This window comes from Cydia splendana, chromosome 2, assembly GCF_910591565.1.
Source record: "Cydia splendana chromosome 2, ilCydSple1.2, whole genome shotgun sequence".
NCBI lineage: Eukaryota > Metazoa > Arthropoda > Insecta > Lepidoptera > Tortricidae > Cydia > Cydia splendana.
This window is the reverse complement of record NC_085961.1, coordinates 23,709,691-23,853,869: the sequence shown is the minus strand read 5'-3', so window position 1 is coordinate 23,853,869 and position 144,179 is coordinate 23,709,691. Positions and strand designations below refer to the sequence as shown.

The 144,179-nt window shown below is 36.3% G+C and overlaps 1 protein-coding gene and 1 pseudogene across 4 annotated transcripts; one reads left to right on the top strand and one right to left on the bottom strand.

Annotated features, from left to right (window-relative positions):
* Positions 1-80,722: 80,722 nt before the first annotated feature.
* LOC134805845 (homeobox protein abdominal-A homolog) lies at positions 80,723-129,748 on the bottom strand. Of its 4 annotated transcripts, none has more exons than XM_063779057.1 (3): positions 128,554-129,748; positions 117,415-117,462; positions 80,723-85,328 (listed from the first exon to the last, which is right to left on the bottom strand). In XM_063779057.1, the coding sequence occupies exons 1-3, from the start codon at positions 129,143-129,145 to the stop codon at positions 84,937-84,939; spliced, it is 1,032 nt and encodes a 343-aa protein (XP_063635127.1). In that variant the 5' UTR covers positions 129,146-129,748; the 3' UTR covers positions 80,723-84,936. The 4 variants fall into 4 exon arrangements, with proteins under 4 accessions (XP_063635127.1, XP_063635135.1, XP_063635131.1 ...); XM_063779065.1 differs by having other exon boundaries at positions 117,415-117,447; XM_063779061.1 differs by having other exon boundaries at positions 117,403-117,447; positions 128,554-129,747.
* A 2,196-nt stretch (positions 129,749-131,944) lies between these two features.
* LOC134800512 (uncharacterized) lies at positions 131,945-133,364 on the top strand (annotated as a pseudogene).
* Positions 133,365-144,179: the final 10,815 nt, after the last annotated feature.

Below are 144,179 nucleotides of genomic sequence, written 5' to 3'. Positions count from 1 at the left end.
CATACTGACCCATGTTCTTTCACTGATATGTGTTAAAATTGTTAAATATCAAACGGTGTCAACGCCATCTAGCCGAGAATAGGCCAAAGGTATGGCGCCATCTATTCGAGAATGACTTTTTCTTGATTTCCGAGGCACGTTTTTTTCTTAGACTTTATTTACCTTATACGGAGTTATATATATCTCTGGCTAGACATAGGCGCGTCTGCGAGTACCTTACTTATCCCGGTCCTAAACTAATCTCATCCGGAAATGACCCGCAATTTTCCGGCTGTCATCCACTATAGCCTGCAGTTCGGTACATGTATTGCTAGGTAACCGTGGATCAGAAAAAAGAAAGGGGAGGTATTTTAACTGTAACCTGATCTAGAATTCACCTGTTACTTTTTCCTTTTATAAAAATAAGCTTCATATAATAAACAAACTGACCGCCAACAACTCAATTGCGCTTAAAATACGCCCCGTGCCTAAGTGACTGCCGTCCCTGATAAGAGCGAGGTCAGTCCACAGTCGCGATAAGTCTCGATTTAATACAACTCGTTTACTTTCACAACCACCTATCCTACGCAGCTATACTATTCAAAAACCACCTTTGACATAATTACAATAAAGATTAGATTCTTTCAGAATATAATAGCAACGCAAGGGGTGGATTAAATAAGTGGTCGATACGTTAAAAGGTGGTCTAATGCGGTCGTTTCCATTCGTTACGACGTTAGGCCGGTACCTTATTGTGAGCTTATAATACGGCTTTCGGTGATGAACTAGGAATTCGAGCTGGTTTTATGCGACAATTTAATCATGTGGTTAGGTTTATTGCGGGCCTGAAATCTGTTTAGATTTTAGGGCTTAAAATAACGTTAAGGATTGCCCTCAAATAGGCATATAATCTAAACTACTTAAGAGCCAACGGGAGTGGTCATTTCTCCATACAAACGTACTCCTCGTTTTCCTCCGTGGTTTTTGAAGCTAGAGCAATGATTTTTTCAACACAGATTAATATTGTCAATATCTGTGTCGGACCGTTTTTCTTTTTTTGATATTTTTGTTTTTTAAGGCGCTAGAGCCCTTCAAAAATGGCCAAAATGGCCTAATTGACTATGCCGCAATGAGAGGCGTGGCATTCAAAACTGACTACACTGACTGATGACTGAATAAATGTGAAGGATAAGGACAAAAAATAAAATAAATTAGTTTTTGCTAAACTTAAATTGGAAGTGGTGAAAGTCTAGGAAAATTTACATCATTATGCGTATCTAATATGAGTTAAATGTTAACCGGATTCTAATATAAATCATACGTAAGATTTATGGCATAAAATTGGCAGAAAAATTGCCATTAATGTCCGGTTTATATCTTGATAACATTGAAATAGATGCAATAAATTAAATTAAGTGTGAGCACTGAGCAGTTATGCAAATGAGTCAATTAAAGTAATTAAAACATAGATAGGTATAGCCAACATAGCCATGTTAATGATGCATTTATTTAGAAAATGGCTCTGGTTACATTATTTATACATTAGTGATTCTTATTTTATTTAAAGGTGGTCCCGCAACTCAAGTCATGTGGTATCTACTGAATCATATTGTTTGTGATATAGCATAAAAAACGAATTGGTAATAATCTAAGTATTCATCTTTTTTATGATCCTCTAAAGACATTATAATTATTGGGAGAAAAGCTTTGGCTTTAAAAATCAAATTAATTTAGGTACCTACTTTTCATTATTGAAACACTATAGGGCCATTTTTTCATTTTACAATAAATATAAGCGCTATTTCACCTTACGTCCTAAAAAATGTTCCTCTGATTTACGAAAACGTATGGTATTTGTGTTTTCGTAATTCTACGGAAAATTACATAATATAGGTATATATTTGCTGACGCAGGGACAACACAAAATAGATTGTTGTGGCGAAAACGTACGAGGAGGGCTGACCCCAAGTGATATGGGAACATAGCCAGGAGAAAGAAGAAGATATATATTTGCTGTCCCAAAGTGGGAATTCGTGTTTATTCCGCCCAGAATGAGAAGCTTTTCAAAATCTAACGAAAAAATATCGAGAGAAATCAATAAAAAAAATGGCTTACAATATTTCTACAGCTAATTAAAAACACGCACATATCCGAAACATCCATAAGTAGGTACTAATTAATTTTCAACGAGAGACTTTTGCCCCGCGCTTGTTTCTACTCTACAGAGTCAGCGTACAATCGTTTACCAACAATTCATTTTTACTGCAACTTGCAACCTCGGGCTATAAAGTGAGCCATTAACTCACGTCCCGGGCACTAATCTTTATGGATCGACTTGTGTCAATTTAACGGGCAAACGGTTGGCTAATGGATAATAAAACGGAGCCGGTGATGTTGGGCGCTGCTTTTTAAATGGTCGCTTAATAGCGATGTAAGTGTTTTGCTGAAGAGGCAACTCAACTGCTTAGACGGCATGCAATCTTGTGATTTTCACACGGTACCAAGCATAATTTACAATTATGGCCAAGCAAATTCATGATATCATGTGGCAAATAACAGAGGAAGGAATTAGATGGTACCGGTCCCGAACTTTTGCGTGGTCTCATTATTTAGGTAGGTTCATTTATTATTCATTAATTTGCAAGACATACCTTGTTGAAAAAGCGTAACCCTTCTGTTTTATGCAATAACAGACCTTAAGTACATTTCAAAAAAGCAAAAACACCTACGGCAGAAGTAAAAACAACACTCAATTAAATTTTCATAAGGACACTAATTCGGCAGTGTATAAGCAGGACCACGACAGCGCATTTTAATTAGAGATACATGAAAATGCTTTGGAGAGCACCCAGCGTTCGTGAGCGCACATTTAACACCAAATTATATCACGATATCCATACATACTCACCCCGTTAGTTTGCATTAGCGCTGTTTACAACTGACTCGTTTTGCCGCGTTATCCCAAATTTAAACATGAAATCGCTACCTCATTTTATACACAGTAGCAGTCACCTTTGTGGTTGTTTTATAAATATTTTGTAATGCTCCTTAAAATAATTATAATGATTTACATAAGGTGTGGTAACTGCAGCCAACCTTTTATTTGACCGATGAGAAGAGTCACCTTATAAGAGTAGAAGAATAAACCTGAATCTGCGCAAATGACATTATAATATTAGTAATGACTAAGGAAATCGAAATTCCGCCGTTTAATTACAGCGACTCAAGTAGGCATTTAAGGTTTCATTCCGGTGAATTTAACAATCCTAATTAGAAGCTCAGAAATCTAATAAAAGATAAGTCGAAACTCCGAACGAAGCCGCATTCATAAGGCGAAGTTTCCCGATTAAAATTCCTCTAACGAGCGCGAACCATCTCCTTTAATAAATACAGGCCCTTCTAATTTTCCTCGGAGAGATTTAAGCGGTATAAATTCTGCAGACTGAAAAGAAACTCTCGGAAAGAAGAGCTTGTACATTTTTACGACGCGAATCCCATTCGCCCCTCCAGCGGCGAGTTGTCTCTCTTTTAAATTAAATTTTCACTCCTAATTTGAAAGTATAATGTTATTTCACTAGAATTTCGTTATTAAAACTTTTAAATCATTCGGAAGTTTCGTCTTTATATACGTTTGGGGTGCGTTCCTGTGATTTTTTAATCAAAATGGGATCACTTCTAGTGATTTTTTACGAGCGAGCACTTCGGCAACATCAAATTGTCATTAGCCACTTGCATCCGATATTACTTTTCTTTCACGAGCGCCGTCTACTTTATGGAATATTTAATTTCCGACCCTCCATTTAGGGACATTTTTTATGTTGCTAAATGTGCCTACATCTTGAAGAAATGTCTCTGAATTTCCAATCACGCGACAAACATAAAATATTGTTGTATATATGGGTAGCGGGTAGTTACCTAATGGGTAGTTCGTAGGTATGTATGTATTATATAGGTTCAAACTTACCAGGAGAGGTAGCATAAATCCAATACAACCGTGGATTTTAACCAATTTGCCATGTTTTTGATGTTGTATTAAGCTACGACTAGATGAGTGGAGAAGATTGTTGACTTACCTGTCTCTCTTCTTTGCCTGTCCCTCTTCCCAGTTTATCTGGGGTCGGGTCTCCTTGTATGTCTGCGCCAGAGTGCTCTGTTCTGGCTTGTCTGCGTACTCAGGTTCTCTTTCCGGATCTCTTTCTGCATGTCTGACCACCAGGTGTTGGGTGGTCTTCCCCTTCCTCGGGATTGGTTGGGTATATTTAGGGCCTTTTTAACAGAATGGTCATCATCACGTCTAAGAATATGGCCATACCAGCGCAATCGACTTTCCTTTACTTTTTCAACTATGGGTGCTACCTTAAACGATCCCCTAATAAATTCATTTCTGACCCTGTCCAGTCGAGTCACTCCTCCCGCCCATCTGAGCATTTTCATCTCGCTTGTGTGGAGTTTCTGTTCATGTACTTTCTTATAGGTCCAGCACTCTGCTCCGTATGTCATGGCTGGTCGAACAACCGTTTTGTACACTTTCCCTTTTACTCTGATGGGCATTTTGTGATCGCAGAGGACACTCGATAATGATCTCCATTTAAGCCATCCGGTGTTGATACGGTGATCTACGTCTTTATCAACTTTTGCATCAGAAGTAAGTACCGACCCTAGATATTTGAAACTGTTCACTTTGGGTAGTGCTTGATTGTCTATATAAATATTGCACCCAGTTTCTTCTGTGCCTCCAAAGTTACATTCCAAATATTCGGTTTTACTCCGGCTTATACGTAGCCCGTGGCTTTCTATGCGTGTTACCCACTGACAGAGTATTTCCTGAAGGTCTGTTGCATTTTTCGATAGCAAGACGATATCATCCGCGTAAAGCATACATTCCGGTGTTGACTTTTGTATGTCTCTGGTGATGTAGTCCATGCACACGTTAAACAGTAGAGGACTCAAAGCTGATCCTTGATGGACCCCTACTTCTACGCAGAACGGATCACTGAGACCGGCAGGGCTTTTGACTTGCGTTTTGGTGTTTTTATACATATCTTGAACTATAGTTATGTAGTACTCTGGGATGTTTTGGGCTCTCATCGCCTGCCATACTAGCCTTCGGGGAACTCTATCGAAAGCCTTCTCCAAGTCAATGAAAAGGAGATACAAATTTTCTTTATTCAGACGGTGTTTTTCCATCACAATTCTGAGTGTTTGGATAGCATCGATCGTTGATTTGCCAGGAGTGAAGCCGTATTGGTTTTCGGTTATGGAGATATGATTATTTAAACGAGAGGCAATTACTCTTTCGAAGAGTTTTAATGTGTGTGATGTGAGCTTTACTCCTCTATAGTTTCCACACTGTGCAATATCGCCTTTTTGTTTATAAATGGGACATAGTGTACTATTTCGCCAGTCTTCAGGGATCTTGCCATCTTTAACAATACAGTTGAAAAGTTTAGTCAGCCAGGGTAGTGCTGTTTGGTCCAGCTTCGTTGTTGACTTACCTGTAATTAAAGAAAAATATTTTAAGGAATACCTAATTGTGTAAAATGCATATCACACCACAAAAGTGCTCCCAGTTTATCGGAAAAGATTTCTATTTAATTACATAATAAGGTTTAGGGCTATGAATTTTAAACAAATGTAATAGATTTTTAAGGTAAATAGGTAGATAGTTAACCCAGCAGTATGATCAAAATATCTTCCTAAATAATACTTAACCCAGTAATATTTAACTCAATAAGCCAGTCAAACATCTAATTATTAGTTAAAATAAATTGAGCGAAGTTCCAATAAAAAATCCCAACGACATTCTGTGCACGAGTGAATCATGGCTCGTCACCGGATGGTCAATAAAATCCGTCTGGAGTCCTTGACACACAGACACAGTAGACGACTTTATAGTCCATAAACATTTTACTAGCACGACCTTGTAGGGTCTGCAGGTCGCTGCACTCCGGTTTATGGTAACGTGTTATGGGGGTTGATGATCACGGCCTGTTTTTATTAAGGAGGGCGAAGGGTTGATAGTTAATGAATTGGTACTGGGATAAAAATCACACGGCGCGATTCGGGAAATGATTTAGAGATTCACTAGATAATATGAAATAGTAAAGATATGTGACGTTCCACGGAAAAAGGTACCTTATGGCGGTTGGCGCTTACGCTATTATTAACGCCGCTCCAATATTCAGCCGGGGCAAGGGTAGCTTTTGCCGTGGAACGTTACATATCTTTACTACATATTTCATATCTATTGAATCTCTAAATCATTTCCCGAATCGCGCCGACAGTGTCATTTTAAATCTGCTAGTGCTGTTCTTGTAGGTTCTTAATAGCCTAGATAGGTTAACGTATTAAATTACGCTTAAGTATAATTAAACATTTAGGTACTTAAAATAAAGATAAAACTGATAAATTTTAACAGTTTGTGGCCCCGAAAAACGTTTAAAGAATAATTTGTACATTTCCGTGTGTAAAAAGTCGTGCCAACGCTAATAGCCTGGACTATAAAGAAAGTGCTGTTATCTACGGTTTTGTGAATCCAATCGCACCTTCTTTTAGACAATGAGGAAGTACCTGCCTAAATTGCGCAAGCCGTTGCGTAGGTGGATCATTGTATTACTTCCCGGGAATTGGCAAAGCGTTTTGTGTCAAAATAACGGTCCTTCCAAAGACAAAGTCCATTGTCTCAATGAATGGAAGGGTTGTTTTTCTTGCAAAAGCAATAAAAGGGTTCGAGCGTTTGTCACCCTTTCTTTGCTTTGTTCTGAAAGAATGAATAGATTGTACAAAGCGCCCGTTTTGTGTTTTATGCAATATTGTTTGAGATGTTTTGAAGTAAAAAGTTGGTGGTCAAGCTAGCGAGACGGACACCCTTTTATTTAGTTATTCTTTTAGCATTGCAATCGACGCCTCATAGTTATAGTGGTGTTACAAACAAAACTAGTGACAAAATCTCGTGAATAAAGTGTTTTACCCAAACTAGGCTCCTGTAAAGAACATATTACATGCGTAAAATGTTAAAATTAGTTACCTAAATGAGTGCGCAAAATTATATGAGTGTATTTCAGTGAGTGTTGACAATCTTTCTCGCAAACAGTAGGTATTCATTTAATTAAGTACCATAACGACAAGTTTTATAATTTATACACAATGAAATTCATATTTTCTTGGCAGCCCAACAGAGTTCGCGGCTAATAATACCGCTATATACCTACATTTTAACAAGCCCACATTTTCAAGTTTAAATGAAAACAAGAAAAGCACGTCCGTATCACATCTAAATTTAAAAACCCAATCTCAGGTCGGATCCCGACATTCTTTTACCCTTATCCAGAGGTTATAAATCCGCCTCCGGCACACCGATAACTCTGGTCGGCCATTAAAAAGATAAACAACTTAATATAAGTATAATAATAAATATCGTGGAGTTAGTTAGATCCCGCGGCCATAATTTTATTTATTCACGAGGCGGTAAATATCTGTCTGTGTAATTCCTAAGGCTTTTTGCGGGGATTAGGCGAGGGGGCGATGGGTTGCGGAGCTGCGAAAATTATATTCGGCTATAACAGTAATCATGCATCACCTGGAGGCAGGAGTACGCAATCTCGAGGGCGCGCCGCCGGCGCGAATTACTTTTTCAGAGTATTTACATGTAAATAGAGCGTGCTTAGCGAGCGTGAGGAACTGATTCTACTCTGTACAAGAGAATGTGTGGTTTCATGTAAAAATTACAGTTCCCTATTATTTTTAAACAACATTTACAATGTAGGCATGATAATCTGCAAAATGGAATACTTGGCAACCACGAAACCATGTCAAATTGAAAGATAGTAAGTAAACTATTCATTTCAATAATCACTTGGACTTTGACTTGGACTTCACTTGGACTTAATCACTTGGACTTTAATTTGAGGGTTTATGGGTATTCGTACATAGGTACACATATCAGTTTCGTTTCAACGAGAATAATTTGAATATTTTGAACAGTTCGAGGAACTTTCAGCGGAAAATAAGGCACAGATTTGAATTCCATCTTAAGAGCCATGTCGTTGCCAAATGTAAATGAACAAGATAAAGCTCAACTTAAAATTCGTCTCTGCATTCAAATTTCGCGAAATCACCAAGCAGGTGATATCGTTCAGAAAGCACGCCCTATACATAAACCGTGTAATAATTATCATCCATTCTACTTATAAACTTTCATAACGGCCTATACGTCGACTTAACCTCTACTTTCGGGAGGGGGTTGCGGGTGGTGCCTCCAGGGGGCGCCCTCGCCTTATAATGGCGCCCAAGAAAAACGGGTGCACAGCTCGGAATAGAAAACGCTACGGGAATCGCTTCGAAGGAAAGCTGCCGATTTATTGGAGCTACGGGGTGTTCGGAAAATATCCGAGAGCGGATTTTTAATGGGCCCATTGTTTCTATTTTAAATGCAGCGTGCGAATGGAATACTTAAGCTTGAGTAGGTACCTACGGAGCGTAAGGGGTTGGGTTGGTAAGAACTGAGGTTGCCATTTTTTTTTAAATACGGGATCTCATGTAAAATTTTTAGGTCAAATATGACCCAGGCGACAGTAACCGTAGGTCCCTACGTATAACAACAAAAAGTTGATTAATTTTTCTTTGTTATTTTATATGTTTGCTATTATTATTTTCTGTCTATTTATCGAATTCATTGTTTGCTGTAAATTGTTACATTACATGAGCAGGTACCTAAATTATATCCAGCAAGTAGATACGTAGGTGCGATGTGGGTGTTATGGCCGGCGTCTAGTGCCATTCGATATTGCTATGAATAAATGTTCCATACGTTTCTAACGCTTCTTTAAGGTATTGAAGACCACAAATTCCATTAACGCCTTTTGAAATGTCAATTCAATCGTGGTATAAATTAATAGATAGGTATATAACCGTGTGTGTATATCGACTGTAGATATTCACACAAAAACCAATTTAAAAAATCCTTATCTTCATGTAGACCTCGTCGGAGATGGCGGGACGAGCTTGACGCTTTTGACAGAGACTGGTGGGAGACTTCTGCGGATAGGGATACGTGGAAGAATAAGAGGGAGGCCTTTGCCCAACAGTGGGACAATATGGGCTCATAATAATAATAATTATCTTCATTTTGTTTTTTATTTGAGCAGCATTGAAAAAACACGCCAATGCTGTAAAACTGCATAGACTTATTAAACTGTAATATGTAATACGTAATTCTATATGAGTAGTTTAATTTAACATACCTAATAGCTTTATATAACCAGTAGCTAAGTCTTATGATCAGTATAAGCTATCTTATTGCGGCGTATTTTGCAAAATTTACTTCTAATTCAGCTTCAAGAATCATGGTATACTTACTTATTAAACTTAATAATACGTAGTTTTATATAACACAACTTAATACCTTTATATAATCAAGTAAGTCCCATGCTCAGTATAAGCTATCTGCCGTCGCCACGCGCTCTAATTGCGACGTATATTAGCAGTATAATTCAGTTCTAATTCAGCTTACGGCCAAGTTGCATCGCCAGTTATTGTAATATTGCCAAATAGTCACGTGGTGGTGTTATTGTTATGTAACAATGTTAATATCCGTATGGGTTTTATGAGATACATATTTCGTTTATTTTCGTCAAACCTCGCTAATAATTAGGTATCTTACATATTGCTAATTATACTTCCTTAAAAATTAAGCCTATAGGTGGCTTGAAGGGATTTTGGTTGTGATTTAATTGCGATTGTGGGATTTTAGTTCACAAGAAAACAATAATTTTCGTAATAAAAAAAAAGAGATTATAATTCTTAGGGACATGTGGTACAGTCGACGTCAAAGATATGTTTACACTTTTCACCTTATTACAAAGGAGTAAGATGCAAAAGTGTTAATATATCTTTGACGTCGACTGTCCATAACCCATATCTTTACCTACTCTTTCTAAAGATTACGTAAATTATAGTACCTATATATATGTATTATTTAATGAAACTATGTATATTCGGATCCAAATCAACGTACCTACAGCATTAACGTTCACATACTAATTTCAAGCAAGCAAGCTTTTTGGAGTAAGTGAAAGAAAAAGTAGGGGTCGTGTCGTATCAAAAAGTCAAAGAGCTGGCGCAAGATAGGGAAAGCTGGAAGATACTCCACCGACAAGAGAATAACTCTTAAGTTAATGATGATCACTAATTTCAAAAGGTAATCTGTAGCATTTATCACCCAATATCTATTACCTTTCAAATGAATAAGAAACTGTAACGGCCCATTACAATATTAATAGAGCCATAAAGACAATAACCTGTCCCACAAACATCTCCAAAAATTATCCGACGGCGAAACAACTTATGGCTTCCAAAACAACCACTGTCTCATCTAGAAACTAACCTTAATCGGTAATGTGTCATTTTTTATCTCCGGAAGAGATAAAAATGCTTAAAATAATGAACTAATAATAAACCCGCGCCGGGTATTCGAAACCAAAATATATTAGTAGTCGACTAGTCCGCTAACACATTCTCTCGTTCTATAATGAACATGGCTTCCCTCTAGAGGGAACATTAATCACCCCTCTCCCCTCGACCCCCTAAGACTCCCTTCAAAAAAACCCCCCTCACCCCAACCCGCTCACAATGTTTCCAATTCATCACTAGACCCCGCCCTTGACAACTCTATATGACACAGCCGTGGGCCAAAGTCCCTTACCGTCGTCGCTTAGAAATCTCCCTTGCAAACGCTCAGGGACTTTTAACCAGCCTGGAATTAAATTCCCTGACCGACCGTAGAGGGAATTGTTTGGCGTAGCGATCAGGGACTTCTGGCCGGGACAGTGTATTTTCTTGTAATGCTGACTGGTACGGCGGCCATTATAGATACATTTTACCTTACCTTTATTTTATTTTTTAACACTGATTCAATGTTCTTATGTTGCATTTCGTTATAAAGGTGTGTTGGTTTTAATGTTTTGAATAGGTTTTTGAATTTTGTTACGATTCTGAAAAAAAATCTTGATTATTTTGAAATGTCTATTTTAGTAAACTATGTAGATTTTCAAGATATGTAATTTAAGTTTTTACATCACTTTCTAACATTTTTATTTTAAACACAAACATGTTTAATTTAAGGCGCCTCATAAAGAGCCATAAGGCGCATTTTATATTTTTCATCTCCTTGTGTTTTTCGAGTAAATTAACACGTTCTCGACCGGTACAGGTATTTTTTACTAGTGACTAGAGTTAGACCAAGAAAAGTCTGCAGCGATTTTGATAGCCCACGCTGTGCAAGTGTTATTTTAAACGTCAAACTTCTAGGAAATTATGACGTATAAATAACACTTGCACTGCGTGGGCTATCAAAATCGCTGCAGACTTTTCTTGTCTAACTCTATTAGGTTTCCTTTAAGTTTCAATTAACGACACAAATAAATTAGCTATTTAGATAGGTACCTACTGAAATACCATTTAGCAGCTCGTTATCACCCAAGCACAAAATTCACACCTAATGAATCTATGATAATCTATACAACCCTTTATCTACCTATAACTAGGTAGGGTCAGCATAGCGAACCACAGCCGCTGTTTAATTGCTTGGCACATTTAACGCTTATACATATTCATTGCTCCCCATTCGGCGCCGTTACATATGGCTATATGTTAGGTTTATACGAAGGATGTGTTGAGGGCTGATCGGGTATATGTGGGGTTATGTAGGCTTTACATAAGCTTGTTTAATTAGAATTAGTATTTAAGCGGCGGGCAAGTTAGGAGTAGGTACTAGAATTATTCCGTTTTATGGAATAATAGTGGTTAGGTATATAAAATATACAACGGAAAATATGGTACATTTGTGTATAAAAAAATAGGTAATTTTAGAGCAGTAAAAAGGCGTTAGGTATGGTTAATTGGCCTTTATTGCATATTATTTTCCTTGATGTCCAAAAATTATAAATGATACAGCGATACAGCGAGGAAATGCCGCCAGCATCCTTGGTATTGTAATGCCTCAGGGGCCTATTTTAGATTTAAGCTAGTTATTAATTTCGTTTAGTAGTACCACTGTATATATATTGTATGTAAATAAATGATTATTCCATTTGAAAAAAATATATAAATATAATTTTTTCCATTATTTTAATATACTCAAAAAGGGTCATGTAATGAAATATCTTGACACTAAAAATAACTTATCCATAAAATACATTTGTAACCGTGATTCGATATCTCAATAAACCAACTTGTTTGTCCTCAAAAATGACTGCTTTATTTTCTTTTTCAGGTCTTGCGCATGGACTTAATTAAACCGCCGAGACTTATGGACGCAGGTGACAAAACAAAGGAACGTATAACCATAAACCAGCGCAAGAACAAAGAAATCAAAACAAAATATAAACAACGCTAAAAGGAAGAGTGACACGGGAATATTTTTACTCCGAGTTAAAATGCCGGCGGCATTGACGCGCCAAGTACTTGGTATTTGTGTAATAAATATTTCTTGGCAGATTTAAGATATGTAGCAATTGGAACCTGTTGTCATTTAATTTAGTGGTGGATATGCAATTGAATTTACCTAGTAGATTGGGTATATCCAATTTACTAACATTGATAGGTAAACCACAACTGAAACTAGCATACTGAAGTTAAAATTAAAGTTAGATAGGTACTTACAAATCTAATATTCGAATAAATTGCAGCAAAATATTTAAAATTTGGTAATAACTTTAATTTTTATATTTAATTAAGTAATTTGTGTTTCGTATCTTAGGTTATTTTTAGTATTTCATATAGGTATTTGATAATAAACAGTTTACTGCAGTCATATTGCAATATTGAGTGGCATATGTTGTATGTAATTATGAACATATTTATTAGGTAAAATAAATGAAATGTACTTAGAAGCATACTTGTGACTTTTATGCATACCTAAATCAATAAATAAAAATGAAGTATTTGACTTATTTTTATACATTTTTGTAACAAAAGTGTTGTATTAGTTTTAAGCAATACTGTAAGCGCCCTGAATAATTTTAATTTCTTCTTCTTCTTAACATCATTTGCTGAAAATATAACATTAAGTGCACAATTGTGTATTTTAATACGAACATTACCCGCAGTAATATCTTTAACAACAAAATATCTAATACATACAACTATATTTGTGGAGCTATAAGAGCTTATTCTTTTGCCTGCTTTGTTAACGTTATGCAAGATATTATTGCCGGTGACTGTACATAAGCAGTTTTCCTCCAGGGTTTATGTAAAAATGTACTTACTTAACTCGGGCACTCGTCCAAGTGACTTAGACAATTTCAACTGTAACATATTTTAGAAGATTGTAAAAAGCTATTTAATTTGAATAACCAACTCTCCGTATAATTACTTACCTATAGTCAGCATTACATTAATAGATAGTGATGGCCAAAGTAGTGTTGGTCTTTTGAGTCTATATTTGAAGATCTCGACTCAGCGCTTAAAAGACTTCCGAGTATGTTTAAGTCCCGAGTCAAGACTTTTATTGAGTCCTTTTTAAGCACAACTCAACAATATTGCAGGTAGAGCGTAAAGTGTAGTAAATAACAGTTAAGAAAATAGGCGTTATTGTGTGATTAGATGTACCTATAAGACGATTGTATTTGTTTTTTTTTTGTAAATAAATTGAGAGTTATCTGAAAAGGAGCCAAGTCTACAAAAAACTCGGGTCTCTAACAAGGTAAAAAGGACTGGAGCTTTGACTTTATTATAATAAGAGTCTTCACCAACATACTTTATAATTTAGGTATTTAAACTTTATTGCACATAAAATAATAAGTACAAATGGCGGACTTAGTGCCTATTCTATTCTATTCTATTTAATTCTAACTGTACAAGTACGGATGTAATGTACCTACGAATCCCGGATATGAACGTTTGCGTCGCTAGAACACTTCCTGTAATGAGAATGATCGTAAGTTCAATCGGTAACGTAGTGTTATTCCGCAGCGAGGGTCCGGCGCAGATCACGAGATCTAGCGAGCTACGACGATCAGGGGGCCTAGTCAAGCAAGCAAGATGAGAAGATGACAATCTAAGTACTTCTACAAACGCTAAACAGAAAAAATGTATCGGGATGACAGATATTACGAAAAGTGACGTTCCATAGCTACATTATTTAAGTTTGACTTATGTTTTCTATCAACGATGGTCATTTTTGGCTAGGCCCCCAGTAATCACGCTGTAAGCATTCAGAAACCCAAGTGTAATTTTCTTTCGATAGCGTAACTGACGTACGCGTTGAGTCTCATTTTATATGGGATTTTGAACAGCGCCTCAAGCGGGACCTTTTGGAAAATCAAAATCCCCTACAAAATGAGACTTACCTAACGCAAATTCTAAGGGTACAGTAGCAGTCAGTGTAAGAGTAGTTTTCTAAAATGCCAACTATTCACAATTGGATTTTTCATTGGGTAGGCTGACTAAAAGATGATGAATTTTAATACTCATATGAGACGACTCTTCTCTTCTTTGGCCAACCCTCCAGCTCATCTGGGGTCAAAACGATAAAAAAAATACTCGCTGCCACCTTAATACGCGCCAAGTTTCAAAAACGGCACCAGTGCGGTAGTTTATTCGCAATAAAGAAAGTGGGATGCTGGCGCTCCAATTATACCGGGATATACGTGGCCGTCCCGGTGACGGGCGCCCGGGACCGGCAATTATACATATTGCGAACTGCCCTACGATAAACAACAGACTAACTATAAGTAACAATATAAAATACTATAAGGCCGGAGCCCCACTGCTGCATGCGCACGCTATGTACTAGGGATGTTGCGGATGCAGATTTTTTGACATCCGCGGATATTTAAAGTCTCACATCCGCGGATGCGGATGCGGATGCGGATGCGGATGCGGATGCGGATGCGGATGCGGATGTCAAGATTTGGTACTTAAAAAACGTCAAATATTACATTTTTAGCAATTTTTATTTAAAAAAAACGAATCGTTTAGTATTTGAGCAAGAATATAGGTGCGTTTTATTTAATAAACAGTAACTTTATTAAATAAAACGGAAGATTTTCCGGATCTAGACGATTTCGTTATATATAATGACGAAATTACCTAGCACTTACGCCGCCGGCGCCGCCGCTAATACGTTCCTGTTACCGACTTGGTCGACATCCGCATTATGCGGATGCTCCGCATCGATTTCATGCGGATGCGGATGCAGATCCGGATGTTGAAAATCATGCGGATGTTCCGCGGATGCGGATGCGGATGCGAATATCCGCAACATCCCTACTATGTACACGACCCACGTTCCTAAATATACAAAATTTCGTGGGCTTGCCCACGGTTTGTATTAAAACGTGGGCCGTGGATGTAGCGTGCGCAGCAGTGGGGCTCCGGCCTTAATTGGGATACCTACCTAGGGTAAACATGCGATGCGAAAAAATGCCCTTCTAGTAGTTTCAATTTTTATATTTTTCTTGAGATATAGGTTTGGGTATTATCTTAAAGAATTATAACAATCATCATAATCGTTTATTGAATACTAATAACTTTAATTTAAGTGAGTTGGTACACAAATGTATTAGGTTGTACCAACTTTAAAAAAAAATGAAGCACTTATAAAAACTATCCATCGAAAACAGTTATAAAATGCCATGCGACAAGAGTAGCTTGCCACTGAAAACTCCATCAATTGTATGCAAAGTCGATAATAAACACACTGTTTCAGTAACTTAGTAAGTTACATACGTCGCTAGAACTAATATGATATATCAAAAGAGTTTCAATAGATAATTAATTAATTATGCAAATTATGCATCACTTCACCAAAAAATAAAACTAAAGCAACTTGTAAATCGATAGCCCCCGAAATCTTCACAGATACCATCGATTGCTCGTAATTGAATCAAACGGCGGCCTTATTACAATATCCCAGTAGGTACAATATGTCGGTACACGGGCTGGCGGTGAAGCGATGATTTCGGTACATTTGCCCGACCGTAACGGCGCTCCGAATAGTCTTGATGGACGCATAGAATGAGCTCTCACAACATAAAGAAATCCCCTTAAAAAGGGTAGCGCTGGGGTGGAATGAACGCGGGTGTTCAAAGTTTTTACATTCTTAAACACGTACCTTTTTGAATATAATGGTACCTTATCAATAATTTTTAGCCCAAAATAATAATTACGTTTAGCGGTGGTTGAAGAATTACCTACATTAGATAAACACTCTTCTACTAGTTTTTATGTTAACTAGTTAGAAAAAAAACGCAGATGAAAATGTTCGCCAGCCTGTTACTGGTCGATTGTACCTATGTTCTGGAAAATAATCTTTATTTTCTGAAGTACGGAGTATATTATGATATTAATCTTAATGTAACTTTGTTGCTGTACCTTTTAAAAACACACAGTTTTACACCTTGGGTTGTAAACACCTAAAATTAGCTTCCATGGATTTAACGACGTTTTATTTTGAACTACACAACTACAATTTGAAGGATTACGGCCACAGTTTGAGTGCCGGTTGTGGCGAGATAGCGTTGTAAGGCGGAGCGGCTTAGCTGAGGGTGCCGTTCCGCTGCTCCACCTAGATATGCTAGGTTTTACTCCGCTCTGGATACGAAGATATCTAGACTAGGAAGCTCAGTTCAGGGTTGAAGTGTCACCACACCACAATGAGGGGCTGTGTTTTTTTACTTTCAGATAGTATACACAGAAAAAGTCGTCATGGATGTATATTTCTTACTGACTACGTTTGCGGTAATAATAATGAGTATATCGGCTTCTTGTACCTAATTTTTTTTAATATTTTGTGAAGTGAGCTCTCTATAAACTTGATTTCTTTGTTTAACAGAAAGGAAAACCTTTGTTTGCATACGTTGTTTTTAGGGTTCCGTACCCAAAGGGTAACAACGGGGCCCTATTACTAAGACTCCGCTGTCCGTCCGTCCGTCCGTCCATCCGTTCGTCTGGCACCAGGCTGTATCTCATGAACCGTGATAGCTAGGCAGTTGAAATTTTCACAGATGATGTATTTCTGTTGCCGCTATAACAACAAATACTAAAAAGTACGGAACCCTCGGTGGGCGAGTCCGACTCGCACTTGTTCGGGTTTTTTCTTTTCTTTTACGTGGGTGTTTCACAATATTTTTGGTTAGATAATAATTTCAGCGGCGCGCGTTAATGAAAAATCTGTGTTGTCCAAAAAAATCTTAGAAATTTATTACATAAGTAGGTTGTCTCTATACCAATCGTACTTACTTACCTAATATTATCCTTATATCTATGCTAACAATATTTCTTTGATATAATTTCATTGTTTTTACCTTTAATTCCGACGTTTCAGCTGAGTTGCACCAGCTGTGGTCACGGAAAGACTGACGTCCCAACAAATGTCAACGGAGATATTAATAAAACAACACTAAACTACCCGAAATTAGTTTATAAAAATGTTCGGGGTAGACAAAGAAATTGCAGCTACCCGTTAAAGTTTAATGTTTATTGTCCACGGCACGACACGCAACACTCACAGTATCCGTACACTGGTCCGAAGATATATCCGCTGGTTTCAACATTTGAATCACTGGTCCCCAAGTAGACGATAATTTGTACCCGTCCTCACGATTGAAATTTTTAGGGTGTTTTTTAATTTCAATCGCCTCTCTCACGATCCGCGGATAATAGTGTCGCTCGTTGGAGAGGACTTTGGGTTTATGTAGCTCAAGTCAATGTCAGTCTTTCCGTGACCACAGCTGGTGCAACTCAGCTGAAACGTCGGAATTAAAGGTAAAAACAATGAAATTATATCGCGGTAGACCCGTTTGTGTAATTAAATATGTGTACAAAACGCGAGAGTTTAAAGTGTTATAATATTTCTTTCAGCGAAAATAAGCAAAAATATAAGTAAATAAACGGAGTAAGTTCGCGACCTGACCCCTCTATCTGCGAGTAAACAAAACAACATTTTTTCCTAGTCAGATGAATAAATAAGACGGAGGGCAGAGGGATCGAGCCAACCCTATATTATATCGCTTGTTTGATTTGCATGTTTTAATCCTTCCCCGGATTCTGGAGTGAGGGATAAATCTCCTCGGTGAGTTTAAGTTCGCAAATGCATTTAAATTAGGGGTGTGTCAAAGGAATGTTATATTTTCTGGGATTAGAAGTAATTATTTTATATTAACCAGTGCTTTAACCACTCGAATATAATTAGTGAAATTTTCAGAAATATTTTTCTTTTTAAAGTACCCGTTTTGCTATGGGTTAAATATACCTAGGTATTTTTTCTTTTATTCAAACAACGCGTTTTTGTAGCAACGCAACCCAAAATATAATTCTGCAGGAGACACGTGGAGAATAAAACAACAATTTAGGGACGGTAGGAAAAGCCTTGAATTTATTTTAGCCCAGAAGACTAGATATTTGGAGACAAACAAAACTCGCAAGTGTGTCAACTAAACAACAAATCCCACTAAAACTTAGAACAGCTCCTCCAAGACATATTCCCCTAAATTCGCGAGATAGCGACCCTGCCCCGGGCGATGAAACTAACGGCTCGGGATCACAGAGGGGCAATAAGATATGCTTGGAAAAACTAGTGGATGTTGCCCCGGGGGCAGCCTGTTCCGGGTGTGCGTCAGTAGCATCAACTATTTAACCAACCTTTTTGATAAGTTGCGACATGATCGAGTGAGTTGTTTTGACCATGTAGTTATTTGTTTTACAAGGGGGCAGAGATGTTGTTTAACCTTTCGTGCTAATATGCATATCCGAGCAATTGGAATTTTGAGCGTGGCGAGGGTTTCAAGGCACGAGGGTTAATTTTGCCACCGAGTGAAACACAAAAATTTTCACTACACCAACACAAGAAAAATACTACGTGTAAAATATCAAACAAAATCAAAGCAAATTGGTTCAAAATGAATGATATTGAATATTTATCATTCAACATCATGATTTAAAAATCAATTTTATCAGCAAACATAAAAAAACAATTCAATATTTGTATTTGATTACTTTGCCTCACATGTGTATAAAATGCAACACTCTTAGCAGTTTTTGAACAATCAAAAGAGCCTTTACTAGCTGGTGTGGTGAAAAAGAATAAACGTTCAGCAAATTATTCACAGAAAACTTAAAAAGCAGATTAAAAAGAGAAATACATGATAACACTGCAAGCTATGATGCCGATTTTTAGCAAAAGCTGTAAGTGAAAAGCTACCCAAAAATGAAATGGATAGTTCAATAATTAATACTCGTACAGACATGATTATTTTAAGTTTTATTCCTTTTGATTTAATACACACAAGCTATCTATTCGCCACCATTTTATCCTATTACAATACGTACATGTTCAATTGTATTAGAAATCTAGCAATCGAAGCATGTGATAAAAGTGGGCGGCTACATTTAGAACGGTCTAGAATCTTCGTTCTAGTTTATGGAATCTAGTGCAGCAAAATTTTACACTGACACCTATTTTTCTTCAGGCAGAGTATTCGGTTAAAATGGTTATCTTTCTCAACATTAAGTTTTCAGCCATTTATACAATTAAAGTAGAAACGTTCAATTAAATGTTCTGGAATATAATCTTAAACTATGAATGTCCACTTATTCAGAGGTATTAAACATTTCGAACAAGCATTTCTACACCGAAATGAAACCTTCGGCTTCGGCACAATCTGCGGCTTGTAATTTTGTTTTAATAAAGGCGCCGCAGCCGTCGCCCCGTTTGCCAATCCGGCGGTCACCACTAATGCCTTTTCATATATTTTTGAAGGGTTGACTACTGCTGCTGTGGTTATAGTGAATGTTTCTTGTAAGTATGAATCGGCTTAGTAAAATATAGCTTAAGAAATTGAGAGATTCAGCTTTAAAGTAAGTAAAGAACTGAATTTTATGCAGTCTAATTTTTTCCAATAAACTAGTCTGGCAAACCAATTTGTCAGTACTGTCAGTAGAGGTAGAATAAAATACTCATATCTTTTTAGGGCTATAATATTAGAATAAGAAAAAACCAATAATACGAAACGGACACAGGTATCCTCTACCTATGCTCCTCTAACAAGTAACTCTTGCCAAACCATAAATACCTAATACCTACTTGAATTTTCATTACATCGATTTGAGCAGAAAATTCTTGAAGTTGAATATTATAAAATATGACACATTGCAGTCACTTCAAATGTGAAAGGTTATGGCATTTAGCTTGATAAAGTTAGCTCAAGTCATAATCATAAATATTTTTCTTGAGTTCTTCAAATCATAAAATTAAATATGCCTCTGCCGCGGCCGTTTATTGTATTCTGGTCAAGACTAATCTATTCCAGGATCGGTCAATATGAATATGCAACATGTATTTTTATTTTCAGATAAATCCAGCCAAAGTCAACCCCCCTAATGAGCAGTGCAGAAACAATGCTGCACGGTCCACCCGCGCGGAACGCGACAATTAAGATCGGCCACTCCCTTCGCAGTTAATCCCAAACTACGTGAGCTGGGTGTTTATTCTGTTTATCGACTCCCGAACTGGCAACGTTTGGTTTGCGAGACAAATAGCCTTTATTAGACAGTGGGCTGGTTTGGATATTACGTGCCCGTGGAGTTAATGGGGCATTAATGAAAGTCTTGCGAGACGTTTGTGGTAGGTGAAGAAATGCGATGTTACTTGATATTAGCTTTTTTTCTTTATCAAGTTTTATACAAACATAGTTGTATTATAATAACATATTCAGTGGCTTATCATTCTTGTGTCGTCATGTATCATCTGAACAGCTATTAATCTAAAAGAAATAGATAATCTGAAGCCCATTTATAAACATTATGTTGATTCAACCAATACCCCGAAAAAGTTTCAAAAACTTTCAACAAGCATACTTAAAAAGTTACCAAGTAAAATTCTGTTGAAATGTCAAATAATAAGCATGGAGTGGGACCCGGTCCGGCACATCGGCCTTATGGGCCGTTAGTGCTACTGAAATCAATAAAAGTACCGGAATGTACTGCACATGCGCAATGCCCACGCTCACTGACTCAGCTACATTCATTTTATAGCCACTTGTATTTGTGTGTATGGCCACTTTATACTCTTTACTGTTGACGGGGTAAAAAAGGGCCGAAATTAATTGGGTTCGAAAATACTCGCGCAGCGGCGGGGTTAGCGTTTAGTGTGATTGTTGCTATAAATTTTACTTGCAAAACAAAGGTCCGTTATCACTTTTAAAAGCTATGTCAGTTAACATGGGACACGCTTTGGTCATGCTCGCACTCTTCCTGGATATAAATATTTTTAAGCAAAAAGAACTTTTTAAAATTGTACACATCATAAGTATTTTGACCTCATAATTCCTTTGTTTTAGGATTTTACTTTATGAATAATTTATTTTACTTTAAGTATAATGAAATTATGAACTCGAGACGTATTTTATGTAGGTATTTCACAAATTTTCAATCAATTTGTCTACGTGGAGGTGTCTCTTAATTACTTTATAGTAAAGGTGGCTCATTTTAACATAAAATACCAATTGTATAAATCTACAAACAATACGGGAACATGCTGCGATACTATTAACTACGGTCAATGAAGTTCTACAACTGTTCTACCGGAACATTTCCAATTTGCGCTCATTGCAAAGCATTCTGTGCTTTATACATGTAACTATAGATTTCTCTTTTGTGTGTGAATGTTGCCATAAACTTTAAGTCCGTATTGAGAAATAATTTTGTGAAGGTATTATTTATAATACGATAGCTTTAATAAGTTATTTCTAATAGCAGGTATCGTGCTGTGACTAATGCACTGTCGTGCCACAGCTCACGTCGGGCCCTTAGCTAACATTATATCTAATTTATAATAGGATGAAGACATCGAACCCCGCCTACTGCAGTCGGTTAATTGGGTGTTTCAACTCGAAAAGCCGACGTGATTAAGATATTACCACCTGTTTTGGTGCCATGCTTATATAGTAAAATTGTTACGAAATAACAAGCTTAGAATAACACAAAATATTACGAGTAATCCCGTTTTAAACCAGTTAGAATAAATTTGCAAATTCATAAAGGAAACATTAAATTGATAATCAATACGCATAAATCTGTCCTTAGATAAAACTTACACGATTTACAACATTTTTATGCCATTTACGTTTACTGCCCATTTTTTGTTAAATCACTACTCGGTTAACAATTTTCCGGCCATCGGTGTCAGCTACAAAGCTGATATGGCATTTAACGACACGACAATTAATTAAAAAGGCATAAACGCCACTTTTATATACAGAGAGACTATAAAGACTAACTTTTATGCGCCGTAAACGCGATTGTCTGGACCCTGACGACGTCGATACTGGCCGTTGTTCCAAACGCCCATCGAACAGTGAGAGCGAATGCTCGTTCAGACCTGTGTAAGTGCTCCATACGATTACGTAACTACGATAGGGCAAGAAATATAGGTTTCCTCCGGACCACGGCTCGCCCAAGCTTATGCAACCAATAGGAATACTCAAATTGGGGTGTCGATTTCAACGCTTGCCGAGCTTGTGAAATCAGTGTTGAGAGGAACTAGAATAAATCTAACCTCCCACTATGCGTAGTTGTCACAGATCTGCAGTCCACAATAATACTGGTCCTTATCATCCACGGTTAATATGCAATCGGAATACGTGACTAGCAGTATTTGCGCTCCCAACTCTTACATTGTGCCATGAAAAAGATTTTGGGGACGTAAAATCACGAATGTGGCGATAAGTGGAAATATAGTCGTGATTTTGAAGTGGAGATGACAAAGATAAAGCTTTTGAGACCTGTAGAATGTCTATTCTATTGGCTCAAAACAGGAAAGCTGGTAATAATCGAGTTCTATGAGTATCTTGTACGCTGCACCGCTTCGACGCATATCCATATAAACAAGCGAGTATATCTATGGATATATGTATGAAATGTAAGTTTTTGAATTTACAAAATGGACGTCTGAACAATACAGCGTTCAAAACACGCCTTTAAATCACCTGTAACAAGTTAAAAGTGCAAACATCGCATAAAGGAGACCGGGAACGTCTCAGACATTATAAAAAGCGATTTATTCGAAGACTCGGAATGAAAACTGTGAGATTTTTAAATAAACCATTAGAGAAAAGTTCCGGGCCATTTACGGCGGTTTATTGCGGCACTATCGGTGCTATTGTTGCCTGCAGGGCTGTTATTACACAAGACTAAACAGTATTATTTGATCTCCCAACATTTAGAAATTATACGGATTCCGAGATCTTGTAATGAAAGTTTGGTTGAGTCGGGCAAAGCCCTTGTTCAGAAAGCGACAGGAATGTAGGGCTAGCGTAGCTTAGACTGCTGATTTAGGAAATGTGGAAGTGGCTAAGAGTTTGATATGAATATGAATATGCAAGTAGACCCACATTTGGTCAAAGCTAGGGATATTAGGGATATACGTATAAATGTGTCCAAGGGATTAGTCTGGCTGTCGTATAACTCTACCTTATGAATCGTGTAACGAATTCAGCATTTTATTCACAAATATTTTTTTTTCCAAGTTAATGTTTCCTAAAAAAACGGTTACTTAACTTAACTTATTCAGACTTAATGTTAACACACAATACTCGTAATTTAGATACCTACAATTTAAATATTTTACCTGTGCACTACTAGATTTTGTAAGAAATTTTTCATCAACCTATAGGTACTCAACGAGTAAATCCGAATGCCATCTAGTGGCACACATAGACAACTCAGTCTAGTGTCCATTGACTTCACTTATTTTCGCATAAAGATGTAAAACTAAAAAATGGTATTATGGCGTTTGTACCAAAGATTAAACGTTATACCTAAAATACCTATGTATAGCAATAAAAAATGACTGAACTGTGTAATTTGCGTAAATGCATAATATGACCTCAATAGTCGTGTAGCACTGATTTCCGGTCACATCCAGTATATTAGACTTTAGATCCTTAATTCGAGATTTGCCCCCGAGTTATGTCTAGTCATAATGGAGTGTTTGTTACCATTAATTTTTATTTCTCGCATCCTCTGATATCCCGAGCGCTATCTCCCGCTTGCTTCAAAGTAACGTAGACAATTTTACGTAATTTGACTCGTTTTCACACGTGTAGTTTTAATTGGAGTTCTTTGAATTAATAAATGTATACTTTACATAATATGAGAAAATGTGGGCAGTGCTGATTATTTATAAAGTGTTAATTTTGATGTTGCTTAATGTGTGAATTTATACATGTATTTCAGAAGTTAGTATATTCTTGTAGTTACTTGTGTTTAATTTTTGTTGTTTGTGCAAAGAAAATCAACAGGAACCTAATCTATGGCTGTAGATTTGTGTAATGAGTGTCAAATAATGAGTAATAATTTGTAAAAGCTGTAATTTAAAAAAAATAGTAGCTGTATTGTTGATGTTTATGTTACGTTAAAAGATTTAAATACCTGCATGTTGTTTTGTTGAACAATGAATTATTTATAACAGAACAGATATTCCTGTCGCGCGGGCCTGTAGGGATTTTTTACGTAAAATATCCCTAATTTCAACTTTTACGAACCTTTGTTTAAAAACGAACTATTTGTTTTAAAGTCATAATAATATATACTCATGACTCCTTTTCACAAGCTCCACATAACGCCGCGATAGTGACTTGTTTTACAGCCTTTACCTACCCGCGTCCCATAAAAACAAATAAACGTTCTTTTTCGAATCAACCAGATTTATTCCCGGGGGACAATGTATTTATTTGTGGAAGATAGGGGAGGAAGGGGGAGGGGACGGCAAACACAGGAAACGGATCTGGAAAACTTTTCCGTCGAGCCTGCAAAAGGAAGATCGAGTATCCGTTGGGGTGACTGTAAAATTGGACGTGGGCAGGATAGGTTTTTTTCGGCCTTCCAAATGGGAATAAGGAAAAACTGGTTCCTTTAGGCTTTTTAATTTATAACTATATATTAGAGTCACTATATGCTCTTTTGGCACGTTCGTTTGTCGTTAAATCTCGAATATATACTTGCGAATTGCTCTGTAACTGTTAAGTATTTAAATATACATAGGTATATCTAAAGTATAAATGTAAAACTATCATTCTTCTTTTTCTCAATTATAAAAATATAAAAGCAGTGTATTATATTTTATTTTAATCTCAAATTAAGTTTTTTTTCCTATTTGGCCAAATCAGGCCCTTCATCTAACTTTTCTAACTACAAAAAAATAAATCAACAAATAACAAACGACTTAAGGGCCAATCTGTATTTAAAAAATCCTACAAATCCACGACGGATAGCCCCACTATTGTCTCTTGATATGTTTATATGCATTAATACCACTTTATGGGTCCAAGATAAGCATAAAGCTAGCGGTAGGCGGCGGGACCATGATGTATGTACATCCCACTTTATTGTTATACCGTTGAATTTATTTATGAGAGGCCAAATTGTCTGTATAAGAGATAGTTTACTTTCGGGTCTTTACTGGGTTTATGGTGATGTTTCTTTTTCATGAATAATGTGTGTACCTAAGTTGCGAATGTAGATGAAAATAGAAAATAAAAACAAAATTGTACCTATTTTATTTATTCAAATAAAAATATACCAGGCCCAAACTAAACCTTACAATTCATTCTTGAATTAAGCTATCAATTAAATTATATATATGTACATAGGCATATAACGAATACATGCTATTTATGTATTTTTACAAAATATTACTACACCAATGCAACTTTATGCATTGTTATTAGATGTTAGCTGCAATAATACATATACACGAATTGCATAGAATTTCAATAAAAATGGCATTCATCATATTTTTCACTAAATATGCCAAAATGAAAATTGAATATTGATAAACTTACGCTAAACGAAAAAATAAATGTATCAGGATGACAGATCTATGCTACAATAAAACACCTGACATACTTGTTTACATTACTTAAATTTCGATTGGCATTTGCTATATCAACAATTGTCATCATGGTCAGGCCCCAAGGTCTAATAATAATCGTCCCACTATGGATTGTGCAACACTCAACGACTCTCAAGCTGTATTATGTACCGCCCCATGTTTACCGTGTAAAGCGTTAGAAAACTCATAAAATCAATAAAACAAGCCCTCACCCATAAAACACATGCTTGCTTGTTTTAAACATTCCTTCAGTTATAAGAAAAGCAATTTGGGTGATGAAACGCAGCATCAGTTGTACCATTATTGCGGTACGTGAGGAGAGTTACTCGTTGGTACGTGGCGAGATATTAAAGGGCTACATTACACTGGCTTTGCAGAAATTGGTTTGTGTAGAAAATATTGCGTATGACAGAAAATGAACGTAGGTACCTGTAACTAAGTTACTGCATGCAGTAGATTTTGCTGTAAAGGAATGGAATGCTGCCGACGTGTTAGGTAGATACTGTTTACCGTAACAATTTAGTTATTTTATTTAGGAAAAAACATTTAATTATAGGTACGTTAAATATTAAACTTTTGAAGTGAAAACTTCTTTAGCGGCGCTGTGCACTTTCTGTGATGGGGAAAAAATGTTAAACTCGCGAGAGCTTAAGACGTGACGTTAATACGTCGTCGCGTGTCTTTGAGTTTTTCTTTATTGATTTAAATGCCATCTAGTGAGTTTCCCTCTAACTGGTATAATATAACTCGAGTACTAACAGTGATGTGCTTAGGGGTTTCAAGTAATGCGACGAAATAAGGCTAGATGGCCTTAAACTCAATTATACATAGTGAAAACTTCTTTAGCGCCGCTGTGCAATGTCATTAAGTTTTCACTTCTGTCGGCACTCCCGTTGTTTTTTTTTCTTATTGGTTCATGTGTCAAACCGTAAGAATTTACTTACAGAAAAAAATCGTTATTTTAATTAAGTTCCTTGGAAATTAGATTGGCCATAAAGAAAAACGGAACACGATACATTTTTTTGCTGTTTTCTTTCTTACTTATATAATATGTTTATGATTATTATACAATCTGTATTTTAGCTTTTGAATTAAGTTAAGTCACTATGTTTTACAACTTATAAGTATTAATAATCAAATGAAGCCGTGGTATTTTCAAATCAACACGGTAAAATCAAGCTACCTCCCATTCGCCTTACAATCTACAATTCTACACATAGGTACCTAGCAAAGCAGGAAAGTAAAATACAAATTCTTGGTCTCGGTACTTCCGCGCACACGTTACTTGTTTATCCTTCTAAGGGCAACTCTCATTTCAGACAACTGCGATGATTGCTGCTTAACGGCCATCACATCAGGCATCCCAGCCTCCTTTGCCTTAAGAGGGGGCGTTTAAAGCCTGAAATTTTGAAAGAAATAAAAGATATGGCGCGCTGCGCGAAACTTGGGACGGTAGATTGGCGATCGCGCGGGTTTTGGCGTCTTACCTCAAATACCTTTGAAAGTATAGGGTTTCTATAATATTCAAAACTTTCGCGTTTTGAACACATATTAACTCACATTTATAGACTCGTCTATCACGAATTTATTTTATTACCTTTATTTACCGACGTTTCGACACAGGTTTCACTGGTCGTGGTCGCGGCTAACTGCCGGCCTAGCCAAGGTGACAATCGCTATCGCTTCGATAACGAAACGCTTTGTGTCTCTCTATCACTCTTTCATATTAGTGCGACAGTGACAGTTGCGTTTCGATCGCTACGAAGCGTAAGCGATTGGCATGTTGGCTACGCGGCATGATGTCCCAGCAAAATGTCAAAACAGAGATTTGTGCAACTACCCGACGAAAACTGTATGAAAAAGTTTGGGGTAGACATCACATTTTGAAACCACCCACTACACATAATGTTAATATTGTCAATAGTCAGACATTCGCGATAGACCCGTCTATAAATGTGAGTTAATACAGGGCTGCTGTTTAAAATTTTGCTTTTCAAATCCTTCGGCTACATCACTTGCTATTTTATATATTGTTTCGTGATTTTTTTGATCAAGCCATTTTTATTCTTTTAAGGTTTTGGCTTGATTCTGCCCTAGAAAATTTAGTCTAGCTTTCGTGTAATTTTTTTCATTTATTGTAATCATGGGCATTTTCCCTTGAAATGAATAAAAATTAAAAATTCAAATTACAATTTGAGTTAGCCCCCTCTTAAGAAAAATATTTAAGAAAAGACTGAAGTGACTTAGGTGCGCTTACAAGAACAAGGCTTTTCTTTATTTTAAATGAAGAAGAATGAGAAGAGAAATGAAAGAATGACGCAGCACTTCATGCTAGGCGGTTTGTTAAGCGTTTTTATAAAATGGCGTTTCATGAATGAACAAACTTATTAATATTAGGTCCGCGCATTAAGATGTTTTATTTCAGCTTATAAATACATATTGTGCATGGTTTTACAAAATCAAGCGATTCTTCTTAGGTCAATGAATGGCTGTTTGTGGCTTATGTTCTAACCGCATGCAGCATGCACGATTCTTTTACTTTTGAGGTATAAATCTTTTAATTTAGTGGTCGCAATCTTTATTTTCCAGACATACCTACTTAATTATATAGTAAAACATGTTTTAGTGTAGGCACTAGGCACTATTTAATTGACACGTACTGATGTGTCACTGATGCAGGTATAATTAATGATATAGGTGCCATGCACCTACAGACGTAAATGTTCGCCGAAATACGTAGTTTGATTAAAATGTCGTGCTGCTGGTGAAAATGAATATTTTTATGTGTATGAGTAACGGTCCCTGATATTATAACAACTAAGTATTTTTCAAGCAAAACAAATATTTCTTACCTATCGAATACATCATAGAAACGTTGTCTCCAAACCCATTCCACGCGCGGCCATTACAAAAAAATATATATTCCCAATAAGCGAAAAACAAAAAGAAATAACGCCAACAAAATTGAAAACAGGCCGTTGTTATGTTATACTGTAGGTTGGAAAAGGCAATCTTCCTGGAGGGTTCGCCGGACGCGATGAGGAAATAAGAATTCATCCTTCCTCGCCCGGGGAAGGGGGGGTAAGACGGACGACGCCGTTCCAAAAACCCATTATACGAGCTCCGGAGCTGTTTTCTATCTCACGAACCCGCGCCTCCCCTCGGGGGAGGAGGGGGGGAGGGAGGGCGGCATCCTCAGGGATTCTCGACTTTGTTTATGAAAATTACCCATTAAAGTGGCTATGAAAGTAACGGTTTTGCCACTCGTGGAATTAATAAGGAAATTGATATAGATTATTATATTTGAAATTTTCGGGCTGCGTGATAATGCGGCTGGTTGAAATGGGAATTTTTGAATTTTTAAGTTTCAGCTCGGCGTTGTCATAATATTATTTATAGGTTTTTGCAATTTATTAATATCAGGTGCGTATCAGCTCAGTGAATCACCAATATTCTACGCTATCTACGCTAAAAACTTAAGTTAAAAAAGTAGGAACGGAATAGCAACGTAATTTTTTAGGGCTTCTGTTAAAGTAGTATAACCTACCACTTTGTGCATAAAACTTCAAAACTAACGCTTTCAATAACTTTTATTGCAGAGTAGCCAATCTCAAGTTCGTGCATAAATTCCCATGCTACATTACCCGAGAGCTATCACCCCAAGATTTACAGTCCCATTAGAAATTAAATTAAAAAAGCGAAATTATTACACTCGAGGCCAAATTTAAATACACATTACCGCTTAATGCACCCTCCTTATTGAGAAAGCGTGCTTTCTTCAAGCCTAGGCCCATCTCTTTCTGTTCTTATTGTTAGAAATTGGTGGGAAAGGGATAAAAGAGCGACGTAGACCGCTCGTAGCTCGATATAAAGAAAGATTATCCGAAGCCCCTAAGGAAGTTTGAAATTGCTATTGTAGCGAAAAGGATTATATGTTAGTGCTACGGCGTAGAGGGTCTACGGTGCCGCGGGGGGTCGGATTCAGGGAGACTGTATTTATCCGTGTTTTCTGTCGTATCGGTTTTATTCCATATTTTGCAACTTTAAGTGGATTTTTAGATTTGAATGCTCTTGGGCTTAAGGAACATGTATAATTTAGATAAAAAGTTAATTAGCTAAGGTTCGATATCGACTTTTACTGGAAGAGGCGTCACTTAGTATGTAATTTAATAGTTCATATTTTTTATGTAAATGACAATAGATAATAACAAATGAGGAAAATGTAAATGACAAGCATATACAAATAGAAACAAAGATCTCAAAATTCAGTACAAGTGTTGTGCATTAGGCAACGATTTCGATTAATTTAGGAATCAAGTAGATATATTTTACTGACGATTTTTTTCACAAAGCATAAAACACTGGCTGTCGAAAACAAACTCAATCTAAATATTCCCCGAACCGAACAGTTAAAACACACCCAATTAACAATTTGAAACGTTAAATAAACAAACCGATATCGCGACAATGCGCAGGCAGACCGGCGGGCGAATTTAATCCGGTTAAATCCGGTTTAGTGATGGCGAGGACTCGTTTTCGAGTCTATGGAACCATTATATTTAAGTCTGACCCTACTTGGCTACTTTGATTTTAGTCGGAGTTAATTCTTTCCTTTTTATTTATAAAATCGAGTCGCAGTTTTTATAGACACTTGAGTCTAGAGAATACTCAAATTTTTACAAAAATATCGATGTGCTGTTTCACAAAAACTGTAAAGATTACAGTAATAGGTAGAAGTAGTTCAATAGCAAGTTCCTTTTTTGTCATTTTCAATAGACTCTACAGAATTTATGACCAGTCTTTATTACATGAATCGAGTACTTTGAGTCTCATTTAAAAAACCGGGCAAGTGCGAGTCGGACTCGCGCACGAAGGGTTTCGTACTGCAAAAAACGGCAAAATAAAAACGGTCACCCAACCAAGTACTGACCCCGCCCGACGTTGCTTAACTTCGGCCAAAAATCACGTTTGTTGTATGGGAGCCCCACTTAAATCTTTATTTTATTCTGTTTTTAGTATTTGTTGTTATAGCGACAACAGAAATACATCATCTGTGAAAATTTCAACTGTCTACTTAGCTATCACGGTTCGTGAGATACAGCCTGGTGACAGACGGACGGACGGACGGACGGACAGCGGAGTCTTAGTAATAGGGTCCCGTTTTACCCTTTGGGTACGGAACCCTAAAAAGTAACATTCGTTAAAAGATTCGACGCATTAAAAAAAATATTTTTAAGAGCAGAGCCAAGAGGCCAAATGATTCGAGTTTTTAGACTCATAAGACTCGAGTTTTTTTTTTTTTTTTTTTTTTTTTTGTCAGAGGTGGAGGTAATCCTCATTGGATACTGCCAGCCCGGTTTTGGCAGCATGTCCGACTCAGCTGGGATTGCTCCAGCTGCCTACGGACTAAAACCCTCCACCCTGTCCAGTGTTATGTTTCCGAAAACGCGGCGCTATCGGTATACACGTTGTTTTCGGGTGTGTTACTGTGTGATCCGGGATATAGTGTTTGTATAGTTTGAATGTAAAGTGTGAAGTGTGTGTACAGTGTACCTACATGAAAAGTTACAGGTGAGTTATAATGTCATTTGAGTTTATGTACCGTTAAAAGATTTTAAATTGTAAATTATGTGTTCTATTAAGTTATGAAAGCATTCAGTGGTCGATTCCTTGGTTAGTATTTCCTGTAAGTTAAATGGGTCTATATTGAGGTTTTGACAAGTGATTAATAAGTGGTGCCGTCTTGGAGCAAATCTTGGACAGTTATATATTAAATGGTTCAGTGTTTGCGGGATGTCTGAATTCGGATCGCATGGGCATTTATTATCAGGTGTTATTTTAAATCGATATAAATAGGTTTTGTGGAATCCGTGGTTGCTCAAAAACTGGGTTATGGCAAAGGTCAAAGTGGTTTTTTCCAAATATTGCATAAGGTCATCATAAGTAGGGAAAAGGGTTTTTGTGTATTGGCAATTATTAGGGTCGTTGTAATAGTTCTTCCTGTCATTTTGTAGTTCAGATTTTAATTGATATTTTATGTGGCTGATCGGTATTCTATCATAGTCTGGGGCGCGGTGTAGTTTTGTGGCAGCTTTCGCTGCAGTGTCTGCAAGCTCGTTACCACGAATACCACAATGAGCTTTGGTCCAAAATAGTTCAACTTTCGTGTTTTGTTCATGTCCATGCAGCAAGATTTGTATTCCGTTAACTATATGATTGTAGCTATTTGGATTAGATATTTCAGTAAGGCCCGATTTGCTATCTGAAAACACAAAAATGTTGTGTGGACGAGCTTTGTCATGTAGCGCATATCGGAGTCCTTCTCGTATGGCGAGTAGTTCGGCCTGAAATACCGAGCAGCAATCGTGTAATTTCAGCTTTTTAATAATTGGCTGGTTGTTTGGTTTTTCAATGATAAAAGCTGAACCTACTTTACCATCAGTTTTGCTTCCATCCGTGTAAATATGCCATGTGTGTGTATCCATTTGGTTTTCAGTTACGACGTCCAGTTCCTGTTGGTTGTTAATGGATGAGAATTCAATAGTACGTCTGAAGGCCGGGTGTAGCAGAGAAGACGGTGGTGCTGGGGATTCGATTTCTAAATCGTTAGGCAGGAAGGAAGCGCGTCTGCTGACTCGTGCTAACTCAATCTCTGCAGCGCAACGCACAATCGCAGGTAGGGGCGTTAACCTGGCGAGCGTAATTGACAATGGTGTGTTGAGTGTTTTGAAGCCATGGACGCATTTTATGGCAAATAGTCTCTGTAACGACAATAATTTGTTTATGACTTTCTTGTACTTCAGGGCGTTAATCCACACTGAGGATGCGTACGTTAGGATTGGTTCTACTACATGTTCAAAGATGGTTCGGATATTTCCCGGGTGGACACCCCACGTCGGTCTAATATATTGTTGAAGTTTGTAGTAAAGCTTTTTTGTTTTCTCTATTTTAGTTAATACGTGTGTTATAAATGTTCGCCTGCTATCTATTGTTACCCCGAGGTACTTAAATGAGTTGCTAAATTCTATAAGGTTTCCGTCCATGTGTATTCGTGCCTGCTTAGCTCTAGGTACAAATGCAAGTAATTTCGTCTTTTCATGTCCGAATGATAATTTAACTCCCTTTCCCCAGTCAACAACTTGTTTCAAAGCAGAATTAGTTCTATGCTCTAGTTCTATATAACTTTTCGAGCTACACACCAGGAGAATATCATCAGCGTATGCCTGTATGTGGCAGCCTTCTGGCATGGGCATGTCAAGGACCTCATCAAGAATAAGGTTCCAGAGGACAGGACCGACGACAGATCCTTGAATGCAGCCTCTGGACGTGGCTTTTTCTGCAATACAGTCTGCAAACGCTAGAACAACAGATCTGTCGGTAAGGTAACTGAGGAGGATTTCGTAAATATTTTTAGGACAATTGATGTGCTTTAGGCGTTTGAAGATCGCTGGCCACCAGGCGTTGTCAAAGGCGGCCTTGATGTCTAAAGACACTGCAACTACAAGCTCGTTTTTATCTTTGGCCCTGTTGATGATATCTAATGCGTAGTGAATTGCATTTGTCGTAGAGGTTTGCAGCCTGAAACCAAATTGCCTGTTGATTATATGATCTTGTAAGTGCATATGATATACCAACCGATTTATAATCAGTTTTTCCAAAAGTTTGCCAAAGACTTTGACCAGGCCAATTGGTCTATATGCAGATGTTTTTGTGTAGTCCTTTTTGTCAGGCTTGGGTATGATCTTTGTCGTGGTAACCTTCCAGCACTCTGGGAAGTATCTTAATTCGAGGCAGCGGTTCATAATTGCTTTGATAGTGTCGGGATAGTGTTTGGTTACATGAAGGCAAATGTCTGCGGTTAGATGATCGTGCCCGGGAGCCTTTTTATGACTTATGGTGTTGAGAGTTTCGATAATTTCAAAATATGTGAAGGGGGGTTCATTGGGAGTGTCAGGGGGGTTATTCATTTGGATTCTAAGGTTGCGCTGTTCTACGGTATCGGATGTGCTGCTATCATCAGGGTAGAAAGAGTTGAGTAGAGCGTTGGCAGTGTCAGTACTATTAGTTGTGTGTGTTCCGTCAGGGAGAGCTAAAGTGGCTGGTGGTTGTGATAATGGGCGAGTTCCGATGAGGCGATTGGTGACCGCCCAGACGTCTTCTTTACCCTGCCTCTGACAGAATTCTCTGAATTGGCTGGTTGATTCTTGTTTGCATGCATCTGAGTAACTTTTTCTGAGCTCATTTTTTTCTCTGAGAATTTCATCAAGAGGCAGGTTTTGCCGCACTGCTTTCCTCAGTTTGTGGTGATTCTGAATGACTAATTTCTTTTTAATTTCAAGATCGTCAGACCACCATGGTGGTTGGGTAGGAGGGCCTTTCGAACGGGGGAGTAATTCGTCACAGATTTTAATTATTCCAGCTGTCATGTAAATGATTTCGGCGTCAAGTTGGTCTTGTGTACATGCCATTATGTGATCTGCAGAAGGAATTTCGGGATTCAATTCAGTTTTAAATTCCTCTGCCAATTCTTCCCACTTAACCGTGGAGGTGTTATATCGAAAGGTCGAGAGTTTGGCCTTATTTTTAAATAGGGCAGATTTGTGAGGGGCCGTGGACATTGCGAACGTTATGGCATGATGGTCAGAGGATGGACAGATGTTGGTGTCTACTTTCCAGTCGAGAATATTCAGGGCTCGATATCCATAAGGTGGTTGGCTTTTTAGCAGCGTCAGGTCTACGATAGAGACGCGTGGTCTTCCTGCTGTTACTACTTCGTACGTGGGTTCAGAGCCGGTGTTACAAACAGTCAGGTCGTTAGTGATAATCATATCAGCCACCGCGTTCCCTCTATTGTTATTTTTGGGACAGTTCCATAAACTATGCCACCCGTTGAAGTCACCCGCAATAATATGTGTTGAGCTTGCCGTCTCACACAGAAATGCTTCTAGTCTTTTCAATGTGTCTTCTGCATCATTCTTCGGCTCTATATATATGGATGTTAGAAATACTTTCTTCCCCGACCGATCCGTCAGCTGCACTATGCATAGGTCGGGGTTTGAGAATTTTGTGACTCCGAGGGTGGAGATGAAACTGTTTCCAATGCATAGGGCAGCCCGGACAGGACGACCGGGGAGTGGAAATTGGTAGGTGGTAAATCCAGGAGGCGATTTCATTTGCTTGGTGGTTGACTGGACATATGGCTCTGTAATAAAAGCAAAATCAATCTTGGCAATTTTGTCACCTAGCGCAACTACTGTTTCTTGATAGGCATTCCTGCCCCGGCCTTGGTTGATCTGTAGGCAGTTGTGTCGGTGAGTATTGTGAGTACTGTTTTTGTTTCCCGTTGGCAGGCCCTTAGCAGTAACGTATAGCCGTGCGAGCTATACGATCCCACTTCTGCCATTCGGGGCAGGACTGACTGTATGCTGGGTGCCTGTGTGACTGACCTGACCGGAGGCAGTTGTTGCAGCATGTGGGTATTTCCTTGGTGCAGCCCTTGGTGCTGTGGTTACCAGCACAGAAGCCGCACGTAGGTCCATTCATGCACGCCGATGCTCTGTGCCCAAACCCCATACAATTGTAGCACTGGAGTACAGGGGATTGATCAACAGCCACAAGACATTGGTATCCAATTTTTAACTTCTGGCCTACGACCTTCTTCCAGACTTCCGGACTGACCTGGATAATTGCGTTTTTTATTGCGTTATTGCGTCCATTAACGGCTCTAATAAATTTGAGGTGTTTATCAGAGTCTTTTATGCCAGCTAGCATCCGTGCATTCTGTTTTATTATAGCCTCCTCGATTTTTTCTGAGGCGTACTCGGGTATAACTCCATTTATCCTAATCGATGGGTTACGTAGGCGGGGAACCTCTACTGTTATTCTCCCAGTTTTAGCCTTAACCGCTGCGCTGAACTTTTCCCTATCCTCGTTTGAGTCGCAGCGGACCACAACTTTATTATTTTTAGTCTCTCGTATATTTGTGATCCCTACTCCGAGCCCAACTACGTTCACTCGGTCCTTAACCATACGCAGGACATCCTTTGCCTCGTCCCTTGGATCAACTGACTCTAGAATTACAGTATAGCTATTGGCAGGCTGTGATGCCAGTCGGTGGGGAGGCAGGGTTTTTTCTGAGCTAAATTGTGAAGCGGTTGCAAAAGTGTCAAGCGTTTCGGAGGCGGCGGCCTCGGCTCGCGCTTTCCTCCTTGCTTTTCTGCTCAGGACGGGTATGAATTCCTCGTCGTCATCGTTTTCACGCAGCGCTGTCTCCAGGAGTATTTTCATTTCTCTTTGCTCTACACTGATTTTGGCCAGCTGCATGTGCAATTCCTCGACGACATTTTCATTTATTAGCGCAGGACTTTCACACAAGACTATCGGTGATGAGATACTCTTTCCAACGCAGGTTTCCAGTTCTGCGAGGAAACGCTCCGTCTCCCCCCTGATATTGTCTGCGCAGGCCACGGCGGCTTCCTTGTTCCCGCGCTTGCAGCTTTTATCTAAGGGGAGTAGGCGCTTGATCTCATCGACATGTCTGGTGATTATTTTCCGAAACCGGTCTGTTCGACTTGCGGTTTCAGGGGTGCGGGGGACGTCATCGGTGTCATCGCTCATAAAAAGCCTATCCATATCCCCGGGACTATATATCTCCTCAGGCCCCGTGCAATCCTGCTTGCTCTTCTGATCATCCGCGTCAGTTTTAGGCGGAGCCGACTCTGCAGCCCCTTCGGTTTCGAGGTTTATGAGGTCTTCCCGTTTTTCTACCTTAAGTGTGACTTTGCTTTTGGACTCAAATTGCTCTTCCATATTTTTGGGAAGCTTGCATCGTAATTTCATTGGAGTCGCAGGTGGACTGCGGAAGATTCCACTCATTTTATTACAAGATTTTAATAAATTTCAAAAATTGAATTTTTTGCAGAAACGGAGCGGATTAGAGAAAAACTATCGGTTGATAAAATATGCAGAAAAGTTATAACTATAAGAAAAAGCCAACAATAAGAATATCCGACGGTAATATTTTGAAAAATCTAAAAAAAGTGTGAAAAAATTTAAGAAATTTGGAGAGAATTTAATATTTTGTTAGAGAAAAGTTTGAGAATTTTTTATTTTACGGTACACAAATTTAAAGCTCGTAAAATTTAATTTTATGGTGAAAGCACGATGAAGAAATATAGAAAATTAACGAAGTTATGAATTTTGAAAAAAGAAATTTTTCTTAAGTATGGAAAAAATATAATTTCTCCGTAACCAGAAGGGCTACGGAGACGGGGATAGTACCAAAAAATTGGTCTCAGCAAGACCTAAAATTGTGCTAAAAATCACTGGATTCGGTAGTGTAAAACGATGGTCTGGGGGTCTAAGACTCGAGTTGTTATTGTCATTAGCAACACTACCGGTTAGATCCGGTTATATCTGGTTATGCGGGGCCGGGGCCGGCGGCGCGCGATACGGGCGCCCCTGGCGGCGTGTTAATCCGGCTTAAACCGTGATGAAAGCCTCACCTGTATTACGAACTGGACCTTGGTAACACTCGTATGAATTACGCTAAGTGTCGTCGCTTTAGGTGATATTTTAGGGGTTTAGAATGATTATTCTATGATTTGGGATGTGGTTGGGAATAATTTGCTTAATTTTCCCCCTTATATTTTAAAATTTAAATAGTTTAGGCATGTACCTAATACCTATCTACAGATATAATATTTAAATGTGAGGTAATATGTAATCTACAGAGTTAAAAGAGACATTAAAAGTAATTCATTTGCTCGTAAGTATAAGGTGTATCCAGCTTAAGAAAATAAATGAATAATGTGAAATTTTGTGGTAGAAATGGAGGGTAAAAGTTTAGCGCCACTCTAACCTCCTCTAATGTTTATATTTTTTATTTATTATTGACGGTGACAGTTAAATCATTCAAGCAAATATTGCCAGTTACCAACAATTAATTATATAACGTACCTACTTACAAACGTAAGGTAAGTAAACAAACGTAAACGTCACGTATACCTAACCAATTCCAACTACGCCAAAACAATACAGACAAATAAATACACAAGTTACAACCAACCGAATACGCTCGCAGTAACAGCAACATTCTAACAATTTAATACGACATAAACAATACAATATCGCGCGGTACGCGAATCGGCATACGTACGTACACAACATATTTATCGGGCATGGTATTGTGGCGCGACCATAACTGTATATCAGGGGGAAAGGGGGGCACCATGGATCTGGTGCGGGCCGGTGTAATGTAAACTGAGCTGATAAAAAGGGGCATTTTGGCATTTGTTGTAGGTTGGACAATGGTACCTATAACTCATACATGTGGTTTTTTTCCATTATTGCAAATTTCAATAGTTACCTAATATTGATTTTAATAAAATGAGGTACTGATCTGCAGTTGTGTACACCTGGTAAGGCCTGCTTGCGGATTATAAACAAATTATGGACTATATTTACAAAAAAATAGTACATATTCCATTATTTGAGAAAATTACATGGCTACCTATATTAAAAGATAAGTAATTAATAATTAGAGAAAAAGTGCAAAAATATCAAAATATAATTTTGAATTCGCAGGTCATAGGATATAATTAAATAACGTGGAAACGAGTAACAGTTTTTTTATGTGCTGGACAAACTACATATTATGAAAATCTGGAGACAGAGGGGTAGACGTCGAGATATTCCAATAAATATTCCGAGTTTACCAATATCGACAAGGAATGTTAAAAACTATATACGCAATTGCAGATTGCAGACGTGTAACATAATGCAGAATTGGGTTATGTAACAGAAAATTGAAAATAAGCTTTAAAGGAGACAGGAGAATTGAATAACTGTTTTTTTTTATTTCAGCTTTCTTACTGTTTTCTGCTTCCTGGTTTTTAACCTGCAAAGAACATGAGAACGTCACGTTTATGTTTTAATCTTCGACTAACTCCCCAAGGGGAGGTCTAGGTATGGTGGGGCGTAAAGGGTTGTTCATTGGACGGCAGAGGGCCGAAGTGACCCGCCGTTAATGTACTTAATCGTCCGACTCGCGATTTATGTTTCATTTCGGACATTATGCACGCCGGATCATGTGTGGGCCCTTGATGCTGCTTTGTTTACTGATCTGTATCTGTGAACTACGCACATATCTATTTAATACGCAAATTGAGATACGCTTAACTATTAAAATGGGATTTCGGCTGATGAAGTACGTAGTTTGCATTTGAGGATTAGAATGATATTACTGGTTTTATTTTGAAGACTTAAGTACCTCTCTCTCTTTAATGCGCTATATTTTATAGACATATAAGCTAATGTACTCCATGGACATGTAGGTAACTACATATTTAAGAACTAAATAAATATTTGTCAAATAAATACACATCATAATTCATAATTATTTATGCCTACATTAGTAAAAAATATGTTTGCACGAACAACCAATAAAATTGTTTGAGAAAAACTTTCCATTACATTAAAATCTATTCAGCCGTAAAATCAAATAAGAACACTAGGAATAAAAGAGTAAAAACCTAATTGAGCCCGTACAAGCGTATGCTTTTAGCCGACTGAAAAAAAAAAAGCTTGTGAATAAAGTAAAAGCTCTCATTAGCAGATTAAGCTCGCGTGACTACCGGCAATGTGGGCGAGCTTCTGACATGCGACCCTCCCGAAAGCTACGTTTTAATTTAAATTGAAATATGCTTTATCATTGTAATGTCTTTGTGAACGTTTATAAGTGGGGAATCGGACATAATAATTAACTTATACTCACGTCAGAATACTGAAGTAAATGTTTGCATAACAGTGACAAGATATTTTGTTACTGCTTGCGAACTATGTTATACCGGCCAACAGGTCGTTTTTTAACAACAAAATCGGTCTTCGGACTACTTTTGATCGTAATTTATATCTTTATTTAATTTCTTCAGCAATTTTTTGAATGAATGAGTTGGGCTAATTATTTGTATCAGTGAAATGCTTCTGGAATAACTTGGTATGTGGTTTACTTTTTATACAGACATCGATTAACGGCGCAACGCATAACGCCATCTATGAGGTGAGTCTCAAATCATGCACGACAAAAAACTGCACTCCTATTCGTTCCATGCTAGATACTTTCCTACGAAATAAATTTAAAAATTGTTCAAAACCTACTACCTACCTAGTACTTATTAAGTAGTGGGTATAAATGAATAATAATAAAATTATTCGTAGTTCCAGATTCACTTTCTTATTTTCTACATTAGTTTTGCGCTAAGTTGTCAACGTTGTCATATTTTATAGTTAGGTACCTAATCTAGTTTTAGGTCACCCCTTTTTCGCACGTAAACTCAACGATATGCAAAATGTCCCACTCGCCGCAAATTTGTGAATAAATCATGTGATTTTATGAGTTGTCTCGATTGTTCTTCGTGAATAACTAACCTGAGCCTACTTAGAAAAAATAATTTCAATGAATGAATGATGCTATCAAGGAGTTACCTAGGTATTGCGTAAAGTACAAATACCAAAACTAAAGGGTAGGGTAGGGTTAAAGTTCAACTTGACTGGTATTCGAAAAACGATAGAAATAATGCTCCATGTTTACTCTTTTCAATTTTAATACTTAATTTCAGGTTACGTTCTTACTGTTATGTTGTACTTTAGTTTGGGAACTAAAATATTATATAAACTGATTATCAACGAAATAATAGAAGGGACTATTATAATGGTTTAATAAAATAATTAGGCATGTGATTTATGGCCATTGAACACAGCTTAATCAATAAGACTAATTAATTGTAAAGCATTAGGTAGGTATTAAAAAGCGAAACTCGAATAATTTGAATTAATATTGATACAGTCGTACATAATGGGTGTTATTTCGTTTGCAGTTTCCGTAACAAACGCTAAGTGGCTTAAAAGCCATTCCGGAGCACACGACAGATTCAATTAACTCTGTATACTTAATTTAATTAAGCTGTGCCATTAAGTGGGTTTACTTTAAATCGAGTTAATATTTATTTAATTGAATATATACACCACTGTATGCAAATTCTAATTAGATTGAACGTGTTAAAAATATAATAAAGTGTAACTATAAAACTGTATAAATAAATCGCGAGTAATTACGTTGGATAATAAGTAGGTACAACGAATATTGTCTTTTCAAATTAGATATCGAATCACGTATAGTATTTTTATTTGTCTTAATAAAATATTATAATATACATCTACAGTCGAGGAAAAAAATACCGTATAAATATCACTTGAAAGCAAGATAAAATTCTCTACCTACCTGTTTGTTTTAAAATTACAAAAATGAATACTCTACAACTTCGTAAGTATGTACGAAAACACATTGCAAAATCCAATAACTTTAATGTTTGATCGCCATGATTGAAAACTTGATCTAATCTATGTTATAATTTTATTACAATATAATTTAACCTAACAAATATTACTAACGGCTACATAGAAATCCATTGTCCAGTCACTTGGGAAATTTTCCAGTCGCGATGACCCTATAATATCTCTGGGATCATATTTGCATCTAATTGAGAACCATTGTTGCTCCCTGGGAGTGGGCAGGGTAGCCGTGTTAATGGGTTTATGTATCATATTTATGATGCCGTTGGTAATTCAATTATTGTTGTTTTTCGGTGTACATTGGCTATTTGAATGCTGGAGAGATATCCTTCCATCGTTGTGTGAGTTTAGTTAGTCGCGTATGTTTATTTACGCGATATATATAAGTAATGTACACCAAATTTAAGTATGAGATGCCAAATTTAACGCTTTTAAATTACATCATATGCTACTACTATTATACGTCGGGCTTTTAAAATTTATGGAATACATGTATGCCGATTTATTGTTTTATCTGTTGTGGTATATAAATATACTAAGGTTTTCAAGAAGGTATTTTATTTTATACCATACGTATACGATACGTCCCTTACATACGAAATCTGTTAACAATATTTGTAATTACATAGTTAATGCTAGTGTGGAAACCTTTGAAACATTAAAATAAGGTAAAAACACAATATTGATTGTATATAGGTACCTACCAAATTAAAGGTGTCTTATTTTATAAGAAATAGTTAACCCTTAAACAGGTTGTGTATCTATAAGTACCACATAGCAAATGATTTTTTTTGGCGAGCTGAGTAAATACAACGACCGCAAAATGTCATTGCCGTAAAGTCTATTAAGTGGGTGATATCGGAACGTAAAAAAATGACAGGTGTCAAAACAAATTTCTTTGAAAATTTAGTTGTCAAGTTCAAATCGACAACAAATGGCAGTTTTAGAACGTTTCTCCCGCTGTATAAGTTCGCTACGCCCAAAAAAAGTACTGTAAGTATTCTGTTTTGTATTTTTATGGTAGATTATTAGATAATGTATGTGTAGTAAGTCATAACTTACCTTAGTTATTGTTTACCTACCTTACCTTAGTTGTTATTCGATCTAAAAGTTTGTGGTTCGTATGAAACCTCTGCCCGTCTGGGGCACGTTCGAGTGGTTTATAAGTGGCCTCTACCCTGCAGGGAGTTTACATGACATTTAAGGGTAAGATTCATTACTATGAATGAACCCTCATAGTACACAAGTAATATATTTTCCTTTGATTTTTAAATTAAATATTTATTCAACGGTCAATCTTACGAGCCACGACATCCATGCGAGCCAAAAAAGTGCTGGCAGTTAGTGCAATTTGTGACGCAAGTGTAAATGTGATGTGCACATGACTTGCCCTTAAATCTACTCTGTATGGCTAACAAGGCAGTGGCCATATAAGGACCACGTAGCACCATTGGTCACGAGCAGTGGGCATATAAAAACCACCGGGTTTTTTTTATTGAATTAGGGGTAATAAAAAAAAATCAAGAATTTACTTTTCTTTTTAAGGTTATAACCTACCCGAATCAGTAATCAAAAGTAAAAAATGCGTCAGGCCTGCTTAAGGGTTAATCACTGTTAAGTTATTATTAATATTCATCAACACCTATATACGTGTAGCTAGCAAATAAATGCCACATCGAAATGTAAAACAAACGACGATCCAATCTACTTATACCGAAGGGCGAGTGACCGATCCGAGGCGAGAGGGCAAAATGCGTAACTTCCGTTTTCCACGACATTGGGCACAATTTGAAATATTTTAGTACAGTTGTAACGACTTGATGGTGCTAGAGGGCCACTTGTATATCTCTTTTATCTCTCGGCCCCTTGCCCTTGCCCGGATGAAACTTTCAGGGATGGTTTTTTAGCGTCGAGTTGTTTCTGGGCAGTTTTCGTTTTTCTTTATGGTTTTTATTACTGGTAAGAGATAGCGATTGTCTGAAAATAGTTGCATGATACTGGTTACATGAACGTTGCAAAGTCACCACAAATTGTCTGTACAGTCATCCATAGAAAATGTCCTGATTTCATTACTTTGGAATTTATCAAGCAAAATTATTTAATAAGTCTTTTTTTTTCGTTTTATATGTCTAAAATTAGGTAAAACAGGAGTTTTCTTTACGTGAATAGGTACCTCGAATATCGTAACTCGAATGCCAATCTAGACCATTAAGATCTGTAGCTGTGACATTCACAAGTATACATAAAATTCCAGAATATCAGCGTGGTTGTGCGATGAATTCAGCTGCGCCGCGCATAAAGCTAGCGGGCCATAAGATAAATCCTGCGCGGGAGATGACTAAATCAACGCACTATCGGCCGATCGAGCGCAGGTACTCCGCCCTACGAGAATTATGGGGACCAGAAAATGTTCAACAGACGTGTTTTTATGGCTTTTGATAGGTAAGTATTATAATACATAAGCAATGTATTTTCAACTAAAAATACTTGGAGACAATAATTGTAGAGGGGTTATCCGCAGATGGTCTAGAACGCAAAATGACTAGTGTGTTGTTTTGCCTAAATCGCAATTAGTCTACATCGCAAACGATCTAGAACGCAAAATGACCACTTTTTATATCACCACATTTTACATAGGTAGGTTAGGTTCGTTAGGTATCTTCAAATGGCCGAAGGCCAAACAGCACAGAATAGGAGCCCCGCGGAAGCGGAGCTCCGTCGACATCGCTATAAAGTTGAGATAAAACGGAAAAAATAATGTGGGCATTTTGCGTTCTAGACCTAGACCATCTGCGGACAACCCTTGTAGAGTACCTACCTAGGTAAATTGAAATTTGCTGTAAATCCATCGATTATGTTTCTATGCATGATTTTCAACTCGATTACAAACTTTACATGACATTTAATTAGTACTTTGTTGGCCCAAATACTGTATATTTTATCACATCCTGAACCTAGTAGGTAACTATCTATCCGATATATATTTATTGGTCGTTATCCTGGATTGTATTTTATGAAATAAAACGATTTATGTTGTATTTTGTAATTAAGTTCTCAGATATATTACGACAAAAATTTATTGTTAAATACTCATAAATCTGTTCGAATATGCAAGTAATAAGCCCATAAAATTAGTATTTGTCCAGATCATTAACAAGTCATAAGGCAATTTTATTGTCCAACTGGTTTCCACTGTGACTCAGTTATTCATTGCTAATGTATTCATTACGTCTTTCCCAAGCATTAAAAATGTTAAAATACCTTATATAAATAACTAAACAAAGCCGACTAGTCCCGAACTCGCGTAACTTATGGCGGACAAAAGTTTCAAGGTAAAAAATAATATATCTACATGTTTTTTTAGTTTTCGTAACATCTTGATTAAGTAGGGACCACCTGCCCGCGCCGCTTCTTACGGATTCCATAAATAAGTGTTGAAAAAAATTAATGGTGGCATAAAGAATATTCTTAGGTGGTTGTCTATGGCTTTTGTATTGGAAAGGGTTGTAAGGGACGCTTTGGCCGAAGCCGAATTTATTTTTTAATTATTTTGTTACCGAGGATTACCTACCTAACATTTCCATAAATAGATGAGTATCTAAAATTGCCAAAATAACGTTAATCAATTTTTTTTTACAATCTTTTCCTTATTCCCAAAAAGAGCGTTATTTATTTTATTTTATTTATCAGGAAAACTTACAGCTTGAGTAACAAGTTAGGTAATAACATAGAAACAGTAAGCCAATTACAAGTTTCCACAGGTAGAGGTTATGTATGAATATTAGATATTTATCATTTTAGCTTTATTTAAATATTATAGCAATACCTATACTTCTACTTTGCAACTTTTTAACCTAAATGGCAATTATTCTTTAACATTACATGACTACATTGTCGGCGTCAACAAAAGAAATAACGCATCCATAATGTCCTTGCAAAATCGCATTTCGCACGCAACAAAAACCTTTTTTTGCCGCATTGCGGGCGACTTTAAATTATTTCGAAACCTTTTATCATCCATAACCCATAACACTCAGGTAAATAGAATGCAGTTCAAGATGGCGACCATATAAATCTAGGGACATGCGCTTGCGTTGCATCTAATCGCGAATTTATTGTTCCGGGGCCAACTGTAGTACGAATTAACAATGAACAAAATATTATTAGTGCATTTCTCGAAATAGGGTCTCTAAATCACAGGGGTATTGTCGTCTCAGCTTTTACGAGTATACAGTGGTAATGAAGCCATTTCGAGCACCGCATAATGGCTGGAATGATGCTGTAAATTGATTTTTATACTTTGTTTGACATCAATGATTGACATGAGAGCGTTTGGCGCTATAATCGCTGCGCCCGCGACACTTTTATCACCTGCGCGACAAGGCGCTATAAATTTATCGTTTGTGGGACTTTGGGCCAATTTTATGACTCATTTGGTGGTACTAAACGTCCATATAGATTGTTAGTGTATCAAGTTGCGCCTTTTGATTGCGATGAGTGCTACTGGATATAAATGCTCGACTTGATGGTGTTTTAAGTTAATCCTTATGTTTATGGGCCAATAATATGCGGTTGTTTTGGGCTTTATGGCCAGTTAAGTGCTCGTAAATATACAAAGATAATGTTTACAAGAGTGTTATGAAGCAACTAAGTAGGCGTCGTTGGACAGATTTTAGCAAAGTCTTAGGAATTATTCAGGGGGAGTTTTAATAGTTTTATTATATAAGTATTACAGAGATCAACAGCCACGGTTCAATCAACTAATATACATACATCGTTATCGCGGGATCAACAACGATTTGACAGTAGTGAAAGATTATGACAAATAAATAATAACAGAAGTGACATTCCTATTGAGTTACGTTCTTATGTACCTATCGGCTCAAAATGTAGCAGAATCGAATTTAAATAAAAGTGTGGTCATCTATTACTAAAATCACATAAAATACTTTAAGAAGTAAATACTGATATAAAAAATTAAATACATTGGTAACTTGGTTTTCAAGTTGACATGTTGACTTATAGGTAGGCATTTACATAGTGAAATACGAGTTTAATTGACCTTTTCCTGCGAAAACTTCATGCTAGATATGAAGAACATCTTAGAGGTTTAAAATGTGTAGGCAGAATATACCACTTTTACAAAACGGACGTTCTGTTACATGTGTTCTGTGACAGGCTTGTTTTTGCTCCCGCGATAACGATGTATGCAATATATGTAGGTAACGAGTAAAGTATTTGTCTACCTTGAGCTTGCGGGTACCTTTATCTTTATACACAACGTAGATAAATCGTAAATAGGATTAGTATAGTAATTATCTGACACGTCATCATCTGTTACATCATTATCTGACGATCGAGCCAGGTGGTAGATAGTAGACATTTTTGGTAGTTATTAGTAAACCGACTCGGGGTGATGTGATATGATACTGATTATATATATTGACGTGCCGAATACTTTGGTGGCTTAGAGCTCAGGTTATCATATAGGTAAGAAAGTAATAAAAATAGTATCAAAACTATCATTTTGTCTAATAGGTATGTCATATGATTTGTTAGTGTCAAAAATGATATTTCTTCAACCAGATCATATCCATAATAAATCCATATCAAATTCATAACCTGTTATTACAATCAGATTATGCGTCATGGCCTCGGCCAAACATAATCTCAATATAGGTTTTTAAAAATTAAACCGGTTTAAAATACCATACCATACTAATACAAACGTCTACACAGCCGAGCAAGACCAAGCGGAAAAATCTTAATAGACTTTTTTATCTTTCAGAAAACCAGTTCCGCTGCTTCCCGCGCGAAGGCTTCGCGGCTACAACATTACTTTCCCATACGGCGCCGCCCCGCCGCCGGCGAAGCCTCCGATTGGACCAGCAGGCCCCGCCTACAAACACCTACAATTATATTTATAATGCACACGCTGAAATAATTTACATTTGAGCTGAATTTGCGAGCGGCGTGGGTAATTGAAAATTTGTTATATTGGCCCAAACGGCCCATGGCGCGGATTGCCGCGTCTAAGTGATTAGTTTGCTGCTCGCCTTTGATTGTATTTGATGAGTCTTTGGGTAACGTTTAATGTGCTTTGTTGTTAACGATGGATAATAATGAACATTATGTCATGGAGATTGTTTTGCTATGAATCTAAGGCGTTGTTCTTACGCGAGACACGCAACCACGATTGTAGTTAACCATAGTTATTAAAAAACAGAAGTAAGGTACCGTTAACTTTAATTATAAATAAGTATCAAGTATAGTACAAATTGGCTCGACTAAAATTAAAGTAAAAAATTTGAACATAGTTGTACCTACTTAAAGTCTGTAGGACTTGAGTTACCTGAGTTTAAGGTATGGTCACATTGTATTTAATGGTTTTCAAAGTGTATGTATGAGTAGTCGTCGCATATTGAGTTGCGGTGTCATGTAGATAGACTACTAGACGTTTAAGTTAGGACAATTTTCTTATTAGTTAAAATTAGTTTCTAAATGGTCCATCCCCAACTCAATGTTCGTATTAGAATTTTAACAAACCTATGGCGTTATTCATAAACTTGCTACAATTAGCAATTAATCATTTATCTTTAGCTGTCATTTTGACTTACTTATTTGTAAGAAAAGGATAAAACATGAATTAACTAATTGAAACTATAGTAAAGTTTTATGAATAAGGCGGTTATTTTCTTTGTAAAAACAACAAATAAAAAATAAAATCACTTTCAACTGGACTTCATTTAAAATATGTACTGACAATTTAGATGCTACTGAAAAGCAATTCCTTTACACGTACAGTCAGCGTGAAAAATATAATGCCCGCTATATATATACTCGAGTCTAACACTTATTTGTTATCATAGAAGTAAGGATGCGTTTCGTTACATGTATTTGCCCATTTTAACCGTCTCTATCTGTTTGATACTGACTTTATGATAGGTATATTAAGTTTCTACCGACACAAACTATGAATATAACCTATGCAATAAAAAATACCTTGAACTCGCTCGTGGTTTTTGTTTAGAGTCCGTACTAACCCAAGGAAGTCTGTAAGTCGTAATAAACCTTAAAAAAACTCCTTATAAAAAAAAATACCGTTGTCAATTTTAAAAATGATCTCATGCAAAAGGTTTTCGCTTGCTCATACATATATGTAGGTAAAACGTAACATGACGATAACTGAACACAAGTTGATGATCCGTAGGTATTTTAATGTTAACGTAAACATTATGGAGGTATCAAGTTCTTTCACAACTAGGTACATAGGTAAAGCCTATTGATGGCTATTTCCACAAAGCAACAAAGTAAGCAGGTAATAAGTAAGGTGTACAAAATGAGAAGTCCAAAATGTCATCATTAAATAATTGTGCCAGAGTAAAATACGCAAGTAGGCCATTTAAATTATCTTCCGTAAATTCCATACAGTACAAGCTAACTCTACAAGATCATATTGAGTACATTTTAATGCCAGCTCATGACATAGGTAGCTGACTTAAGTTAGGTATACCTCGTTTTTTTAACATTACAATAATGGTAAACAATCTTGATATGTCTTTTTATAGAAAAACGCTGTATAAAAAAATATTAACTATTATTTGTGAAAGTAAAATAATATAATTGATCAGTATGATCATATATATGCTATTACAATTGTTACATATTGGCTGTGGCTTATTTTTAAAAAGCGTTTTTCAATAAAAAGACACGTCAAGATTGTTTACCATTCTTCTAATGCTAAAAAAACGAAAAATTTATTTTATTCTTTTTAGCGCATATAAAAGCTTGTTTTTAAAAAACGGTTTTACTATTATTTTATTTTATATATTTTTAGGGGTTATTTATTTTTTACTGTATTTTTTTTTATTGTTTTTGGTATTTTAAAATTATGTAATGGGTCTATTGCCTGAATAAATAAACATTCATTCATTCATTCAATATCGCGCCGCATTAGTGCAGCAGTAATGCTGGCGTCAGCACCTTTAGCGATGCATTCTTACTACCACATCAACTTATCATATTTCAAAACTATGATGACCTAATGATATGCTAGAAATAATAGTTACCAAATACAAGCCTGGGCTATTCGAGTGGACATAGAGGGGGACTTCTAGACCGTTGTAGAAAATCTGGGGTAATAGGTACTTTAGTTTCATGAGGTTGATATTTTTGTCAGCATTCGTAATAACACAGCATAGGTAATCACAGAATTGTGCTCAGTTCAATAGATAAATTTAGAAAATTAACTTGATGCTTACAATTAGTTACATAAGTTATTTGTATAGGTATCTAAAGTGGGGATGGACACGGACAGGCCACATGCTACGCTGCTCAATAGAAAAATGGAGCAAACGGGTTACTCTATGGTATTACCTACCCTAGAGGCTATACTAGAAAGCAAGCACATCCAATTACAAGATGGAAAGATGAACTTCGTCTGATTCTGTATTTTTAATCTTTTACGCGGTTGCCTAATATTTCAGAAGTTTAGGTAAGTAAGCTGCAAAGGTAACTGGCCCCCCACACACAATTATCTATGCAGGGGGTCCGTTATCTCTGCAGCCACTGTGCCTACAACAATAATAAAAGAAACATGAGATATTAAAGAATCCAACGTTGTTTTCATACTTTTGCCCTAGGGTGAGCCATGTCACAAGCTGTTACTAAAACATCCTGAAAACGTACACGGCCTGTGTTCGTAGATACAGCTAGACCGATAAACAGCAGCCGATAATCGCCCGCCGACTAAACCGAGCCGCTTAATTGACTCCCTGTATGTTTTAATTGGCTATAAATCGGGCGAGCTTAATGACCGGCTGCTGTCGACGCACAAATCTTTAAGGATTCAGTTTACATTATCAGCCTGGGTTTATTTAAGGAAATGCGCGAAAGCATTTAAAGGTTAATCTAGAAATACCGGGTTTTATTTATTTTTAAAGCTATCGCAGATTTAAAGAAGCTTTTTAACGTAAATATATAGGACGTAGGTAAACCTGCATGGGACATCTGTAGAAATTGTTGGAATTGAAAAGAGCTAAGAAGAAAATAAAAGAGAATTTCAGTTGTAACCCTTTGCTAACACTGCTGAATAACCTACCGCACAGACCGCACAGTACAGTGTACTGTGCCTACCGGCTTATGTACTTGATAAGTAGAAGCAGACAGGCACTCGTAATTTTTTGTATCGTGTGTGTAGTGTTCCGTACCTACTTGAAACTAACGCTAGGTTAAGGGCCAGTTGCACCAACCACATTTAACGGACTGATTAACGTCAATCAGCAGTGTAGTATGAAACTTTCCACACGATAAAATTTAGTGAACGCTTTAACAGATACAGATGGTTTGGTGCAACCGACCCTAAGACAATCAAACAGACATTCAGAACGATCCAAGTGAATGTCAATCCCCTCCAATCTACGACGCCAAAGCAATTTAAATAAATCCCGAATACAAGTTCATAAAAATTCAACACACATAAAAATACTAGTTAAGTAAATAAAACAATATAAGAAACACCTATATCCCTTATCGGGCTGTTTGATCCGAAAACAAATACCAGGAACTATTCACGCGCAACCCATAAAGGGGTAGCTAGGAGCGATTTAATCAAGCGATAAAAATTGTTGAGATCCCGACAGATGGCGCGGGCGATAGCGATAGGCGGCTATTGCGCGGAGACTGTAAGTATTTTACTGTTTAAATTAAATGGATTATTGGAGATGTGGTTTTAAATGAACGCAAGCTTGCTTAGTTTATAGATGATTGAAAAAAAAACAATTAAAAAATTGTCGAGATCACGACATTTAGCGCGGGCGATTTGCTATTAGCGCGGAGAGGATAAACCGCAAGCAGATTAGTTTAAATTATGTTTTTTTAAAGTGGAATTATTTAATTTATGATACGCATTAAGGGCTATTTCGATTATTATTAGCTAAATTAATTCGATTAATTAATTTAGTTACGTCGGTAATTGAGAAACGTGAATGGATTACCAACTAAGTGACAAATTAAAAGACGATAATTTAGATTTAAGTTACCTTAATATAAATTTCCCCGTCCATTTTGCACGCCATACAGCACGTAGGTACCTGAAACAATTAAAAACTGATTGTGACTCATTTCAATAACAATTAGTCATTGTGATTGTGACATCAAATGATGTTAAGGGACCTACTGATTAACGCCGGACGGTACCTATCGGCCTGTCAGTTGTTTGGAACTGTCAACATTTTGTTCTAACTGACAGGCCGATACCGTCCGGCGGACTGTTAATCAGTAGGCCCCTATAGTTGCTCGTGCGTCTCGTTAGCGTCAATACATTTACGGACAACTAAGTACGAGCTATATGCACGCGTGACTCACATCATTTTGATGTAGGTAACTTGAATTGGCCTGGCGTCAGGAGTCAAAAAAAACTCGTGGCGTTTTTAGGGTTCCGTATCCGTACCCAAAGGGTAATAACAGGACACTATTACTAAGACTCCACTGTCCGTCTGTCTGTCTGTCTGTCACCAGGCTGTATGTCATGAACCGTGATAGTTGAAATTTGAAATTTTCTTAGTCAGTTGAAATTTTCACAGATGATGTATTTCTGTTGCCGCTATAACAAAAAATACTAAAAACAGAATAAAATACATATTTAAGTGTGGCAACAAATACAACAAAACTGAAAAAAGAAATTTGATTATTTGATAATGGTTATAGAACCCTTCGTGCGCGAGTCTGACCTGCACTTGACCGGTTTTTCTTTAAAAAAAAAATCACCTCCGACATTGTCACTCAGGCCAATTCAAACGTAATATTTTAATACATGTACGGACAAGTACGAGCGGAATGCACGATATCTGAATAAAATCATTTAGATGCTTAATAAGCATTGCTTATTGTACATCTTTACATGAATATTGTAGTATCTTTTACCTGATACTTCTAATAAACTCATCAACTCATCACATCACTTTAAAAAATCGGCTAATAAGTAGGTACATATCTTGCAGTTTAGGTACCACTAACTAATTAATTAAAATTAAATATTTTAAACATCACTCAAGGTAGGTAGAGTCAGACAAATAATAGTCTGCAGCGGATTTGATAGCCCACGCAGTTACAGAATAAATAATATAGTACTACCGTATAGAAAGGAAACTTCCTATACAAAACCGAAGTTTGACAGCGGTTCAGGGTCGAATCATACTATCCCTTTCTAATATATGGCACTATCCCTTTCGGCTATTTAGGGTTGTTAAAATTCAAGTAATTATCTTATCTGTGGTCGTGCACGCCAATGGAAGTCAAGTGGTGCCAACCCTAATAATTGCTCGGAGCAATGCTGAGCCGAGCGGAGCCGAGTTTGGCCGAAGTCAGGAGTTTCGCACCCCTGACGTGGCCAGTGTTATTTTGAACGTCAAACTTCTATGAAATTATGACGTAGAAATGACACTTGCACTGCGTGGGCTATCAAATCCGCTGCAGACTTTTTGTGGTCCGACTGTAGTTGACAGAAAAGTTATATTACCGTTATGTAAAGGTTTTATGGAACTCCTACTTTTGGCGGCATACTATAAAGGTAATAAAATTTAATTTGTGCAATAAAGATTCAAAACAAACCCTTCGACGTAATTGTTAACATTTTTACCAGTTAACTAACGGAACAGATTATCAATAGGGTACTTAGACGCAAAACTGAGGTTAGTTTAGTTTAGGTTTTGAGAGTGAACACAGTGATAGTTTTGTTAATAAAAATAAAAAGTATAAAAACTTACCCACCAATGAGTGTTTATATAACTTGAAAATGTGACTAAATATTATAAAGTGCTACAGGACAGCTTGCATTTAAATATGTAAGCATAAGACAGTTACATTTTGCGTGAAACCATTTTTATTTAGGTACTTACAATGTCATGACATGAGAAAAGTAGAACAGAAACAAGTGAAAACTTCACAATTGGTAAGTTATATATAAAAATAATATTTTTTACGTGGCAATGATTAAATTAAGGGTTTGAAATGCCTAAATATATTAATTTTGTAAAATTATAAACAAAATTGAAATCAGCACCATCTATCGGTGTCATGCTAATTCACGATGACCACTACTTAGCATGCGGGAGATGATAAGCGCAGCGCTTGTCGCGGTCCCCAGAGACTGCACTGCCATCTGTGTACGCAGAGCTGCAATACTAAGCCCTACGGTACACAATGCATTTGGATGCGTGTAGGCTAGCTTGTTAGTATGCAAACAAAACGCGAGATGTAGTTTTTAACACTTTTGTACAGGAACATTGTAGCATTGTATTTCGTTAAAATATTATTTGAAGAAAATGTTTAAAAAATAAACACTTGAAAAAAAAAGTATTTTCATTTTTCACATAGCTTGGGTCGGTACCTATTGCCGCTGTTATCTTATCTACATAAAAGTTTGTAGTAGGTATGTATGAAGCATAGGCTAGGAATCCTCTAGACCGAGTTTAGAGCAATTATTTCATGCAACCGATGATGCCAAAAATGCGGGGGTGCGCGGGACGAGGTGAGCGAGATCCCGTGCCGTGATTGGTCCGTTCAAACGACGAACGAGTTCACGGACGTCACACAAAGACACTTTCGACTCGAACATGGAGTAAAATTACCGTATGCGTGGCAGAGGGGGTAGCGCGACTATGCTCAGTCTAGAGAATGTTTTGTCTGTGGTATGAAGTGAAGTACCTAGTATAAGTAATAGGGATTGAGACAACACGAGAAATGTAGGGATGTCGTGCCGTCGTTAGCTTTATTCCATTTTTTTTCATATACATATAATATGTGTTGGTGGTAGGTGGTGGTAGCACGTTACACTATCTTGAACTTTCGTTCACGCGAGTCAAAAAAATAACATATATTTTATAGACACTTCTCAGGTAATCAAACTGCCTGATAAATGTCTCCAGGGAAATACAAGGGCCAAATAGACCGAAATTGATGCTTTGTTTACATTGAACCAATAAAATAGTTACGAGGTGTTGAATAATCGTTTCCAGTTTGAGTGACCATAAATTTGTATATCGCGCTTTTGGAGACGAAAGGGCGTATCTCGAGCCAAGTTGATGTCAGTTAAGACGTTTGGATAGTAAGATTGCGATATTTTTAAAGTCACGCAGTTTGAGTCAATAAAAGTTTAACGAGCGGGGGTGCCCAAATAAAAATGTTAAGGATTTTACGGGACTGTTCTAGTGTTCTTTGTTTCTCAAGTTGAGATTTGTTTGTGGATTACGAGGTTAGTGGTAAGATGAGACGGATTCACTGTACGTAGGTAGGTAAGGTCCTTAATATTTTTGCCCTTAAGGTGGTTCACCTCGAATGTCCCCGATTGTATAATAGGCCAAAGGTATGGTGCAATCTTTTCGAGCGATGGCGCCATACCTTTGGCCTACTCTCGAGTAGATGGCGATACTTTTTGACATTTAACAAATTTAACATATATCAGTGAGAAAATAAGGATCAAAGTCAAATGGCGTTCTAAAACTGTTAATCGTTTGTGTCGAAAGATGGCAGAAAATGTATTGACTACATAATTTACTTTGACAATATTCCTCTTTTTCTAATTCTGTTTGATATAATATCTATACCAAACAGACAAAACGCGAACGCAAAAAGTAATATCTTCAGGCCTCGCAATATCGGTTTCTGAACGATTAACAGAGGGCGCGCGTGCCCCTCGCTTTTACTACCATCTTTTACGACATCGTAAACTTGCCCATATAGGCCATAATCTTTTTCTGCGCTTCCCCGCCCCGCAGCTAGATGGCGCTTATAACAAAACTTGAAATCACTGTCAACCACTAAATGTTAAAGTTTTATTGTGTGTTTCGCTAATGCGGTGTGAAATTAATAGGCAATAATGCTTTTATGGGTGCTTGTGACGGTTTATAGGGGTGTAAAGGTAGTCAGGTGACTAGCGTAGTGTTTGTTTTAGATGACCACAGGTGTTCCGGTATCTTTTAACGACTTTTGAAGGTGTAATTTGGTTTCTTGGCTACTTAAGTGTTTTAAAGACACTTAATTATTGTTGCAGGTGCAATTAACGCATAGGGTTGATTGTAGCCGCAAAGGTCGATGACCGGGGAGGGAATATCGAGCGGCAGTAGGGGTAATTTTGGCGGTGCCCCAACGCTTTCATAGTGCTTGCTGTTCGTGTTCAGTTTGTAAATTAATTATCTTTTGCTGAGGTAATTAAATACCAACAAAATGGAAGCCCGTATGAAGAACCCGTAATTGCAATAGATAAATCCATTTCCTACCATGCTATAAATTGTATCTTCCTTTGAGACGATTCCAAACGATAAATTTGAAAAAACTGACGCCCATTTAAGGGTTGACATAACCCGCATAAATTACAGAACTAAATTACTCAACAATTTAATCTGAAATAAATCACTATAAAAATTTGAATAAGTCGTCACAAGGAATTGGTAGTAATTCTCAGTACTTAACTTACCTACAGTTATTAAAGCACTAAAAGCGGGATTCCACCAGTGTGCTGCACTGTGCGGCACAAGCATATTCAGTACAAAATGCTTGTGCCGCACAGTGCCGCACACTGGTGGAATCCCGCCTTAACAGAGAAGGGCGTATCAGACCGCGACCTTGGTACGGTCCGAGGCCTGTTCGATCGAGTGGAAAGCGAGAAAGAGATAAGCTGCCCGGACCAAGGTCGCGGTCCGGTACGCCCGTCTTTTAGCACTATTAAACAACGAAAACCTAACTGCAAATAAATCTATCATATGGTGAAGAAGAAAATATAAATGATAATGTAATTGGCACTGAACACAAAAGACGAAAAAAATACCAAAGCCCATGCCAGTGAAAATCCATATATTCACATAAACCATTCACATAAACCGCCAGCAATCTACTTAATGTTCATGATGAAACACAATAACTTCCAAAACAAATGGACTTGATAAGCACAATCGCGAACTTTTCAAATGGAGACAATTTTCCCCATACTACCCACTTTTAACCATAAATTTAGCTAAGCGCGAGCTGAAGTGCCGTTACAATATATTTTAACCGGAGCTATAATTTGAAACTTACAACTTACTTTTACAAACTTAACATTACAGTTAAACGAAGCTTGGCTTTGCATAAAAAGCACAGAAACAATGCTAGTTTTACATTTCTCCGCCCGCAAATTTACCGTGGCAGCGGTATACCCGTCTAGACTGAAACTATTCTATAGTACCCTCAATTACCTTTATCGGAAGTCCCATTCTAGCCTACGCCGGAGGCATTGGTGCGAAAGGGAGGGAAGCAGAAAGGGTGGGCCGGTGAAATCCCTCCGATTTTCCATGCAATTGAATAAAAGACGTTACGGTGTGTTGACGTCATAGTTAGGATTTTTATCGCGGCTTCACTCGCATACGGTGAGGATAGTTTCATTATAATAATACAAAAGGAAACAATGAAATAGCTACAGATTTTAGCCTAGAAATAGATGGATAAAACTTTTAACGGTAGGTTTGTAAAACTTTTTATGTACAAGTATCTATTTTTTAATCTAATCTGATCATCTGTATCTTAGGAACATTTGTAAAACATGACAACCGACGAGATGTTAAATTATGGCCAAAACTATGTTCACGGCTGGTCAAAACTAGGTACACATTTTTTCTAATTTAAAATATACGAGTATTAGTTAAGTGAATTTTAACCTTCTTGTGTTTTTGATTGACTGAACAAACAGAAAGCCAATTTATTTAAAGTAATAATAGGTCATAACTGCGACCTACATTCCTTTTAATTCTGTTTTCAGACTTGTGATACTTCTGGTTCACTGAAACTGAAAACAGAGTATTGGAAGCCAAACATATGTATATTAAACAATCTAAATGTTATCACATGAGCTACAATGATTTGATTGTATTGTTAGTTTGCTATGATATTTCTCATTATTACATTAGGTAACATATTTACCTTAGAGAATATAACCAAACGGAGTGGTCATTAACAGGCGTTCCCCTCTGTCGAAAATAGGCAGCCAATGGTCAACCACATGTATGGACTGACGCTTATCTGACATGGCTATTTTGACATTATGTATATGACACCGTAAGATTGTGAACCCGTTAGTTTATAATCTAACGTCAGTTACCTAGCGACCGCCGTTCGGTTCACGCGTCTTATCGCAATTCGATAAATGCGCCGACTCGCCGCGAGTAATTATTTAATATCACATTAGTGCGCCTTCTTCTAGTATTGGAGGGTGCTCCTGGCAACAGGAGCCCCTCATTTTAACATGGAAAACCTAACCCCGAACCCCAATGTAAGTTATGCCAATGTTACTTCTAAAAGTACCCACCCCAAAAAAGATCAAGCCATTATAATAGATTCTATTGAGGGAATCATGATACGAGACTACCTGTTATCGTTGTCAAAGGTCACCAAATCATCGTCGATCCGTTTCATATCACGTATATCCAATTCCAGAGTATGTGTGTACTTGGATTCAAAACAAACAGCTGACGAACTTATTGATCAAGTCAAAAAAGTGAAAGTCAAAGACCATACATTGGAGATTCGACCACTAATAACAAGAAATAAGCGAATCGTTCTATCCAATGTTTGCCCCGTCATTCCACACGAAATATTAGAGGAAAAATTCAATGAAATGAATATCAAAATCATGTCTCCTATTACTTACATGAAAGTTGGGATACCCGATGCTGGTTTTTCACATATTATGAGTTTCCGTCGACAAGTGTATGTTTCTCCGGAGGATGAAAAAAGGTTACCAGAATCGATGCTCATTAATTACGACGATACCAATTACTGGATTTACATCACAAATGACTCAATGAAGTGCTTTATATGTAATGGTATGGGACATTTAGCAAAACACTGTCCACAGAGTAATCAACAACAACTACCTCCATCAACACAACCTAACACCAGTCAGAGTCAACAAGAATGTGAAGACACTTCCAGCTACCGTCCTATGAATATTAACACATCTCAAATACAACCCGCCAACTTCAATACACCATCCAGTAAGCCAGAATACAACAAAGGCAATAAGCGCATTCATTCAACAACCACATCAGAGATTTCAAACCCGGATCCGAGACAAGATGATATTCATTTGGAGGAGAGTTTACCACCACTGAGCGACAACACGGATGATACCGACAGTAACATTTCCATTGAAGAAGAACCGCCAAACAACAAGTCTCTTAAAAAAAAGAAGAAAACTTTAGACAACAGAACAGAAGAACAAGTTTGGAACGATATTCAAATTGAGTTGAATGGAGCTGAAAACACATCTCGCTTCTCTATAACATTGGACCAATTCGTAAGCCTTTTAGACAAATCACGCAATAAACAAAATATTCAAGAAATTATAGAAGACTACACCAATAACATTCCCGAATTAATTGATATGTGCTTATTCCTCCGTCCTAAATTGAGTAAGAACTTAAAAAACAGATGCTCAAGACTCTCCAGGAAACTGCAAGATATTAACTTAGGAAAGAAGACTCAATAACAATCCTTATATAAATAGAAGGTTAGTCTTATTTATGAAAATTTTGCAGTGGAACGTAAATGGCTTCCACGTAAGATTTGAAAATATAAGACTCATCTTAAATGAGGTTGACCCATTATGCTTTTGTATTCAAGAAACAAACTTTAAAAACAATTATTGCGCTAAGTTAAAAAATTACGAAACCTTTTATAAAAATCGTACACACAGCAGTATAGCCAGCGGTGGAGTAGCGACATATATAAAGCCTCACTCACTCCCTGAACGTATAGATATTAAAAGCAATCTTGAAGCAATAGCAATAAGAATTAAATTTCCACTGGCTATAACTATATGTAACTTATATTTGCCCAATAGCTGTTCCTTTGGTGAAGACGATTTAAAAGATTTAGTTAAACAGCTCCCAATACCTTTCGTGTTATTGGGAGACTTTAATGGTCATCATTTCAATTGGGGTTCAAATCATTGTGATCAGAGGGGTAAAGTGATAGCTGATTGGTTAGATGTAAATGAGGATATTATTCTTCTCAACTCTCACCAGCCTACACACTTCAATTGCAGAAATGGCAATACTAGTAGTATAGATTTAACTCTTGCTTCACGAAGTATATCAACTTATTTCGATTGGAATGCATTTGAAGATCTTTACGACAGTGACCACTTCCCTATTATCATTTCATCTAGCGTAGACATGAGCCCAACTGTTCAAAAGATCCCACAGCATTGGAAATATCAGTGTGCAGATTGGTCGAACTTTCGCAGCGAAGTAGAATGTAAAATTAAACAATTAGATAAATTAAATCTCTCTTCCAATTTATGTATCAATGATGTAGTGCATGAATTTAATCAAATAATATTTAGTTCAGCTGAAAAATACATACCAAAGACCTCTGGAAAATTAAAAAAGAAACAAGTTCCTTGGTGGAACGAAAACTGCTCCAAATCACTAAAGGAAACTAAAAAAGCTTATAGAATTTATGTAAAGGAATCGAGGAAGTCTCAAAATAATCCGAATATCGAACATAATAATGAAGAGCAGCAACGAACACAAGAATTACTGAAAATAGAATATCGTAAAAAGAGATCGCAAACTAGAAGATTATTTAAAGATTGTAGAAAAACTAATTGGGAAAAATTTATATCCTCGATTAACAACCATACGCCCATAGGAATCATATGGCAAAAAATTAATTCTATTAACGGCCAGAAAAGGAAAAAACAAACTATAATTTTAAAAAACAATGAAGGAGAATTATGCTGTGACCCAAAAATAAATTCAGAATTATTAGTAACAGCTTTTGCCAAAAATTCGAGCTCAAACAACTACAGTAATGATTTTTTACAGTATAAAAACCAAATAGAAGGGGCCAATAGCATATTTGATTTACAAGATAATAGTAACCCAATTAATGAGGCCATTACACTACATGAACTTTGCTTAATTTTACATAAACTTGGAGATTCAAGTCCGGGGCCTGATCAAATATCCAATACCTTAATTAAGAAACTTCCCTTAGTAGCATTTGAAAGACTCTTGGACATCTATAACTACATATGGTCTAATCATGTTTTTCCTGATCAGTGGAGAGAAGCTACTGTTATACCTATCCAGAAACCTGGTAAACCTCCCACTACTACTGCAAGCTATAGACCCATATCTCTTACTTGTAATATATGTAAATTGTTTGAGAAAATTGTAAGTAATAGATTGAGATGGTACCTAGAGCATAATCAGTTTTTATCACCATATCAGTTTGGGTTCAGACAATTTAGGTCAACCTCTGATCATTTAGCCTTTTTAGAAAATGAAATTCTAACATCTTTTGCAAACAAAAATAATGTGGTAGCTGTTGCTCTAGATTTAGAAAAGGCATATGAGATGGTGTGGAAACATAGAGTTATATCACTGCTAGAACAATTTAATATAAAAGGTAACATCCTTTCCTTTGTTGTAAATTTTTTAACTAATAGGACTATAAGGGTAAAAATTGATGATACAATATCAGATCCACTCAATACTGAAAATGGACTTCCACAAGGATCCGTTTTAAGTGTTATTCTGTTTTTGATATCGATAAATGATGTACTAGACGTAATAGAGCGACCCATTAAGGGGTGTTTATTCGCAGATGATCTGACAATATTATGTAGTGGTAATAATCTTAAACCTACCGAAAAACTTTTACAAAACACCTTAGATAAACTTAGTGAATGGTGTAAAAATACTGGGTTTAAATTTTCAGCTACAAAAACCGAACTCATGATCCTTTCAAAAAGAACAATCAAAGATACGATTAACTTAACTATTAACAAGCATAAAATTAAAGAAGTTAAAAATTTATAAATTTTAGGCTTAACCTTTGATCCTAAAATGAATTGGGTAAGTCATATAAAAAAGTTAAAGTCAGAATGCCATAATAGAATGAACATTGTTAAAATTTTATCATCCAATAAATGGGGCTCGGATAGTAGATGCATTAAAAATACCTACAAAGCATTAATTAGACAAAAAATCGATTATGGATCAATTATTTATGATTCGGCTTCTCCCACTATTTTAAAACTTCTAGAAAGCACACATAATACCTGTTTAAGGTTAAGTCTTGGAGCCTTTAGAACTAGCCCAGTAAACAGTATCCTTGTGCGGAAGCAGACGAAATACCCCTAGTGTTTCGAAGAAAAGAATTGTGCCTTTCCTATGCCATTAACCATATAACTAATAATAACAATTCGTTTCTCTCGAAAACTTCATTACCATCTGATATTGAATACAACCTACAGCCATCTCTTCCCGTCCCCTTAAGACTTAGAATTAAAAAATATCTAAACGAAATTAAATTTGAATTACCTACAGTATTTCCGCGTAAACTATCTGTGTACCCACCATGGAAAAATATCGAACTCAAAATTAACCTGGAAGTGGCTAACAACAACCCTCGAGATTCTACTCCTGACTATTTTTATAGGAACCTTTTTTATGAAATTAAAGATAAATATCCAGATTTTATGCATCACTATACCGATGGTTCTGTCTGTGAGGGTAGAACCGGTTGCGCGATCGTAACAACAAACAGTAGTCATAAGTACAGATTACCAAACTATTCATCTATTTTCACATGCGAAGCTGTTGCTATCCTTAAATGCCTAGAGGTAATTAACGAAAACTCGAGGGTTAAAAACCACAGACCAACCCCTATAGACCGAGCTTATAGGACGACTCGCGGTCACCGCCCGTATGGTGTATAGGTCAAATATAAGATTGTTCGCGCGCCGCTCCGATCAGTTGCGCCCAAGGTTACGACCTGTTAGCAGTGTGCACGAGTCTAAGAAAATAAATCGTAAACTATTGAATTCATTGGGAAATCATGGGATATTGCAGCGTAAAATGGTGTGGCAAGTCATCTAAGACTTCTACTTACAAAACAGATGGAATAACATCCCACAGGAAAGCGAAATTCATTATTTCATTGAATAATGTTTCTTGTCCGCGGGGTTCATTTTATACTGGTCAGTAAGCAGAGGCGAAGTATGTCCGTCCCTTTTCGTCAACTTGAAAATGCAATGCGCTATCCCTTTCCCTTTCGACTAGTGATGTGACGATGATGGTTTTTCAGTTGCGGAAACTTCTTGCTTCGTCATACCGTATTGTACCATTTTAGACATAATATATAGGTAATATGTTGTGTAAGTTTTTTTAGAATCCTCTAGGCCAGCGGAGCAGTTATTAGGTCTCATGTCACGAGATGGACCTGATGATGAACTTCAAAGAAGTGCGAGGGAACTCGGTGTTGGTTTGTGATAGACATATGTTGTATAGGTTTTTTAGAATCCTCTAGGTGAGCAGTTAGGTCTCATGTCACGAGATGGACCTGATGATGAACTTCAAAGAAGTGCTAGAGAACTCGGAGTTGATTTCTAATAGGCATATGTTATTGGTCCATTTGAATATGTTTTCAATACAACCTTCTATGACCTTAATAAAACGGACAAAAGAAAATAATTGTATGAGATTTGGCGACACTTTTTTCTCGTATCGAAAGAGATTGCGATTCTGAGTGGAAATAATATAAAAATTATAACTTTAAAATTCAAGTTCTGGGTACTTTAAACAAAAATGCCCTAATATGTTAAGTAAAAATTTCAGGTACATTGTTAAATTACTTAATGAAATATTAAATTAATCAATAAGTATAATTATTAAGTAAGTTTACTCTAAGTATACTAAATTGGTAACAATTTTACCACAATTAATTTCGATGTCACTGGTAGCAGTACCCACTACCTGTAATGAACATGTCCCGTCCCTACATTTACACGTGTCAGCGCGCCATGTTTAAAACGACCAATCGCAACGCCGTGGGCACCCCTCCCGCACCTCACAGTTTGGTGATTTGCGTCGGGAACAAAATGGCCAATATTAGGTTTCTAGAGGCGGTGTTCTGTGGTTAAAAACACATCATTTTTTCTGATTCAATGTCATCACTTAAGGCCCTGTCAAATATTAGAAACAAAGATCCCTTGATTAATTTAATAAGAGAAAACCTACTCAGCCTAATAGATAAGCAATTTCTAGTGGAATTATTCTGGATACCTAGTCATCAGGGTATTCCTGGTAATGAAAGGGCCGATACCGCTGCTAAAGACGCTTTGAGGTATGATCAATGCAATTACACGACTACCAACCGAAGACCTCAAAAAATACCTTAAACTAAATATTAAAAGATTGTGGAACAGCCATTGGGTAAATAATAACAATAGCGCCTTATATGAAATAAGAAAATCAGTTTTCGAAAAGAGTACATTTTATGTAAATAATAGAAGAGATCAGGTGATTATGAATAGATTACGAATAGGACATTGTAATGTGACTCATATATATCTTATAACTAAGGAAAGTAAAAAGAAATGCTTAAGGTGTAACAGTGATATATCTATCAAACATTTGTTTATTGATTGTCCGATGTATAATAATGAAAGATTAGCTGTTAACCTTCCTAAATGTTTAAAAGATTGCTTGAATGACTCAGAATGTACTGTAAAATTCCTTAAACTAGTTAAGTATTATGGATTGATTTGATACTGTATACTGTGGTCGCTAATGACCTTAGCTGTTTAAGCGTCCTTAAATAAAAAAAAAAAAAAAAATCTAACGTAGGTTAGGTTAGGTTAGATTGTAATCTCCCTACCGTCAGTTTATAATTTAACTAGCGAGATTATAAACTGACGAGTGTTTACAATTTTACGGTGACATATACATTTGATGTGCCCCTCCCCCGCAAAAAACGGCAGACTATTTTGTACCAAAAATTATAGACATGGCGTCTCCGTTTGGTTATATCCTCTAAGATATTTACAGATATCGAGTTAGGTACTCAATTTTGCTAATTATTGCAATTCGGTAATGAGTTAGCTACGAAATCGTAGCACTAGCGTAGCACTGCTACGACTTCAGTGACACCATAATACTGCCCTACCACAGCACCACACACAACAGACGTTATTAGTCATATCACAGCCTCGTAAGGCCCAGGACCATGGGCCTTATTACTTCAATGTAATTTAGAGTTAGACCAAGAAAAGTCTGCAGCGATTTTGATAGCCCACGAAGTGCAAATGTTATTAAAAATGTCAAACTTCTATGAAATTATGACGTATAAATAACACTTGCACTTCGTGGGCTATCAAAATCGCTGCAGACTTTTCTTGGTCTAACTCTAACAATTTTCAATTGGAACAGAGTTGCAATTCTTTTGTTTCGTTCGATTTCAAGACAAAAGTAATTCAATTCAAATTATTATTTAGTATTAATCATCTTTCCTTCACTATTGATTTCAAATTCAATTGCTTTTTTTTGTATTGTGAGCCTTATTTAGGTTAGGTTATTGTAGTAACTAGTCAGATCATATAGGTACTTTTGACAAAACTTCAAAATGATTTGTTACTATGAAGTTACCTTAAGAAACGAATATCACAATGAAAGCACCTCATTTAAAAAACTTTTATATATAATCATTGAACTGTTTCATGTTTAGGTACCATTTTATTTTCTGACGTATCTCCATAAATCTAATTTCATAACTACTATGAACTTATTTAATTTATCTATAAATCAAAACTCAATTTCAACTCGTTTATAAGCAAGTTGTACGTTTTAGCCAAAGCCAAAAACTAATTTAGTAAGCACACTGTCACGTAATAGGTACCATCGCTATAGTCCTTATAAATATTCATTTGAAAACAAATTTGCATTAAAAATGTGCGCTCACGTATTCAGAGTAAATAGGCAGATACATTAAATACCTAAGCAAAGAACCCGATGCGCCGTAATTTTAATACCCTTATCAAAAAACAAGGCACATTACAAAATGGCTACCATTTCCCGACTTGCCGGGAAACTGGAAGCCGGGAAAATTATAACAAAAGGCATCTCTACCGCTATCTTTGTAATTATAGTAAATCACCTTGCTACAGCGAGATAAGGCTGTATACAACCGGCTAGCGTACAAACGCTGTACGTGCTATAATAACTAAAATACTTGTTACACTTTGGATTTAGGAATGAACATTTGCGGCGAGCGGGAAGAAAAGAGACTTAACAATTACAACTTAAAAACACTCTTACGTCCTTTTATAATTGCAGTGTTTTTAAATTGTACTCAGTAACAATAAGGCGTAAGAACATTGGTCGTGAATGTACTTACGTCTTGCTGGCATTGCGTTTTCAACTCGTTCGATGAACGGACCCTCGCTTTGTACAATCGCACCGAAAAGTACTTCTTGTCCGTTTTATTCTCACGGTGTCGTAACGTATTTCAAGCGTTGGCTGAAAAGGCAAGGTATTGATATTTATTGTGTTCCAAAATATATTGTGGTCACTGATTAAGACAAATATACCTAAACACTAAAGGACTTGATACAACTGCATCGCAGCTGTGTTGTAAGAAAACTGCGCATTCCTAGCAGTTCCTAATTACAACAAATTGCATGTGTATTGTGTCTGTTTGTACACTTCATTATATAATAGCAATTATAAGTGTACAAACAGACAATAAAAACTAAAAACTTGAGAAATCTACGACACATATTCTAGGGTCAGTACCTACCTATGTAAAGTTCTGTCTGGGCTCTTCATAGTAGGCACTTAACTATTAGGCAGTTGTAGTATTATTGTACCTTCCATCGTTTAAATTCATGTACATATTTTATGCACATTCGTTTTACTGTATTTATTGACAATTTGACATACTAATACGACATGACAGCGATTAATTACTTTTCTTTTATCTGCTTTTTTCAGACCTGTGTCAAAGAAGATTTATCACACGACGAGGCTGAGAACAATAGAGTCCGTCTAAGCTAACTTTGCACTGATTTGAAAACAGTGTGAGAACGTTATTAATAACGTCATATGTTTATACGAATTTCACATTAATGATGACATTGTTACACTTCGTCATTGTAAATGCCATACAGAGTTAGCTTTGGTCCGACTATAGAGTCCAACCAAAATGCCACCTTAGCTTACAGGGACTCTATGCAAGAATTATTTTTCCTATCACCTGCCCTTCACCATATAGCTTTAGCTACAGATATCGAACGGTGCAGCGAGCGCACACACTTTCACCCTGCTGTAAACTGCACACACAGACAAACCTTGACCAAATAGCCTGACCCACTTCGCCCCCCGTTCTCGAACCAAAATTGGACTTCACGCGAGAGATGGGGTAGTTTATCGAAGATCAGATTAATTTGGCCTCGCTACTGCTGATGGACTGTTTGAACAATTTGCTCTGACTTACATTTTACTGTGGAGCGGCTAAACTGAAACCTACTTGCATGAACTTAATTGTATGTTATTTAGTAATTTGGATGAACCGACTGCAGAAATGAAATGAGCAGCTAAATAGAAATGTGGCTGTATTGGTACAAATTAATTCTCATATAATACGCCACGCCAACACCAAAAAAACTTTCAACGTAGATAGTATTATGTATATAAGCCACAAATTAGGCCACACAAGATATTTTACAAATCTGATTATACCTACTATTTCAGCACTTATCAAAAGCTCCTATGAAGAAAGAGAACTAGGTATTAAATATATACTTATAAGAATTGCTAAAATAATACATAATGAGTCTAGAACTAAGTATTTGAAGTTGACAAAGTTTGGCAGCGCCACGATCCGTGACTTCTTTACTAGTCGTTTTCATTCAATACTGTTTTCGCCTGTCTTCACAGTGCCATTGCACTTGTTCGTGTAGCTATAGAGCCTTGCACCCGTTGTCCGGAGCGTGTGGCAGCTCGTAACTCTCGTAACTCTTGGATAGTTGGCCGTACAAGTAGCTCGTACATCGCCTGTTTGTTTTCTATCCCATTCTCATCTTCACAGAGCCTGCTGACTTATCAACTTGCTGTTCCAGTGCACTCGCCCGTGTAATCGAGCCTTTCACCCGTAGCCTGGAGCGGGTGGCAGCTCCTAACTCTCGTAACTCTTGGATAGTTGGCCGTGCAACTAACTCGCTATATCACCTGCTTGTTTCTTATCCTATTCTCGTCTTCACAGAGCCTGCTAACTTATCAACTCGCTGTTCCAGTGCACTTGCCCGTGTAATCGAGCCTTTCACCCGTTGTGTGGACCGGTTGGCAGCTCGTTACTCTCTTAAGTCGTGGATAGTTGGCCGTACAACTAACTCGCTATATCGCCTGCTTGTTTTCTATCCCATTCTCGTCTTCACAGAGCCTGCTGACTTATCAACTCGCTGTTCCAGTGCACTCGCCCGTGTAATCGAGCCTTTCACCCGTTGCCTGGAGCGGGTGGCAGCTCGTAACTCCCTTAACTCTTGGATAGTTAGCCGTGCAAGTAACTCGCTATATCGCCTGCTTGTTTTCGCAACGTAAACACCTACGTTACTTTAAGTATCTAATTGTCCAGTTGTAAACGACTTAGAATTTTATTCTAAAAGTTGATTGAGTTGGTTATTGAAGTTGATTATTTGCGCTAAGCTAAACGCTATAAACGTCACTGAAATAAAATAAGACAAGGCTTTGTGCTACTAACTTAATACGTACACTTCAGTCCGTTTGGTTTTCTTATATAATTAAAATTAAATAATAGGTAACTGCAAATTCGTTTCGGCGAAATTTACATACAGCTCAAAGAAACAACATGATATACCCTTACATACATAGGGTACCTACATACATACATGATATACCATTATATAATAGCGCCGATTAAAAAAAATAGAAAACTAGATATCGTGATATAGTTAAGTTAGGTTACCTACATCTATAATTCTTCGATTCTTTAACTTTAGTAAAATTTAATTCATGAGACATTTACTTACGCTTTTTTCTAGACTTTCGGCCCAATTAGAACTATGCTTATAAGATGTCACCGATACCATACCGATCTGTCAGTGTCAAAAGTGATGTTTTTTGGTTGAAAAATTGTGTCACATCTTATAAGTGTTATAGGATTAAGACTTCGTTCAGGATACATTCCTCTGAAAAAGTTCGCTTTTATGATGAAGAAAGTGCCATCCCCAAACTGCGAAGCAATGTTGTAGAGGATGTTCAACATGTATTGGTGGAATGTGTGCGGAACGAAGGTAATAGACAATTGTTGATGAAGTCACTAAATCTTAATAGGTTAGATCTAGGCGCATTTCAAAGCATCTTGGCGGCACCAATCTCTGAAGAGGCTAAGGAGATATATTTAATGTGTATAATTATATTAGTCAGTATACTGTCAGGCCGTAGATGATTGTAATTTAGTTTAAGGTACGATGGGACAGGCGTAATCTTAAGATTTTAGTCCCTAAACAAATAAATGATTAAAAAAAAATCTTATAAGTGGCCTTGTGACATCTTATAAGCATTATTGGAATTGGGCCGTAGGTATATCAATCATTAACTTTCGAACCAGAACCAGACTAAAAACAACCCCGTTACCAAGTAACCAAGAATCAATAGAGCATTACTTTTCTTAGAAAATAACGATGAATACTTCACCGTTATCAAATTGGAATAACGGCTATTTTTTTTTTCATTTAAACTTTACACCTAAGTTAACAGTGTAACACCAAAGCACTTATGTGAAGTTATGTGGTATACTATTTCTATACAATATACATATCTATCACTTATTGGAACCAGGCTGTGAACACTAGAACATTGGCATTATCAAGGTAAGGTGGTGGTACTGGTGCTCGACGCGGTCACAGTACATGTCATCTTGAAACTTAAGTCATTGTCAATAGAGGTGACAGCAGGGTGTCATCTATTGGGCATTAGCTTGGTTTTTATTGTATCTGCCTCGACTTATACCTAAAGGTTCATATTATAATAGTTTACCATTGAATTCCATAAAATCGCAATACTGATACAATTATTCGAAATAGGCGTGAACAATGAGTTATGTAGAGGCAATACAACATCAATTATATTCTCACAACGTGTTCTACCGATTTACATTATTATAATTTATCTTCAAAGCTGAAAAAGGGCAGAAAAATTACAGTACCTATTACAATAATAACATTTTCCTTTCCAAAAGCGATTCGTCGTCATTGAGCGTAAAGAAAACGGTAGCTTCACTCGAATATACCTAATAATGTTATAGTTATTGTTATATCTGCTCACGGCCTAACTTGTAAAAGTTTCAGCCGCCCTCGAGATGCTTTCCAAAAAACCATATCCATTGACGGCTGAGAAAGGAATGGTTTCTCTTGCTTCCAACTGCAGCGTGCTTTGGATTAGGTGATTAGCGATTTGTTGCGGGTTTGGGGAGACGGGAATTGGTGTTATATTGCTGGAATGAGAGGTAGGTTTGCTCCGACCTGGCTTCTATCTGCAAAATCAATGTGACTATTAGCACTCGCGACTGCGCACAGAGAGGCGGGTGATTCTCTGCGTTTATCCGGTCATTTCTGTTGCTTCAATAATTTTACCGCAAATATTTGACGAGGAGTTATTTCCTATGTTTTTTTTTTAATTATCGAAGCTGAAAAGACACAGTCGAGAAGTCTGAGAATGCAGTTTTTATCAAGCAATTGGTCTGCGAATCTAATAAAGTGCAGGTAAGGGAGAGCATTTGTATATTTCGGCACGATTCAGAAGTAAAATAATTAAAAACTATTCGTAAAAAATAGAAGTATAGAATAAAAAGTAAAAAAAAACACATTTCGTGATGGGTTAGATTTGGTTATTTAAATGAAAAGTGTGTCTATGACAAGAACAAACAAGCGCTGCTAATACTGCTACTGAATGTTCCATAAAGGGGCCCACTGATTAACAGTCCGCCGGACGGTATCGGCCTGTCAGTTAGAATAAAATTTTGACAGTTCCGACCAACTGACAGGCCGATACCGTCCGGCGGACTGTTAATCAGTGGGCTCCTTAAGACCATCTCGTACGGTCATCTCCTCCGTCCCCTTCGTCACTTCTATACCTTTTTTTTAACGTTGGAGAAATGCGGTTACGCATGCCACTCGGCCCGGGGGAACCAGGAGCGATGACGGACTAACCAGTGGTAGGACTACCATCTAAAATCACCAACGAACGCAGACTCCGCCTGGTGAGGATCGCCGCAGGATCACTTTCAGCATTTGACTGCGTACGCCCCCGGCTCGTCACTTCTATACCTAGTACCTATTTGTTTTTCTGAGGTCAAAAATGATACTGGTGCAGAATAGCCCTCCCGCGTTACCGGTCAGGAGGCACTTGCCGGCCACTTCCTATGCAGATGCCACCATTACATTTGCTGAGTTATTGATTAGTTACGTTTCATTGTCTGTATGGCGGCCGAAACGTTAACGTTTAACACTTCGGAATTCGCATTAGTAGGTAGGTAATACTGGTTAGGTTTATAATAAAAACAGCAGAAATTATTTTACACTCATCTGTAATGTTGTGAAAACTATGCTTACGTGTATGCGTCATTATCGCCAGCAAAAAAATACACGAATTCTAACAAAAAAAATTATACGACATCATATGACTTATTTTTGCTCAGCAAGTCCATTGTGATGAAGTGCATCAGTTAATTTGAATAAAAAAAAATTTAAACCCACTTTTTTGGCGTTTTAGAGGGCGGGCAAAGATATCCGGAGTTTTCGCCAACATTGCCCATGTCAATTTGGTACTTAAATCCATATCGTATGATGATGATGTCCAAGGATAACAAAAAGTTTTTGGGCAAACCTACCATTCCCTGTTGATAACTTAGCGATAAGTCTATAAACTTTTAAATAAATTGGGTGGGCAATGTTACCTAGGCCTTTTTGCACATTTTCATACAAGTCGCATACAGAGTATTTGCGAAAATGTTAGGGTTGTCACTTTTAAGAAAAATAGTTTTTCCTAAAATGTTTATACTTTGAAGGGATATGTAAAACACCTAAACAAAGGATAACGAGACAAAATGTGCTGGTTTAAATCAAAAAGCTTTTGTAAGCTGGCAATTGATGGATTTATATTATTTGTTTAAGTTTTTACCGTGAAATAGTTCAAATCGCTATTTTTGCCTTTCTTAACCTAAAGACAAGGATAAAGAAAAATGGGATGTTAAAAATTCAAAGAGGGAGCGGGGTAGGTACGCAAACGTCGCTGAGGTTTTCATATTTTTATATCACGACCACAACTTACCTACACTAGAACTATAAGAGAATGTCATAGGATGTGACCCGTATACCGTAAAACGGGGTGAGTAGGTTCCGCGGGGAGAGGTGGGTTATGAATGGGGAGAGAAGGTTTGAGAGGGGGGTGAGAAGGGATGTTAAGGCTACTGCTACAAAAATAATGTATTCCAATTTGGAGCTATAGTAATACACATAATAAAAAAAAATCGATCCAACAATCTTTCAAAATCACCTTTGTATGGAAACCCCTCTCACCCCAAATACGAGGCACTACGGGGTGAGGTGGGTTTTCCTCTTTATCGTCAAAGTTATGAAATGGAACTACCCAAAATTAAATAAAAACTAAAATACAAAAGTCCGGAACACTTATTATATACACCATTCAGTTTTCATATGTAAAAATAAAATGTTATCAAGGTTTGAATTTCAGTTTTGACCCTACTCACCCCATTTTATGGTATGTAGATAATTAGAAAACTTCTTTTTAGGGTTCCGTCCGTAGCCAAAATGGCAAAAACGGAAGCCATATAATTACTTCTTGTACGTCCGTTCATCTGTCCATCCGTCCGTGAGTGGCATGTACGAGTACTTAACTAGTCGTTAGAACATATATACCTATTAGGTACCTTATACCTAACTCACTGTAAGATAATCAGGGACAAATAACACAAACAATCTTTGTAATTTTAGACCTTAAATATATTTAGTCACGGTTGCAAATTCAACAGGATTTTCAGTTTTAGTATGTTTTTATAGATGTGGTGGATTGGGCGTGATGCCTCATAAACGGGCTTCAATCGATAGATGCAGCGCACTTAGCGCGTTACTGTGGCAAATAGGTTTAGTGGGAGGCCTCCCCATAACGACTAATAGCTAAATACCACTCCATACCTAGGGTTGCAAATAGAAAAAAAACCAAATGTTTTTTTTCAAATTTATGAAAAAAAACATGAAAAAAAACCTGGCACCATGGTTTTTTTTCTAAATTAGGTTTTTTTTCAGATAAACAAAAATATGCCACAATAACGGTTTTTCGTGATTTATTTATATAAGTAACCTAAAACTAAGTAATTTTTGGGGAATACCCGAATTCCCCGATGCGGCGACGAGAGGCGTTGGTGTTGCCAACAGTAAATTGCGATAACTACCACTACAGATTTCATTTATGTTGCTATTAATCAAAGTTGTTAAATTAAATTGGTTTAATGGTTAACATAAAGTCTAAAACAAGTAAAACAACCGTATAAAAGTATTAACTGCCTTGCAAATTTTGAGTATTCATACTTTTGAAAAAAAAACGTACTCCAGAAAAAAAACGGTTTTTTTTCATGTTTTTTTTCAAAAAAACCCGTTTTTTTACAACCTTATCCATACCTACCAGGTATCTACAGGTTGTCCAACGGCAGATTTCCGATTCCAAATTCAAATATTTTTCGAATATATTGTGGGTATTGCGGATTGATTAGTGAAAACGGATCACTGGCCAGCAGAGCTTCGTGCATATACAGGTAGAGTCTGTGCGGAAAGAGAAGAGTCGTGGAATGTATGGGCCCAATCCAGTAGTTTTTTTAATATTATGAAAAAGTAGGAGTGCGTAAACAGCTGAGTTCCAAATTTAGAAAATTTGATTTAGGTACACTAAGTAAATAAAATACTCGTGTTTTTTAATAAAAATATATAGATTTGGATAACTAATATTTTTTTATAAAATTTTGAAATCGGAAATTTGGCACTGGACACCCTCTAGCTAAGTACCTAACACTGCATAACCTACCAACCCTGCCATGCACCTATGTATTTCTATTCTGACATACCAGGCATTCATAGCCGTACTCGTATTTTAGTGCAATAAATTCTAATTTCAAACAGGTTTTCCTATGGTTGTTATACGTGAAGTTGCAGAATACCTGCTTATTATTTGCTAAAATTACCAGTTTCACATATTGATGACTGTGTAATAGTCGGTCACTACTCATTTAGAGTTAGGTAGCGTTAGATTTAACAGTGCTGGTTTTGAAACGTTATAATATAATAGATGTACCTAATGTCTATACAATTTTGTTTAATTCCGAAGGTTTAAAATTTATTTATAAGAAAAAAAAAACAAAATTTGACCACGACTGTGAGATTCCCAGAAGCAGTCGAAGGTTGAAAATTAGGTAAATTATTACGCAGTTACAATACCTAACTCAAAAACTAATTTCAACTAAAACTTCCTGAAGAGAACCAGTATCCAAGATCAAATAAAAGGAAACCCGAAATAAAATAAAGAAATGGAGTTTTCTATCGAACCGGATAGTTTTCAGGGGATTTTACTGAAAAGTATTCGCCATGCGCCGCTCAGACTGGCTCCATTACCTATCTGGGAGGACAATTCGAAGTTACATTTTGATATGACAATGATTTAATTTTGTTATCATTCGCCGGTGCATCGCGACGTTAACACATGTATGAGCGAAATTCACGCACGAATAACAATATCATTTTCATATAGAAATATAAGATCGAATGGCCTCCTGGGCCAGCATTATATTAGTCTCCATCTAATACAAATCTGATTTTAATTCAATGCATCATGCTCAAACGCAATATGGTTTCGTTACAGCGCAAAAGAGTAGATACAGTAATCTAATATGATTCAAACCTGATACCAATGCTCCGATTCGAATGTCAATTTCAAAATTCTACTCTGGTGACGTTGGAAACGGCTGCTAAAATTTCCCTTTTGTACTCGTACGCGAATGTATAAAATTTGTGTTGATGCAATGCAAATGCGGCGACTTACGTTCAAAAACTTAGAATTAGGTAGGAAAAATAGGAATAAAATAAAAGGAAATAAAAAGTTACGTACCTGTTAACACATTCACTGCCAAGAACACGTATGCGAGTTCATTTTGTACTGGAAACGGGCGCCTCGCCTGGCGCCGAAAGTGTTAAGTAGAGAATGGTGAATCTTCAGCAGTGCATTGCTAAATATGTCTCTCTAGATATTTCCATTACGACTGCCCTCATCCAGGCATCCCTTCGCTTTACTTTTGATTAGTAATTTCACTATGTTTATGTTTTTTTTTAATAGCCTATGTTGCGCCTTCCGCCACTCATCACGGTTTGGTGCAAGGCCCCGCCAGTCGCTGCGAAAAGCGTCGAGGTCATCCAGCCATCTCTAATGTCTAATGTCATCTATGTTTTTTTAATATTGATAGGAGCCGTCAGATAATTATCAAACCAAAATAAGTCACGTACAGTCACCTGCAATAATATGTTACACAACGAAGGCCGCAAAAATATCTGACACGAACTTATTTGTAGAGCCATAAGAGCGCGTCACATATTTTTGCAGCCTTCAAAGAGTAACATATTATTGCTGGTTTTGTTTTTTAATGTTCAAAATTTTCGAAATCTTTGCACCATTTTCCGTGCCTCTATAATTGATTTGGTAAACTAGAAGAGAATGTCATTAGTCCGGCACTTGTGCATTTTTATTCCGTGTAATTACGTTTAAATAAATATATAAATTAAAAAGTCAATGACACGCAATTGAAGTTTGGGGTGCAAGCGCCAGAGCATGAAATTGGCTGTGTCTAGTCTATAGCGGCCGACGCATTGGCGCCTAATGGGAGCCATTCCAATGGTTCGCGTTCCCAACTTCATTCCATTTAAAATGTTTCAGTATTTAAAGTCAGCTTATGATTTTGATAAAAGTACAGTACGTAGGTGTAGTTGATACTTCCTATGGTTTAAAATTAATTTAATTTCTCACACGATTCGTTTCGCAAATTGGTAGATTTGTGAAATTGAAAACTTTTCAGGACTTTTGACAAAAACATCAAATAGACCTCTTTTACACGTGTCTTAAGTTGGTCAAATGATACAAATTCGTTTTTTACCCTGAAAGCTTCAATGTTCAAGTGAGAATATGTTTATAATTAGAATGAAAGTTTGATACCAAAAACCTCTTATATCACAACCATTCAAGTAATTGCCTTCACCCTTCACCTTGCCTTTACTTTGGATTATATTGTTTTCGATGTAGCAATTTCATTAATTACAAACTTTGGATTAGGTAAGTACCTATATTGTTTTCGATGTAGAAATTACAATAATTAAAAATATTTAAGTATTTATTAACAGCTTTGTTCCTGTCGGATCTTGGAGTTGCCGTGTAGGTACAGGAATGCCGCGCATAAAGAGGAAATCGTAAGAATATTGCCGTATCACAAAAAATAGTGCAAAAGTGCGGGGAATATGTATGGGAGATATAGCAATGGACTGCTGTCTTATGCCGTGTTTTTTATCAAAATGCACGTGAATTGCTGTATATTACGGTAATTACCGTATCAGAGACAACAACGTGTCTACTAAACAGACCAATAGCTAATACATGTCATTTTCATTGGTCTACCGGTCTACAGTAGCCTAACTAGTACGTGACATGCGCCACATACCCACAATCTTCCACGAATCGAGCGTTCCTAATATTCCTACACATGTATATGGTAGTGGGTGCGTGAATTACCACCTCGCACTTTAGCTACCTATTTCGATTTATCTAACGGCTTCCCGCTAATACCCATAAACAAATAAATTTCTAAATATTCTCGCTGCATCTAAGGTCAAAGCTGTAGAAACAGTCATAACAGTTAATCGAATAGCAACTGAATTTGTTTTGGTTGTAGCCAGCAGTTTTAGCTACTTACAACTGCTATTAGAATTTGCTATGATAGCTCTAAGAGATACTTCGGCAATAAAGGTAATGTCAAAAGATAGGGGTACTCGAAAAAACCGCTAGCAAAAACTATAAGCCGAAAGTATCAGATGAAAGGTTGGGGCAAAAAATTGTTTATCGATTTGAGCGCAGAATCGCTTGAGGCCATCAGGCGGTTTTGCGTAGTTTTTGCTTTAGGAGTAACATGGATTGCCAAGCGATTTCAGGTCTAAAGTGGAACGGCCCGACCTATTGTGAATTCCGTAGGTCTGAAATTTATTTGACAGGGTAGTGTCTGTGGAGAATGGAAAATGGCGGAATGGTAGAACACAATACATTATGGGTATAACTCACGGTTTGTTTTTGGCGGGGAACTGACAAACGTTATTGGTATTTAGGGACATTTAACTATTAGGGGGCAATGGCTTTTTCTTTTTTTATTGTGATATATGAGACAGTGACTGTTATAAGAACGACTTGCCGACAGTGTGGTCGTTTGCTACGGTGGGAATTAATTGATGTTTTAGGTGGCAAAGCTTTTTATGCATAGGTAAAGAGATGTTTAATTTTGCACACAGCGGGATACCTAGTTGTAGCATCGTAAATGGTAATAAAATCTTTTCTTTACTCCACTTATATATTATGTAATTAACTGAATAGGTGTATAATAAATAAGAAAACGTGCCTATAGGTTATAGATAGTTAAGCATGTATATGTCTGAAATCACTCTGAAAGTTGATTTCAATCATTTACGACTGCGATTTTGTGACCCACATTGCTTCGGTGCGGTTATCTATAAAGATGGAGGTCACTAGTCAGATTTTCGCCTCGTTGGATACTTATACCGGGTGTGGCCTGTAACACGAGCAAATAATTAAAACAGATTGTACTCCTCAAATGGTGACACTTTTGATCAAAAACTTTTAAAAATTATGAAGTAGACTCCCTATTTTTCATACAAAATAAATATTATATCTTCAATGGACGCCATCGCCACGCCATTGTGATTGAAGTTGCTTGTCGCGCCTTAAACATAACAAAATTCGCAATACATTGCGTCTTAGAATAAACTTTACAGTGTATTAAAAATCAAACCACAAGTTATTTTTAAAAGTCGCTGAACATATGTTGGTCAGTATGAGGAGTACAGCCTACAGTTAAATTTTTTGCTCATATTACAGGCCACACCTGGTATGTACCTACTTTGGTAGTGGCTAAGGCAGTGCGACTGCTGGCACAAAATTTATTAGCTGAGTGGGTCAAACAGATCACTGTGTTATGTCTTTCCTGTAGACATACACAAGAGTTAAGGGCTATAAAGGTTAATTTTCTTATTTAACCCTTATCCATGTGAAAAGGTCCTCCTTTTATTTAAAGAACTATGATAAAATCATTACTTACATGCCCACAAGCTGTTAACTATTGCCCACAGGAGAGAAAACTAGTGTGTTATCGCGAACAGCACATTTTTCTCTCCTGTGGGCAATAGTTAACAGCTTGTGGGCATGTAAGCAATGATTTTATCATAGTTCTCTAAATAAAAGGAGGACCTTTTCACGTGGATAAGGGTTAAATAAGAAAATTAACCTTTATAGCCCTTAACTCTTGTGTATGTCTACAGGAAAGACATAACACAGTGATCTGTTTGACCCGAGCGCTTCGGCCGCGTACGCAACCGGAGCTTCGTAACCAGTTGCGATCGAAGACTTTTTCGGTCTTGTACGAAACCAGTTGCGATCAAATACTTTTTTCTTCTCATACGTAACCAGTTACGATCGAACACTTTTCGTTTTTGTACGAAACCTCTCGACCGTTCATAGGTACCCGCAAAGACCTTCCTTAATATAAAGTACTGTACACGTTATACACGTAGGTACTGGTACACAGGTCAGTTAAGTGGTAAGGTAGACGTATTTCTGTTAGGAGTACGGCTCCGTCCTACACGCCACGTACTATCCACGTACCACTAGAGAGCAATTCCGAAAACGGAGGCGCGGAGGGAGGGCAGCCCTCGCCCGCCGTGACAATCTGCGGAGCGGAGTGTAGTGAGCGTGATTTGTCACGGCGGGCGAAGGCTGCCCTACGTGTATAACGTGTACAGTACTTTATATTAAGGAAGGTCTTTGCTGGTACCTATGAACGGTCGAGAGGTTTCGTACAAAAACGAAAAGTGTTCGATCGTAACTGGTTACGTATGAGAAGAAAAAAGTATTTGATCGCAACTGGTTTCGTACAAGACCGAAAAAGTCTTCGATCGCAACTGGTTACGAAGCTCCGGTTGCGTACGCGGCCGAAGCGGACCCGAGTATTTTCTCGTGCAAGAAAGTACGCGTGGAAATGAAAGACAAATGTTAACAAGACAAATGCCGCCGAGATATATTTCTAAAATAAATCACATGGCTGTAGAGAAAGAACTAGCTCACTGCTCACTACTATAATAAATTGTTTGTCAGTACCTACACTTTGAAACTACCTACGCAGTTTTGAGAATAGCGATTGAAAAAATTTCAGTGTAAGGTTTATATTTATGTAATATTTATTGCACAAAAGTGGTATCAAACCAGAGGTATGACTGTGACTGTCATAACATTGAATTGTCTACAAGGTATTCGCATATTCGGCTGAATACCGAACCTTCCAAATAATGCTAAATAGGCCACATAGTAATATCACTTTCACTTTTTATAATACTTTCAATATTAGGTGTCACATTTATTATTTAAATACCTACAACAGTAACGGTGCCTAGTGTAGTAAACGCCTACCATTTTTTTTGCTTAACGTCTAGGTATCAGTTACTTTGCTACATCTGTTATGATATTTTGTTATAAATAAATATTATAATTTTAATAAGTTTTTGGCAAAAATTTCATTTTTGGTACAAGCTTTTATCGCCGACTGTACTTTTCTTACGACATTCAACTAATACTGATCGAGACAATTCTAAAAACCCCTTACACAATTAGGTTGCGTTGTTTATCACAGAGTTCCTATGGCCGCCTCCTGTCTCCATCATCAGATGAGCTCGATGGTACCATAATATTGCATTGTCATCCGATTTATACATGCATGCAAAATTTTAGCTCAATCGGAAATCGGGAAGTGGGTCAAATTTAACTTGCAAGATTTGATTACAGACAGTCAACGGTCAGGTGAAAGTAAATAAAAGCTTGTAATATATTTACTTCACAGGTTGTTCACAAGGCCACCGGTTTCAATATACATACCTATTTAAATTTAATTAAAACTCAATCCGTCATGTCTCAATTAAAAATCAATTAACAATCTTTAAGAAAAGCGAAACCACATTGTGTAGAGTCTGTGTGGAAAGAGAATAGTCACGGAATGTAAGGCAGCCCATACATTTTACTCTCGACTTAAGTATCTATTTATTCTAGTTAAGTATATCCACCAGAAAGATAGCACGACAAACTGTCACGATTAGAAGTCTCAGGTGTCTATTTCACCAACTCGACAATTTCCTGAAAATGTCGTTATTATTTTGGTTTATATTAGATAAATGTTGTATTTACATATTATTATCATACTAACTACATACAGTCGCCTTCAGATATACAATTTAGTCATTTGCAACAATGTTTTGACACTACTTATGCCAATTGAATAATAGCGGCAAAAAAGAAACTAATTAAACGCAAATTATCTACTGACTTTGTCTCATGACTACTGATATCATGTTTATATCTATTTTGGTATATTTTTTTTTGCTTTCAAATACGCCTACTGGTATCATCAGCTAGCGCAGAACTTTAAAGGCAGGTTACTTTGAGTTCTAATTATTGCAATTATTGTAATAATGTGTTGGCCGTTTTCCTGAGAATACAGTGGAACCTGGATAATTGCAATCTCAAGGGACCGGCCATTTTTTGTCAATTAACCAGGTTTTTCATTTAAGCAGGTCGTGTGAATTCTGGATGAAGATATAAATAAAATGATCATTGCTATTAAAATATTGTTTCTGCTGTCTACAACTACATTATTTCAATTACAGAGGTAATAAGTAAGACTCGTTTCAATAATAGAGGTAAAAAGGAGAGCATAAATAACGGATTTTTTTAGCACAGTGTCAATTATAGAGGTCTTAGTTGCGACGTGGTCAATTATAGAGGCAAAATTACGAAAAGCCCTAAAATCTAAATTGCAATTATAGAGGTTCCAAAATTTCAATTATAGAGGCCTTTTGGTGTCAAGGGACCGGGACCGGACTTTTGGTTGCAATTATTGAGGTTTTCCATTTATCCAGGTGCCAATTATCCAGGTTTCACTGTATATAAGATTTAAGTACCTACCAAATTGAGCCGCTAACTTTGGCATATTACAGAAATTGGTGCTACGAGTAGATAGGTAGGTACAGCTGGGTATATTGTAAATTTAGTACCTCTTAAAATAAATATACATAATTGTCCTTTTATTTTATGTCAACTCTGGTTATAAAGGGTTATATAAAAACTTAAAAAGGTGCCTATTTCTAGACTGAGATGCATTTTGAAAATGTACCTACTTTATTTGACTAGGTACATATAAAAAAAAATACAAGTATTATACGTCATCGGAACCAGATCTTTGTTTCTCGTAGGGTAACGTTTAGGAAGGGTGACCACAAGAATACAAATCAAATAGCCATGTTTTAATTAACTCTTTATTCTCTTGAATTTCTGAAATTAATATTACAATATTGAATGCGGGTTTCATATACAATCACCCAACTATTTGCTTATTTACCACGACACAGTCACGACGTGCCCGGGGCTCACCAACATAACCAGACACCCGTTCCTATTCAGTTACTTCGGATTAAAGCATCTAGGTACTTATGCTGGTGGCCCCAGTACGACACATTTTCATTACATAACATTAAACAAAAGTATAAAACGAAAATAATTCGCCACATAAAACTTTCACGAATATTTACAGTTATTTTAAGACGCTTTAATTATCTACTATTTTCAAAAATATAGATATAGATACATACTCACTACATAGCTACAGTTATATTAAGATAAAACTTTATTGAAGTATTTATATAAAACTAAAATGGAGGTCGTTATTTAAGAGTTAAAACATTTAACGGAAGATTTTTTTATACACAGATACGTACTAAACGGTGAATAACAATCAGAAAACTTAATAGAATATAATTTCGTGACTATGTAAGATAACAAAAGAGTCATACAATGAATTTGAAGTACATAATAATAGTTTATTATTCTGCGTATAAAAAATAAAAACGTAAGCTATAAAATATCTTCAACGACATTTCCCAAACGATATTTAAAAGTAACAAAAACATGGAACTCAATCTTAATTTTAAGGATACAAGGTACTTCACAGGGAACAAACAGAAACCTACCGGCAGGTACAACCTACCTACGTACTAACGAATACTAGTAATGGCAAGACAGCATTACCGATGGAGGACGAATGTATGTATGTATGTAATCTATTTAGCAAATTGCTCATTGTTTCACATGAATTACACATCTGTACGAGGCAGAAACAATAAAGAGAACCCGACGTAAATCAATGGACGTACGTACATACACGTTAATATCATTACTATGTTACAAGTTCTACCTATTGTTGTACGGAACTAAACGTACCATTACAAAGCTGTACTCCTTATAACTTCGCGAACGGCTCCTAATTTGCACATTCCCATAAAATGTCAATAAAACAATTACAAACGGAATAAACGCAAATCTTAACGGCTTAGAAAATGCAACAATTTAATTCGTATACACACATTGTCTAGCTCGATAACTTTTCAATGGGCCCTGTATGGTCGCATTTTTATAGTTGGGGATAAGACTTCAATCCTCTTCTGACAAGTATGTGAAGTGTGTTATCCGTAGCTACGAGACAAGACAGTCGCCACATCCAGCCAGGAACATGCCTGCTCAGGACTAGCCGGCATACCAGGGGACGAAATTATGTGGGGAGTGACACGCTCTGGGATGCGGAGGGATAGGTAGTTATAATCAGCCGGCTATGCAGCCTAAAGCCAATATTGGAAGGTAACCATAAAACCGCGACCATAATAGACCTGCAGTGTATACTTACGTCCGGTCTGATGAATTCTGCGTGCATTCCGAATAGTAGACCAATATAATCGACAGATAAACAATGGACTGTTTCTGTCACTGGACTGCGTTGACTTTGGAATATTTTGGTGAAATCTAAGTTCACTCGGAGGTCGGTAGCACCACATAACATAGATTAACCAATTGCGTATCTGTCTTTGTACTAGATTGATGACTGCCCTTGCACTATGCGAACAATACCAAATAATTTCAAGCGCTTTTAATCGTTACTAACCATCAGATATCTAAGATATTTATTACCTATGCATTATAATTTATAAAGCCTACTTATACCGAAGTTACTTAAGTACATTTTGTTCGATTTTCATTCGCGATTTTTAGTTTAGAATGAGATAAAGTTCTATTACTAACGACAACCTTATACGAAGACTATGGGTTATTTAGGGTTAAAGGATATTTGTAATTATTGCACGAAGGTCAACAGGCTGACTCTTAGAAAACTTTTTAGCGAAAAGACAACGATCCTTGTAAAATGTCAATCTTTATGGCGTTTCGTTAAAATTGGCCTCCTTTATCAGCCTGAAGACATCAACGCATTTAATGCAATCTAAAAATATAACCAAATATTTTACAATAGGTATGTTAATGACTGACCTCCGCACGGCTACATTCTTCCAGTTTACAGGAAACTGTTGGCATAACCTTTGAAATGTACTTATATTTAGGGATGGTAATCCAACCGAATCCTTATGTTAGTATTTTTCTGTCACACCGTTGACAAAATAAATAATAGAAAAACTTTGATTTTTGTTCGCTTAAAATAATATTTTTTACAATTTAAGATGTCGTAATTAATATTTTACTTAATACTCTGTAGGGAATAAACGCTAAAATGGACTCTGTGCAACCACGTATATCGTGTCGTTGCGTGAAAAATCTCCTTTTAAAGAATCATGTTAGAAAAATAATAATTTTGAGAATTCTTTTTCAGGTAGGTTGAGTAGACATGTTTTCTAATTAGACCAATAACTTAACAAATCGCTAAACATGCGTCTCTCCCGTGTCGCAGAACTTACACCTACTTACCGACGACTTATCTTGTGCTAATGATATCACGACATATACTCGTAATCTGTAACCGCTATAGCTACAGATGTACAACTTCCCCAATAATACAAGTGGACAGATATTGCGAGATGATCTATCAAAAATTTTGATAAGCGAAGAATTCAAATCCATACAGTTATTTATTAACTATTTTTCATTTTATTCTACCCTGACATTTAATTTACGTATATGGTGACTATCAATACTAAATTTTTAATCTAATTTTGTTCGGATTACGTATTGAAGTTTACAGATATTTTTGATACATGAGGTTTCGCAAAAATAAAAGCAAGTGAGAAGGGAGTGGTGAGAATAGCTATAAATTATTTTTAATATATTTTGGCACAATACGAAATTGTAAATTAAAAGTGAAATACAAGCGGTTAATTAATGGAATTTTGAGCTTCGTTTTACTTTTGCTAGATAAAACAAATGTTATTTGAAATGAGTAGAAATACTGAAGTCGGGTAATGTTAAATAGCGCGTGTAGATATTACTCTAGATACAGGTTTATCAATAATTCATACAAAGTCGGACCTATTATTATCTATGTATTATACACTTATTCTACTCCACTTTTAAAATTACGTGTAAAATTTTATATTTAGTCACATTATTGTTACCTATTTATTATATGTTTCATCGTTACGTATATAATTTTGAACATCAGATGATTCCTGATTGTGGACAACACTTTGAAAGTCATTTTTATTTGTTCTTTAATTTGGTTTACCTTTATTTTGAGTATATGGACAAGGAATTTTTCGACTATATTTATCAAAAAATACAGCCTAATTCGAATCAATATCAGGTCCGAAGACAAAACACAAACATATAACGTTAGTATCAACTAATGACGAAGACCTATTTGCAATTGTACTTCGATACGTATTTTGTTACTAAATATTTATTTTACCTTCTCATGGAATTAATAATGAAGGTATATACAATAAAGAGTGAAGATATATGTACTATTGTAAACAATATAGGCAATAGGTATGACCAAGCAGCAGTTGTAGCACTATGTACCTATAAACATAAAGTCAAATAAACAACAATTTATGATCCTAACTACTGGTGTGAATCACAACTGGTCAAAAACTGAAAGGAGACCCTTTTGAAATCAATTGATAAATATAACAAATTTTACAATTATAAAAAAAATGTGACCGACAAAACATAACAGTCCACTGAGAGCGGACAAATAATAAAATATACATCAAAATGTACAGAATATATCTATTAATAAAAAAATATAACATAATGGATTATAGTAAGTGGTAGCAATAAATACTATGAGATTCACAGATTTAAAATCTTAACTAACAATACCGATCATCGCCCTGGCTCCGTGTAAACCTTAGAGCGATTTTGTTAATTTAGTAAATTATTATTGCAATACAATGTGTGGTTATGGCAACAAAATAAATGCTTAAAGCACATCACCAGCCTGTCCACGAGGCGCCGCCCGGGGCCCTGGGGCCCGCGGCCGCCTCCGCACTAAAGGAACATATACAGAGTCACACGCCTCCACAACGAGGCGACTAAATCAGCCGCAAAACATAAAAACTAGTGGATACGAAACGACTAACGTAGTTCGCCGTCCTTAGACGCACTCGCATTCATGTATTCACACTATTATGATACAGAATCAGTCAGGATTTGCTAGCAAGGGGCGCCTTACGTCGGGACCTTGTTCACTTTGAGGAGGTCGCCGGAACCCTTGTCGAGGGGCATCTTCATGGGGTCGTGGTGGTGCGTGACGTGGTGTCCGTGGTGCTCGAGCTTGGCCTGCTTCTCTTGCTGTTGTTGCTTCATGCGATCCTGCTCCTCACGCTCTCGGCGCGCCTGCTCGTTGATCTCCTTAACGGCGCGGAGCTCCTTCTTTAGCTTCATGCGCCGGTTCTGGAACCAGATCTTGATCTGCCGCTCCGTGAGGCAGAGCGCGTGCGCGATCTCTATCCTGCGCCGGCGCGTCAGGTAGTGGTTGAAGTGGAATTCCTTTTCTAGCTCTAACGTTTGGAACCTCGTGTAGGTCTGTCGGCCCCGCCGTCGTGGACAACCGTTTGGCCCTGAAAAGAACAAAAAAAAATGTTACAAAATGCCTTGATTACATATTCATTTAAAACACAATCGCAATTGCATTTAAAGGATCACCTCAAGCCGTGCTGATAACAACAACTGCACTTGAGGATGAGGAATAGCCATAAAATTTCACTTTATACCATCTCAGATTTTAATGGCTCATTAATAGATATTTTATTGCAGCACTAAAGTTAATTTTAGAGCTATCGGCTACTGTGACCGACCGCAATGTAGATCAAATATTAAAGTTTAATAGGCAGAGAAATAGGTAATAAATGACAAACGGTTCGACGCTAACGCTAAAATCGGAGCTGACCGTTAAACGGCGCGGCCGAGACGCGAGGTAACAAAACCCAATTTGAGTAAAGCAAAAAGTAACGGAAAGGGTTAAGAACAAATGGACCATAAATGGACAATAGTGTTCCCTAAAAAGGGCGGTAAAGAAGGGTTGCGCAACTTTCTAATGCATTGTAAGGTGTTCTTTTAGTCGATTCGAGGAATCCGTGAAAGTCAACCCTGGTCATAAATCTGGTCGGCCAGAAACACACCGAAGTAGTAATCCTTATCCACGATTAAATTTCATCTTATTAATTCTCACGTAGCCGGGGCTACATAGACAGGTAAATGTTCTCACAAAGGTTGGCCGGACTGGTTTTCGAGTCAGATAATAAATAAGACAAGATAAATGGCCGTCCCGTCGTGTATTAAATTAATAGCGGGCCGACATTCTCCGGGAATGTGCTGTAGCTGCCCTCTACCTGCGCGTAGCGGAGAATAAACGAACGACTCGCGGGCAACAACTATCAATTTAATTAATTACGTTTAGATTAAGAAAATGTATTTCCACGGCCAGAGGCGTGTTTAAAACCAAGTGACGAAGATTAGACATGGAATTGGCCATTGATCAATGTAAATAAAAAATACGTTTTCTACATGTTTTTACGTAAATAAGCTCTATCACATTTTTGACTTTCTGATTTCTATAATTACTTATACTTTACCTACTAACTTTATTGACCGTTTGGGAGAAACAGTAGATCTGACATTAAGTTCAATGTATTCAGTGATGAAAACTTCGCATAAATTTGAAGATAAATGCCGTACAGTTCTTTGTTTAAACTGTTAAAAAGATTAGGTGCAGGATAAGCCGCCCTTCCATAACCAAAACTAACTTTGTTGTAAAAAGGTTGCTCACTGACTTTACATTGTAGACATGCAACTCACCTCATAATGCTTTAAATTTTCAAACTGGGTACGTAATTAAAAAAATATGCAAGTGCATATAAATCATGCGACTCGCCCAAACTCGGCTACCACATTTACATGTGCCGTAAATTACCCAAACTGCGTTTTTACGGCCGTAATAACATTTACGGTCCTCGCTTACTTCAACAAAAACTTAAAAACTGTTTAAAATGTCATAAATAGAAAATGGGATAATTATATAAGTGTGGTTAGACGAGCACAAATAGCCAAATGCACGAGCGCGAGGGAGATAGAAAAAGCCATTCTAATTTTAAAAAGCAAAGATGGAACCCAAAACACGAGCTATAAGGTAAGGTCGTAAGTGATGACCGTTGACGTATGAGCGGCATCATTCCGGTTTACGCGGTAGGGTCTAAATCTGTTTGCAACGGAGGGCGAGTTGGGCCGTTTGATGGGGGCCGGTGATATGTTAGCGAGGCAGGTTGGGCACCCCTCGGTCGCCATGGCAACGGTAAGGAACCTCCCGTCAGCTGGCTTCCATTATTCTCCACCGTATTGTTGTCGGGGTGGTTTGTTGTAGTTAAGAGTACCTGCACACGCTCTTTTTTAATGGGAACATTTTCCCATAGCCGATAGAGATCAGATTGAACAGGATACAATATGTTTGCCTTATTTGCATTTGCCTCATTCCGAATCTGATTAACGTTTATTGTGCAAACAATAGGTGTTTTATATAGACGCTTTGTTTTTTATTTGAGTAATTTAGTGTACAAGACGGCAATTATTTGTGGCAACGGATTTAAACGAAAAAGTATGTTAAGGCGTAAACACAATATATCTGGATTCTGGGGGAACGAGACCCATTAATAAGAGCAGCATTGTCGGTGTCCGGACGACACGGGCACGGCGCGCCTCTCGCTCTCGGTCCCATCCCGTCTTACAGCTGCCTTTTTGTCATGTCTTCTACTTATTTTTTGGGGTATTCTAGAAAATATGCCGAATACTTGAAACAAGCAAGACTATACAGTCTAAAATTGGGGAAAAGGTCATAAGTAAAAAAAAACAATTTTTAATTTGTACGGGTTAATTTTTAGTAAGATTTATCAAATTAGTTCCTTAATAAGTAAAAAAACGTGTTTTTAATAGCACTGTTTACCCACATTAAGTAGGTAGTATAAAACTAAAGAACGTATTTACTTGGATAGCCAAAGGACCAAGGTATATACCTTTCTGCTGACTGTGTAGTCCGACGATACATATATAGCCAAGTAAATACGTCTACGCGAAACGCTACCGTGGCAATACGACTTGGCTCGCTTTTATCTCAGATATAAATCTCCCAGAAAGCCGCTACCTTATTTATTATTTTATTTAACTCGGCCCACCTTTGTACGAACCTGTTTCTTGTCGCTTGATTAATGGTGCCGGATCGCTAAGGGTCCGATTTACAAATAAATAATACTGAAGTTTGGTCCAGTAAGAGCGTTATTTATAGTAGGCTTAACGCTAAGGGTGGTTTAGAGAAAATTATAGAAGACCATTCTATAACAGAGTAAATTAATTAGAGTTTCATTAGACGCACCAGTAAGTAATGCCGACGTTAATCTAAATATACCTTAAGCCGACGCGACCGGCGAGGTGACATACAAACGGTTGTTTAAGACAATAGATTCTCATACGGCCTAATAATTCGTCGAAATTAAGCCCCGAATCGTATTAGGTATCAATTTAAGGCGCATTAAAGCGTCAAAGGGTTCCATAATTCCTGTGTTGGCGAACGGTTTATGGGCCATAACTCGCGAATTGTCGTAAATAGTCGGCTGTGTTCGGCCACGCTCGGGACTCCATCTTAAAATAGTTCGTGCGCTTTCGGAAAACGGGATTAACGATAAAGGTAACATTTGGATGTCAACTGCAGCTTTACTGTTGAGTGTTGCCAACATTTTACTTGATATAATAAGTGACGGATAATGCAGCTGCAGTTTATTATTAATACTTATAAATAATTATCATAATAATACTAATTTCAATTATTTTTATTATTTTAGCAGTTGACATCCGAAAGTCAAAACCGACAGACTTCATATTTTTTAAATACTTATTGAGGCACATGGTACCAAATAAATTGAATTATAAAGTTATTTTTAGGTACCTAATTAAACTTATTAATGAAAATACACGTAGTAATCATCCGGTGACTTATTATGTATAGGTAGGGGGAAGCGGGGTAGATAGGCACAAGGGGCAGTTTTGAACACCCACACTAATTCCTTAACTAAAAACTTATCTTGACCTTCTACAATGGTAAAACGTGGCTTTGTATGTGTGAGTGAGGTACCAGCTTCGGCACATCTCTCCTGCTAGCCGTTGTGGCTTGGTGCGTGAAAACGTGTTTCCGCGGTTGCATAGTAAATAAATTATGATTTTTTTATCGAGTTGTGGTGCGAAGTTTTAGACTTTATCGGATGAACATTATAATGAGCGCTAAGTAAGTTTATTCAGTAATAAAGTTAGCTTATTATTTTAAAGTAATACTTAATAGTATATTTTTAAATAAATATTTTTAATTTATTTGACCATTGGGGTACTTTGGTACAATAAAGTTTGGGGCAGCTTTGAACATATCAAAGTGCCCCTCTAGTGTATCTAAGTGCCCTGCCAGTTTTTATGCTAAGAAAAAAATTTAAATTATTTTTTTAGTGAATGGTGCTGACGTGCAAGGAGAAAGAAAATTGACAAAGAAAAGTTAAAACAACTCAAGTAGCTTTTTGTCAAAAACTGACACAGATTTCATTACAAAGCTTTTTTTTGTTGTTTTAGTGCACTTGCTTAATAACTGTAGTATGTTCTAATAGCACCGCACTCAATAGACGTTTTATAATGTTTGAAAAGTTTACCTAACTCCTCAGCTAACTGAGTTGATCTGTAACGTGTGCTCTGCGGGGCAGTTTGAAACACTTACGGGGCACTTTGATTCACCTGCCAAAGTACCCCAAAATGATGTATCAAAGTGTCCCATGTAATATATCAAAGTGCCCTGCAAGTGGGGCACAATTGAACAAATCCCATTTTTTGGTAAAATCCATATATCTCTTGTACTGGCCATAAATTTAACAAAAAAAGGTATACTTTGTGTACCTTAGTAAATTTGTCATCTACTAAGTACAAAAAGAATGTATTTTTAGTTCATTTTGCGGCCTAAAATCAATTTCAAAAATAGGTGTACCAAGTTGCCCCGCTTCCCCCTACCTATAATATTACCTACCTATATAGATATTGCAATCTTTGTTTAAAATACCTTCAATATCTTAGTGCGATTTTCTTTGTGCCAAAAGACCCAATCAACATTCCTCAGATAACGCGTGAAGTAGCATTAAATACATTAAAGCTTTTAAAGGGCCACTTAACTGGATTTAAAGTAACTTATTGTATTTAAACAAAATAACTTCAACACTATGGCGTAAGACTATATAACAGATACTGTTTACGTGTTTTAAATTATTGTAATGTTTCTTTATAATGTTTATATTAAACATTCGTTAAACTATTTAATTTTAATGCTAGTAACGGGACCCTATCACGCTAGAGGTCATTAATGTGAGATTTATTCCAAGTGTATGTTATCTTGGGAGGAGAAAGTTTTTTGAACAAGATTTATAGGTTTGGGTGTTGTTTAACAATCTTGGTGCAATAAATTGTCTTTATTTTCATTCTTCGTGTCATTAATTTTCGGTTTATTATAAGAAATTTCGTCTCTATATTCCTAAAAAAAAATTGAACATTCTTAGTATAGGTTTGATGCCTTCATGGCACTTAACAATTTTAATTAAAACATATACTCGTACGTAGTTATGTTTCTACACTTTCTACACAATACACGGTCGAATTTTTTCACATGTTGCAGTAGGTATATATTTTTCAAGAAAAGTTGATTAATTTCAACCTGGTTGCGAATTCTGCCGCCAGTTACTTTGTTCTTAGAACTCCTGTACCGCTACAAGTAGAAAAATAATATATGTAGTCTTATTTTACACGCACCTCTTAAGCTCGCTTGGCGAACTACATAAGTGTTGGTTAAGACTCGAGTCCTTTCAATCCTCTGCGTTAAGACTCTACTCGGTTTTTGAGAAAGTCAAAGTTGAGTGCTTTTCATCTTGTTAGAGAGTATGTTTTAGAGGCTAGAGTCCTTTTCAAAGAACGTTCATTTTTAACAAAAATAAAAAAATAAAATGCATTGTCTTCATGTTAAATCCATGGTTTAAGTACCTATCTAAGCCATACAATAACGCTTAGGTATATTTAGTAACTGCTACTAGTACCTAACCTACTGTATTGTTGACGGAGTCTTGATTAGAAGGCTGGAGTCCTTTTGAGTTGCGTTTAAAAGACTCAATAAAGGACTCGACTCGGTACTTAAAAGAGTCGGTTTTTTAGTGCTGCAGAGTCTCTAAAAACGAGTCGAGTTATTAAAATGTAGACTCAAAAGACTCGAGTTCCTACCAACACTAAAATTACTTACATAGCTGCAAATGCGCGCGTAGCCGCATGAAAGGAACCTGACTAATATTTCACGGGCTCGTTTGGTCGGAAAGGACTTTTTTGCTCACTCACGCGCAAGTTAATACATCACAATGTTGTTCTGTGCTCGCTAAAGGACATTGGCATTGGTCAGGGTTGGCACATGTGTTGGTTCCGAATGTGTCATTGTCGTAACGGTTGTTACTTGTTCGATGATCGCTTTAAAATTATATGATTGGAGTTGCAGCGATATTTATTATTACCTTAAACCTATAATTAACTATTTAAATCTGATAATTATAGCCATGTTTTGTATAAGAAATAAAGATTGGTTAAATCAACTAGCTCAATATTTTTCTTAAATTCAGGCTTATAAAGCAATCATCTGCCTTGCACTTAGGTATTCGTATCGAATCCTAATTAAAAAAAATAACTATTATGCTATACATTTGGATTTTTCCTGAAGGACTAAAACCGCCATGTACTAACGCTGCCTAAATATGGTGAACATCACGTGATTATGGACCCCTAAACGTCGTTGGACCATGTTGTAAAGTCACCACTGCTCTGCTGACTTTGGAGAAGGGCCGACAGTATATAGTTAACCACATTGAACTCACAGATGGAACAGAAATACTTATATACCTACACTATAGTGTTGGCCTATAACCTATAACATAATAGCTGTTATGACATATTTTCCTATGTTCAACCATCAAAGGAATTACCTACATCGAAACTTATGAAGACTTTCATGATTTGTGATACATAAAAGGGCAGGTAATTAACCGGTAGTTTGACAACCCTAGAGTTCGTTCAGTACATTGGAGAGTTGAAGTGAAACGATCTTTGATCCCGCGCGGCAACTGACGTCACGATTTATTCGTCCCGAGTAACTACACTCATCCGTGGCTACATGACTGTAATGTAGGCCGGGATTATATTTAACTGTCGCTTGTTCAGAGCTTAAGTTAACTAAGGATCAGTTGCACCAAATCGTCTGTCAACGTTAAAGCGTTCGCTAAGTTTGATTGTATGTGTTGTTTCATAATTTATTGCTGAGTGACTTTAATCAGTCCGCTATTAAACTCATGTCACTCAAGATACTTAAACTTTTAAATATACCTAAGTTTTAATTTGATGGAAAAAATTGTATTAGTTCAATGCTTTCCCATTGAATACCATAGAGATACGAGTATTATTTTTCAAGTATATCTACTTCCAGTTTTTCAAATACCATTTTGGTACCACCTTGTAGGTTCATACAATACACATTGAAGACACGTCTCATATGTCAAACTAAATACAATAATAAATAATCCAATCATAATAATACTCCTTGTATAACAGCCATCAAAGATAACAGTAACTATACATAAAGACCTATATTTTAAGAACAGTGTAACACTGAAGATTGTACATTTATTACTGGTAATAAAACGCTATTTATTATATAAAAGCCTATACTTTGTGCATATAAAGGTAGTTGTTATTGAAATTGATGACTTTATATGAGATAAAAAGGTTAAAGGATATCGTTGACGACACATCTGCGGGTTTGGAAGCGGAATGGCGTATGTGGATATTGCTATATACTCGAAATGTGGTACTTTGGTTATAAGAGCATGAATAATGCTTGGTTTAATTAGCCTCAATGTTTCCATTATAGATACTAAATATACCTACACATAATGACCTTTCATAATATAAAGGTTAGTAGTATGTATCTGTCATCTGATGGCGATATAAGTAGGTACATAGTTTTAATTGCAGGGAGGGTAAATTACGCCAACATTGGCCCAAATTGCGGTTATTGCCCCCTACTTTCGTAGGACAGCATATAGGTAAACTGCCTTAAATCAAGGATGAAGGTAGGACCAATCATTGGAGGATTGTTATACAGCGTGGAACATTTCTAGGGACTGAGCTGAAAGGATAGTGTTATCTTTTAAGTGATCTACAATCAAATTATTATAATGGTAAAGCTGGCTTAAAAAGTAAAACAAAATTATTACAATGAAATATTTTTATATTAGTGACAACCCTACAATGTTATAAACATTTTAAATTGACACATGTCATGTCATTAAAATGATTATCTTGCTAGGGTTGAAACATACAGATTTTTGCACTAATGTTTAAAAAACTGTATCTCAAAAACGGTTAGAAATATTAACGTGATTAATAAGTGAAAAATAAAGTACGTAGCCTAAACAATTCCCCGTTTGCATAAAAGTCCTTCGTTCTGTTCCACCCGATATAACCTTAAGTAGCTTAGAAGTGTTTTTATTTGACTTAATTTATTGATTGCAAGCAGGTAAATGATTACTTTACTTGCTAACTTTTATATGAGACTGCCCTAAGGCAATATTGTTTGTGAACCTTAAACTATTTAATAAGCTTTAAACGTAAATCAATGGACCTACCATAAAAGTTTGCATTTACTTTGTCATATCGATGAGTAAATACGGGATTGTTAATAAAAGTTATAAATCTATTTTACATACAAACAATATATATTGTATACAATTGAGTACTTACTTCAGATTAATTTAGCAATAAAATAAAAGATTTAATTTCTCGTCCCAATAAGAGAAGATATGGTAACGTCAAATAAGAAATGTAAAAGCTTTTCAGTCATTTGGCGTGTTGCCAAAATACGTTGCCAAATGCATGGTTTAAGAAATGCCACCATATACGTTTCACAGTAGAAATACAGCATTTTAAAAATAAGCGTTGCAAATATATGACAGAAAGTCATTTGCTAATGAAAATAAAAACAAGGGACATTAATAAATTCTGTAAAAAGAGAAATATTTATCGTAACTTCTAACACATACATGTGCCTACTGGTTTAATAACATTCGGCTATTTTTTAACTATGTTCTTATTTGGAATTATATGGTAAATAGGTACATACTTGTGTCTTATCCTTATCATATCTGAAGCTGAATAAATCCCAGTACAACTGTTTTATTTTGTCCAAATATCGTAAAAACTATCTCTCGAGAAAACGGAACGGAAGAGTTTTAAAACTGGAAAGTTCTCAGGTAGGTGGATTTGTTTGTTGAGGGAAATCTATTTGAAAACACCTTTATTCTTTCCCTCCTCTATTTTCTCTCGCTAACATTGTAACGAATTCTTGATTTTTGTTAAGAATTTTGTTTTGTACCTATAGTACAGTTGACGTCAAAAATATATTTACACTTTGGCACCTTACTCCTTTGTAATAAGGCAAAAAGTTTAAACATATCTTTGACGTCGACTGTACCTGTAGGTAAATTCCACGTATGCTTATTTTATTTTCATATGAATATGATTCCTATTTTAACTCCATTTAGTGTTAGACAGGTAAGAAAAACATAAACATTGATATTTCTAAGGAAATATTTATAGTTACTATTATTATATTTAGTTCAATCTTCGAATGTAGGTAGTTCCTTACTAATGAGTTCCATTTAATATAATTCTATTTTCTCAAAAATGGACGGCAAAGTCGACTTTGCCGTTTAAAAAATAGGTTGCGAAGCGCGTAGTTTATGGTCAGTCAAAAATTAAAAAGTTAAAAACATTGCAGTCTCGATTTTGGGACTGCAATGTTGCATACAAATTCCATTATTTGTCGAGTTCCAAACTTTTTAAAAGTTGAAATGGCCATATCAAATGAAGGCACAGGCCCATTAAACAGCCAAACAGATGATTAGTACCGCGACTATTTAGCTGTCTCAAATAGGTTGGCGTATTTTCGGCAGAAAAATACACTTCTATTTTTTTATTAAAAAATAAATGGGCGGCAAAGCTAATTTTTTCAATTGTTTCTACTTTTTTCTGTGAAAATATATACGTAAGAAAGTTGCTTTTGTAAAATATTTCTATGATATTTATATTTCTTGCACCATTTTTGAGAAAAGCACTATATATGACTCGGCTGGAAGGCTACTTGCTGGCTTCGGATTCAATTAAACGGACTCCCAAGGTCGTCCGTTTAAAACGAATCCTCAGCCTGCAAGTAGCTACTTCCGAGCCTCGACAATAATGTACTATTATTTTAAGGATAGAATAACCAAAGTGTATGTATATCTTAAAATTTGATAAATATGGTAAAGTAATACTCAGAACAATACTTCGCAGATACATAATTAGATGTTAGAGGTACTTAAATTCTAAAACTTAGGATAACTCGTAGAAACTTTCTACATACCTCTTCTACTTACTTTACAACATCATGTAAACCCGGTGTAAACTCCCTACAAAACCATTTCTCACAACAGATTTATCTCAAAAACCATGTATCACAGTTGCAAAGCGTTCTCGGTAGCAGGGACTGGTTCCGTATGCAAGCCAGCCCGTCACTCGCATTCATACTGAATGAGCAATGAACCTTGCTAGACCGGCCAAAAGACACCTAAATGAACCAAACTTGCTACACGACACGGGCCAAATCACACTGGCCAGGCTGGCCAAAGCATCAACTCTTTGCAATCTCCAGCAAGCAATTACATCCCTAACACTGAAGGATTTTGGATCTAGAATCGCGTGATGTTAGAAATGATGCTACTTATGATAATGATAATGCTATCGACCGATGGCATCAGGATGCATTGCGGGACGTAACTTCGACGGCGCCAATTATACGCAGTAATAGTTAGGTTTTCTAGCATATAGATATAAATGTAAGTGTATTTAACGATGTAGAATATATGATGACGATTAATTTTAATATCCGTCCGTATTGAGATCAAACGGATATCATATGTTGAGTTCCTATTCACGACTATAGGTAAGCCCTCTGTTCATCCGTAACGTGTATATTACGTTGTAAAATGCTACTATGTGCCACAATAGTGCCACACCCGTGTTTAATTAACAAACATAACCATCAACTTAATGAAAATGAATCACGAATCTAATTTAAAACACAAACAAGAGTTTGCGACACACAACAAACAGGAGCCCTCAGTGGTAACTACGTTTATATAGCCTTCAGGAGCGATATTTCAATCGCTTACCAAGTAAGGGCGAGTCAAAGCTCAGAAGAACTAGTTTAAGTCTTTTCGTTTACATAAAATTGTTATAAATCTAGAGGTCACGTTACACCAGTTCATTCGTAAACTAGACGGTATGGTACGGTAGTATTGAGGATTGTGGGCGCTAGTAGAAGCATATACCTATAGGTATGTAGTTAGCTAGCGCCAGTGCGTCCAAACAACGAATCCGAGAGGGCGTAATTATACAAAATCTGCAGCGGATGTGCATTCACCGCGCCGCCCCAAAAGGAACGGCGCAACTGTTACTAGACTCATGCGGAAATGCACTCTAAACTATTAACATTGAGTCCTTTTTCCAAAGAGCGGGAAAAGCGAATTTTCAGCGAGGATTTTCCCATTTAATCCACACGTCTGAAATACATACGTTAGCGACACAAATAAATAAGTGCAGTCTGCCGCCCACTGCGCCGGGATTAATTCACTCGCCTGTGATGTTTTAATCAAGCTAAATATAAACTCGGATTAAAAGAATTCGTTTTGCTTTATATGCTAGTTTCCGTGTCGATGTAGCGCTTTGATATCTAAGGTTTCTTTGAGATAAATGCCGACCAATGTTCTGAGAATGCTTGTGTCAGCTGTTTTGGCAACAATGTTCCAAAAATAATTGCCCGATGTTACACTTTTTTCTTAGTCAGTATTTATGTTAGGGGCCCACGTGTTAATACTACAACAGGATGTTTAAAACTCCAAATTACCGCGCTAAGTACGCACTTCATTTCCTATTATTATTTTTGAGTATTCGTGTAGTAGATAAGCTCGCGGCGTCTGCGCTCGCGGGGCTTAGAAAGCGTTATTTTGATAATATATTAATGTGAAGTGGTCGTACATTCTCATGGCGAGAGGAGAGGCCGTTTTATTTTTGAAAATGACTCCATCAGTCACAGATAACGTTCCTGAGGCGTCACAAAAAAACTGTTATTGTACGTATCGTGTGTCACGTACCGGTTTGGAGTAACTAAATATTGTTCAGTTGAATTTAGTGGGTACTCCCGTGACTTTATCGCTTGTAGCCGCCGAGGGGATAGTTAATTTATAGATAGCTGGGAGATCACACCGGAAAAATCTTATAGTAAGATAAAGCGAGGAATAGAGCTCTTAAAATAAATTTATTTCCGAATAGCACAGAATCCGACAAATATTTAAGATACTAATGCGTTGATATAAGAGGTAGGTGGCATTATTATGAAAATATAAATAACGTTACGGTGCTTATTAGTAAGAAAAATCTATCCAACAAATCAGCTTTAACTCTTTGAGCTTAGAAAAAACGTCTCACAAAAAGACGACACTGAACGGCCCACGTAAATTTAGAATAAGTATGTACGCCGTCATTGTTGTGGTATAATTAATTGTGAAATTATCATCTCATAACTGCCAAGGCTGGTGTAAAAATCTTAGGCACTGTCCAATGAATCACAGTAATGTAGATAATGCGGGTTTATTCTCGCGTTTATAGAGCATAAAGTTTAAAATGCAGTATCGTAAGTAAGCGCTCGGTGCGGTACGTACTGGTCGCACAATAAAAGAGCTTTTAAAAACATCAGCTATCTCGCCGGCCATTCAGTCGGTCGTGTTACGCGTTGTTTTGAAAGCGCATAGAACGATTACGATTACGTTTCCGACGAACCGTCGACTTCAAGTTACCTACGTATCGTCATTCGAATCTCGCGCTCGGATGTTTGGTCCGAAACGGCCGTTCATTAGCATTTTATGAGTGATACGAGCGATAATGGTGTAATAAGACGCATCGAGCGGTCATACGACGTGATAGACGCCCGGCCTGCTGGCACACAGCGCTCTTATGGCCCATACTCATTCAGATCAACGCATTCCCATTCACTCGATGGCTCTTATTGTACATTTCAGATGTTCCGATGCTTTGAGCGACGGTTTTGTATTGTTTTATGGGTTCAGTAAGCACTTTACGACAGCAATCGATATTACTAAGCTGTTTCAACTCGAACGGCAGTATAAAACATTTATTGTTTAGTTTCATCATGACCGGTTTTGATTTTTGGCACACATATAATCTCTAGACATAAAATGTTGCCTATATTTATATAAATAAAAGTATTTATTCCTACGTAAATACTTCTGCATCGTTATTGCTTCATCGGATCGTAACAGAATCATAAATGAAACGTTAAAATGGTTTTATGACACATTTCGTTAACGAGTTACCTTGTCATCTCTTCCCAAACAAGAAGATCGTTAAACCTGCCTTCACTTCGCACCTCTTACTTCCTTTGGATATAAAAAAACCGGATGGTTTCAATTCGACGGAATTGCATATCCGGTGATTGAGACTAATACAAGATTTGATTTTAGCAGTAAAAATTAGTCATACCTATTGTGAAGGTGGCTAATAATTTCAACGAGGGGAAACCTTGCATGTGGAAGAGAAAAAATCTCTACAGCATTGAGCTACCTCTGTTAACATACCATCTTTGTGACCTACAAAGGTCTTGTCTATCTAATAGGTAAGTATGTGTAGGTATCAACAGATAGAATAAGTTCCTAGCCTAGTCAATAGACTAATCCTCAGGCAGGTGTGGAGTCCGTGCCCCATCTGCCGCGGTCCGGCTGCCCACGGTCCACGCTCTATACTCTATGCTCGTGCACCCCCATGCCCATCATAAACTCAATCAGCCAGGGGCGGAAGATCGTAAACTTTTTTTAGAACGTCTCTCAACAAAACGCGAATCGTAAAAGTAATTGGAGCCCATTCATATTAATAGACGTTTACGAGGTCTTCTCCATAAAACTGAGATTGTCATCGCTCTTGCGCAAGCTATGTCTATACGATTGCTTTTGAATTTGTTGAATAGTTTTTATTGGCTGTAAATCATAAGCCGTTGGATTAGAACTGTTTATAATTAATAAAATTCTGATTCATTGAGGATTGGCGCGTTCCTTGTATAACGGGTCGTGACCTCGTGACGCTATTGTTTCCGAGGTTACGCCTACATGGATTGCCTCGATTGTTTGTTTATCAATGAATCGAAGTTTTCAGCATTCTGATTAGTTTACGATTTGGTAACCTACACGCGACATCTCAATATACTTCAATCAATCACTCTGATTTCGACGTCAAACTTCAAAGTAGGGTGTGCTGGTTAGTTCAAATTTTACCCTACGTATGAAAGCTTCGAAAATTTCCTGACTGATTATTTGGGTATAGATACCTATACACAGAATATTTATTTATTCATAGGATAGTTAATTTTGGCCTCTACATACAAGGAAAATTACATTCTCGAGATACGTATTATTCTCGATTGTACACCTTATCTGCCCACGGCCACATCTGCCATACCAGGAATTATTTTTCATCGTTCCTGAAACGATATCGAGATAATATGGGGAACATAGTAATATCGGACCGTTTTCCCGATCGCGGATAAATAGAAAGTCCACATCTGTCGCTCACCTCCTCCCGAGGGAACCGTGCAATTTTCTTACCCTCACTTTAATTCGATCCCCGGAAGGCTCAGGCCATCCCAGAATATTTATTATTATATCTTTATTAACGCCCTCGTTACGTCTCTCGTTTATTGCGGATTAGATTTGTGCTCACTACTGCTTTCTATATGCATTTTTACGTCAGAGAGCTGCCACGTAAATTATAGTATCAGCGTAGCGGCTTTTTGACAAGTCGTAAATTATTTCAGACTTTCGAAACTTTCAAATAGTTTTCCACGGGCTTAACGTGTTAGTACAATTAGCAACTTTTATAGGTAGTAATTTTATAACGAAATTATCGTTAAGATTATAAGATGAAAAAGCAAATCGTAAAACACTTCGTTGAATTAAAATCGCGTAAAATTTCTATTAAGGTAGATTAAAACCAGAGTAGAGTAGGCAATATTACATTAAAAATACATAAAAACCTTAGATAGATTTTACTAATTTACGATATGTCAAATAAGCTTTAACGACTCAAATAACGTCGGGCGGGGAATAACTGCGATATTAATTGTGAAATAGTTCTCAGAAAAATGACGTTTCGTGGCGCAGCGGGCTGTATTTTCAGCTATTTTACTGCTTGACAAGCTAATGAATCATAATGACTGATGCCAATCCTAAGGTATGCTGCGAATACCTACACGGAGCTTATCGCGTGTTGTTTGCTCACGATTCTTAGTATGAAGATAATCAAAGATAACTAGATGCCTCGACACGGGGTTCCGATAAACTAATTAAACCGAGTGCCTCTAATATTTTATTCCAACCCTCTTCCGCTTGTTTATATCAGCAATATTTTAACTCCCAAAGCAATATCGTAACGTAATTTAAAACGAATTAGTCTCCCCTACAGGGCTCCAAATTTGAATACCGCATAGGTCGCTCGCGCCCTTTTTCATAGGTACAATATACCTTTAAAAAAACAAAGGGCGAACACTGTTTTATAATTCGCCCCGCCCCTACTGTAGCTGCTCGCGTAAATGTATTTTGGAATAGACTCCCTAATGTACGAGAATGTCTAGAGAGCTTAAGTGAGAAAATATTTCGCATCAAAATGGATGCTTTTATCTCTGGTTATATTGGCATTTTGTCTGATAGTGCTATGAGATGGGAATTTAGGTACTGAAAAATGTTAGCGTATTAGGTTAAGATGAGTACGGCTTCAGTAATTGAAAATTAAGTAGATACCTGTGTACCTAAAATGTACCTTCAAAATATTAGAGGCATTTTCTAAATTACTTTTTAGCTATGCATTAGTTTCATCAATGAACTTCATAGCATTTACGCATAAAATGTTTAGCCTAGGTTTTAGGTACCTCCGGCACTAGATAATGTAGGTTTTTTCCTCTATTTAATACATAGCTAATAGCTAAATCTCAACTGGCTTTCTTAACAAATTAACAACGTCAAGGATGTAACTATGTATTAGAAATATTATATAGTAGGTACCTTATGATATATGAGTACAAATGACATGTAATTATAAACAACAAGTAAAATCAAATATATCAATACTGTCAATTCTAAATACACCGATAACTAATTAAGAAAATGCACTTTCAAACAGGTCAAGGCTAGATCTCCCGCAGTAGGTATTTAGGTCGGACATGCTTTTCCTACTATAGCTAATATGATCAAAGTCATCTCCAGATGAAAACATTTACTACTTACTCGTATTACGAAACCCTCCTACCCTTACAAATTTACCTACATTTTGTGACTTGACTTGAAGAGCTCAAGTTGAACTTTTCATAAAGTTTTTCCTTCTAGACTACGAGTGTCAAAAATCAATGTACAAAATATCTATTATATCAGAAACCCTACGTCGTTAAAATCCAAATTCCTACTAAGACCTCGTCGTCTATTTTAATACACACTTGGGCGCCTAATCTTTTATCCTCGTAGATAAAGTACACAGAATTCGCTTCAGTTTGCCCGTGTATGATTAACGGCACACCACTGACGAAAGTAAATATTTTTCTAAGAAGCGTCTAGCGTTTAAAACCTGTGGTCAGGCGACAAAATGGCTACAAATTGAAGTCAGGGTGTGGCTTGCTGTAGGGGTTAGATGCAAATCTAATTTGCTATGCGTCGCAGACCGCCGACAGGGCTCGTTAGCCCTCCTTTGTTATTAATTTTACTATCCTAGCTGTAGTTTACGACGAGCTTGTACGGACGCATAAATTGTATTAATTGAAAGTTAATGCGGGCATACGTTATGGCGGATTGATAACGGTCGGACTTCAAGGCTGGCTATTGTAAATTGATTTAGTGGCTTTGAAACAGGCATTTTGAAATACCGACTTATGACTGCTGGCGGTTTTGAAAAGTTCACTATCGCCGGTATCGACAATTTAATATTTAGAATACGTAGTTTCCTTACTGCCAGAAAACACACAGCTTAGGTACATACTTAGATGTGGGATTTTGAACTTTAAATCATTATTCGAATGTTATCGACAAAGAAAGGACTGCAGCCGATTTTTTATTTTGACCCTACGTTCCATGCGTATTCTCTATCAGTTTAGTTAACCGACTAAAATTAATATTAACCTATCGTTTTCCTATTAGGTACAACTATGTTGAAGTATTTTGCCTATTCTTCACAGTTACATTAAGTCAGTATCTCAAACAGTACGTGCTATTACTGCTAGGTATTCTCTAATAGACTATAATACTATCAGCGACACTAATTTAATTACCACTTTATTTATTTTAAGATTAGTTTTATTTATTTTTAGATTTAGTTTTTAAGTTTTGTAGGTTAGTTATTTAATTATGTTTTGTTTCTAGGTATGTATATTACCACTTAGGTAGTTACTGCGAGTAAGAAATTCATCTGAAGTATTTTTTAATATTTTTTACCGTTGGAGAACTTAAGCAAGTTGTATGTAGGCGATAAAGGCACTCTTATTGTTACCTCTATTGACTTTGTTTATGTTATTGTACATTTATTGTAAACTACGTGTATGTGAGGTGTGCAATAAAGAGTATTGTATTGTATTGTATTGTACATTCATTGCGTTAGTTTTTATACTCACATGCAAATTAACTTAATTATAATTTGGCTTCAAAACTCTCATCACACGTTATATTATAGGTATAAAGTCCTCCCCTAAAGCATCGTTTACACTATGCCCATTAAGCAAACAATTCAGTTTTACCTCACCTGTATGAACATCATATTTCCCATGAGCTCACAAAACTCTTCAAGTCTCCGTAGTTACAGTTCAGACTTCATAATCGTTGGTTTAGAACGCTTTAATTACGTAAGCCCTATTCTGAGGGCGAAATGCGCCCTTAAGGGGCAAATAGCGAAGGTCTGCAAAGTGTAAACTACGCTTAAGTACTAGGAATAGTTTACCGTGCGACATTGTCGTGTTTATAGCTAGCTTTATTAGGGACATAGCTCGTAAAGCCTCGTTTTGGTAATTGATTATGCTGTAAGTATTCTCTTATTACTCATACTAAACCCGTTACAGCTAAACAATACGTCTGAGTTAATCAGATGTACCTACCTACAATAACTTTATTTACATTTTTTACAGCTTCCATAAAAGCAATTTATTAAAGATTTAATGAAAAACTTAATAGTTCTCATTTCATACATCTGGCCCAGCCCATACAAATTACATTAATCCCATAGCAGAAAATTTCTATGCGCAATTAAGGCTCTTATAGTGAGGAATGCGTTTAATATAGCTCCCCCGTCGTTAAGGCGGTGTGGTGATCTCGCGTGCTCACGCACCGCGGCGCCACTGTGCCCTAAGCTCGTTTGTTACGAGCAATTATAATTAAAAATTAATCCAACTCGGGAAATAAAAGTTTCATTGCATGTTTCGTGGTAAATTTTTAAGCGCTTAATCAAAGTGGAGTTGTGAATGGCGCGCGAAGCCAGTTTGTGCAAAAACTTTGATAGTTTGATTGTGATATTTATTTATGTTGCGCATTTATAATTTTATGAAGTGTCCATTACATTACAGGCCAGTAATATATTACATTTATGCCTGTAATTTCATTAAAGTTCTCTGTAACAACGTGGAAAAAGTCCAAATGATGTTTCATATGAATTCTTGTATGAAATATTTAAAAAGGCTCATTAAAAACTGGATTAAAATGATGACTGGATTAACTCGATGTTTTTACTTCATTTTAGCCTACCTACTATTATAGTAGGTATTATGTATGTCTTGTAACTTGGTTTTAGTTAAAAACTTCTTGAAAATTAATTTATACTCTTGACCCTTGTAAATAAAAAAACAGAACCAAATAAAATACATTTCAAGCAAGATCCTGACCCTCAAAGCCGTATCTACATATCAAAATAACGTACACGTACAAACCACCATAAATTACTGCGCATTACCCACACCTAGTCTCGCAGTTATGTTAATGTGGAGCCACCCTCACCGGCGAAAAGATAGGATTGCAAATTTGCGGGCAACAATTTATGATGGCCCATCTTTCCCCCGAGGGCGTGGGGCAAACCGGGTAAATAGGCCCATCGCCGTTTGGGAGAGCTAGCCGAGCTCGTTGCCCACTAAAATGACCCTAAACATTTTATTTCGTAGCTTCGCTATTCCCGTAACGCTGCGGAATGACGCAGACTAATCTTGGGCCGCCGTTTAAGGGTGTTTCGCGCCTATTCTGTATATAAATATGTCCGGATTACACATGCTCGTATGGGGCTTTTACTTTTTCGACGTGCGAATAACGTGGTGCGTGTCATTACGTTAAGTAAAATAATACATTTCTAAGTATTAACATGAGCATTTGTTTAATTTGGTTGCTTTCTATTCTTTCATTACGGGCAGAGTGCTCGGGGTAATTGTTTTGCCCTCAAGAGGATTGATTCTGCCGATTTTCAGCGTTCAAAATGAACACTTGAGTTATTTGTGTATTTTTCTTTTATAAAAAAGGAATGGATTTCTTGCGAACTTGAAACCATTTTATTTTTTTATTGAGGAAACTAACGACAATTTTTTTTTCTTATACTCCATGGTTTACTTGCGAACTTGAATTAGATAGTACCTATATTACCTAAGTTTGTTGAAAAGAGCGTGGTTTCCATGCAATGTAAATATTTAAATCAAAAACATTTAACAGACACTAAAGTCATACATTCCAATAATGGTGTTTCCAATCGGTATCCTTTAGGTACCTAAACTACGTTACATGTAGGTACGCCCAGCCTTAATTACAGTAATCAACGATTAGTGGAAAACGCGGCAATTAAGGCCAACAATAAAACTGTAATTGTTAATTTACGGCCTCTGAGGGCCTACCGCGAACCACGTTCGACGTGTTGCCTCCCTGTCACACTTACGTATGAATTTACAAGTGCGACAGAGAGGCAACACATCGATTGTGGTTCGTGGTAGGCCTTCAGCTCCACGGCCGCTGCCCGTGTAAAACAGAATTACGATACTACCTGCGAATACGATGGCTACGCACAAATAGGAATTATCTTAAGTAGCAAACAATATTTTATAAAATTAAATTAACTGCAGATATTAAAATGCCGTCCGGCCATGTAGTACACTTAATTGACTTTCAGTATAGAGCTTTTTTCTTTGCAATACGGTTTAAGATTGGTCAGTCAAGTGTACCAACAATGGTGCGCCAATAGTCTTGGAGTAACTCCCATTAATGCCTAGTGCCTCATTAATTGGGTACCTAAGATATAAAAACACAACCGTAAAACAACCCATTTATATTCCAAAAGCTCCCAAATACCTATGGTTTCAAATCTTCGTTCAGGTGTGACTATTATTAAAATGTCGTAGTTCTATTTCTTTGGAAGAATAAGCTCAGACAACCCCAAAAAGGATTTGCTATTTATACTGAATTTCATACTGAACTTGTGAACCAATCTGTAAAGGTTTTACGGAACTAAAGATTTCCTGGAACTTTGATGCACATAGGTACTTACTCAATAGTAGACAGACCAAGAATTGATGATGCTATAATTATGACTGGTATGCATGCAAGGCAGGAAGGTGACATTAAGTGTGTTTATTGCATGGCTTATCCTAATAAATAGTACGGGATGCTATTAGTGTAAATTTATTGTTAACTTATCAACGAACATTAACTAGAGTACAAGTGTTTGCTCTTAACATTTTTTACTGATATTTTCATACGCAAAAACGCAAATAAATATGTAGATGATATAGTTCCGACTGACTGACGAAACATATTGTTACTCCATTCACACGTGCTCCCTCTCTTTCACTCCCACCGATGTAAATGCGACACCCAATAAACAGAATGGTTTATCGACTGCCACTGCAATTCCAATTTATTCTGGTCATTTTTGTCTACTTCAGGGGTCCGATTTTTAGGGTGATATTATTTTTATCGCTTTATCTGTTATGTTGGTATTTGTATTTGGTAACACTCTTTGTTGTGTGTAAACTAGCTAGGAAACGGGCAATGAACTTGTATAGATGGTCAAGCAAATCTTGTCAGTAGAAAAAGGCGCGAAATTCAAATTTTCTATGGGATGATATCCTTTCGCGCCTACATTTTTCAAATTTGCCGCCTTTTTCTACTGACAAGATCTGCTTGACCCAGTATATTTCTGCATTCCACATGTTCATAACTATATGTGACGTCGTTTTCATAAATTCAGAGATTTCGTGTAACACGTTGGCCTCGGATTCTAATATGTACTTAGTAGGTACCTACCTTTAATGTTTGTTTCAAATGTTTCAAATCGTAAACTAATATTTTTCTATGCATACATATTATTACGTATACATAGTATGTATAACCTATGCATGTAGACCTTTAACCCAGAACGATTCAGAATAAAATAATTTACCCTGATTTTAATAATCGATCGAATCTTCACACGTACCGCCCTCCCGCATCCGTAATCCGTTGTTCAGGATACAGTACAGATAGCAAACAAAATATTCTGATCTCGTACCGATGTAACGCCCTTCCTTACCGACCCCCCACTTATACCCCTGTTATTGGCACTTCTTCAATGTCAGTCGCACCCGCTGTCCCCGGGTGCCCCTCTAAGCCCCCGTGTCTCCCGGTTTGCCCCTGCCGACTCCGACATACATTACGCTACACCGCTCGACTGCTAAGGGTTACAATGGGCTACATAAAATTATATCAATTGCATGAATTTTACGGCTGAATTACAATTCCAGATTTGGCACCTCGTTTGTTATTGTCAGGGGCTCAAGGGTTGTTATTGTGATACGATATTTCTGATTAAAAATAGATAGCATTTTATATTTATTTTTAACGTCGCTATAAATTATGGATCTGACAAATTCAATCCAGTATTGCATTTGGCTATTTGAACTGCTGCGTTATTTTCTGTTGTGACTATGATACAGTTTATTTAAATACTGACGCAGAAACTTGATTCATGCTCGTTGGTTTTTATGAATACAGCCCTAATAAGTGTATGGTTTTAATTAGATAAGTAAATACACTGGGTGGCACGCTTGCGCGTAGGTAGCAGCCATTGATGAATAAAGTACACCGTTTTATCGATTGCCCAACCTCGCTTTACTTGAACAACGCCGGGCAAATGCGAACGTTCTACCTCTGATTGAGTCATATATCGAACAGGATAAATTAAAGTTTCGATAAAACTTGCATCTAAAATCCCGAACGGAAATTAAATATAAATAAAACTTGTTTCATAGCCGCCTAGTTATTTAAAAACGAAAGGAAACGAAACGTTTGCATCTGCATAAATAAAACAGAAACTTTGATCGGTAATACACAGAATGTTATTTTACATTATTATCAAAAACCGGAATAAAATATCGACGTGGGTGGCTCGGAATCGCAAGAAGCCTTGTAATTAAAGGATTTGATGGCAATTTCCTCGCCTTATTTCCATAAAACTATGGCGGTACGCGCAACGCATAGATTACGTTCATATTTCAAGGCAGTTATTATGCGCTGGATATTGCAAATGTCATCACAGTATAAAGTAGATAAAGTCATTAACATGTACCCAACCCACAGTGAACGGACAAGCGGCAAGTTCAAAAGGCCTCAAAAAATCTCCGGCAGCACAATTAAGCAGCTCTACAATAAAATCGTCATTTAATTTCTCGCTAGTGGTAATGAAATTACTTGAATATCGCCTTAATTGGTTGCAGTTCAACTTTTTGTTTTCTAGAGGACAGATTTTCTTAGTCGTACAATTGTGAGGTCACACGATAATTTTGATACAATAGTAGCGCCTAATTTATTGAGAAGTTTTAGTGAGAACTTAAAATTTCACATGTTTAAATTACCTATTTAGTAGGATATATACAAAATTCGTTTACTTTTACGATGATCTATGGAAAGTAAAAAAAAAATCCTTTCTTCCAAGGAACCGTTTTCCGAAACGCACTCCAAACCAACGAAATTCTATTCATTTTTGGATAGATTTTCTACGAAATTTCCTGGCAGATTCTAAACATTATCAAATATTTTTACGTCATAAAAAAATAAAAATTGTTAAAAATAAATATGAAGCATTTATGTAATATGGTGGTGGCAAAAACCCTTCTATTAAAAATCGCAGAGTAGATACTAAACGAGCAATATAATTCATCCATGACACACGACTAGTGCAGCCACAAAACTGATATTCATCGCATAGGTACTCCTTCGTTAACGTGGTAAGAGACAAATAAAGGAGCTGTGATTCAGATGGTATCAGCATCTGGTACTTCTGTTGTTTTGCGGTAAATTTGGCTTTTTAAACACTTACTGTAATAGTAAAATCTTCAAAGTAAAAAAGGAAATAGATAAGAGAGGCCATTCGCACTTAGGTACTTTTGAGAATAAAGTAACATAAATGGAAGATATATATATTATGTATAGAAGGTTGATTTTAATATACCTATATTATATGCACCATTTTGTTATTTAAATTAGTTTTAGTATTGAAGGTTCGTTGTAGCGGCAATAAGTCTTTCAAAGTCGAGCTTAACATATAGCCTGGCGCCACAGGTATTTATTGTAATGTGATGGCTTTGTTTATTGATGATAGTACAATATAAACTTTGAGAACTTAGATGAAATGTAAGCAAATAGCATTCTTTGGCCTAGATGGCGTTCACTTACTTTTTTACCTATTTATATTTAAAAGTGTTTATTATTATATTAATGTAATACTGGTATCATTTACACATTACGGTACCTAAATATGTACCTACTTAAGATAAAAATTGTATTAATAGGTACCTATATACTCATCATTTTTAGTTAACCCGTAGAGCGCCCTAGCATCACACGTGTGATGCTAACTCAATTTGGGTCGTAGCGACTCAGTATCAGACGTGTGTTACTACAAATCAATATGGGTCATATTGCTTTGCATCAATTTGTTGTATGGTGGGCGTTCGACGGGTGACGGGTTAAGGTCATGTGGCCAGTGTCTTCGAGACCATGCTCCGGGTGACACTAGGCTTTGTCAATAGCTAAGTATGATGTCTAATATTATACTAATGTGTTAATAAGAAAAAACATTTCATATAATTATAGGGAGTATACAACATGTTGTAGAGAATCTAGTTTTGGTTTGACACTGTAAAATTGTAAATATCATTAGACCAAAAAAGGCTTCCAAGCATTTACAGAAGTACTTAAATATTGAAAAGTAACTACGGGTGGTGCTATGTTAACCTAAATTTCTTTGATACACATGACTCCGCCTTTGTTTGATATAATTTATTGAAAGTCATATTGTCAGATTAGCATTACTCATAATTCTGAAACCGGTAACTTTTCAGGATTTTCGTAAGGTGATCCTATAAATAGGTTATGTTAGGTTAGGTTTGTTTTATCGCAATCCTGAAAAGTTACGCATTTCTGAGAAAAACCAAATTATGACTTACGAAAATGCAGGCAAACAATATATATTGTGACTAAAAACTTTATGGGAAAATGACTTACATGAGAAATTAAAGTGCCATCTTTAACCGTTTGAAATGTGTTAACTACGCCGACATTCCTGTGTTGTTGCATATTGCGAAATCGTCCCAGCGTATCGTATCCATTGCATTATCTAACCACACCCAATAGCATTAATGTATGCACCCGCATCAGTCCTGCTGCGTGGCCCCTCTCTGTCGGCTGTATATCAAGATTCGTATCTTGGCTGCGTTTGCGACTGGCTGCAATCTGATTATACTGGCCTGGCATTCTTGTGGCGTGATACTCGGGTTCTTTGAACCAGGGTAGCTTGGCCTCAAGATCTATAAACATTGCCGTATCTACAAGCGCTCTTATACTGGTTCCTTCTGCCGGCCAACTTCTACGTTTATAGGAAATATTGGAATAAATGCACTGCGCGAGAGTTGCGTGACTACGACTTTTTCTATAAATACGATTGCGAGGTGAAAATCAACGTTAATTGATTACAATTTAAGATTACTATAGTATTATTTTTTTAAATACAAAACCTAGAACTCGTATAATCGTGAATAGAAGATTACCGCACTAAATTAGCAATTCATATTTTTATAATTTGGTCCTAATAAATAACGTCGATGATGTAAACCGGATTTTTTAATAATTTAATTCATTAAATTAATTTTGCTTTTAGATATGAAGATATAATATATTGACTATAATTTGAACTCAAGAGAAACATCGACGAAGTATTTTATATTGTTTTTATTGAAGAACTTATTCTGAATCATAATTTAATGAGAAGATAGAAAATATTGTATGACATGTCATGTTGCCGACACGTTTATATTATTTTCTTGGCATATTAATGTTAGTAGTAACCGAGTGATATGACAACCTTGTACAAATTATCTTGACGTATGCATAGCCTAGAGATTCCACTTTATATTATTAAACATCTCGTTTCGAAAATATATCAAAAATTGTGTCAACAATGCATCTCAAGTTTGAGTCAACACTCGTCTATCAAGAACAGATTTTTATCGCGGTTTATTTAATCATATGAATATAAAATAGATATTGTTTGTTTTCATCTATTTTAACATAGCAAACATAATTTGGTCGTTTGTTAGAAAAGTTTGGTTAATATCCTGCGTGTCGCCCGGCTTCCTCGAACGTGTGTAACTGCGCAACTCTGGTCAGCGAGCCAATTTGTTTTTATTGAGACTACCCTCCAGTTTGCATAACTGGTAGGAAACGCTGAGCCCGTTGTAAACAAACTTAAACGTGACCAAATATCTCTGACCTCTGAATGTGACTACGCATGGGGTACCGTGGAGGATGGAGCCGGACCCGTTTAGGCTGGATTAGGTGGCCAGGTCTACCTTTAATCTCGGCGAGAATGTTTTCACAGCGTCTGGTGTTTGGCCCCGAGGCCGCTCGCCGACGTGTGTAAACAATACTCAACGTTAATAGAGAAATAAATTGTACGCATTCATTTATCCCTTTACAGAGCAATCAGCACCTATAGGATTATGAAATGGGCTGTTATCGGTTCGCAGCAGGCGTTTGATATGTGGCGAACCGCTGACTTGTGTTGATATTGCCGTCAGATCAAACTGGTGAACCTGGTTTAGTGCTGTTTACTACGCTCCAGAGCTACTAAAGCTTAGTACGAGCTTTACAGCCACTCGTACAAGTCGTTACCTAATTTTGTGAACGAGGGTGTACCTATGTTTATATGTTACATAATTTTCTTTATTTTATTCCGTTGGTAATGTAGGATATCTTAGTTATGTTTTCATGCAAGCTTTTACGGTTTAGCCCTTTAAACGCCATCATGAACCTTGTCGGATTGCACGAAGGTTGATGTCGGGCTGTGGTCGCGCGGTCAAAGGGTTAATATACCTACTACAACTGATTCAAAAGTAAAAAAAGAATATAGCATAAGTTTGTAGGTACAGCGGGCTACCAAATTGCATGGACTCATTTTAAATAGAATTCATTCATAAAGCGGCCATGCACTTTTGCAGCTAGGTATGAATGACAAAATGATTAAGGTGTGAATGATAAATGCTTAAACTGTAGGTAAACAAAACCGCATTATATCACCTATTCGTATAACTGATTACAATACCTAACAGGTATCCCTGACTAGGTAAAGTTTATTTCAAACATAATTTACGACCCTTCATACATATCTAAGGGTGATATATTATTGGCTTGTACAGTAAGTATGTCGTTTTGAATATGTTATCAGTTAGCGTGAAAAGATGGTAGAGGAACAAACGAATTACAAAATAGTATGCTAAACAAGTGTCAGCGGGATTAAATTATTGATGTATTCATAGGACGAGGTGACGCATTCAAAGCGAACGTAGATAGACTGCCAAGGCGTACCGTCAGAACGAGACTGTTGGAAAAACTATAATTCCAAGAATTCTGTAGATCAGGGGTTAGGTACCGTAAAACCACCTTTAGACCAAAATCTCCCAACTGAAGTCCAAAACTAACTCGAATATCTTGGTTTAGGTGTGACTATTATTATATTTACCTTGTTCTGAGACAACATAGTTTCATAATTGGCAGAAAACACCCAGCCATTTTAAAAAATATTATTGGTACCTACTGGTTTAGCCCATCTCTGTGGGTGCAGACGTCGTACATGGCCTGCCCAGTCTCACTTTACACAATGTAAACGCCGACAGGGTCGGCCTTATAAGAAGAGATGGCGAGACGACCTGGACGCATTTCTCAGCAACGGGATGGATGTTGCAGCTAATCGGGAGGATTGGAAGTCTAGGGGGGAGGCCTTTACCCAGCAGTGGGACACCTTGTAGGCTCGTTAAAAAAAATTGTATTGGTACTCACGTGTCGAACGTGTGTACCATAGTTGAAGTAATACCTATTGGACTAAGTACTTGGGTGGTTTTACGGTACCCAATTGTATGGATGCTTCATGTTAAAAATAAACTATCAAGAAGTAAACGTGATCCATATTAATTTCTCTCATAAACTACTCTGTCTTGTTTAATTCTGAATTTAAAGCTTTGAATTACAAACGCCTTAAAAGTATTTATAGAGTACCTACCCAATAATGGGACAGTGTAAATGAATTATTTTTTCTGTGAGAAAAGTGCTGAGAATTGTATAAAAGGTATCGATGTACGAGTATAATTATATCAAGGAAAAACTCTGTTGTCTAGCAACTATACGGGACAGACCCGTGGAATGTTCCTAATGTAGTTAAGTCAATAGACACCTATTCAGTTCAGATTTGAACTAAAACAATGCTACTTTTATCGATGCTTCATTTCTATTAACCCCCCATGTTCCAATGTAGGTATGTACTTCTATTGAACTTTGCCGCTTGTGCTCATGTGATGTTGTCTGTACATGCAATTGCTGCATCCGGTGCATTGTCGTGTGAAAATTTGCTAAACCGATACCTATTGCAATAAAATGCATGCTTCGATATGCAATAATCGTGCCGAATAAATAATAAAGAAATAAATTTAAGTAAATTGATTTCCTCATAGGCAATGTAACGAGCATTGGGGTAAAATCGAATGCAGGTTGATTCTAAAAATTGCACAGATAGGTTAAATTAGAAGCATGCACTCTCTACTTTATTAACAGTAAACAAGATGCCCTGGCATAAGGGTTGCAGTAGCTTAAGTGTTGCCAAAGTATAAAATGTAATCTGGTTTTGTAGATATAGATGGTCAAGCAAATCTTGTCAGTAGAAAAAGGCGCAAAATTCAAATTTTCTATGAGAAGATATCGCTTCGCGCCTACATTTTTCAAATTTGCCGCCTTTTTCTACTGACAAGATCTGCTTGACCAACTATAGATATTAGCCATTTTTTTAATTATCCCGCTTTCGAAGTTACCCCAATGCATCTTATATTATGCAACGTGGAGAGGAGTGTTCTAGCCCTCCGAGTTTACAATAATAGATTTCATCACACTATACTTTTTTTAGCCATTACCGCAATAGATAAATAGCAAATACCTATTAGTCCGTCATTCAAATAATTTCTGACAGGCATGCAAACAGCAATTAAATTGCTTAAATTCCAATTTAGTCACGTGGATAAAGGTATTTTTAACGTTAGCTTACTTACAGCGTGATTTGTAAAATAGGTATACTTAACTAACGTTCCTTAGTTCACATTGTTAAATTATTGGCAAAATCAAGGAATATCGCTATTACTCCTTCTACGCCTTTATGCAACAATTACTTATATACCTAGTTCCTTAAATGTGATTAAAATAATATTTTAATTTGTTAATCTTAACATATGAGGCATCAACAACAATATAAATTTGATTTAAAAAAATAAAAAAAAACATGAGAGAAAACAAGAGGCACACAATAAAAATACGTAGTTTAAAACAATGTCTAAGTAAAGAAGTACACAACGGCCTAGGAGGGAAATGTACTTTGCAGCAAGAACAAATTGCAATAAAAACAAAAATATCACCGAACTTGTCAGCGGCTAAGAAGGCACTCATAAAAAACCCTGAGCTGTTTATTTCAAGAATGCCCTACACCGATATAATGTATGTATTTCAATGGGATTTACCAGCTAAAACTTATCATTATACCTGACCTACATATTAGCGTAATCATCGGACAAATATAAACTATATCGATGGGAGTTTTGAATCGTGCACATCAATCGATAATTGTGTAAGTGCCAGCCTATGACGTTCTTGTTAAAATTTCTGAGCCGAAATGTATCTAAAGGAACGCATATTGATTAGCTCTATGATTCTATGAAGAAGTAAAAATAAAAATACATTTGATTGTAAATTTGTGAAGAAGTTCGTTCGCTGGGAACATAAATACACGTGTAAGAATAATAGTTAACTAACAATACAAAAATGTTCACAAAAAATGCGTTGAGTAGGTATGTGTGAGTATGAGTCAAAGATAAACTTTTGTAAAATTATTGGTGAATTAGGTTACATTAAGATATATTCTACGGGAGAATTCAGGAAGCATAAAATAATTGAACTAAGATTACTATCATATCATACATGTGAAAAATATATCAAATAATTAAATCTAAATTACAGTAAGTACCTAGATCACGAAAACTCGCAATATGACATATTGTATGTTTGTCTTTGCTTCTTTTATTTAACAATCCGAACCCTCGATAACACAAAAAATATGAATTCAAAAGTAAAGAAGGCTTTGTTCCTACATACGTCTCAACGTTTCGAGAGTAGGTACAACAGTCCTTCTACTGAAACGTGTACAAAATAACTGAATGAGAAAAGTCTCGACTTCACAAAATATTTCTTATTTTGTTGTTTAGGAAAAAAATAGGTATTCGATGGTGTGTCACGTATTTCATATTATCTACGTTATAAATTGTGTTTAGTAAAATCGTTTTGTTAGTTATTTTCTACATGGTTCTTTTTATAATAGATACTATTAATTATAAATAACTACATAATATATCTAAGTAATAATATAAAACATACCTATTTATAATACTTGGACATTGACCTATTATTCATATTCACACTCTCGCTCAAATTACAGATCAATAGTCATGTTTTTGATATAGGTATTATAGAAAGTGTAGGATAATATATGTTAGTGTATAAGTTAAAAACTTAGGTTTAGATTGTGGCTACAATCTATAAGTATATACCTAACAACTAACAACCACTCGTGAAGAATCTATTTTCATTTGTTCAAAGCTACCTATATTAGCTATAAAGCATCCTTGAAGTTTATCCCATGTCTATTTTATCTATGATGTCATTGTTTCAAGCAATGAAAGTTAAGATAAAAATAACTAAACACGTGACCAGTTTACGAATATATGCGAATATACTTATTTGGCATTCGTGACCAGTCTGCTTATTTGGTGACGAGCGCCTCTATTTCAGGTCAAAAACACTGGCTAATGACACATCCACCATAAAAGAATTAAAAAAGAAAATACTTTTTTAAACAATAACGGTATGTGAAAGGGTTAAAAGTGTTTTGTTATAACGTAACTGTCGCGGTTAGAATGTGGCCAGTATTTTAGAGATCCTTTCACAAATGCAATAAATCAGTCAATTGTTTCCTTAACTCGTTAATGAGTGGGAGTGAGCGAGGCGCTGCACATGTCCAGCCAGCTGTTTCTATGACAGTCACGTCCACAAATCTGGCAGTTTGTTTTACTATACCTACTACGAGCTGAGCTCGTTAAATTTTTATAGCCACAAGGTCGTCGCTTTATGGTCAATTCTCAAGTCGGTTATTGTTCGCGGACAAACTTTTTTACAACAGTGTAGCGTCAATCACTTGTAGCGGCGAAGTTACGATTGACAGTGATTTCCACTTAATTGTTATAGCGCTATAAAATTACTTTTATAAGCTCTAAAAGTGTTAGGATAATTTGTTTTGTTTGGCTAATCAATGCGTGTAATATATGGATAATAAAGGCGTATAAAGAGGCGCCGGCGTCTTATTCGGTTTTGATATTTTATATAAGTAGGTACTTGGCTGTCGGCAAGCTTCTGTTTATAAAATATTCGTATCTTATTTTAGTTTCGATGATAACGCTCAAGTTTGAGACCATCGTTACTTTGCATAAGAATTTTATTATTTTTAAAACATGTTATTTAAAAACATAACACCTATTAGAGCTTAAAACCGTATGGTACTATGGTATACAAATGACCCTGAGATCGTCCAAGAGTCGGTGTGATAACAAACGATGTTTTGGCTGCGATTTTGGCAATATCAACTTTCGCAGAACGACCGCAAACAGCGTAATAAAGCAATTTGCGACCGTGCCAACAAAACAATGGCCCCGGTTCTAAGCCCGCTTTAAACTTATCGACAGCATGATTTAAAACCCTTTGACTCGGACCTTATTTGTAAACATCTTGTTAACACAAAGGATCGCTATTTTTGCAAGGGAAAAAATTGCACAACCCATTGCCGTGAACCCTTTGTGCGTTGTTTTGACAGAACGGGGAATGTCGCATACGCATTGTCTGATTGTATTTTACCTTAACTTGTTTAGTTTGTGAGATAGTGACCCACTATTCGCTATTGTTCTAAGAGAAAGTCCCGCTTTATTGAGATCTTGGAACCCTTTCTGTCACTTTTTGCAATAGCGCAATCGCTTTACAACACTTTTTTGCGCTCGAGAGTCGAGACACCGCAGGTGTCTTGCTTCCGAAATTTACCTTGACGTTGTTGACACGCATTTCGGCAGTTTTGTGCAAATTCGCGATTTAATAGAACATGGTAGTAAGAACAGATTATAACAGCTAAGCCATTCAAATTTAAAGATGGTACTTAAAATTTGTTACCTACAGGCTAATTATAGAACCTGGTAACAATCTTTACTAAGCGTTATAGCTACTTTTCTCAGATTGGGAGTGTTTTTATAGCTCCTTCCCATTTTAACTTGGTCACATTAAGTGTTTACCTAAACTTAATAGTATTGCAGTTCGTACCTATTCAAAAATATACCGATGAAGACATGAAATGAATATAATTGCAACGGAATGGTACAAGGCATCGAACAGTTGACACTGTGCCAACGGACTTTAAAATAATCGCGCAGTAACATTAACCGCAAATTTAATGCAATGCTTTTATAATACTGCAATTCACTGCAATTTTAGGTACTCTTGCGTTTATGTTTCATTTATTTACTTTAAAGCCCATTTCAAGTACTTGGTGATGAAATGATTGACGATAATACCCGTGTTTAGCGATTAATTCGTTAATTAGGTTCGTACCAGTATGTTTTTGTTTAATAGAGAAACTTAGAACTGTATTGGCAAGAAGTAAATCTTAAGAAAACTTACCCTTATTGAAATCAAAATCGTATCTTTCAATCGTTTCACCATTTTCAATTAGCTAAATATACTTAAAAGTAAAAGAAAATAAATTTGAAACGATAAATACCATTGAACTCACCGCACACCACCCGGTCGAAGGGGCTCATCCAATCTGGAAATGGAAAATCTATTATCAATCGTACTGAAAGTTCATTGTTCCGGCAAATGGCATGCACAAACATTCAGCTTAATCTATTGCAGAACACAGATCTGTGTACGGCTTTTATATATTAGGTTAGATGGGGTAAGAGAAACACAAGGGCCAGAAAAACACTTGAGTAGGGAATCCTCATACTTTTTCTCTTGCCCGTGACCCTAGTAAAAAAACTATGTTTCTCTTGCCCCACCTGGCCTTAAGAGATTTTGATGTTGGTGCCACATAGATAGACATGGTGCCTTTTGACTTTCATAACACAGGAAATAGAGAAATAGGAAAACTGTCTTAAAAATTATTATGTGCATTGCTTACAATATAAACCTGTATAATTTTAAGATTGTAACCTATCTATTGCAATAAAAGGCTTTCTTAACGATTTCTAAGACAGTTTCCCTGTGTTTTATTTACTTACTTTTTCCTATATCTACAGCTCTAATAAAAAAAAAAACACGTTATATTACAAGGCATTGTTGAATGGCTTTATGATTATGATTATTATGAATTACCAAAAAGAGAATAGAATAAATATAACTCCCCTTTTAGGTCCTATAGATGTGCTGCTACAAGAATCAAAGGGAGAAAGATAATTCAATGTAGGTATATCTCGAACACAATGACAAAACGTTTAAAGAATACGTAATGGATACAATGGAAGAAATATTACTGCCTACAATAGGTAAGTAATCTTCTCACATGACACTGGCCAGTTCTTAAGATCGGGTATGAAGATGCCAGCAAAATAATGAAATAACAGAATAAATAAATAACTTAAGTCAAAACAATGTTAGCAGATGTCCATTTTTACTGTGGGGAACGTTAAACTCAGATACAAATAAAAAGGATTGGGAAATTAGTGACTACTCTAGTACCTACATATGTTATTGTCTAAAAAACTATAATGTTATTGTAAAATGCTAATATGTTACCATATGTAAATAAAACTAATTTGTCCATTAAATCGCTTTTGCGTCGTTAATATCTACATTTTATCTTAAACGTGCACAATAATAACAAAGAACAGATGAAATAAATTTTAAAGAAGACAAGAAGAAAAGAACATACTTAAAGAATAAAAAGCCTACGCAGATACCTGCCCTATATACATAGGATACCCTATATATATACTAAAGTCTGTGCGAAATAGAAGAGTCGTAGAATGTATGGGTTCCCTTACATTGCACGACTCTTCTCTTTCCGCACAGATTCTACCTGCACTGCATATAATATGTGCGATGGAAGTAAAGTTACATGCGCTACCAACAGATGTTATTATTCAAAGCATTTTTAAGCAAATCTTCATGCATTTCAATTTGACCTCTGTTAAGTATACCTATGTATTTTGAATTATTAGTTTAGAGCCCCAGAAGCCAATTCGAATGTACATTTTGATATCACATTGATGTTATTTTGCTGTTATCATTCACGCATGCGTTTCGATCGTCAATACATGTATGAACAAAATACCTAAGAGTAAAATGAACGCGTGAATGATAACTAGATAAGAATAATATTTGCCATCAATGTGATATCATAACGTCGGTACGTTAAAATTGGCCTCTGGTGCTCTAAACTGCCAATGGCTCTCTACAAGCAGCGCCTTTAGAACCTGTCAAAAATCTGTAGTCAATGGTTATGGGTGCTGTGCCTTGCACTTTGGACGTTTATTCTATGTAGATCTTGCCGCAAATTCGTTTAACTTTTCATATGTGTGTGGTCAAAAATCGTGGATTCAAACTTCGGTTGAGCCGTACTGAGCATTTCTGCCTTCTCGAAAAACTGCAAAAATATAACTAGAAATTCAGCCAGGATCCTTATCATAGGTATACAGACAAGAGGTTAAATTCGAATGTTACCAACTCGTTCTACTTCTCCTGGCCCTTGTTCAATCTTAGCTCTAAGGTCGAACAGTGTGCCTTTCTCAGGGTTTCAATTACAATGTGTAACACAATGCCTTGACTCTATTATGTAAATCCAAGCCATAACAATAAATCGAAGTGAAATAAAATCGTTTAAAAGAATACGTTTGCATGAAGGCGGGCATTAGCTAACAACAATAGCTAATTATGTAATTATTTTCTTGTCTTATGTATTGTTTACTTTTTCGACATTAATCATGGTGTTTTCTAGTTTTATTGCCATCTTGTGGCAAAAAAACTTAGCTTACTAAACATAACTTTCAATTTATAAAAAAACTTAAACAGAATTATAATTGGAAACGTACCTACCATTCTCACGGATTTATTAAATGTGTTTATAAATTTCGTTTATTAGGTGTATAAATACTATAAGTAGCCCCAAAATATGAAAAGATTATTTTGGATCTTTTTTATTCCGTATTTCAGTAAATTCAGTTAAGTATTATTAGTAAAATTTACAAATAAAGGTGTACTCGGAGATCCTACCTAGACTTACCTACTTTGTAACTAATTTTACTAAGTAATTTTTTTAAACTTAATGCTAACAATAACAATTAAATGGTGACCTTAGCCATTCGACAAACCCTGAAATCCCACGTAGGGTTACTTCTCAGAAATGCTCTGACGGTAATATTTTTTTAATTAGAACAAAAGATAAAAAAATAAATTATCAAACAAAAGTTATTTCCAATAATCGACAACAAAAAGAAACATACTGTATTAATCATTGGCAGTGCTTTTGACAATTTGTTTGAAAATGTGCGGCAATAAGAATAAGAATAAGAATAAGAATAAGAATAATATTTATTTCTTTAACATTATCCAAAATTATAACATTCATAATACACTTAAATAGAACTTAACTAATGTAAATATACAAATATGTTTTTTTAAAAGTAAACAGTGATGTTTACTTAACATTAAATATAAAATCTTCTATGCAAGCAATATTTGTATCTGGCTCGAACATATTTTACATCAATACCTAAACTAAGTATATAATACTTGTATCTTAGGTATTTCGTGTTAGTAGGCCTATTTAGTGTAACTTATTGGGCAAAAACAATAAAGATTATATTAGTACGTGACAAAAACGTATGTAGGTAGGTACTTAAATAACTTTGTAGGTCAAGCAATGAGCAAGACAACTAAATGCTAACCTAAGTATAATAGCAGAATGATTATTTATAACAAACAATAGGTAGGTAAAGTGAGTGGACTATGTTAATACAAATGGCAACTGGTGACATAACTATTTTTATGGAAAGAGTGACTTAATTATACTACGAGTATTTTGATAACTCTTGCTATACATAGCGCTCTAGGCACCCTCATAGTCTATAGAACTTAAATATCTAGTTTGCGCATTTTTCCTCGCTGGGCACTGCTCGTCTCCGGTTTTATGGTTGGACGGTTTCTTAAAGCGCTGACATGTAGCACATTTGGAAGGCTCACTCCTTGTACACTCCTTGATGCTGTGCCCTGATGATCCGCAATGTCCACATGTGGGCTCTGTATCTCTGCAGAACTTAGCCGAATGTCCATATTGCTGACAGAAATAGCATAAGGTCAGAAGAGTAAAGTCTCGTACAGGGCAGGAAGACCAATTTATATATACACGCTGTTGTTGTATAAGCATTCTTCTGAGTTCGGCCGTACATTCCAAAATATAGTTGCAGGTAGAGCTGTCCTTCTTGCCTGATTTGTGACTGAGTTTGACTGAGTTCATAAATACCTCTCTGGAGAAATTAGGTTGCAGGTCTAATATGTTCTGTTCGAATATACAGTCAAACACATCTTTTTCGGGCATGTTTGTCGGTATCCCCAGCAGGATTATCTTGGGTCTCCGTTTGGCAGTGTCTTCTAGTTTAAGTCCTGATTGTTGGAGCTGTTGGGACGCTTTGAGCTTTTCGAGGTCGTCCTTTCTATCTGTGCTAATTATGACACCACCATTTTTCGTCTTCCTCATACCGCGAACATGTAGTTTAAGGGCTTCGGGCTTGATTAGGTTTTGGACCAGTTTTTTAGTATCCTCACTGGATTTCTCCTTATCGGCGGGGTAAATTGCGATGCTACTGGTTTTGGTGGGCACAACAGTGGACGTTTTTCCGGTTCTGACCATATCGGCGAAGGATTGGTTTACTTCGGTAGTTTTGGGTGCTGCTTGTAGGTACTGCTTAAGTTCATGAAGTTGGGTGCTATAGTCTCTTTGCTGGGTTAAGTTCTTCACTTTAGCATGACACAGTAAATAATTCATCTTGGCCGACCAATGATGACATTTGTCAAAAGTCAGAATCTTATTAATGACATAAATAAAAAAAGATAGGTAATCAAAACGGTCGAAGAAGGTTTCATACTATTTATTACCTCAGGAGCTACTAACATATACAGGTTGCTCCAAAGTAAAACAATCGTAATTTGTTAATTTCTTCGTAACCGCTACATCGATTGTTATGATACTTTGTATACTGGTTCTAAATACCCTAATGCATGTGTATATTTCGGCTTTGTCCAACGGCTAGGAACTCCCTGTATAGTTAAGAGTAGGCATATATGTATAGTTGTCTTCATAAATCAGGTTTAAGAATTCTCCCGCCTACGCCTGTGTATTGTAACGGCACTCTACTATTGTCTGATAGAGTCATTATGTCATTAAGATGATAGCCGTTATGGCGTAGTTGATAAGTAAATTGATATTGTAAGCAAATCGGAATTTAATTAAAGGCAATCGTTTGCCATTTTTATAGAACTATAAATCTAACTTTTTACAGCCCATTTATCTGAAAAGACAGTGCTATTCTTTTTTCGTAGAGTTAGACTCAAAAGTTAGGGAGTTAACTTGAAGATGACTTGAAGTAATTATCTAATACCTTAAACATACCTATGTAATTTATATTTGCATACATTTGAGAAATAGTATTTTAGCATACATACTAGATAATTGTATATATAAATATAAAGTGTAGTGAACTGCCTTGCCTGCTTTTGCACTGAGGCGGAGATGAGCGGAGAAGAGATGTGGAATGCTATTGGTTGATACCCGCGCGTCTCCTCTCATCTCCACCTTAGTTAAATTGCAGCCTAAGGCTTTGGTATAATATTGATGAAGTAAAATGAACGGCACCTATCTAGGAAAAGCACCCTACTTATAACATAAGCATCCTGGATAATTTAGTAAATTTAACCAAAATGTAACACATCCAAGAAAAGGTATTGCTTTACCTAAAGCTGTTGCACTATTTTTGTTTCCCATAAAGTTTTTTTTTATGATAATGCAAATGCAATTAAATTATCAAAAAGTGTCGGTTTGCAAGCTATTAGTAATGTTTTGATAAAAATATATTTTTAATTAAACTAAGTCGTTAAAATGCTTTTAATGTAGGTTTACTAAACGGGTTCACTTCCTTGATAATTATTTTTAGCTTTCTCAATTATTATTTCGATTAAAACCGTTTTAAGTATTATCCTTTCGTACCTAATTATTATATTAATTATTTACCTAAACCAACTTAAAACTCCTTAAGACGGCGTTTTAATATTGAGATAAAATAATCAGTAAATATAAATCTGACGATAACAGCTTTCTATCAGTACCGAAAAGTCGCGTTGAAAGTAAACCAGCCGGGCCAAAAGCGGTTTGAGTACCAAAAGATCCCTAAAAAGGTTAACTCAAGAGTGCCGTATCAGCCTCATAATTCTCGTAAGAAAGATAATGATGTTCTTACGAAGTTGTTTATAGTTTTTTGGGAATGTTGGCAACAATGTATTAAGAATATCGTAAATTGGTACGTAGGTAGGTGTTTGAAAAGTGGGTTTTATCTCATTTGACAGATCCTGAGTGTGGATTGATTTCGTATCGCAACATTTTTTTCAAATAAATAGGTTAATTGAGTATAAACAATTAGTGCATACTTTACACAGTTATAAATAACCGTTCTATATTTTTTTCGCTACTGAAGCTATAAACACTTCAAATCTTGCCATGTTAGTTCTATTAAGTAAAAAAATAAGCTTAACTGTTTGTTACTTTCAGTTCACAATTAATATAGGTATTTATAAAATACTTATAGGTACATTTAACAGTTCTTTTTATGCCAACGGTGAAGGCAATGCAAAAACAAAAATTCAAAAGTAAAATTTCAGAACCTGTCCGCGATAACGCGAAGTGACTTTAATTGGGCCGAATAGGTAGGTATCTCATTATTTTAATCGCGTGTTTTATATATTTTCAATACTTTTTACAGTTTTACTTTAAGTTGTCAGTTATCTTTTTGTGGTTATCTACTATACAGGTCCTATGGGTACCTACCTAACTCGTTATATTTAAGGTATGGTATTCAGGTATGTGAATAAAAGTACTTAAGTAGTAGCGAAAAACATTTGTTTATACTATAAAGTTATTTTATTGGATATTAAGATGAAATTGTTATTGATATATAGAAAACTATCCTACTATACCTAATGGACGTGGCACTAATAATGAGACATAGGTAAGTACACAACTTTTAACACTGAACTGTCAAAAACTCCAAACTTTCACTAAAAGGTCTCATGATTGCGGCTCTTTCCATAGAGCCAATATTAAAAAGGCTCTATTAAAATAATAATATCGTATAGATACGACATTCAACTCTACGTCAGACCGAGTAAAACAGAATCAAAAAGCAATTTTTGACTAACAAAGGAATTTGAGTCTTTTGTTAGTTTTAATAAAGTTTATCTATGATTGAATGAAAAGTAGAGAGCAATGTTTCGATTGGCTGGTCGGGACGGCCATGTTGGTTCGCGCGTGCGCGCTGCGCCGTCCCGCGCACATGGTGCCTGACGCCACGGTGGAACGTGCATTGCCACTAAAAATAAACATTGACTCACCAAATTTCATTCAAACTAACCGTTATAGAGACCGAACGTACTACGTAATATTGTCAAAATTGTTTTACGAACGTTACGAGGAATAAATTTCGTCTAGCCTACATCTCCGCCATTTTAATTTCGGACGCCGCGTGTCAAGCGTCACACGCACACACCTGCTCGGATATTTCTGTAATACTCTCGAGACAGATTTTTTCCGGTATCGTTCGAGACATTTTTATACGGCAACATTAGAAACAAATCAAGAATAATGGTCATTTCCAAAGCAAAAACAAGTCGATTATAGGCCATTTTATATAATTTCAGTGAGCTACGACGCCGTTATTATGTTACAGTGGCTTTGATCATGAGGTATTTTATACGCGGCGTTATTGATGGGGGGCATGTGGCTGATGTGGCGGACGGTTGGTCGTTTCTGGGCTAAATGAAATGTTTCAACACACACTTCTTCATAATGCGTCCGTGTCAGTTTCAGGAGTACGTACCTAATTCATTATCTAACAGGAGGTATTATTTATAACAGGTACCTAACTATATTACTATTAAATAAAATAGGTAAGTAAATAGGTACTACTATTCTTTTTTAAGCCGTCGGTACATAAGTATAGGTACCTATATAGCGCAGGAATATTAAGTTTTAGATTAGTATTCGTCCCTATTATAAAATAATAAGTAACGTTATAAGGTTTAGGTACATATTACTTTAGGTAAGTACCTAACCTACTACGAGTAGGTACTACCTACGCTTCTGCTATGTTTATAATTAACATAAAAAAATCAAAAGATTTCTACAATCTCAATCCACAGTAAAACAAAAAAAAAACAATTCCAATTTATGCCACTACAATAAAATAAAAAAAAGTAGTGTGGTTGAATTACCCAACTTTATGCCAAAAAAGTGATTTTGTAACTGTTTATATACCTATCATTAAAAATTATAACTTCATAGGTACTCATATACTCTCATTTATTTCTATTATACGTACCTATGTAAATTAAAAAATTAGGCCAGTATTTTTTATAAGGAGGTCGGTTTGAACTTTCAATGTGACATTCATTAAGCAAGAAAACATCCATAGGCAAATCCAGATCTGTATTTTTTTAGGAAAAACCACTGGTCTTAATGATGTTTAAAAATATATCGATTTGAAAAAAATATATTTAAAACTGACGATGGCCATTAAAAATAAAATACACCCACAATTAAGCGGAAGGGAGACACCATTATTCAAAATAATGGCCAAATGAAAATAAAAACATTCGGAATGACTCATTCATTCTCTATGTCAAATATATTTTAAACAATTAACCAGAACTACAGAATTGTATCTGCTATATTATAGGTGCCTTCACTTTTAGGTATCATAATTAAATTTAATTGCACTATAAACGAAATGCAAGCAAAATGTTTTATTACTTTTTATACAACAAGTGCTCATTTAACTGTAATTTTATTATTCAGTTCTTTGTAATTTTAATTAAATAAGCTCTCACATTAATGGCTACGTTACCTACATTTTTTTATGCCTACAAGACTTGACCTCTTTCGTCGACGCAAATACCGCGTAGGTACTTGCTTTCTATTTATACTTTGTAATTATTCAAGGTAACATAAATAAAACGAAATACCTAATCCGTATGTCAAAATAGTTAGCCGGTTATTAAGACTTCGGCCATAAAATCGCGAGTCAAATAATTGTACCATTGTATGCAAAACGTACAGGCACTTTAGTACTGTAATGGACAGATGTTTTTGAGTACTAAGTGGACCGCACAGAATTCATCGTAATGTGACATTAATGTCTAACTGTAAAGTTGCCTAGATTGTCCTAGGTTAGGTTTACGAGTTTGAAATAGCCTTATCGGAATTTAGACTTGTGGGCGATAAATACAGTTGTCTAATTATGCGCAATTCGTACTGAGGCGGATTTCTAATTGTAGAGGAACTTAGGTCATGCTTAACATAAGTGGGGCAATTAACCTTTTAGCGAATCAAGTCTTCAAATAATATTAAGCACGCAAATTTTTGTTTTAATGGTTTACCGTGATTGCACACAGATAACAAGAGAAATTAGTTTAGCAGTTTATTTTTTTAGGTATCTGTATACACATCGTTTATTATTGGCCAAAAATATGGTAAGTTCTGTTTTTTGTCGTTCAACGTGTTAGATTGCACTTTAAATGTAATAATTTAATATTAAAAGTACAGCGAAGTTCTTGTACTAAGGTAGAACACAAAGGGAGGATACGGAACACCGTGCAGAGCCCAAAATACCGGCGGCTGGGGCGGCCGACGGCGCGGCGGATGGTTAAAAATCAAAAATCCTCCAAATGGCGAATTGCAAAAACATACCCGTACTCGTAGTTAAGGCTCTGTAAATAGTCTTAAGTTAATTGTTTCTGAAGCTGAAAATTAACCACGCAGGTTGTATATTGTAGTTAATTAAAAAACCTTTGCACCGGGAGCGTCTATAGGACCGGCAGCAATGTTTAACTAGTTAGTAACTTGTGTGTGTTTAGTTTGTAAGTACGACTAACTGTATGTATGTTTTACTTTTAAATATGGAGTAATATTTTTTTTTTAATTAAAAAACATACTTATATTAGGTAAAGATATTAACACACTTTCATGCATGTAACATAAATAGAAACTGCTTAATAGTTGCAGCACAAATGGAATCAATTAACTTAAGACTAATTACAGGTCCCTAATTACATTTTTTTAATTCAGCCCAAAGTATAGCATTCAAATAAATAGGTAGGTATATACCTATCTAGTTTCAATAATTAATAAAAATTATTAAGTTTCATAATAATTAAAAAATCTAAATTAAATCACTTTGAAGTCATGTAAGTAGGTATTATTTAATAGGTACCTTAATTATGTACCCAATATCTATTTGGTACCTACTAGCTAACTTAAACCTACTGTATTGCTACTTTAACAACCGGTAAATTACCTAGGTACTATAGGTACTCTTGTACTGTTTTTGATTTTATTTAAGTACCTACAGTATAAGTCTGTTGTTATTTCTTAATTATTTATACGCTGACATAATTAAGTTTCTATTTAAGTTTTAATTTTATTAATAATTAATCTCATAAAAGTCATAAAATAGAGATGACGATTACTAATTATTGATAATTTATTAGGCGTTTTGGTTTTTAGATGTCTCATACCTATGTCGGTACCAATTTATTTATTTAAATGTTTTATTTGAATAGGTAACAGGTACCTACCTATGCAATGTAAATATGCATAGGTAATGCATATTAAAAGTGTTATTATTTAGTTAGTGTAAAAGATTTTTAAATGAAATTAAAAGCGTGTTACAATTTCAACAACCAATAAATAACTATTTAATTACTTATTTATTTCATGTTTAGTACCTAACCTAGTTATAATTAAGTAAATGGTACCTAAATGCCGATAATGGTACGATTAAACAGCTATTTTATTACTCATACTTATACCTATTTTAATGTTTATTTTATTGTTATGAGAATGGCAATTTGACGCTTTTTAATTGCGTAGATATAAATAAATAATTAAACTTACCCTGATTTCTTACATATTATTGATTTGTACCTAGACTTTAGTAGGCAGGTAAGATAAGTTATCGTGATTTAAATAATCATAGGTTCATTCAAGTACCTACCTACATAAAACGTATATATATATATATATATATATATATATATATATATATATATACTTAGATAAGTGGTTACTAATGGGATAATGACAAGTATATACTGTGTAGGAAGTTGTCTTATAATATGTACCTAACCGCTTAAATATGTAAATGTAGGAGTCACATTAGAATGTAATAGGGCTGTTTATATTTTTGTGATTAAGTATCTAAATTAAAGTTGTATTTTTGATTCGTCTGCAATCAGTTTAAGTAATTAAAGTTATAATTAAAATATTAATCGCTTTCAGAAGTAGGTATAGGTACATAATAAATAGGTACCTAATGAGCAGGTATTACGTAAATAAATGATTCCGATTGGAATTTTCTTGTTTTGGAGCAATAATGTCAACAAAGTCTCCAATAAAATTACAGAATGTTTTAAACATTGACTACGTATCTACCTACATTGCAAACGAAATTATAAAATTAAATTATTAATTATCTACGACATAAAACGTAATAACGTAAGCCTACTAATCTACTAGGTAAAAGGTAAAGCAAATTGTGGAAATAAATAAAATGCGTTTTTTTTTTCAGAACTGGCACAAACACACTCATGCAAGGAGAAAAACATTTACCGGTGATGGACATCCAGGGGTACCGCGGAATGTCGGGGAGTGGCTGAGCCGAGGGCTGTGAGCAGGCGGCGCCCATGGCGTCCACCGACGCCGCCGACGCGGCCGAGGCCGCCGACGCCGCGGCCTGGTGGTAGAACTGCGCTGCCGCCGCCATGCTCGCCGACGCCGCCGACACAGCCGCGCCTCCGTTATGCTGTCCCAGGGCGTACATCGGGTCTGCGCCCACCGCCGTCGGGTACCGGCAGCTCTTGTCGTCCGCTGACAATCCTCCTCCGGCCGAAAACGGCACCGAGCCCCCGAACTGCTGGTGGTGTGACACGTATGGATACATCCTCGCCGGCGCCCCTGGCGAGGCCGAGGATGAGCTCGACGAGCGCTGCGGACTCCCGTTGCCCGGCGAGCCGGCCCCCAGCGCCGCCGCCCCCAGGCCTCCCGATAGCGACGAGCTCAACGACGTCGACAACGACGACGACAGCGACGACGACAGCGACGCCTCGATCGGCGAGGCCCCAGCACCCGCGAATAAGTTCTGGTGGTGGAACTGCTGGTGGTACTTAGGGAGCATGCTATCGATGATGAACTTGGAACTCATCGCTCGGCGACGCGGCGCGCGACGATCGCCTCGCGGGAGATGCGTTTATCGCCGGGCGATTCGGATCGATTCTCGCGCGTGCACTACTATGGCCGCGAATCGTTTATGACCCGCGTATGAGGCTCTACGACTCCGAATTCCCCGTCGCGTCGTGGCGAGCGTTGCCGCTGCCGCGCGCCGTTGAGGCGGCGCGTGCGAGCGGGACGGACGCATTTGCGGCGGTCGCGCCGGAACCCTCTCCGTCTCATTAATTCAAACCTGCGTAGCTTATATTAGAAAGAGATAAAAGCTATTTGCTAACGACCATTCGGACGGCCATTGTTCGTAATGGCGCCTCGCTTTCCGCACCCCCGCGCGGCCCTCGTCTACGCCAATAGTGATCCCGTGTAGAACATTCACCGCCAATCACAAACCATTCCGGCACTTCTAAATGTCAAACTGAATGGCTTTAAGCAAAATTGCACCATTACGTTCGAAATTAGTGATTTGGTATTGTTTTGTAACTGTTTAATTTTCAGGTAGTAAAAGTGCAGTTATTTATAATTGTCACGAACAAAATCGTAAAATTTTCAAACACTTAAAACACTTATTAAACCGTTTAACAAAGTAAAATTTATTAAGATAGGTATTGTATGTAAATGCAACAAGTTTATATTGCTACTATTTTAGTAGTAGGTAAGTATGTAAAGCAACAGTAGTCAAAATAAAGTCTTTAATAACAGATTACAAGATAGGTACCTACAATAAATAAGAGGTCTATGATATACATAATATTTTTTTATATAATTTCAATACATAATATGTATGTTGTTACATTTTATAAATAGTTTAGGTATTACTCGTATGACCTATAGTTTATACCTACCTATTTAATATTTTTATATCAATTAAGAAAAGTACTTATAGGTTGGCCATAGGAACTAGGTCTGTTTTATAGTTAAAAATTAAGTATTGAAACTGAAACGACATTTTTTTTAATGTTGTATAATTTTTATTATTGTTTTTTTGTTTAGGTACATACACCTACGTACATTAATAAATGCATCAAACGATAATAAGAAAACCTTTTCAAGTTTATAAAATAATTCTACATGTGATTTTTAATGAGAAGCTTATTGCCATAAATCAAGTCAGAATCAAAACAAAGCATCCAATAAATGACATGTTACTATGTCAAACCATATCACCCATTGGCTGTTTCGTTTTTAAGTCCACAATAAAACTGCTCATAAAATCTATTTAATAACCACTAAACGGTGAAATAAAAATCATTCAAAATGAGAATTGCACCGGACTGTTTTACGCGGGCCACGTGGTCGAGCGGGTATCACTCATCCCGCTCCGACAGACGTCCCGTCCTCGTCGCACGTTTCATTCATCCGCGCGGGTCGTAACAAAAACAAGCGTAAGTGCGAGATCAAACTTTATGGCCATTAAAATAACATCGTTTATGGTGTGAAAGTTTTATTTATTTATTACCTTTTTCATAGGTCGGTATCTTTAGTGCATGGTTTTTATAGGCTTAAGTTGCCTTTTCAGCTTTATCAGGTCTGCGGTTCGGGCGTGCGGTAGTAGAACATTGCATAAGTATAGGTTTTATGTTGTTATTGTGATGTTTTTGCCGTAAACGTATGGAATGGTTGATATGGACAGTTAGGGTCATTTTGTTTATGGGAGACGCTTTTTACTAGCCAGTAATTGTTTATTTGGTAATAAAAGAGATCAGGTCATCTATTAGCTATTAGTTCAAATAGGTATTGAGATGTAGGGCTCGCTTTATCATATGACTTTTGTAAAGTATCGCCTGAAGTTATGAACTAATAAAGACCTTGAAATTCGATATGAATAATAAGCACATGGAATAAGATTAATTGGTACCTAGATAATAAACAAAGAAAAAAGAAATACATTATTCTAATAAGAATATTTTTAAGTATCAGGGTCATGAACGGGTTCTCCCAATTCGGCTTTTAGTAAAGATATGAAATCAGATCCCTTACCTACCCATACCTACCTACATATTTACCCACTTATCTTACCCACACTTTGGAGATAAGCGTAGGTACCTACCTACTACAATTTCGTAAGTTAACACTCAGATACCTAACTGTATTTTCTGCTCGATTCAAGCAAACTGATAAATTATTTATTTAAAGGTATGTATTATCACTGATTAAATATTGTGCTTTGAGTATAGATAGTAATTTACGGTTAAAATAATGGTCAGTTATATCATATACATATATATATATATATTAGTAATATGTACGTACCTATCTACTTATTTATCTAGGGAGGTATGGTTATTATGGCCCACCAGTTTATTTTTATGCTCTAGAAATACATGTATTAAATTTTGCAAACCTCTAATATTAGTAGGTAAAGCTATAGCTGGGAGAATATACTAGTGAGATATATACTGAACCTAAACAAGTCAGCAGGCAAAAGGGGTGGCACCAGCGCGTTAAGTTGTAAAAATATACATCAATAATTTAACAATGTTGCTTTTACACCTTGAAACATTAATACAACCTAAGTGTAAACCAACCAGTCACATTCCAAATGCGAACAGAGCACGAGTGATGTGGTCGCCCGGGCTAAACAAAATGGTATCCTATAAGTAAAGCCAGCGTTGCAGTTTTTACTGCAACATGCTGAGTCGAGCTTTTTAATATCACGCTGCTTGAATGTAGACATAACTAGTACCTACCTAGGTTAATTGTTAAGAAAATTTAAGATTTTTTTGTTTTAATGTCCGGTAAGTAGGAGCGAATAACAAACTACTATTTGGTAGAAAAATTGCTAATTTCGATAACTAAAAACTATGGACGCGCAAATGGAAAAACTCTTTGAAAAACTGAAGGCAGAGATGAAAATCCGAACGGAAACATTAACAGATAATTTATCTACCACTATAGAGGATAAATTGAAGCCACTAATAAAAGATAATAAGGAACTCAAAGTAGAAGTAGGAAGATTAACAAAAGTTCATATATTGGAGAAAGAGGTTAAGAAGAATAACTTTATACTTCATAAATTCAGTGAAATCGAGACGTCCACCAACGATCTATTAAAACTGGTTGTCGAAACATTGAATAAACTCAGTGAAAATGCAAACACGGAAAAGTGGGATATATGGGAAATCAGTAAAGTAACAAGGCTAGGAAAGAAAAGAGACGAACCCAGACCGATACTAGTGACAGTAACACTAACTTGGAGAAAAATGGAGGTTCTTAAAAACAACAAGCAATTCCATAATAACATCTATGCTACTAAAGACTATCCTAAAGAGATTCTTATAAAACGAAAAGAACTAAAAGAACAATTGATACAAGAAAGAGAGAAGGGAAAGAAAGCATATGTTCTATATGATAAACTTATCGTGGAGGATAACACAGGTGGAAAAGGAAACCCCCAACGAGAAGAGGAAGCGATCTCCCACACAATCTTCAAATAATGTTCAGGAGAGTTCAGAACGTCCAAGCAATGAACCTGAGAAGAAACAACCTAACAAAAATAATAAAATATATGCTTATGCCGTAATGCATTCGAAATAATAACAACTAGCAGGCACCCGGGAGGAAGAAACAAAACAACTACAACAAAAACAAGAACTTAGAATAACTCAACATTCCCCAATCGTGGGGAGTACGACCAACACCCCCTAGAAAAAGTAAAACGAAATGTAAAAATACTGAAATATAAAAACGAAATGTAAAAATACTGAAATATAAAAACGAAATGTAAAAACATAACTAACTTAAGAAAAACTAGATAAAAAAATAAATATTTAAATAAAGCAACTCTAGAATGCAAAACAAGAATCTAACCTGAATCAAGCCAGGGACAGAAGACTGGCAATTCTAGGGGAGGCCTTTGCCAGAAGGCAAACTGACAAGGAAACACCAACCAAGGAAACACAATTTAAAATATGTATATAGATTAAGTTTAAATGTCAGAAATAAAGGCTATATTATATATTATTTTGATTTATTTATTTTTCATCTCAAGTTAGGTTATTTATAATATGAATATAAAAGTAAAATATAAAAACACTTACAAAACGATAAAAAAATACATATAAACACATTATAAAAAACCTAACCTAGGGTGCCGCCAGCAGCGGGGCAAGGCCCAAGCTACCGGTGGTCAGGGCCGCAGAGAGAGGAACCGGCGGACTATCCGCACCGTGTCGAAGATCACCGCCTTCTGCATCTGACCCTTGATCCAACCACCTAGCGAGAGTCTCTCAAGATGTTGGTCGAGACTCTTCGCTATTAGACCGTTCACTGAAACGACTATCGGGACAATGATCGTCAAATCAACATCCCACATGGCGGTTATCTCGTGAGCCAAGTCTAGGTACTTACTGGACTTGTCCTTCTCGGCCTTCACGAGATTCTCATCATGGGGGATGGTGATGTCAACGAGCACAGCCCGACGTTGCGATCGATCTATTATCACTATGTCAGGCTTATTGGCTACAATAGTCCTGTCAGTGATGATAGATCGATCCCAATAGAGCGTGGCACGACCATTCTCGAGAACAGGCGCAGGTAAGTACTTGTAGTACGGTACTTCGCGGTCCACAAGGCCATTATATATTATTATTATTAAGTAGGTACGAATAATATGATGTTTGTGATGTTAGTTAAAATTGTCTTTTAATGAGCCACTAATAGAGATTTAGATCTCGCGAACCCCCGTGGCTCCGCCATTTTGAAAAAATCCAGCCTAAAGCAACAAAAAACTCAATAATATAATTTTTGAATGTGTTTACATTTCACAAGAATCCGTTGAGAAATGCGACAGCCGGACACACGAAAACATTTTTGCCCACGCTGAATGTAGTGTATGAAAAAAAGATTCTTCGCACTTCTTGGTTAAAAGTTATTAAAGATCTGGAGGTCACGCGTTACACTGGACCGATCGATCGCACAAGCACCAAGCCTCGGGAATAATCCACCAGCATTGCTTCAGATAGGTAAATTTCCAATCACAAAGAACACCGACAACGCATCACACCCCATTTTATAGACGATCGATGTTGTAGAGGCCATTATGCAGCCACAAAGTCCAGGTGGGCGGGGCGTCGTAAACGTGCTCCGGAGGAAATTTACAATCGCTGCGAGATTTAACGACCAGTTTATAGATTCGGGCCTTTAAAATTGGACAGCGGGCAAGTGTCGGATATAGGGACAATTACGGATTTGCGATCTGATGCTACCGATATAAACTACACTCAAGAGTGCCAAAAATGGGTATGATTTATTCATAGATGGTAGGTATGCGCTTCCCTAACTTCCCTAAGGCGTGTATTTCGCATCAAGCTTCTGGTAAGCTTCGGTAGCTTTGTTGGTTAAGAGCAAATGGACCGGTGTTCTAAAACGTCTCGAGCTCGAGTCTTGCCCGAAGTGGTATTTTTTTCTTTAATTTAAAAATACCTGTAGAGTCCATATAGTCCACTGACCCCAAAATACGAGAACACCCATCATATACAGGAAGCAGCTACCAACACCAGCTGGTCTTTAATCTAGTGTCACACTGTTGTATTAATTACCCATTTCCATTCATTTGAGCAGCCATTAGCGTCACTACTTATAAGAGTTTGAGTGCCAATTCTGATCGGAATAGAGCGATTTAAATGCTAGTGCTGGGAATGTTTGACTCTTATCTATCTGTAACAGGCAATGACCCGCGGCGCGATTCGGGAAATGAATTAGAGATTAACTAGATACGATATAGTAAAGATATATTTACTATTTCATATCTAGTGAATCTCTAATTCATTTCCCGAATCGAGCCGCCTGTGGTTGTAGCGACATGATTGTAAAATAACACTTTAAACTCTCGCGTTTTGTACATACTTAGGTACGTTTTGAACAACGGGTAGCTGCAAATTCTTTGCCTACCCCAAACATTTTTATAAACTAATTTCGGGTAGTTTAGTGGTGTTTTATTTGTATCTCCGTTGACATTTGCTGGGACGTCAGTCTTTCCGTGACCACAGCTGGTGCAACTCAGCTGAAACGTCGGGATTTAAGGTACAAACAATGAAATTATATCGCGCTGTGTTTGTATAATTAAATATGATTGTAAAAATCGAAATCTCTAGTAATATTGTAACTGCGAAAGTGACTCTGTTTGTCTGTCTTCATGCTTAAACCGTTGAACCGATTTAGATGAAATTATCGACACATCTTTTTCAGCGTAAATAATTAGGTAAGTACATGAAGACTTTACAAGGAAATCTAAATCTAATTACATTGTTAGGTGTTTAATTTAATTAGCAAAAGTAAAGTTTAGAATCTTTAGAATATATTACTTTTATACCGTAATAACTGTCTGACAAACCTCAAATTGATATTATAATAATTAGTTCTTATTTTTTTAAAGATATAAAAAACAAAAGTTGACTAATCAGCTCAACAAAGTTTTAACAATACGTAATACGACGTACTTACCTATAATAGGTATTAAGTATTTCTACTCAGAATCGGAACAAGATTCTAATAGGAGCATAGTATGTACCTACATATTATTCTAATAATTCCATTAAGTTACTTTTTAATACTGAACTAATAGCAAAGTAACAAAATGGAATTTCGAAACTATTTTTTTTTTCATATTAGATTCAATGGTAAAGTACCTACGTAAAGGCTGAATGAGACCTCCAGGCCAATTCGAACGTACATTTTCATCAAAATGATATATTTCGCTCCTACTTGACTTGAATCTATTGGCGCGAGTGAATCGTACGGGCGAATGTTAACAAAATGACAACATTTAGATATGATTGTGATGTCAAAATGCAAGTTTGAATAGGCTCCTCGATTCAGATTATAGAATTGATGGATCGTTTGCTCCAATGGTCATTGAACCCTGAGAAAATTGACGGAACGTACGAGTATTAAAGGTCAACGGATATATGTATTATCTAGAGGTATGTACTTTGTGTGTGTAGGTATGTATTTTATTATCCAAAATCCAATTAAATTAAAAAAAACTTTCACATTTACCTACTGTACGAAATTGAAGTTTGGGCAAAATTAATAAAAAAAAACTATTTAATATCCTTATATTAGTTATATTGTTATTATTAACCCCTCTTTAGTCACCAGCCCAATATTATTTTACATAATATGTTATTAGAGCGTTTTCGCAATGTCCGATCCGATATCCGATATCGAACAAAAGCAAATCTAAATACTAAATAGTGCCTTTTTATATTTTTTTATACATTTCGTTATTGTTTGTTGTTCAAAAGTAAGCGTTATGCAAAAGTTAAAGGACTTGATCCCATAGAGAATTTTGCTAGCTGTTTTTCTCCAAAGGTCATCCGACATCCGATATCGGACCGGACAACGTTAAACCGCTCTTATTACCACGCATTATGACTGGACATATTGAGCAAAAATTAAGGCCCAATGAAAATTAAATGCTGATATACATTTCCTAATTAAGGCCCAATAAATGCTAGTATACATTTCTTAATTAAGGGCCAATAAATGCTAGTAGGTACACATTTCGTAGTAAAGTACTAAGAAGAAAAATTATCTGTCGAAAAAATTACGTTTGATGGCAATTATATTAAGAAGTGTTTATTTTAACAGTCAATGTACTTATTTCTATTTACATATGAATAGGTAACTAGAACGAATGTAAAAAGCACCCATGTTACTCGCTTTGTGTAAGAAAAGTAGAAAAAAGTTATCGCACGATGAGTACCTAATGGTGTTTAATTGAATACAGCTGGGGGCCTAGCCAAGTGGCAATCGTTGATATAAAACGTCAATCGAAAGTGAAATAATGTATAGATATGATCACGTGAGTTTTCGTTGTATCTGTCATCAACATTAACTAGCAAAATTATGGAAACAAGTTTAAACTCTTTTGGATTCTACGATGAACAGACGCTCGCGTGGAGTAGGGTTTTCTACGGTCGTAACAGTGCCATCTACCAGGTTATTGAGTAAACACAAATTAGTTGTTTTAATATATACCCCGGTACATTTTTTTCTTTTTAATCGGCGTTTTCGATGTACGATTGTTATCTTGGCTATGCCCCCTGAAGACTTATTTAAAAATTAACGTTAATTTATGATGTCCTCCACCAGTTGCTGCGTTGAACAGACTTTCTTGAGACTTACCTAATTTTTCGCACAGACATCATCACCTGGAACAAAAAACATAAGATTTAATTACCTGTGTAGGTACAGTGTATATTTTCTGCTAAAGCAAAATACACTTGATACAATTTGAAGAATGTTGAGATAAAAATCAACAAATTGTACTTGTTGAATATTATGTTATTATATTTGTTGTAAAAATTAGCAGGTTAACTAACTACCTATCACTTTGGGTAACATGTTTTACAAAATTTAACAAACTCTTGTACTGTATTGAATTCTTATTAGATTTGTAAGTAGAGATGAAACAGGACTCAGGCTCTATCAGACTTAAAACAGCCATTTCATACAATTGTATACTTTGAATTTTTGAGGTGTCCAAATAAGTTTTAAGAGCCCTTACTCCAAGTCGGACCTTTGAAAAAAATCCGACTATGCAATACGATATTCTGCCTCAAATTAACATCATTAGTCTTAACTCGGAATATATCAATAAAAGACACAATATTATTTACCTTTTCTTATTAATGTAAAAAAAATATACCTAATAATATACCTGGCCACCTTTTAATACAGCATTAAATTATCCTGGTTGTAAGCAATATCTTATTTAGCTATTCGTACTGGCAGGGCGGGGCGGCTAAGTAGGAAATTTTAATTTCACGTCTGGCCCGGCCGGGCGAGGAATTTGTGTGGCATAATAAGTGAGATTGTTGCGAAATTTGCTACAAGAAAAAGAAAGAGGGCTCGCGGAGCACCGTGCGGTGGCTTAGGGTGGACAAGCCACCGGGATTTTGAGGCCATTGCGGTAGGATGAATAGTAAAAATAATATTTATTAAATATAGATAACCAACGTTAATGTGGTGTTCATAAAAAAATAGAGGTACTTAATAGTTAAAATAAAACCCACCTCTTATTTTGGAAGATAATTACTTAAATAGATGTAGGTAAGATGTTTCTAAGTAGGTACTTAACTCATAGTACCTACTCATAGACTTTTGAAAATTAAATGTTACCCAGCATTTAAGTACTAAAATGTAACATTGAAAATTAAGACACCAGGATCATTATTATGTACCTACATAATGTATTCTGCCAATACCAATTAGGTGTAACTATTAATAATTCAAATGTTATTTTTAATATTATCATGAATATGACTATTAAAGCCTCTCATAGCAATTTAATTTTTCGCTTCGCCGTTCAAAGAGGCAACGCCAGCAGCGTGCTAGGCACATTTACCCGGGTATCTATCGACCCTAGTCTATAGTATACTTAATTTTTAGATTTCGTTTTTAAGTTTGTAAATTTCTGTAATGTTGTTACATAAATAAATGCTTAATTAAATTTAATTACTGTAAACTTCTAATAAACTTATCTCTCTTACAGTAATGAGGGGTTACGTTGTATGTATTCTAAGTGTATTCTAAGAAATATATCTAAAGCAAACCGCAGTTATCTAGGAAATCCCACCGCAATAAACGTATTGTAATCGGCATAACCTCTACGCAGTGGCGCTACGGATGCTACGCCGAGTAGGTACTTCGCAACGCGTAGATAGGTAAAGTACTTACTGCCCGTTTCGGCATACCATTCTAGAAGTTGGATACAACCTTTTTATAATTAATAAGTATTTTTCTATACCAGTACATCACAAGTAGATTGTCACAAGGTATTTAATAGTATTGAAGATAGTTTTAATATCGTTTATATATTTTTTCTGACATCTTGTTACAGCGTCGACTCTATAACGTCTACTCTAATGCCCTGTTCAAATAACTTTCTTGTAAAAAAATTGTTTGTAAAGCCTTACATATAGACCATTATACAGGATAATTTCGGGGTCGTGATCCAGAACCACTTTTTCTGACTCTGTAAATGATCCACATTATCATATGGTAGTATTTTATTAAAACATAATTACTTGAATTATTCTTATTTTTCAAGTAAAATTAATGTAAAGTAATGTAAATAAGTAATTATGGTCACCCTATGACTTTTGACATACGCTGTATGGAAAGCGACAAGACGTCATATTGAGTAGGGTCACCAAATTGTATGCAAAAATGTTTTTTCCTACTTGTCATCTGGAAAATAATCATCATTATTGGTGATAAACAATAATTAACAACATCATTAGGCTCATCTTTGGATTCTGTATGATGTCTGGCTCTCTTGCTCCACGACCCCGAAATCACCCTGTATATTATATTTACCATATGTTCATTTATAATTTATTAAGTAAATACCTGTTATTTTTATTGCGCACCATAAATTATCTAAGTTAGATTATAAAAGGTTCGGTTTTTGACTTAATAGGTTAATATGAAATGTGTGATTGATATTATAATATCTTTGTCTAATTCTAGACAAAATAATGATTATAAAATAAATATAAGTGCATAGTAGGTACGCATCTCTCTGTGGACCCTCGGAATAAGAAAATAAATAAAATAAATACTCCGGTCCTCCAAACCAAAAAGAAGAAATATCACCCTACCCGTCATATCCACTCTAAGCCAGCCCCCGTCTGTAGCACGTGTAAGTGGCAGCTTCAATATTTATGTGCAATTTTTCCGGCCCCCGCCCCCCCGCCAACGCCCCGCAGCGCCCTCGTAAAGGATGCAGCCTCCTATTGCCGCACAATAAGTATTTATAAACGTAATTATTACTGGGGTTTGAGCTAGGAAGCTAGGTTGCGAGCTAGATTAGTCTTAGTCTAAACCTAGGTCTAAAATATTTTGGGGATGCAATCGCATTCATGTCTGTACAGTAGGAACTGGGGTCTATTTGACTCACTAAAATCACTAGATAGATCGTGAGATAGCCGCCTTAGGACGTGTACTGCACCTTTGTATTTTATGAGTGTTAGGACATACCTACAGCATTCTGACGGACTGCACGCCACGAGGTTTTTTAATAACCTTATCCTAGGTTTAAATAGTACTGTTTTCAAAAAGCACTTATGTACATATACAAATAGCATAATACAGACACTAAATTTTCTTTACTGTGGCAGAAATGCTAATACCAACATATTATACCACCTATTGCTACCTTTAATGGCTTTTTGATTCAATAATTATACGACTCTACTATTTGTTTAACGTTGCATAATTAAAAACTGCATAATAATTTAGTTCCTTTCCATTATACAAACGTGTTTTTTATTTGGTTTAAAGTACGCAATTAATTAACATTTCTTGTTCCTTTCATGTACTTATTTTATAGACAATTAACTGCGTAAATACATTTTCAAGCCTACTTCCTTCTCGTCTAACAAGAGAACGTTACATTCTAATTCGATAGCAGAACAATCATACCATAACTAAGTAGACCTTTCCTTTCACGGGTACAGTAATATTATTCAAATAAAAACAATTTCAATTTGTTTCTAAATTGAAACTGAGCGCTGGCGGCGCGTTATTAGGTTGGGCGGAGGTTAGCGCCGCAGAGCGTGTAAAGTGGCCATAGAGCCTCCCGCCCGCCCTCTCATCGCCTATAACACCAGTCAGGCTTTCCTCAAAAGCCTCCGAGAACGCCTCAAATTTAGCGACTTTTCGCTCTCAATACTTTTACGCGACATTTAGAAGCTATGTGTGGTAACACGCGGTTTTTTGGGGTTCCATTGAATGCTTTTACATGTCTACTCTCGCCGTGCATTACATGCGCGACTTCTTAGTATTTTCTCATGTGATGCTTTACTTTTTCCTCGTTGTTCCAGTTATCAACCTTTAACCTCAACACAAATTAGTCATTATTAATAATTCTATAGTTGTAGAACTAAAATAGGAATTTTAGGAATACATAGTAGGTCATGCTCATGCTTATAGGTATACTCCATGCGTATATATTTGCTATTAATTCTGTAACATCATGAAAACAATTTGTGTGGCCATTAAGATGCGGTGTTTTTTTGACGAACGTTTTTTTAAGATTTCGCTTGTAATGCAACAACTAATCATCAACAACATTACCTAAACACTATTTTCGTTACTCGGCTGAATTCTGAAAATTTCCTCATGCCGTGATATTTGGGGTTTTTCAGTATAATTAGTAAACATACCAAGTTAAGTAGTTTTAAGTAGATATTTAAGGTTTAGGTTGTAGGTAGATACGTCGTCAATACCAGTATAAAATATTATTTTAATAGTTATACAAATTAAAAAAAAAAACAAATAAAGGCAAATAATAAATTTAGTTATCATCAAAACAAAACACCAAGGTGCAGTCCAAATAAACAAATTAGAGATGACCAACACAATCAAAAATAAAAGCACACTGTCCTCAGGCAATGCAGTCATATTACAGGCAAGGTATGGTGCAAACTATCTACAGAACCCCAACGCCATTCACAAACTCTCCGCCTGTTGTTCAAGGGGGAAATATTATAGTTTTTGATCGACGCTCACATCGGCTCTCGATGGCCCGATGGTTCACAATGGCCTGATGGCTCATGAGTGTGATTGAGGTATTTCTTATTTAGAAAAATATGCTTCACGAATTTTCTTCGGTTTTCGAGCCATTGGCCGCGTTTTCTAAGCTTTTGGGAGGGTTCTTTTGAAAGATGTGGCACGGTGAAGTATTTACCTATATTAGGTTTATTTATTTCTAAAAAGTATTAACAAAATAAGTAAAATAAACATTAAAATTAAAACTAAAACTAAACTCTAACAACTATATACACATATTTACAAATAAAAAATGGGAGCTAGCTTAGGTATTTTTTATATTCTATATAATATAGTTAGGTAAGCGAGCAATGTAAAAAAACTGTTGTAATGACAAAGACTAGAAATTTATTTTAATGGTACATAAATACAGTTTCGCTTAAGCACCTGTAGAAATGTATCCGTGCATTTACGAAATAAATAAATATGAAAATATGAAATTTAAAAAATCTCTCATTATTTTTATACCAGCATTTCGTTGATTAAGATTTATTGTTTATTTATATTAGGTATGTATTCATATGCTATGTTTATTGTTGTTTACATAAACATAAGTCTCATTCCAAAAAAACAATACAATAATAATTAAAAAAAAAAACACGATAGCTATCTGCCCGATTCGAACTTTAAGATACGTCAGTTAATAGATCGTTTCTAGATATATTAACTGTCGTATCTTAAAGTTCGAATCGGGCCGTATGTCGTATGTACGAAATGTTCTCGAGTGCAATAAACTCCTCGCAAACACAGTCCATATTTTCGGCCGTGCATGTTTTATCATACAAGCCGTATTGCATAACACCATATTTGACCATATCTAACTCAAGTTATTTATATCAGGACAATCTATTTTTATACGATGAAGCTGCTAGTGACATCTTTGGACAGCACGCGAAACTTCTTGGGACGAACTACGAGCGGATGAAAGCGTTTAGCCCCTTATCATCTTAACTGACGCATAAGACTACATTCGGAAATTAACCTTATAACAATGGTATATGACTAAAGTGGATAAATTACATTATTTAATTTTTATATGCAATAAAATTTCGCAAAATTAACGTCTTTATTTGTCGATTTTTCTGTAAGAAGCACGCCATCTCTGTTAGGGTGAATGTACTATGATGGCGTACTCCCAGCATGCGTTTTGCAAGTGCAGTGCGCCCTCAAATAGTGCAACGTGAGAATTCTGCAACTATTCAAGCTTTATGCTGAAAGAGGTAGTAGGTACAGTGAAAATTTATAAATTTCTAAAACCTCTGTAGAACTTATAAAAATTTGTAAGAATTAATACAACCTTAATATGACTGTACTTGTACATTTGTGCTATTTTCAACCAAAACCTACCTAGGTACTAATACTTATTGTCTGTTGTAAATAAGGCGCTATTTCCATATAGATTCAATTTGAAATCAACCTCATCAACAACCGACAATATGATACCTATTGGTTGAAAACGCGACATTTTTTATGCTCAAATTCATAATAAAGTTGCGTGTAAGTAATTAAACCTCTAATGAAACGAAAAAAATATAAATATTAAATGCTAACAAGAAAGTGACACAAATCGACTTTGTACTTTTTATGTGTTTCTAATTATCTACTAAAGTACTATCTTATAAAGAAATATCTCATTATGGTGCGATTCACACTATTATAACCTATAAATTGCGAAAATGTCATGAGCGTGTTCACGACATCACGTTTGAGGAGAACTTTAGTACAGGTATAAAAGCAGATGTACCTAGGGTAGATCATTAATATGACACCTAGGTACACTTAATTACCAAAGGCTTGATCTTTATATCAGCTTATAAAAATACGCAGACTACTTTATTGCTCACTGGGGTAGCTAGCCTGGATTATTAAAGTTCGATTTAAATAGTTTAGTTAATTAGTGTTAAGTTTGAGTCTATCTTAAATTTTAGTAGTTAACTTAGTTAACTACTAAAGTTTATTAGTTAACTTAGTTAACTACTAAAGTTTAAGTGTGCCAGTTTTTCATCAAAAAACTGTAATAAATCCAAATAATTGTCACGTTCTCCATGATTCACACCTTCCGCGACCTGCCTACCCGTATCGCACCTACCGCAGATATTTTTAGACCCCACAATTTTTTCACACGCGACAATTTAGAATTTATATCACGTAAATTTCCCGCCGAAAGGGAAACCCCATTGTCATTCCGGACGTATCGGCCGTTTCCTTGCGAACACGTGTTAGCCTTAACTTTACTGTACGTATTTATATAGTATATAAAAGTATTTATTTCAGTCACGCAATTCGGTTCGTAGAGTTTTGAATTTTCATAAAGTAAGTCACGCTCGCGGCGGTGTCTCAATTATATACGAAATACGAGACAATGGCATGAAACATAAGATTTTATCAGTTAATTTAATATAAGACGAAGAAAAATTACAAAAATACTAACGACAAATTTCAAACACATTTTA

Coding starts and splice junctions, on each gene's coding strand:
- LOC134805845 (XM_063779050.1), bottom strand. CDS start 129,145: ATGAGTTCCAAGTTCATCATCGATAGCATGCTCCCTAAGTACCACCAG. Junction 117,463..128,553: donor CCCCTGGATGTCCATCACCG/GTAAATGTTTTT, acceptor GATTGATAATAG/ATTTTCCATTTCCAGATTGG. Junction 85,329..117,402: donor GGTGTGCGGTGAGTTCAATG/GTATTTATCGTT, acceptor TGTTCTTTTCAG/GGCCAAACGGTTGTCCACGA.